The sequence below is a fragment of the Physella acuta genome, unplaced genomic scaffold (assembly GCF_028476545.2).
Source record: "Physella acuta isolate Inbredline_101_S28 unplaced genomic scaffold, ASM2847654v3 ptg002002l, whole genome shotgun sequence".
Lineage (NCBI taxonomy): Eukaryota > Metazoa > Mollusca > Gastropoda > Physidae > Physella > Physella acuta.
In genome coordinates, this window is record NW_026733507.1 from 12148 (window position 1) to 156326 (window position 144179).

The 144179-nt window shown below is 37.9% G+C and overlaps 2 protein-coding genes across 2 annotated transcripts; both read left to right on the plus strand.

Moving 5' to 3' along the window:
- The first annotated feature begins 9378 nt into the window (after positions 1 to 9378).
- On the plus strand, positions 9379 to 118878 carry LOC131931666 (hemicentin-1). The gene is made up of 26 exons (XM_059288497.1): positions 9379 to 9467; positions 10451 to 10824; positions 31710 to 31808; positions 34150 to 34370; positions 71563 to 71694; positions 73492 to 73659; positions 74624 to 74767; positions 75875 to 76039; positions 76878 to 77018; positions 77292 to 77408; positions 77893 to 78180; positions 78936 to 79022; positions 79302 to 79472; positions 80212 to 80445; positions 81258 to 81395; positions 82364 to 82660; positions 84168 to 84353; positions 84718 to 84813; positions 85125 to 85276; positions 86136 to 86247; positions 108242 to 108370; positions 111975 to 112002; positions 112190 to 112356; positions 114613 to 114777; positions 115656 to 115688; positions 116069 to 118878. Exons 4-26 carry the CDS (start codon positions 34316 to 34318, stop codon positions 116239 to 116241), a joined length of 3378 nt encoding a protein of 1125 aa, XP_059144480.1. The 5' UTR covers positions 9379 to 9467; positions 10451 to 10824; positions 31710 to 31808; positions 34150 to 34315; the 3' UTR covers positions 116242 to 118878.
- A 7716-nt stretch (positions 118879 to 126594) lies between these two features.
- Positions 126595 to 136221, plus strand: LOC131931668 (uncharacterized). Its single transcript, XM_059288498.1, has 5 exons — positions 126595 to 126678; positions 129785 to 129840; positions 130772 to 130869; positions 131434 to 131600; positions 133264 to 136221. The coding sequence occupies exons 2-5, from the start codon at positions 129810 to 129812 to the stop codon at positions 133328 to 133330; spliced, it is 363 nt and encodes a 120-aa protein (XP_059144481.1). The 5' UTR covers positions 126595 to 126678; positions 129785 to 129809; the 3' UTR covers positions 133331 to 136221.
- The last annotated feature ends 7958 nt before the right edge of the window (positions 136222 to 144179 follow it).

Consider the following 144179-nt stretch of genomic DNA (forward strand, 5'->3'; position numbering starts at 1 on the left):
ACCATATTTAATAGCGGTGACACCATATTTAAGGGGGTGACACCATATTTAAGGGGGTGACACCATATTTAAGGGGGTGACACCATATTTAAGGGGGTGACACCATATTTAATAGGGGTGACACCATTTTTAAAGGGTTGACACAATATTTAAAGGGGGTGACACCATATTTAAGGGGGTGACACCATATTTAAGGGGGTGACACCATATTTAATAGGGGTGACACCATTTTTAAAGGGTTGACACAATATTTAAAGGGGGTGACACCATATTTAATAGGGGTGACACCATTTTTAAAGGGTTGACACAATATTTAAAGGGGGTGACACCATATTTAAAGGGGGTGACACCAAGGGAAAAAATAGCAAAATATACAGAAGAAAATTTTAATTTTTTTACATTTTACCTTTTCGTATACTGTATACAGAGTATAGAGGAAGTATTGTAATCGTGCACAAAAATCCCATGCAATTTTGACAGTTTGCATCGTTTTACACCTCAGTACTTCATCATATACGGAGCATAGGGGCAAAAATTATAAATGCAGATTTATCAAAATTTCGGCGTTTTATGTTTAATCGAGTCGGAAAAACATAGTTCTGCAATTATGTATGTCTCTCTGTGTGTGTGTGTGTGTGTGTGTGTGTGTATGCTTGCGTGCGTGCGTGTGTGTGTGTGTAGCGGTCTTGTTGCAGTGTTGCAAGTAAATCGACACCACAAATCTTCTCGACAAGATCCACAAACAACTTTTGACTAAGCTATAAGAGCCTTGCTAATCTATTCTGTCGAAATATTTCACATAACATAGAACCGCCCGATAGCTTTCATTACCGGGTACAGAAATTGGTTTGTACAGCCTATACAATGAACCAATACTGTGTGATTTAACTAGTTCTAAACGTAAACAGCTGAACTACTGAAAACAGCTTAAGTTTTATCAAGAATTCCGTCTTACGAACTGAAGAGGGCCTCGTGAAAGATGGCTCAGAACGAAAGGGCCCCCTTGGGAATTGCGTGGCTCCTGATCTGCTGCTGGGGGTGGATGGGTTGAAGGTAGGAGCAGACGATAACCATCCCGCCCTGGGCTGTTTCAGATGTGAAGTTGGCCTGCCCGGGCGTTAGACCCTGTCCTTGACTTAACATTTTTAGTCCAACCCTTCCTCCCATTCGCACATATACAGGGCATTGTTTGGTGTAGTCCCGTAGGTGGGGTGAGAAGGGGTTTTGGGTAACAAAAAGTTTTAGTGTGTTGGGGAATCAGGAAAATATATTCATAAGATAAAATTTACTTGAAATAAAGTAATAAAAATTACTCAGAAATAAAGTCACGTTATAACATGCAGATGAAGAAAACAAAATGACTAGATCTACAACATCAATGGATAAAAGTCACAAATATATAGACTATATGGTGTAGTATTATAAGTCAATGTAAGTTAGGTTATATTGCAGATACAACGTTCAATCTAAGGGGGGAAATCTAGTGTGTAAAATGTTTTTAATGTGCGTGGTGTTCTTAAAGTCTTATACTAGGATTTATTTATTTTACAAAATCTCTGCGCGGCCGCTCAATACTACTGCGCGGCCACGCTACCCCGCAGCTTACAGGGAACATTGCTGATAATGCATGTAGCAAACTTGTTGAAATGTTAGAAATTTGAATTTTGAAAAAAAAAAACTTTTTTTTGAAAATTTGTTTTCACAGTTGTGTGGTCGAGTGGTAGACCATGCGACTACAAAGCCGAAAGTCTCCAGTTCGGATCCCAGGTTTGAGTTCGTAAGACGTTCATGAATCGCCCAGCTCTGAATGGTTACCTAACTCATGTTAAGGAAAGTAAAGGCAACTAGTTATAGTGATGACGACACTATCCCTTCATATGCCGAGGTTACAGAAACAGGTGAACTCTACTTCAATTGTTCCTTAAACCTTAAGGTTCTAAAGTGTACTTTACTTACTACTACTTAACTTTAGTTATATGTACACACATTGATTGATTATATTGAGTAATGTCAAGGAAATTAACACATCAATCTGAAATTGATTACACACATTACATCTCATCTACAACCACAATTACTGTTGCACATTTGCAACATGTAATTATAAATATAGATGGTCTAAGGATAAAATAGAAACATAGAATTCCAGCGTTGCATCACATTTTTCTCGGCTTCATCTTAGCGGCAAAGATATGTCTAGAATCAATTCAGGCGGATTTGAATGGAATCTTATTCACGTGTAACTATATAATCCAACAGGTGAGGATAACACGTAAAGCTGAGACCCCCTCCCCCCCCCCCCCCCCCACACACACACCATCGCCCGCCTCACTTTTAAATATATTTATTTTTTCTCACAATCTAAAATATACAAGGCCGAACGCATAGCGTGAAAACAAAAATAAATAAACATTAGCCGGCCCTGTTACTTAAATCTAAATAAGACGTAGGGTGGTGGTGGTGGGGGGGGGCAAGGTTGGAGGGGGGAAGAAGATCTAGGTAACGTGGGGGATGTGTGAGGTGGGGGGACAGGTAAATGTGTGTCGGGTACGGGACAGTTTAAAAGCTGTTCGGGAATTTCACATCCCTGTGTGAAGTGTCGTCTAATTTTACAGCTTCGGATGTGAGCGACAGCCGTGAGTTTAAGAGCCGGGCGAGCTCCAGAATGCGGGAGCCGGGGTGGGATACTTTGTTGTTGTTTGACGTTAGTGTACAGGCAATGTACAGCACACATACAATGTACGAGCAATATACACAAGGTGCACAGTCCATGTACACTCAAAGTATACGGGCAATATACACAAAGTGTACGGCCAATATACACAAAGTGTACGGCCAATATACACAAAGTGTACGGCCAATATACACAAAGTGTACAGGCATTGTACACACATAGTATACGGACAATATACACAAAGTGTACAGTCCATTTACACTCAAAGTATACGGGCAATGTACACAAAGTGTACATGCAATGTACACACATAGTATACGGACAATATACACAAAGTTCGCAGGCAATGTAAACATAGTGTACGGGCAATGTACACTCAAAGTATAAGGCCAATGTACATATAAATATAATGAATAATAAATATATACATTGTATGGCCAATGCACAAAAAAGTTGTCTGCCTTCTATATCTATATACAACGTGTAAACCCAATACATATAAGTCGTGTACATTCAATTTACACAAAGTAAACAGGCTATGTACACAAAACATGTACAGGCATTGTACATACAAAGTGCGTGGTCAGTGCATACATAAAATGTATGGCCAGAGTACATAACTGAAGTTGACCGATACAAAAACACATTGAACATGCACCTTAGTCAGAACACTGGCCACAGATATTCAAGAACTCACATAGTAAGATACCCCTTCTTGAGCCATCAGCAGTTATGTATTACAAAAACGTTGGGTCAAAAACAAAAACGACATTGCGAAAATCATATAAATTCAGAGGGAATCGATTTTTACGTTTTTATCAGAAACAGTCGTAGAGCTTTATTTTTTTTTTTTTTTTTTTTTTATTTTTTTTTTTTTTTGCGAAAGCAAGAATGAAGGAATTGCGCTTTTCAGTGTGGCTAAATAATAAAACTTACGACTGCTAATCCGAAAGTCTCGAGTTCCGATCCCTGAGTCTAGTCCGTAAGACGTCCCTGAGCCCACCCAGCTCTGATGGGTACCTGACTCACGTTAGGGAGAGCAAAGGCGGCTGGGCATAGTGCTGACCACCCCTTGTATGCCGCTGCCATTGAAACAAGAGAACTCTACTTCAGCTGCGTCAAGGGGCTTGGGCACGAGAGAGAAAAGAAAATAATTGCACTTTATCAAGCCCCTTCACAATAGAACATAATAAAACACAATATAACGCAATATAACACAATATAACAAATTGATGTAAATTATCACCATTCGTGTTATATAATACTTGCAAGACCATTTTTACCAGTATTACCAACACACTATTTCAAATGTTCCCCACATTTCATTACATCGCAGTTCAACAAAATTTGATTTTTATCTTTTATCTTAATTTTCATGAACCGGTAGGCCTACATTTGTTTGAAAATAAATTCGATTCTTTTAAACAAAACATTCCTTCAGCTAAACAAAAATTTTCATGAGTACTTTTTATCGTTAACCAATTCCTTTCTCTTCCTATTTTTCATCTTATTTTTTCCTTATTTTTTTCCCAAAAGAGTTTCTCTGATTTCGTTTGCTAGACTTTTGTAGCTGCCAGATTTTTCACATGCGTGTGTGAAAGTTTTTATTTCTCTATTTTATTTATTTGGTTGCCAGGCCAGTTGTTTGCGGTTATGTTTTTATATGAATGTTAATTCTTTTATTACTTGGCATTGTAAACGTTTGATTTCCGTGGTTTTTAAATTGACGATAAGACCCCATGTGTCGGAATTACGATACAGGGTTGATAAAATTCCGTAATACGGTAAACTTTAAGGTGAAGTAAAAAAAAAAAAGTAAAGTTTACTTATGGAAGCTGACAGTTTATGGGGCAAGTGATTTAGAGTTCATCTGTTTCTGTGACCTCGGCATTTTACTCTCCCTAACGTGAGTTAAGTCCCCATCAGAGTTGGGTGAACTCACGAACGTCCTACTGACTTGAACTTGGATTCGAACTCCAGACTTTTGGGTATGCAAATACTATCTCGTTCGGTGGGGGAGGGGGTCGGAGCCTGTAGATGTGTTTCAGAGGAGCCCCCCCCCCTCCCCTCCGAAGAGATGCTTGAAAGAAACTCTGCACATATGCAAACAACTGTACAGTGTAGCAACCGTTCAAATCAAAATAGATAGGTTTAGCGTTTGCTGTGAATGGCATTTTAAACGTCATTTTTAATGAACATATTTTAGAATCACGTTTTTAAATGCGCATATTTTAGAATGACATTTTTGAATGCACATACTTTAGCATGAACGTTTTTTTTTCTTTTCGAATTGATGTTTATCTTTTAACAGAAATTTTAATTTTTGAACTCAAAACTTAAATTTTGAGCTCTCGAACTTGATCTTTCAACATTTCCCCTGAACGCTTCATCTTTCAGCTTGAATTAAGGAATCGTTTGCCAACAATTCAGCTCCAAAATTTGGCCAACAATCACAAATTGTCCCCAATCGATTCCCCTTTCTTAACCTCCCCACACTTTCAGGAAATTCGAGATCCACCCCCACACCCCCTACCCCGTCTTTTCGCGAAATAACAGCCCCATGAATATAATTTATTTGTGGTTTATTGCTAATTAGTTCCAATTCACAAACTGCCCGCGGCATTAAATGGCTTCTCGTGTTTTTAACCTCAGTGTTTAATTAAGGATGGTGCAACGTTTTAATGACCGGTTCCCAGGATTGAAGGGTGACCTTTCACCTCTCATTGTGTGGGTTCGATGGGGTGGGGTTCAACGAGTCTCAAAACACAAATATTAACACGTGTTTATAATACCGCTAGACCACTCCGTCCCTTACTACAACCCTAACTCAACCCTAAACCTCAACCATATTGTGTGGTTGGACAAACTTTACCTTTAATGTGTAATATGTGTTTTGTGCGAGCGGTGTTCTCATGGTCTTATATTGTTTCTAGAAAGATGCGCAGCGGAATAAAGCGCAACCAGAAAAATGCGCAACCAGAAAAAAGCGCATCTTTTTTGCGATTTTTTTTGTCACCATCTTATACAAGGAATTAAGTATTTTACAAGATGACTGCGCGGCATGTTCAAAACTACTTAGAGGGAACACAAAGTTGGACGAATATCAGAGTTTCTTTCAGGCATCTCTTCAATGCGGACGGGAGTTCGAAGCACCATTATTGACCACTACCCCCGATCGAATTAGAAAAAAATATATAATTACTACAGAAACAATATACTTTAACCAGTGGCCGACTTAAAAAAAGTTTTAAGTGTCACCCACCCCCCCCCCCCCCTTCTATCTTTATAGCGGAAAAATGTCTTAAAGAAACACTAACAGAGTCGTCGTACCTCGTTTAAATTAGTTTCTGTATAATTATAAATACACATTTTGTGTTGCATAGCTTCAACATTATATTTTAATATAAGGCAAAAAATGGACACACAGTTTAAATTACAAAATAAAAAAATCTAGAAGAGAAAAACAAAAATAATGCAAAAACAAACTCTGTCAGAAAAAAAAAATCAACGAAAAAAAAAAATCAACGAAAAAAAAATCAACGAAAAATAAAATCCCGTTTTGCTTAAAACACCAGCCCCCCCCCCCCCCCCCCCCCCCCAGTTCCAATCCTCTTTGTCACTGGCCACCGCCGCCGCACCCCTCGGATTTCACCACCACCCCTGTCGCGAGGCGAGGTTCAACTCCATTAACCCCAAGCTTTCCCCCGCCGGGGATGGCGAACGTGACGTGGTACCCGAGCCCCCACCTCCCCTGATAACGGTCGGCCCCTCACGGCTATTTTAGGGAACGCGCGATCACTTTATCGCAGTGGCTAAATATAACTCGGGACTACACAAGTAGGGAAGTTGTATTCTCATGGGTTAGTAGGTCTGCTAGAAGCAGTGTTTCTTTCAGACATATTTTACCGTGATGGTTGGGTGGGGGGGGGGGGGGGGGGGGGGGAGGAAGAAGGGGCGCAGCGGAGGATGAATAAAATATAAATTTCAAATATAGAATATATAATTTTTTTTTCACTTGTTCTTGGATGGGGGAGGGGGTTGTTCAGTGCCCCCCCCCCCCCCCACCATCACCTCCAAGAGATGTCAGAAGCTGAGGAGACTTATCTCTGCTCATGTCGGCATCTCAAAGCCACACGTATCGATCTCCCCCCCCCCCCCCCACCCCAACCCCCACACCACCAAGCTTTGTTGCTAACATCTGACGATGATGAAATAACACCCTCGAAACCGGATCAAACTCAACGTTAAAAAAAAAGGATGCGGGGGGGGGGGGGGGATTTTTAATATAGAGATTGTGCTTCGAAAGATGACATGAAACTTCCAAACTAGATTTGGTATCAAATGATTATGCTGAACCGTCTCTACAAGCCAAAGTTGGTGTGGGTTAGTTGTACGTCTTCTTCCTTCACTTAGACATTCGTAGACTGTCACACTGAGGCCCCTTGACCAAAAAAGTAAAACTTTGCTATCATAAAACGTGCTAAGTGTATACTTGAGTGACAAGTTGAGTAAAATTTTAACTATCATTCCTCAGATTAACACAACAGAAGTAAACCGAGTTACGTAATTATACCTTAGAAAAAAAACCTATTTAAATAAAAACATAACTCTCAAACAAATTACTTAGTATGATACGATAACCTCTACACAGTTATAGGGACAACAAAATATACTAACCCGTTATGAACTCCACCCCCCCCCCAACACACACACACACGTACTTTCTTCCTTCTATTCCTTACCCTAACATTCCTCCGCTCCAATACATTTCATAATAAAATGATGATATGCCACGATATTTCCTAAGTCGCATTTTCTTTATTTTTCTATACATTGCCCTTCACCCTACTTTGTTTATACTTACATCAGATTGTGTAGGGGTGGTAAGGGCTTGGAGTTAGTGAAAAAGGGAACAGGGTAGGGAAAGGGTGGAAACTTTAAAAACTTGTTCCCATATTTGAATTTATACCAAAGTCATGGATTAGCCTTAATCTCTTTTTTATTAGCTTTTTAAAAAACGACAAACACAAAGTAGAAAAGGTAAGCTTCGAGCGTTTGAATACAATGTGTTCCGTTTGCTGGTTTACGACTAAACATTTTTTAAAAAATATCATTAACGTGTACATTAAGTCAGTGGCGTAGCGAGGTCGGGTGTCACCCGGTGCGGCACTTAATGGTGTCCCCCCAGAGGCGTAGCGACTCTTCCTGGGGACAAACTTTCAATTTTCGATTTGCACCCTCCCCCCTTTTGAACTTTCGATTTACATCCCCCACCCCCGCAAACTTTTCTCTATATATTTTTACTATTTTTTGCCATGGTGTCACCCCCCTAAATGGTGTCACTCGGTGCGTTCCGCACCCCCCCCCCCTTGCTACGCCTCTGCATTAAGTATATATCAAATCTATTTTACCAGATCATTTTGTTAGTATGATGCACTATGAGCTTAGAATTCAAACATAACATGTATCCTGTATAAATATGTATAAGCAGAAATAAAATCTTAACGGAAACAACACAGCGAACCAGCGGCGTCACTAGGTAGGGTGTTACCCAGTGCGGTAAATGAGCTTGTCACCCCCCCCCTATTTTCGAATACTGTTATTTTAACTGGACGGACATTGTTATGACGGTAAATTGTGGGATTTTTTTTTTTATTTGGTGACACTCTGTCCAGCAGAGTTTCTTTCAGGCATCTCTTCGAACGAAATGGAATTTAAATAGAAAATATATTATACTTTTAAATTTTATGTTATACTTTTTAAGTTTAGTCCGTCCGTGCCCCCGCCCCCACCAAGAAAATATCAAATGCGCCCCCACCCCAAGAAAAAAGTCTGAAAGAAAAAATGCTGTCCACTAAGTATCCAAACCTTTTCCCCACCTCGTAACGGTCACAGGAAAAATGCGCAATGGAAAACTGCGCAATAAAAGATGCGCAAGGGAATTTTTAAAAAATTGAATAGAGCATTCATGGACATTAGCGACGATCTACAGCATGTACAGTTTAGAATAATTAAACATTTTTCCGCGGTTTAAGACAAAAATAATGTGAATTTGTTTAATGAGTTTGTATTTGCGCATTTTTCTGTTGTGTTTTTTTTTTTTTTTTTTTTTTTTTTTTGCGCATTATTCTGTTGGCGCTTTTTTTGTTTGTTTGCGCATTTTTCCGTTAGCTTATTTTCTGGCAACCCTTCGTAGCGCCACTATCACAAACCCCCATATTGGTCGATAGAGAAGACATACAATAATAGCTGAATGTATTTAAGTACTTTCAAATGAACGTCTGTTTCATTTGAAATAGTCCATTTATCAATGTATCAATCCATACTTGAATTCGTTCATCTAATCATTTTACATGCTTTTACCGCCAGCTTAATGAGCCTTAATTATGCTAATGAGAATCCTATGCATATTGTATGTAAAAACCCCACAGTCCACGTACGAATAAATAAATCCCTTGCGGCTAGTTTCAAGGTCGAGGCCGCTGACCACACCATTTAGAACCGACACGCCAAAATCGTTTCACACACCGCCCTCCCTGGCCACCGCGGCAACCCGGCAAGTGGCGGTAGCGTAGCTTGGCTAGGCGAGACGTTGTGTGTGGGTCGTCGTCTGCTGGTTTGTTTTGGAAGGATTTTTCGTTTTTCATATTCTAGCAGGATATCGTCTGGTACGAAGGGGGAGATTTGTGATGCGAGGCGGAATAGATTAGTGACTGTAGTTATAGATTTGGTGTGAATAGATTAGCGGATGCTGTGTGTGGGTGTTGTGTAGGCAATAGATTTGTGATTCTGTGTAGGCATTGATCTCCGTGTAGTGTGGCACTTTAATAAGCTGTGATTTGGCCGTTTCATTTTAAATCTTTATTTGACATCGACAATGAATTGTTTTAAAATAAAATTACAAAATAACTTACATATTTTTTTTAAAGATCTAGATCTAGATTTTACTTATTTATACTTAGGCCTAGATCTAATATTATTTTAATATAGCCTATTTATATAGATTCTTCTAGTTTCTATAACTATCTGTAGTATAGTATTGACATAGATTTCTCTTAGGGCCTAGAGAATCTAGATTGAAATAATTACTTTAATAATTACATCACTCGCATACTCGCATAAAATTATTCATTAAAAAAAATTGGCTTACCCTTTCAACTTTGTTAAATAATTAGATTAGGCCAAATTAAAATTTGTGGGAAAACTTTGAAATGTACAAAAGTGAAATCTATTTCTCCAAATTATAGTTAACGTTTTAAGTAGTGAATTCTATTTCTAGTAATTATTGATTTAAATTACTAAAGGTAGGCATATGCCTAAAGTGAAATAATGCCTTGATTTATTGTAGATTACGTTTAATAAGGCCTTAAAGATCTACAAGTAGATATTTTTTCCCCCGTTTTAGTTTTATTTTAATAGCTACCCTTTACACATGTGGCTTAAAATTAATCACGAATAATTTCCACTTATCTTTAACTTTAATAATAAATAAATGGATCTATAATTTATTAAAATACATTTGCAACATAGAGGTTTAGCACTTTCATCTCCCTCTATTCTATATGTCTACAGTCTAGCTTCTAGTTCTATTCTAGTCTAATGTAGCCTAATTATTACTAATTAATAAAATAAATGCTAGATTAAATCTAGCCTACTCGTAGCCTAGCATAAAATGACAACAAAATCGGAGGTAAAAAAAAAATCTCAGCGATTTTTTGTGTATTCACCGGTGTTGTAAAACAGTTGTTTTGAAATCTTCCATTCCTATGTTGTCAGATGTAGCTGATCCTGTGTGAACTATTGTGGCGTTCTCGTGAACTTTGTGACAGCTTGTTGAGGAAGCGATCGGTGATTTCTGACATTCGATTCGGAGTTTTTTTTAAAAAGGATTTATTTTGGAACGGATATCTTTTCAAAGCTGGGAGTTATTGAAACAATTCAGGAGTTGTGGTAGCTTGGAATAAGTGAATGTTTTGTATTAACTAGAGTGCCCGTCGTTACATTACAATTCATTTCATGGACTAGTAACTAGATCTAGTAGTGCAAAAGACAATATTACATCTAGATTAGGTCTAGAATCTAGACTAAGTTTGGAACTTATTCAACACAACCAAATTAACAGCGGAGGGAAAAAATTACTGCCGATAAGGGTAAGGAAGTTTATTATTATAATAAATCTAACTGTTTTAGATTAGGATAAGGGCTTAAGTTAAGGCTTAAGTAAATCTGCAAAGCCAGGTTTGCGTGGATTCGATCAGGGTTTGGCCCGGTTAAGGTTAGGCCTGGTTAGGGTTTTCATATTGCTAAGCGATTCAGATGGGTATTTACTTACATTATTTACCAATTGTAACTTCTATTCTGTAAAAAAAAATTTTTTACTGTTGTGAAATAAGTGCTAGATCTAGTTCGATAATAATTTTTAAAACTAACATTGTAAAAACATTAATTACAAAATGATCCCACAACAACCCAAGCGAGATCTAGAAATCTATATAAAATAAATGATCTAGATTCTAGATCTAGAATCTAGTTGATTTAGGGACAACGGCTAGCCGTTTATTTCGGCCATTCTGTAATCATCAAATAGCCTAGTCATCGACTATTATTTTTTTTTATTCGCTTGTTCGAACCAAACGCACGTGTCCCCATTAAAAAGAATCAACACTACCATAATTAATTAATAATTTTTAGCATAAGCGTAAGATACAACCCCCATGTTTTCATGTAAAATGACATCCCTTTAAAAAGTATAAATATTATAAACATGCTATAAACATACTATAAAAATCAAATGAAAATTGAAAGCCACACACAGATTGTATTTAGGGGTAGTTCGATGACAATTGGCGAAAAATGTGTCACGCTTTCGCGTGGTGTAATGACTAATTATAATAATTAACTCGGGTTACTTAGTTCGGCTGCGACAAATCTGAATGTATTATTATGTTGTGTGTTCATTGCTTGCATTGCTGTTATTTGGGTATCAGCACCAGAATGTGGTTGTGGCAGTGGTCTCAGATTTTATAAAATAACTGCGATAAGAATCTGTTGGTGATCATTTCAAAAAGAATATTTAATGAGGTGCTGTTTGCCCGGGGGGGGGGCTTATTAATAACCACCTCCGCCCCCACCCCCCCCCCCCCCCACCCTGTTAACTTTGGGGGAAAAAACACGCCTCCCCTCCGTCAACTTTGAACAAACATTTACCAACAGACCGTGGAAAGTAACACGCAGACAGACACGCACGCATTCAATTTACACAGACGCACGCACACAATTCACACCGGCATACGCACACGTCTCACGTAGTCACGACCCCCCCCCCCCCCCCCCCGCGTCGAAAATATTTTTTTAATCAAAATTTACCATCAAAGACAAATAAAAACCTTAAGAAAAAAAATAATAGCCGGAACAAAATAATTATACTAATCGTAGCGAAAAATCAATTCTCTTTCCATCGTACGTTATAAAATATTCATAGCCCTACAGAAAAGACTGTCTATATGCTAATTGACGGGAATATCATAAGGTACTTAAGCAGGTCCATAACTATGATAAGTCTAGAGCAGTGGTTCCCAACCTTTTTCGAGTGGCGACCCCCTTTTATACAAATTAAGTGACCCGCGACCCCCATAGAATAAAAAAGCCGAAATTAGTATGGAAATTAATAAGCACTAAAATAACATTTTCTAGTAAACTTTCAATATGAACTACTCTTGATAACTGTTTTAATACCATGAGTAAAAGTGCATACTATTCACTAAACATTCGCGGTTAATTTTTTTAAAGTATTTTTTAACGCCAACATATGTCATTATCATTATCTTAATTTTGTTTTTAATCGAAAAATAGTGTTGAAAATCTATTCTCGTAAAGTCAATCAATTTTACGTTTGGGTATGAATGGTGAATACTACACCAAAATTGAATGTGCAGTTTTTTATCTTACGCGGAATCATTCTACAAATCAAAGAATTCATCTTGTAATTCATCGGGAATGCTGGCAACATCGAGGGAAGAAGAGAATGGATAACGCGTCAATGCAGATTCTTGTTTTTTTTTCAGCTCAGAGAAATAGCGCTGCAGTTCGTTTTCACTTGATTCAAGATGCCCAGAAATTTCTTCTTTCAAAATTTTAATGATCTCACAATTAGATTCATCTACCACACTGCAGAGTTTCTAAAATTTACAATATTTCCAAGATTTATTTTCTTCACCGATTTTGCAGCTTTGATAAAAATGCCCCGAGATAATCATGGAAAGTGATAATATTCGTTCATTTTCCCTGAAGCTTCAGGTTAAGATTATCTTGATGTTCGAACACATCTGCTAGGTATGATACTCTCTCCAACCACTCTATGTCGTTTTAAGTATACCAAAATGTCTTGTTTCCTTTGCATTTCCAAGAACAATTTTGATTTCAGATTTCAATTCAAAAATACGATTCACAACAATTCGTTTGACAGCCAGCGCACTGTAGTGTAGAAGAGCAGAACCTCGTGATCTATATTCAGGTCTTTGCTCAGTTCTTTGAAGGCTCCAGATTTTATATAATTTACCACTTATACTAGCAATGCAGTCTTGATGGCGATTGGTGAGGGCAGTGGTTAGGGAGCTAAATCTTTTCTGCTTTCTGAAAGCCCGATTTTGACCTAAACATAGATGGTGCACCATCCTTACAAACCCTCACAGCCGTTTTAACCCATTTTAATCATCCAATTAAAAAAAAACGTATTTATTTTCTCCATGCTATCTTCACAAAAGAGCAACTCTTTGCTATCATCTGAATGAATCTAGACAAAGACCAGCAACTGCGAACACGAACTCACGTCTGTTGATTTATCAACTTGAAAAGCAAACAATGGTGAAAGCTTAATTTCAATAAAAATGTGTTATTTAACATCTACGGACATGTAAGAATTAACTTCACCATCTTCAACATGCAGCGTTTGATGAGATTTTCTCCTATTGTGTTTTTTTTTTGCTTGGCATTTTCTATCACGACTTCATTTGATGCTTGCACTAATGCTGTGTTTCCTTGGTGAAAACTTCCTGTTCGATCAAGTCTCTGACGTTTGCAACTAGCTTCATACCGACGAAAGACCTTCATATCTTTTTTGATGTGTTTCGAATGACTCGTCTCAAATGACGTTTTAGTTTTGAAGATTTCATAAACTCGTGACTGAGAACAACTTTGTACAGTACGCTTTGCTTCTTCTCTATTCCCTTTCCAGTGATGTTAGTCAAGCCGAATTTTAAAAAAAATTCTTCTAAATATTTATGTTTTGTTTCAAATTACTAAGGATTAGTATACCAGTTGGCGACCCCCCAGAAAGCCCTTCGCGACCCCCAGGGGGGTCGCGACCCCCAGGTTGGGAACCCGTGGTCTAGAGTTATGTGCCCCTTCCTTTCTTTTTTACCCCTACTGGCTTGGTACTAATGGTAGTCACTAGACTTGATGTGACTTATAAGGAGGGGTGTTGTTGATTCTTTCTTTTTTTTTCTTTTTTTTTCTTTTTTTTTTGTCGCTGCTTGTATTTGAATGTCTTGTCTATTGACTTAGCCGCGAGATTTTATATTTTCTTTAATTTGTCGACAAGTGTATGTTGTGCTGAATTTGCTTTTTAACTGGGGGAGGGGGAGATTAGAAAATGCTTTTAGATTAGACCAGGGGTCTCCAAACTTTTCAGACCGAGGGCCGCATTGACTATCAAATATAAGTTCGGGGGCCAGAGTTTCTTCAAGGCATATCTTCGGTGTTATGGAGTCGTCCCCCCCTCCCCGAAAAATGTCTACCACCCCGCCCCCCCCCCCCCCAACAATATATAATTTATATAGATATATATACAAATTTCAAGTGCCCCCCCCCCCCCCCCCAGAGAAAAAAATTGAAAGAAACACTGTCGGGGGCCGACAACACACTCGAGGTCCAAGTTTGCTATCAAATTATTCTTCACGTATTATATATCTACGGTTGAGCCCATGTGACCTTATTAAATTCGCCATCTTCACCACAGGATTCAGTACACTGTTAATGTCCATATATTTAGCACTCAAAGCTTGCATATGAGTAATAGAGTGCAGGAGCATTGGTTTCTTTAACTCATTGAATATATTCTCTCTGGTAACAGTGCCATACATATTATGTAGGGATGCCAGCTCTTGTGTTATGTTCACGTCTTCATCCACACCACTAATGAACACTAGTAGTTAAGAGGTGGAACAGCTGTCCAGCGACTCACCCATTGCAATTAAAAAATAGTGAAATGTGCTTGCATTTTTCGCTATTTGAGTCACGATGTTTTCACCAATGTCTGCAACACGGTGGGCAAAGGTATTTGCAGCCAAAGCTACATTTTCATATTGTTTTAAATTCTCTGGGCAAAGTTCCTCAGCCACCTCTAACAGACATTTTTTCGGTGGACAAAAAGATCTCCGCGGGCCTGATGAGAGGACCTTGCGGGCCGCATCCGGCCCGCGGGCCGTAGTTTGGAGACCCCTGGATTAGACGTACCACTGTAATAGAATCGCACGAATCTCCAACGTTACTTGTATACGACTGATGTTAGATTGCAAGTCATTTCGATAATTATAAATGATTATGAGGTGGGGGTAGAATTAATAATTATACCTGAAATTGTATTCTGTAGTTCTTGCTAATACATTAACTTTCAAACTTTATTTAATAACGGAAATAAAAGGAAGCCCTAGGCCTTTTTTCCTTTTATATTAGGCGTTTTCTTTTTAATATGCGAGTATCAGTAATCGTAGTTACAAGGGTTAAATAAAGGATACCGCTGCATTTATTAAGTTTTCGTGAAATTAAAAAAAAAGTCTATTTGATTTTGATTAAAAATAGTTGACGTCATATTTAGGCGGTGTGACGATTTGGTACCTTTGACGACGTTTGATGATAGAATGGGGGGGGGGGGGGGGAATTTATATTAGGCTTCCAATGTGTGACGTCATTTAAAGGACGACCTCTAACGTTTCATGCTTGGCCCATGTTCCCGTCTTTGCAGCTTTGTTTATATTTAATTTTAATTACCGTAATTTTAATAAATTTATTTTTAGTACAGCCTGCAAGATATGTTGTACACTAGCCACATGCTATACAGACAACGTAGTGATGGACAGACAACGTAGTGATGGTTAGACAAGACTTCTGATTGACAGCTAGATGACTGTCGTGTAACAAAAGCGTCATGATGTTAACTGTTGTCTGCGATGTAGATGGGACTGATTCTGTCAAAACATGCCCCTGGGTGGTGTGTTTTGTAGTGTGTTGTGGTGGGGGGTAGTATGGACGAGGGTGTTAGAAGAGTTTATACCGTCAGGTGTGTTTTCCTCGTGTTGATGTTAACGTTGGCTCAATATACCATAGACTTAACAATTAATTAGCTGTACCAATGTTTTCCGAGTTCGGATATCGCCATAATGGAGACACGCAACTCTTATTGTTAATAATCTTTATGCTGGGTTAAGGGTTTTAGACCAGATTCAACTAGGACTTTATGCCAGAGACGTAGCGAAGGGGGGAGGGAGGGGGAACATATGTCACCGGGCGCCGACCCTAGGGGCGCCAGAATGGGTTGTAAAAAAATAATTAAAAGCTCATTTTAGCTGCAGTTTTTAATTATAAACATAAAAAAATATATGGGGGGGGGGGGGCGACAGATTGAAAGTTTGTCCCCGGGCGCCGGGAGGTGTCGCTACGCCACTGCCTTATGCAATGAAGATATACAGCTTTTATTGTTAGTAATCCTTTTTAGATCATATTCAACTAGGACTGTATGCATTCAATTTAGCGAAACGGAAAATACTAATCCCCAAAACCACCCCACCCCTGAGCCCCGCCGTCTTTCACCCACCCACATCATTCCCCACCCCCAGTCCACAACACCCACCGCAACCCCACCCCAATAGTTACCCCCTCCATTCCATTGTTGTTCCTCAGGGTCACCATCACAAAACACATCCCTCCACCTACCCATCACACCTCCACCAAACCTCCCCCATTCCCTAACCCACCAGTCCACCTGATTTCTCTTGTTAACATCTCGTTCGCCTTCTTTATAAACTTCCGCTTTGTCTGTTTGACATCACCCCGCAAATAGACAACCAAGGGACGTAACAAGTGATTAATGAACTAAAAGAAAGAAAAAAACTTCAACTTTGATACAATTTCCCTGCGTTTCATCAGAGACTTGATCGCGTCCTGTTATGTTAATTAGCATTGGAACGCCGGCTTTACGACAAATTACCGATTCAAGGTCATCAAGGTGTGACGTACAGGTGTGACATTAATTGCTGGATCGTGAGATGAAAAACAAAAAGAGGCTGAGTTAACGGCACAGGTTAATTGACAGTGTCAAGCGGGGTAAGGGGGAAATAGCAACAGGTTAAGGAGACCATCTTGGAGGAAGGGGTCTCAAATCTTTTTTATAGGTGACAGTTTCAAAGTTAAAGGGAAAATAGAAACAGGTTAAGGAGACCATCTTGGAGTATGGGGTCTCAAATCTTTTTTTTATAAGGTGACAGTTTCAAAGTTAAAGGGAAAATAGCAACATGGTAAGGAGACCATTTCAAGGATTCTCAAATCATGTATAGATGAAAGTGTCATGCGGGGTATAGGGAAAATAGCAACAAGTTACAGAGACCATTTCTGGGCAAGGCTTCTCAAATCTATTTGAAAGATGTCAGTTTTAAACAAAGTTAAAGGTTAAAGATACCATTTCAAACCAGTGTTTCTTCCTGACTTTTTTCTCCAGGGCGGGAGGGGGGGGCGGACACTGGTAAAAGTATATATTTTCTATATAAATTATATTTCGTTCTGGGAGGGGGGGGGGATAGGTGGTTGACTTTTTGTAGGGGGTTTGCTATGGAGGGGGGGGGGGGGTCATTCAATTTTTATTAAATGATTAAATGAAATAACTTAATCTGGCCATAATAACAAACTGTAAAACTGTAAAAAAAAATCCTGCTGTAACGTACACATGTATTTTTTTTTTTTTTTGTTATTCAATTAAGGCCCACAAATTAAGACTTGTTGAAACCTACAATGTCTTTATGAATAAACTTTTAGACAAATTAAATTGTTTCCCCGCAATTAATCTTAAGTGAATTGGACCCCATTTTCAACCCCTCCCCCTTACCACTAATCAACCTGCGTCTGTCTTAGTAATTTCCCCATCCCAACTATTTTAAATCTTATCTATCCCCCCCCCCCCCCCCCCCCCCACTCCCCCCGCCCCCCATGGAAACCACTCAATATGTAAACAAGGTTCCGCCCTTCACCTTAAACTTCCAATTAAATCTGGCATCCCCCGGAAAATTAACCTCCCTCCATGCCCCCCCCCTCCCCTCCTTCCCATCCCCTTCCATACCGGCGGTTTTTAAAACTCCCCGACCCCCCTGTTTTGGCACGCACGGTCTGATAAACTATCTGACCGCACGCTGGGACCGCGGCGTAACGGTCACTCTCCCCGCACACATTCCATCGTTTACTCTCACCTTATCAAATCCCCCCCCCCCCCCGTCTTAATTTTACCGGTCACAGCTCCCCGGGTATTTTTTTTTCTTCCAACACGTCCGCATGTTGACCGCTGGCCACACCTGGTCAAGCGAACACACTGCTACAAGAAATCCGCTTTAGAAAAGTACGCGGACGATCGAGAAGCTAAAGCTAATATTATTCACCCGGCGTCAAGTAGACAAACGGGCCCAGCATCACCGGCTTCCGCTGCCCAGGTAATTAACCGCCCGTGACGTCATCGGCGCGGGTGTTCATTGAGTACCGGGTGTGAAAGGGTAGGGGGTGTAACAATGGTCAATGATTGACTGGACTCGTATGGTCAACATAGGGTGTGAAACGTCTTGACCGGGGACATGAGACTACAAAGGGCGTTGCAGTGGTTCTGGGATGCGTAACAAAGGGTTCTGCCCGGGAGAGGGGAGTTAAGAACTAGGTTAATGTCAGCCTCGTTTTCATTTAAAGCTAAAATTAAAGTCTCCGTCTTCTTATGAAATTTATATTTAAAATATTTTTGGTATCAATTTAAAAAAAAAAAAAGAATTCTCTTTAAAAATGTATCACGATAATGAATTAATTTTAAAGAATATTCTGTCTTTAATGTGTTATGAGAACAAAACTATAATTCTGTTCAACTATTATTTAATATATTTTTAGGGACAGCTTGGCGTAAGTGGTAGAGCGCTAGCCGCTAGGCTGCTAATCGAAAAGTCTCGAGTTCTAATCCAGGTTCAAGTCAGTAGAACGTCCCTGAGTCCACCCAGCTCTAATGGGTACCTAACTCATGTTAGGGAAACAAAGGCGGCTGGGTATAATGCTGACTACACATTCCCTTCTTATGCCGAGCTCAAGAAACATACTTCATCTTCTTTACTTTTCTTTAATAATTTTATATTGATTCCAACCCTAGCATTCACCCCACAGTTAACTTTTACTATAATAGCATTACGAACAAAAAGTGAATCTATATTTGATACTCTAGTTAGGCCTTCTCCTTACTTACCTAACATTTTCTAGAACCCAATAGTTTCTTGTACAAATGTCGGTATCTCACTGTAGTGTTTAACGTTAGGGTATGTGTGTTAGGGCTAGTTTAAGTTAAGGCTGGGTTAGGGTTACCATTTTTTGCAAGTAATTAAAAAAAATCCTTCTGACAGTTTAACACATTTACTTACTTTAATCAAATTTTGTTATTTATTTTGTAAATTAAAAAAGAAGTTAAAACACCATTTTCTAAGGTGTATAAAGCAGGATCAATGTATGGCTCACGGCGGCCGACATTTACCTTAATACCTCGTGTAATCATTCAAGTATTTAATTGACAGCTCTAGGCGGTTGTCATGGTGATACTGGTCATTAATTTGGGATTTTCTCACGGGTCTAGGCTGTTCACCTGGGAGAGGAAAAAATGTCTTTGATGCGCCGACGTTTGATTGGTGTTGGTCAATGATAAGGTTGTTGATGTGTTGGGTCTTTGTTGATACGTAAGGCCGATGTTGATACGTATTGGTCAATGTTAGGTTGTTGATGTGTTGGGTCTATGTTGATGTGTTGGGTCTATGTTGATGTGTTCGGTCTATGTTGATGTGTTGGGTCTATGTTGATGTGTTGGGTCTATGTTGATGTGTTTGGTCTATGTTGATGTGTTGGGTCTATGTTGATGTGTTGGATCTATGTTGATGTGTTGGGTCTAGGTTGATACGTAAGGCCGATGTTGACATATTTGGACGTAAGGCCGATATTGACATATTTGGCCTATGTTGAGCATATAACATATGTTGATCATATAATTGTTGGGCCAATGTTATATGGGCCCGATGTTATGTTGGGCCGATGTTGATAGGTTGGGTCGATTTCGATATGTTGGACATATGTTGATATGTTGGGCCGATGTTGATATGTTGGATCTATGTTGATATGTTGGGTCTATGTTGATATGTTGGGTCTATGTTATGTTGGGTCTATGTTATGTTGGGTCTATGTTATGTTGGGTTATGTTTTATATGTTGGGCATATTTCCATATGTTGAGTCTATGTTATGTTGGGCCTATGTTGATATGTTGGGTCTATGTTGATATGTTGGGTCTATGTTATGTTGGGTCTATGTTGATATGTTGGGCATATGTCCAAATGTTGAGTGTATGTTATGTTGGGCCTATGTTGATAGGTTGGGTCGATTTCTGTATGTTAGACATATGTTGATATGTTGGGTCTATGTTGATATGTTGGATCTATGTTGATATGTTGGGTCTATGTTGATATGTTGGGTCTATGTTATGTTGGGTCTATGTTATGTTGGGTCTATGTTATGTTGGGTCTATGTTGATATGTTGGGCATATTTCCATATGTTGAGTCTATGTTATGTTGGGCCTATGTTATGTTGGGCCTATGTTGATATGTTGGGTCTATGTTGATATGTTGGGTCTATGTTGATATGTTGGGTCTATTTTGATATGTTGGGCATATGTCCATATGTTGAGTCTATGTTATATTGGGCCTATGTTGATATGTTCTATGTCCATATGTTCGGCATATGTTGAAAAGTTATGCCTATATTGATACTTTGCGCCTACGTTATACGTTTAGGCTGTTGATTGGTTGAGACCACTGGCTATGTTACGTTGTGGCAATCGGTTTTACGTTGACACTTTCAGGCTAACTTGATACGTTGTTACCCCTTTGATGCTGTGTTGACTCGATTCGCTTTCTTGATGTTGTTTAGCCTGTGTTGATAATTTAGGGCTAGGCTTAAACTGTGATTCGTTATCTGCCGAATTAGTACCGCTTCATTCTTGAACTTGTAACCAAGTTAAACAAAGCCCCTTTATCAACTTAATCAAAATACCTGGTACGGGTTAGTTAAAACCCCTTATCCACATAATCCAATATCGTGTATGCACACACCTATCCAAATCCCATCCACAAAATCCCCCATCCCCCTGTCATCGTTAGATTTCGTGAGTTTCCGGACAAGATTAAACGGTTTAACTTTCACTTTTTTTACCTCCCCTATCTGTTCGCTAAATTCGAGTAATCTCTCCTAATCCTTTAATCGCTGACCGGTGATTATTCAAATCCGCCAATGTATCACCTGTTCTTCCACCCCCTGGGGGCTTCAGGGTTTACCCCTGGCTTTGTACGGCTTCGCTTTTTAAAAATATTCAGGTAGAGGTAGGGTTCTCAATTAGCGGTGGGGTGCCGGATTAGAAGGGGGTGGGGCGATGGGGGATTTCTGAAACAAGGCTTCAGGTAGTCAATCTTTTTTTTTTAATTGCTGTCTTTATGTCTGCACTTTATTTTATAATTGGTGAATCAAATGTGCATTATTTTTTTTTGTCTGTAAAAAATTATTTTGTGGCCTTGAATTTATTTTCTGGCCTTGAAAGCTTCTGCGTACGTCTGCTAAAATTTAGCCGGTTGTCGATGAATTGTGTCGTTTGTTCATAATTTGTAAGTAAATAATAACGCTCAGGAGTATATAACTAGCCTGCTAACCCGAGAGTCTTGAGTTCGAATCCGGGTTCAAGTCTGTTAACATCCCTGAGTCCACTCAGCTCTTATGGGTACCTGACCCATGTTTGGGAAAGTAAAGGCGGCAGGTCATAGTACTGACCACACTATTGCTTCTTTTGCCGAGGTCACAGAAACAGGGGAACTATACTTCATTAGCCCCATGACCATTAGGATTGAAAGGGAACTTTTTTTTTTAATTTAAACGTTTTTAGTTGGTTTTTTTTTAAATAAAGATGATTTCACAAAGTGTGAATCCTTTAAGATTTATTCAATTCAAATTTATTTACTACAGATACATTTAAAATGTTGAGGTCTTCGAGAAATAGAGACACCGATAACTCCAAAGCGTTTCTCTACAACATACAAGTTTACAGCGCATCTGCTCTAAATAAACCGGGAGTGATCTCCCCTAAACTTTCTCGAATATTCTTATATAAAACAACAGGGGTAGAGAATTCGGGCTATAGACATAATTATTAATCCATTTTAAATACTTAAAGTTTTAAAAATAGAATAAAATCTCGTAGACAAAAGAATTGCACACCAAGTGAACGCCAAATAAAAAAGTGCATACTAGTGCGCAATATTATTAGTACTTTTAAAATTTACATTAGTTTTTTGAGAAATCGGAAGTAGCGTAAATTAATACTTCCAGTCAACGGTAAATTACTCAAAATTTAACAGAAGGTAGAAAATTAGATCTTTTACTCACATGTGAAATTTCATTTATCTATCTGAAATAGTGCTCAAGTTATAGGCTTTTGAAAAATTCAAAGTAGAAAAAGTACCACTTCCGGTTATCGGAAATCGCTCAAAAGTTGATACGGATCTACGATTTTGATAAAATACTTATATATGAAATTTCATCAACCTATCTGTAACGGTACTTAAGTAATCGTGTTTACACACAGACACACACACAGACACACACACAGACACACAGACATACGGACAGAATTGCAAAGCCCAGTTTTTCAACCTGGATTACGCATAAAACCTTTTAATTTTGATAAATCTGGATTGATAATTTTTGCTCGATTAAAATAAGTCCTCTATACTTCGGATGTGAAGAAGGACTGAGGTGTAATACGGTGAAAATTGTTAAAATTTCAAGTAATTTTTGTGCACGATTACAATACTTTCTCTGTACTTCGTATATACGAGAAAGTGAAAAGTAAAATACAAATCCCACAGAGAAACAAAGTTTTGCAAAATTGGAAACATTTAGTTAAGGGACAAAAAAAAAAAAAAAAAACGAGAATAAATATCAATTGCCAGCATTTCCCGCCCTGATGGACATTAGTTGGCAGACGACTTTATGTGACCAAGATGGATTCTGGGACCTCCACCAACGTCATCGCCCATGTTCAGCCGGGTAATTGCCTGCAATGGAAAGTAAACACTCGGCTGTTGGCGTTTCCATAGCGACGCGTTGTTTACGCGGGAATAGATAATTTTCTATCTGTCTCGCGTGCTTAGCTTTAAAGTGAGGTGCAGGTGTGAGGGGGGGGGGTGAGAAATTACGTCGGATAATTAAGAAGTGAAGGTTGTAGTGAGATTGTTGTAGTGAGATAATTGTTTTAGTTTATTGTAGTAAGATAGTTGCAGGGAGATTGTTGTTTTTAGATAGCTTTTGTTATATAGTTGTAGTGAGATAATTGTAGTGAACTAGTTGCGGTGATATATTAGTTTAAGTAAGTGTACTGATTAATTATAATGAGATAGATGTTGTGAGATAGTTACAGTGAGATAATAGTGAGATAATTAGTTTGAGAAAGTGCAGTGAGATAGTTGTAATGAGATAGTAATGAGATGGGTCCTAGGGTTAGCCAAACTACAAGATCTATCATTTATTTACAAAACATTAACTGTACGTCGGCAATTCCAAACTTCCAATCTCTATAACCCTAACTTCAACATAAAACCATACAACATTTCGTTACCGACGTTTATAAGTTTCACAAAAGCATGAATACGGTTAACTAATACAAAATATTTCTCTAAAATTGAAACGTGAATACATTCACTTGGGTATTCACCCCCAATTAAAACAACAGCCACATAAAGAACCTATTGTAGTTATGAGTACCGTTGTTGTCTGGCATTAAATCACAGGTGGAGGTGTAAACTATAGCGAACCAATTAACTTCCCGAAGATCTCTCTATTAGCTGCCTCGCTAGTTGATTTAACTCTGGAGAACTTGATGAAGGAACTCAGGCATTAGGGGCGAGGGAATCTTTTGTCTCCGGGTGCTGGGGAATGTAGGTCAAGTGTGTTGGGCGTGTTAGATGCTCACTCCACAGTCTGTTAAAACTTGCAATTATCGTCTGCAAATGAGCGTTGATAATGCGAGGAGCAGGAATGTTTCACTAGTTGAAGTAACATTGAAGTAACAGTAATTTTGGCTAGATGAAGTAATATTGAGTTAGCTGAAGTAATATCACGCTAGCTGAAGTAAAATTGAACTAACTGTAGAAACAGGGGTGTATGGCAATAGGCCGACAGGACAAAGTGCCGACATGGGCAAAAGGCTGACATAAAAATGCCAACTGGACATAAGGCCGACAGGCTATAAGGCCGACAGCTGAAGTAAGATTACGCTAGCTGAGGTAAGATTGCGCTAACTGAAGTAATATTGAGCTAACTGAAGTAACATTGAGCTAACTGAAGTAACATTGAGCTAACTGAAGTAACATTACGCTAGCTGAAGAAATATGGGTGTAAGACAATAGGCCGACATTAAAAAGGCCGACATAGGCAAAAGGCTGACATAAAAAAGGCCAACTGGACATAAGGCCGACAGCTGAAGTAAGATTACGCTAGCTGAGATAAGATTGCGCTAATTGAAGTAATATGGGCGTAGGTCAAAAGGCCGAAGTGATAAATGGTCGACGTGGACAAAAAGCCGACTGACCAAAAAGCCGACAAACTATAAGGTCAACAACTGAAATAACATTGCACTAACCGAGGTAACATTACGAAGGGGGGGGGGGGGGAGGAAGCGGATATGTGAAAGATGAGAGGCGGGGTAGTGACGTCACGCTGGATATTTCATCACCTCGTTCGTGCTCACCCCGGGCTTTGAACCTCCACACGCGCACCTGTCGCTGTGTGTGTTTGTGTGTGTGGGTGTGTGCCCCGCTGTTCGTTGTATGTGTATGTGCCGTTGTTCATTGTGTGTGTGTGTGTGTGTGCGCCGTTGTTCGCTGTGTGTGTGACTGATTAGACCCAACCGTCAACACCACGATGTACGTGAGCATTCTTGATAACCCGCTGGGAGGGGGTGAGGAGGGGGGGGATTGTCCTTTGGGATAGTTGCTGTTTGGCAAGGTTCGTATTAGTACACAAAGGTAATGTAGCTAATTTGCTACATTGTGTGAAATAATCAATATACAAGGTTGTATTGTTGATACACGGTGGTTTCTTGTGTATACTCAAAGATGAATCCATTATATAATTATAGCTGATGCGCTTTTTTTTCCTAATTAATATTCGATTTTCTAACTTTCAAATATTGTAACAAGTTTACATGAAGGTATATTGTATATACATCTGGTATAACCTATTGCTATGTTTTTTTCCCCCACCCAAGTTTGAATAGCCTTAATGTCGATTCGATGATGCACATATTGAATGAATTCATCAATTGAAGGATCTTAACTAGCATTCGTATGATCAGTCATTATTAAGATCTCCCACATATTGTAAATTCACGAACACAATTATTTAAAATAATTAAATAAAGTATATTTTAGTATATGTATAAAGTATTTATAATTTTTTTAATTCTAACTGAATTCTAATTAACACAAAGCTAATTATCTCAAGGGTCTAGAATACCCAATTACTAAATGTATCATAGCTTAAACCATCTGCAAAGGTCAGTCACTTGTGCACATAATTGGCAATTATCGTTAGCCCCTAGTCATAGTGTCCAATCGTCGTGTTTGATTAGCTTTGTATCGAACACGGTGATCAATCATTGATCTGCCCGATCTCAGCAGATGTGAGATTTAGGGGAGTCATGTGTCGGAGTCGTTATGCTTTACAGGAGTCATGCGTCGGAGTCATTCTGCTTTACAGGAGTCTGTGTCAACATTGTCATTACGATATACAGGAGTCAGTGTTCACAGAGTCATTAGGTTATATAGGAGTCTTTGTTCACGGAGTCATTAGGATATACAGGAGTCAGTGTTCACAGAGTCATTAAGATATACAGGACTCAGTGTTCTCAGAGTCATTAGGTTATTCAGGAGTCAGTGTTCATGGAGTCGTTAGGTTATATAGGAGTCAGTGTTCACGGAGTCAATAGGTTATACAGGATTTAATGTTCACAGAGTCATTAGGATATACAGGAGTCAGGAGCATATACCGCATTGGTCATTAGGATGTTGCAATTAAGATTTCACCTCAATGAGTCATTAGGAGTCACAAGAATTGTGACTCCGAATATTCTCTATTACATATGAGTCTTTAGTTTTCCTCCTCAATAGTTTTATTAAAATTTTCTTTTAAAGTTTGAGTTATTATTCACAACATTAAATGCTACCTAATTGGACCACAAAATCTGTGATATATTTACAGCACTAACTACTAGTCAAAGTAGAACCAACATGAAAGGAAATTACGGTAGCACGCCACACCCCCTTCCACATTTGACAATAAAAAAAAACGAATCGTGACAGCATGTAACAATACAATTATTTCATCAAAGCCCCATCTCTCAACGAATAAAAAAACACGACGTAACGTTAAGGCGACATCAACGCCGCCATAACCAGGAACTCAACAAATTATCCTAGACGTAAATCCTAAACAATGTCAAACATTACGACATTACTTCGTGAGATTTAAAAAATAATTAAAAATAAAACCGTCAGAACGAAATTAATTCCACCCCCCCCCCCTCCACCTCCTTCAACTTTAAAATTTGACAAGTGTTGACAAAACATGACATCCCAACCCCCCCCCCCCCCCCCCCCCCCCCCCCCCCCCCCCCAGTCACGACCGTCCGTTTCAATCCGCAACCGTGAGCCGGGTCTTCTACACACACCATCAACTGTCATTCCGGCTTTCGTTTTGTCCGCCTTAGCGTCCGTTTGCCGAAGAGATTGTTGAAGGCGGCGGGTATTGCTCAATATCTCGACCGGCAGTTTTTCCGGTTCTGTTGTACGGGTTCTCCTTGAGGTTCGCAGATTTTTTTTTTTTTTTTTTTTTGGAAGCTCCAAAATGACGTGCGAGAAATTTGAATATCAGGAGTAATGTTCGTTGGACAAACATTGCGTCAGTTTAATTTAGCCGGGGATTGCGTGCGGATGTTGGGGGAACCAAGTACACGATGATTTGCGTGGTTATAAAATTAACATATTTAAATGCCCTGTATGAATTAGGGTTAGGTCCACGCTGGTATTTTCTGCTTCACGAGGCTGCAACATTAACATATTTTAATACAGTTTATTAATTGGGGTCACCATGTCACTATCTTGGGCATGATAAAGTGGGAGCCTTGAAATTTCTATTAAAGTAGCATTTTGCATGTTTTTAAGTAGCATTGTATTTGTAGCATTTCGCTCTTTCTATTAAAGTAGCACATTCCACTATTTATTTAAGTAGCATTTTCCACGTTTTATCAAAGTAGAAATATGCACGTTTTAATTTGTTTTATTAAAGGAGCCTGTTATGCCTTCTTAAAGTGACATTTTGCGCCTTTAGCTTCAATTGAAGTGGAACTATTTCCGCTCTCTGTATGTATTTCTTCAGGACAGCGATATTTTGAAGTGTTATTGGTGAGTGCAGAGGCGTAGCGAGGGAGGTACACATGTCCCCGGGCGCCAAAAAGGGTTGAAAAAAAAAATTAAAAGCTAAATTTTAGCTAAATTTTGCATTATAAGTATAAAAATTATATGGGGGGCGCCGTGAAGGGTCGCTACGCCTCTGGGTTAGTGCTTAATTTTGGACTAGAATTAACTTAAGGGTATACTTCTTAGACCATGAGAAATAGTCGCCCGCTTTTATTTTCCATCATCATTTTACACATTGGGACTTTAAAAAAAAATTTCTGCTGTCAGAAATATAAATCTCCCCTAGAATACACCCCCCTCCCTCTCAGACACCTCCCCCATCTCCAATAGAAGATATTTTCATCAATTTCAAGGCCCCTATTATCCCATTACTTCAACGATCATACACAAAACACACACATAACTTCTAAACATATGTGTATAAACATCTTACTTCTTACATGCATTTTTAATTTTTTTCACTAATACTTTGTGTTTAATATGATTTAACGTATTGGTTACTTCAATGTGAAGTGAGTAGGGTGTTCGTTTGTTTACAATGTGCAGTCCTCTAAGGTCAAATAAAAAAGAACGAATAATTACTCTTTCCTTATTTTGATTTTTTTCTAAAACATGTCACTCTTAACACCACTGAATACATGATGTGCGTGTGTGCATGTTGCATTTGTAGAGTATGACGTGTGTGAGGTGGGGGTATTTGTGTGTGGGAGGTGGGGGGTTGTCATGCAGTGGGAAAGAGGATGAACATGCGGATCAAACAGCCGTGGGCTCAAAAAAAATACCTCCACAAAAGAAAAGGCTACCCGTTGAAAACAATCTCCCACGAACACCCTTCAAAAACCTGTCAACTTTAACTGGAGGATGACGTCGCTCACACAAAACGCACGTGCTGTCGTGTCCACGCATCTGACGTTTTCATCGTCACGTGACCCGCGAGTACACACCCACTGCCGTTTGTCTACATGCTCGCCCATCAAACCTCCCCCCCCCCATCTCCAAAATGTTTTTGTTGTTTCTTTATTTTTATTTTTTTTCCTGTCACAAAATCGACACGGAGAGTGAAAGGGTTTAATTTAGACACGTCAACTAATGCGCCCACTTGCTCAAATTGGAACAAATATCTTTTTTGTTTCTCTTTTACTCTCCCCCCCTTCCTTGTCTCACTCCTTCCTATCATCTCACACTTTCTTTGTTTTTCCTCTTTAATTATCCCCACCGTCCCGTTCGCCCCCTTCTCTTTGATGGGGCAGCGATACCAGGCGATCGGCCTGTCAGTCATGTGCTGTCAGGTCAAGCCTGGTGGCCTATTTGTCAGTAAAACTTTAAGCCCCGGCTGAGAGCGTATAATGAGCCCAATCAAGCGGAAGCTTGGCTCACGGGAGGAGAAAAATCTGGCCATTTCTGATGTTTCGTCTACGTCCAGTTAGTCTGGTAAATGGAAGAGGGAAAATAAAAAGGCCGATGCTAGCCGGAAAAAGATGCGAATGCGCAATGGAGAGAAACTACGACTTGCCATCGCGGCGATGTTTTCGATGATACTGCGCATGCGTGTGTTTACAACCCCAGAACCCTAACACCAACCCTATCCCTATCCCTATCCCTAATCCTATCCCTAACCCTAATTCTAGCCCTAACCCTAGCCATAGGTCACTGCGCATGCGCAGAGCTATCTTTTGCCGACTACGCGGAGACGTTGGGGAGAAAAATCTTCTTCCGAGTAGTCACTTCGAAATAAAAAAGGGGCGGGGGGTCTTTTTTCGAGTCTAGTTAGTAAAATAGTGAATATTTATAAAATAATTGAATGTCAGATAAGTGTTTTCTAAGTGTAATTAGAAAATAATTGAGCATCTGAGAAATTAGCTAATTAAGGATAATTATATTAAAATCTTATTAATCATACATTTTGACTTTTCATTTAAATTTTTAGTAATTTGAGAATTGTGTTTTAGAACTCGGTTAAACATTTCAGAAAATTTACCTACTATGGACAATGGGAATTTCATTCTCGGGTCTAGATAGTAAGTAGCGAATAACTACGAAATAATTAAAAGTTAGAAAATTGTATTTTTACGACTAATCGGAACACAATTGAGCATCTGAGAAATACGTTATTTGAAAGATAGTCGTATTTAAATCTCATTAAGCATACATTAATCTTTCATTTAATATATTGGTATTTATACTATTTAGAGATTGGCTTTAGAACCTGTGTTGCCAATTAATAAAATTTAACACATTTCCTCCTAGCCACAGAAATCAGAAAATATCATATTCCAGTTACTTAAAGGTTTAATCGTAATAACAATGTGATTTTGGTCCCATCAGCTAGAGATTTTCGACATTTGACGTTCAAAAATTGTCTCTATAGTGTTACATATATCAGTCTCATGTTTCCGTTTTGTAAGGCTGGAAGAAAAATAAAATTGTATCAATAGAATGCGTTTTATGATTTATTTGCACTGAAGCGAGTTAAGACTTAGTTTACGGCTTTAAGTTAGTTCATTCATATCAGGCAATATCTTCTTGTTGATGGCATACTAGTAAAACTAGCTGTGTGTTATATTATTACATTTGGCTGAAATATTTTGTTCACTCTGTGTTATGTTACATAATGTAGTGCTAGTTCTTCGTAGTGTAGGTTTAGCTCATGGCTATACATGATACTGCTTTAGCTTTTGGCCACTTATTATAATGTAGCTTTAGCTTATGGCCAGGCATCAAGGGGAGGTTTTAGCTCATGGCCAGATATCATTATGTAGTTTTAACTTTTGACCACTCTTATAAAATAGCTTTAGCTCATGGCGAGACATCACAGTGTAGCTTTAGCTCATAGCCAGATATGGCGGTGTATCTTTAGCTCATGGACAGATATCGCGGTGTATCTCTCTCTCCCAACTGCAATTTGTTCATTAAAACAAGCAAACACTGACGCTCCGCTATCGAACACAGCTGTCAATTAGTTCCTGTCTCAGCTCCCATCAAAGGGACCGTGTGGAATTAATGAAGTGTGAAGTGTGCCGTAGCTACGGGACCGACGTGTGAAGTTGTTTGGGCCACATCTCCCTGTGTTCTCTGGCAAGCACTGCATTTATAGCACCATGCAAGGGACGTAATTCTCGATTTTTTAATCTATTGATTATCTCTTCAGTTATTTTTTTTTTTTATAGTTTTAATTAACAGTATTAATTATTGTACCCAAAGGTAGCTTTGTAACATAAACTTCGTTTTTTTTTAACTTTTTCTCAGTATTTTCTATCATAAAGACACTGTTCGTAGCAAAAATCGCGCCTATTATTGAATTTCCTAATTTGTAAAGCATTTTAACACTTTGAAAATCTAAACGCGTCCACACAGCTTATAACAATGATTGCCTAGCTTGCCGCGATGGTTAACGATACGTGTATTACATGAGCAGATTTGAAATCTCAGGTTAAAATACAAGGGAGGGCAACGCATGTTTTCTTCTGTAGGGTCAAGGTAAGTTATGCCTAAGGTTAGGGCTAAGACTTGTGTAAGATATCGTTATCGGCGTCAGTATATCCAGTTACGTAATTTGTTTTTGTTTATGGCTTAGCTCTGACAGAAAAGTTTTCCCAGATTGTTTATAATACTTTTTTTTTTAATAAAAAGTGTTTTTATTAAAGAAAGAGTTGGATAGTCCAGATTAAGAGCTTAAAAATATTTTACATTGCTTAGGGAATAAAAAGGAAGGACTTGTCTAGGCCTATTTATGACCCCAAATGATGGAATGGTGTGGTTGAGCACAAGAGCGAGTGATTGCTTACACCAGAAGTCCCGAGTTCGAACCCCGGGCAGATGAGGTTCGTTAGCAGCGGACAGTAGCCCATTTTGAGAGAAAACTCCAAAATCAAAAAATTGTTGCCTTTCTTAGTTAGTTCTTGGTTGAACAAAGGCTGTGGGAAGCAAAGCCAGAAAAAAAAATTGACTGAAATCGGAGTATATGGCGTATACTACGTAATGACGTAATACTTGGAGTAAATCCCTTCAACATTACTATTAAAAAAAAGAACTCCAAATAAAAAGTTAACTAATTTTAAACCCGATTTATGTCACCTAAACAAATTTAATTTTTTTTGCTGCCAATTTATTTTAATAACGGAAGGAACAGATGCACCTAGCCTTGACCTTTTAATGACCTCTTGTTGACCTTTATCATTGTCTTTACAGATTAGGTGTTGATGACGCAATCCTGAGCGGAACCTTTTTATTTGAAATCTTTTGCAGTAGGCTCCCTGTAGTATGGGTTAACGGATTCAGTTGACACAGGTGAGTGGGTGGTTGGTGGTTATGTGTTGTATGTCTGATGTGTTAGTGATTGATGCGTGTTGGGATATGCAGACAAGATTTGGAAATATGAATCAGGGATGAGCATGAAGATATGTGTTAGCAATATAAGCAGAAAGGGATATTTCAACGTCAAAGGTAGACAAAGGTACAGAATATAGTCCAAGCACTTACTCAAAAGTTTGTAGTAATTCCTTCAATTCCAGTTTGCAATCGTAATCATATTTTATTGAAATTGTTGCTAACTCCACGAGTCTACATTGTTCTTTAAGACATAGCCCCCTTCCCCCTTAAAGTGCTTCCGCCCCCCCCCCCCTCCCTGGGGGATAACAGTCTGGAAAACAAACCACTGAAAAAAAAGTTCTTGTATTGTTGGGCTCCAAGAAGTCCTCCCTAGGTGAGTTCCAAACGGAAATTACCTGGTTTAAGCTTGACTGTCTTTAGTTATAATTGTAAAATGTCTATACTGTGTGATTATGTGACGATTTTTTTTTGTTTTGGAAAAAATAAAAGGTTATACATGTTATAGATTCCAGCCTAAAATTTTTATATATGAATCCTTTGGGAGAGGGTAAAAAATATGAAAAAAACAATTAATTAGATGTTTAATTTTCGACTAAGACTGTATGTCTACTAACATTAAGTATTGCAATCTACAACGGCTACTGATTGTTTTTCAACTTAATAATACTAAAAAAAACTATCATTCTATTTTGTTTAGAACTTAAGCTCTATATAATTTTTACAGTAGCAAATAATAAGTTGAAGTTGTATTTATATTTAAGCGGCCAACCTAAGGTCAGAATGTAAAGTTAAGTAACGAATTATCTCCTATTTGAAAATCTAAATAACTAAATTTTATTCAAGGGAAATAACTTTTCACAATACTTGCTAAATTAACCAAGCGTAACTAAGACATGTTTAAAAAACACAATAAAACATTCTAAGTTTCATTAAGTCACAAATCATTTATATCAACTATGTAACCTTGTGAAAACAATATATTTTACCTATTGCGTACTTAGCTGTAGGTTTTGTTTGAGAATCTAAAAACGGTAGCTTTATTATAATATACTTCTATTCAATTTTGATGACATACATGTAATCGTAGCGCTTACTTAAATGGTTATAGGAAATTTTGGATCCCCTAAATATAGGGATATCTTTCAAAAAATCAAACACGGGTAACTGTTTTAGACATTCCTAGAATTATTGATAAAAAATTTTAAAAATTAAATTGGAAAAAAACAAAGTTTACTGTTAGTTATAAATTCCATCCTATTTAATACATGTTAATACTTTAAGAGTGGTAATATAGATTCCTAAAGAACTAAAGATTTTTGTCAACTAGAGAACGCCTACCCTTCTTTGTAGTGTGATCCGTACTGAATTGAAATAATCTTACGATAAACTCGACTACTCGATATACTCTTCTACATTCACAACACATATCAAACTTCGATACCTAAACATAACTAAATTAGACTCGATGCTTCAGAGCTACGACACCAACTCGTTTAACTTCACATAGCTCTACAAACGGTACTCAACAACGATTTCACTGGACCTGCCACTACACTTTAACAGTCAATATAATTCGATACCCTAATACCACAAGAATCAATACTCCCGAACTCCATAGTTCATCACCTGCATTCTCATTTCTTTACTACCAATCAGATTCCACTAGACCTTCAACTACACAACAGCCAAATAAAAAATACGACACTTTAGATACTTTACAAACCCTGTCAGCAAAAGCTTTCAGCCGTTACTCCCAAATCTAAACGATCCATCAAAATTTACCAAACAAGTACAATACTTTGAACACCCCGTCATTACAAAACTGTATACACCAGGAGAGATTCTAATTCAAAGTCAGAGAAAACGAGACTATTAAAATGTTCGAAATTTAAATTACGAACTTATTTAATCGTTTTATACATCAATTATGTGACACCAAATTAAAAAGGCAAAGTGACTTGTAAAAAGCGCCCCGACCTTTCCTAATTAGGGAAGTGGGGTTGCATTTTCACCATCGCGAATAAATAAAGGCCTGTTTAGACCTAATGTTATCGTGGGGTTGCAGAATTGATAGTTCGTCCTGGGTGCTGAAATAGATCGCTACTCCTTTATAAAAATGATTAATTATTAGGTACCTTTTGATAATAGAGATTAAACCTTTTTCGCCCCTCCCCCCCCCTAAAAATGGCGCCCTAGGCGACCGCCTAGTTCGCCTTATAGTTCGCCCTGCATACACATACGCATTCGTATACATATTTAACTATTTGAAAAGTCATAAACAATACTTTTTCTCCCACAGAAATAACAAATATGACTGACGAGCCTTCCATATCTTCACCAAAACTTGTTTGCCTCTGTTTGGTTTCATCTGTAGATACTTTGTGAACATAATTTACAACATTCGAACTAGTTTGGATTACCCCATTAGAAGTTGGATTCATTTATAGGATTATACATGTTGGATCATGGGATATATGTCGTCGTTATGGCAAGCCGTTGGGGTACTTGTTCTAATATCAGGTGAGTACAATAAATTCTACCTAAGTATGGTGCTCCAAAGTATTTATTTTTTTTGAAAATTCACGACGATGTGGTTAATTATTAAATCTTCATTTATTTGTTTTTATGATTACAAATTGTATGCAAGCTTTAATTTAATTGTCCACCATTTTATTTTTATTTTACTTCCCTTAGTAATAGCTTTTTATCATTTTTTTTTTCGATTATCCTATGCGTGTATAAAAACATTTCCAGGTTGATTTTAAGTAATCTATATCCCCAAACATGTTAAATATCAGAAATAAAAGCGTTCTGGAAAGACACATCTAATTAAGTTTTCCCAACCAAAAGTGGATATTTCAACGTTTTCAATATACCATCTATATAGGAGTTCAGTTGTTTTTTTCTTCTCTAAACCGGAAACGGTCATTAGTATGAAAAACACGCAAGGGAGTATAACTCGCGTTTGAAAAGGGGCAATAACTCACTTGTCTTATCTATTAGAAAAGAAAGCTGTCAAACCCTGCCATAACGATTTTCACAAGGATATTTTACGACTTCCCAATTCAGCTGTCGGCGATATTTTAAACCTTAGGAATGGTTTTCTTCCATTCCCGTGCAGGCAGGCAAGCACCGCTTCCCTCCCTTGGTAAGCAAGCCTCGCTTCCCTCCCTTTGTAAGCAAGCACCGCTTCCCTCCCTTGGTAAGCAAGCCTCGCTTCCCTCCCCTTGTCTTCAGTCTCCACATCTGAGACGGACGCGGAATATTAAAATGTTCTGACGTGGTTTACGCTGCACTGGCTGACGGGTTGTCTTCCCTTGCTCTACCCCCCCCCCCCCACCCCTCCCCCCCCACACATAATTTTTTACCCGCCCCCCTTTATGGTAGACATTTTACTCACTAATAAATTTGCTATACGCCTCTCAGCTTTCATTAATGTTTTGAAAGATCGTTTTTTTTTCGGGTTAAGCCATCCCGTTTAAGCCTCTGTCGTTCTGTCTGAAGTCGGTTAAACTGTAACTTATTTGAACACTTAATTTTGAAATTTCAAACTGCTGGCCAAACAATTTATACAATCTTGGGGTGCTAGCCAAAATTTTAATTTATTAACTTTAGTTTAAAAATTTGAACAATTAGCATTAATCCTGAAATACTTCATAGATTTTTATCTTAAGGGGTCATCCATTTATGACGTCCACAATTTTTTTGGATTTTGGGACCGGACCCCCCCCCCCCCCCCCCCCCCACACACACACACACAAAAAAATCCACTTTTTTCCCTATAAAAGTCCATATGCGTCCACAAAAGTCAGTTTTTTTCGGACCCCCCACCCACCCACCCGCGTGTGGACGTCATAAATGGATGACCCCTAACTGAGAACTACTGGCCTAATCTATCTATATATATTAATTCTCTTCTGGGAGCCGTTAGAAAACAAGCTGGCAAGCGCGCCTTACAGTCCCCTCTCTTCCTCTCTATCGCTACCAACCCCCACCCCCCACCACCTCACATGGTCTGGTGAGCTGTGGTTCACGCTGTTTACATTTTACAATCATAGAGACGGGTTTGGTGACGACTATTAGGGGCAGATAATTTAGTTTGAAACGATTTTAAACTTAGAGGAGGTAACTAAGATGAGGCTGCTTTCACGTGGGGGGGGGGGGGGGGGGGGGGGGGGGGGGGGGGGGGGGTTTAGTGTTTTTAAAGCAAATATTTTCAGTGGCAGCATTGGTACTGTCGAATTCACAAATTATAAATTACTGAAAAGTAGAAAAAAAAACAACTAAATAGCGGCGTATGATACGCAGCGGGTCGGCTCGTGTAATATAAAAGTGATCAGAGTATTCAAAATATCATCAGTCGTCAATCGTATGTAAAAATAAGCGTAACTATGACTTCGGCGACCAAAACTTAGTCTAAACTACAAAGTAAACCCCACAACTGTCAAAACATGTACACTACTATCTATCAAAAATGTACACTTCTTTAATATCTATCCAAATTGTAGACTACTTAACTCTCAGTCCAAAATGTACTCTACTTAACCTTTGGCCCAAAATGTACAAATTAATATAGCCTACACTAAAAATATCTCAGTGCCAATCTATCTATCTATATATATATATATATATAATTCTCTTCTGGGAGACGCTAGAAAACGAGCTGGAAGCGCGCCCCCTACCACCCCACCCCTACATGGTCTGGTGAGCTGTGGTTCACGCTAAATGTTTACATTCGTAGAGCCGGGTTTAGTGACGGTTACTAGGGGCAGATAATTAAGTTTGAAACAATTTTAAACTTAGGGGAGATAACTAAGAGGAGGCTGTTTTTCACGAGGGTGGGGTGTGGGTTGGGGAAAGGAGGGGGGTATCGTCCTTAACGAGCTACTGATAGTGTTTTAAAAGCAAATATATTAAGTGGCAGCATTGGTACTGTCGAATTCACAAATTATGAATTACTGAAAAGTAGACAATAAAACAACTAAATAGCGGCGTTAGATACGCCGCGGGTCGGCTCGTATACACTAAAAACGTACACAACTTAATTCTCAATCCAAAAAGTACACAACTTTACGTCCTAAATCTACACCAAAATGCCACTATTTGACCCCCTGCCCATCAATACACTGCTTTATTCTCCCACAATTCTCTGGCCAAAATTTAAATCAAATTCACAAACCCCGGGCACAAAAAGTCATTACCGGCAACATGTGCATGCTGGGAGCGAGGTCAGCCATATTTGTGAGATGAGGTCTCCCATAGTTCTAGCATAGCCTGGAGCTACAAGAGTTCCTTCAGCTGCCCTCACATAACGGTCGTAGTCAGGCTAGAAAGAGGTTTGACCTTTGTTGTAGGAAATGGAGATTTCAACCCCACCCCCACCCCCACATCCACCCCAGACCCACCTCATATTTCATGTATACGTGAAACTTTGTTGTTGAGGTTTTTTATTAATTATTTTATAAACTTTGAAAAGTTATACAATTTAGTACTTATGTGTAAATTTTCTTAACGTCTTTGCGACATTGGTGGAATATGTAGTTTAGTGCCCACGATTTTCCACCACTTACTGCATCCTTATTCAAACTTTAGTTTTTCAACACCAGTTTTGATCAACTCAGATACTTTTGAGCAATCTTTGACTCCAGAATTAGACTTGATAATGAAATAATTAAATATTAGTTTATTAAATTGGACGGAGTTCGAATCCGGTTTCAAGTCAGTAGACCGTCCCTGAGTCCACACAGCCATATTGGTAGGTAAAGGCGGCTGGGCATACTGCTGACCACTATACTTCACTTGCCCCATAGACCGTCAGGTTTGAAAGGGAACTTTACTAATTAAATTGGATAGGCCATCTTGTCAAATTAATTATCAGTACCACTAAGATATGTATCCGAGCGTATTAAAGCTAACCCTTACGACTATCCCTTCCCTGCCTCTTAAACCAACCCTGAATCTTAATTCTAGCACTGACCTTAAGCCTAAATCTAACCCGAATTCTAACCATACCCTTTAAGACCAAACCCTGAATCTTAATTTTAACACTGACCTTAAGCCAAAATCTAACCCGAATTCTAACCATACCCTTTAAAACCAAACCCTGAATCTTAATTCTAGCACTGACCTTAAGCATAAATCTAACCCGAATTCTAACCATACCCTTTAAAACCAAACCCTGAATCTTAACTCTATCCCTGACCTTAAGCCTAAATCTAACCCGAATATAACCATACCCCTTGAAATCAATACCAACAGACACAGAAACCGCCCATGACTAACTGAATTGCCCTGCCGGCTATCATGCAAGTACCAAAATCTCATATCACTATATCGGAGTCAGTGTCGGCCCGAGGTTAAAAAAACCTCTTCAGAGACAATACTTAAGGTCAGCGCCCCTGTAATGAGAATCTAATGAGCATCATGGGACCTCTGCCAGTTAGTTCTATGAACGGCCCGGGCTAATTCAAGAGGAACAAAATAGTCTTTTAGACCTCGCTTTAGATGACTCGCGGGGATTTCTACTAATAGAGGCTCCACCACGCCTCCCCACCTCCACTCACCCCCGGTCACCATCAAACACCTCCTGCTCCCCCTCTCTTGGACGATACTCCTCCTCTAATGCCCATCTGTCACCCCCACCCCACCATTCCATAAAACCAAACGCATTGTAGCACTGTTACAAAGCTATTGAAATACAACACAAAAACGTTGTTTACTTGTAACGAGTTTTCAATTATCAATTATCTACTAATTATCTACTCATAAACATACAAATTCAAACGTTTACATATCCTCGAATGTATACTATTTTGTAATGTCTATAATATACTAGTCGAGTGGTAATCTGCGCGACCCGCAATAGGGCTGGTAAGTAGGTCACCAACCAGTTCTATGGCTCATGCAGGTTTTATTGAGCCGTAGAACTGGTTGGTGACCTACTTACCAACCCTATTGTTTCCGAATATCATTTTTTCGTTTTGTAAACAAACTGTTTTTTGTGTGTCAAGAACCTTACTTACTTTGACTGATTCTTGAAGCCCATGAGGAGCAAAGGGCAGCAGCTAAATCTCTTCTACATTCTTTTTTTTTTGGGGGCGTCTTTTTTTGGAAGACATTTTTTTTTTTTGGCGATTTGATTTTGGGCCCATATAAGCCCCGAAGCTATTGCTACGCTTTCAACAGTCATTTTAGACTACTTCCTGGATTTTCTATAGGAAAAGTAGAAGAAAAAATTATTCATAAAATAAAATTGTGAAGTTGAGCTCACCGTGTAGACTGAATTGTCGAGTACGTTTTGGTATTATTTTGCACTTAAACATGTTGTTAAGTAGTGTACAATTTTAGTGTAGTCCACATTTTGAACTGGAATTAAATAATGTACATTTTGGTATCCATTTGGACTTACTTAAGTAGCGTACATTTTGCCGGAAATCACGTGACCATCTTCATACCCGACTGCCTTCACCATCCCCAACTAGTCGAGTCGAGCACCCATCAGAAGTTACATTTTATTTTTCACCTCAATAGGCTGTCAATCAATATTTAATGCGATTCCATTGTCACACGACCCGTCCAGTGTTTCTTCCAGACTTTATTCTCTGTGGGTGGGGGGGGGGGGGGTACTTGATATTTTCGGGGGGGGGGGGGGTGGTGGGCGGACACTGGTAAAAGTATATATTTTCTATATAAATTTCATTTCGTTCGGGGAAGGGGGGAGGGGCAGAGCTCCCCCCGATGAGATGCCTGGAAGAAACTCTGGACCCGTCTATTTTAGACTCCATTCACTAAATTTGATAACTTGCTATTAAAAGTGTATTCTTTTTTTATTTTAATTTCATAAACCATGTTGCCAAAAATAAAAGGTTAAACGAAACTTTGAAACTGAAGTTTTCACAATTCCACCCCCCCCCCCCTTGTTAACGCCTGTGGTCTGAAGTAGTTGGTGAGTTTGTGCGTGAGTGCGTGTCCGTCCATGTCTTAATTAGTGTAGCCACTAATCGGGGGAATTCCCCTCCACCGTCTGAGCAAACGCGATTTGGGAACGGGGGAGAAAAATCTATACCAGCAGAACAAAGACTTGGGGGTGAGGAAAGTTTCAAGTTAACAAGGGTGGGGGGGGGGGTGAGGAAAGTTTCAAGTCAACAAGGGTGGGGGGTGAGAGTATTCTTAAAAATGGTACCAATTTCTGAAGTATTGAAAACTCATTTTGTATAAATCTCAGTGGACACTTAACAAAGCCGACAATAAACCTTTCGAATTTTAACTGTGATTTTTTAATTTTTTTATCCCTTCATGCTTACCTTCCTGCATCAATAAAAAAAAAAAAAAAAACATTATTTATACTTTTCATCGAAGTACAAAAAAAAAAAAAAAAAAAAAAAAAAAAAATGGCGGTTCCACTTTTGGAGGCATCACTCGCCGCCCTCCTTCGTCGTTGCCTGAAGCTAGCCAGGTTTTTTAATCTGAATTAAATGTCACTTATCTGGCACAAAAACAGTGGCTAAGTGCATTGAAGACAGACGGAGGGCCTGGAACAGACGGTGGGATCCGCCCTCTGGCATGGGCCGCACCTACTCCCCCACCCCCTACACCCTCACATACACTCACACACCACACACACGTTCTTTTTGTTTTACCTTCACTCCTCTGCCTCTTTTGTTTACTAGCCCAAGATTCGAATTTAATTGTTTACGCTAAAATGTTTAGATTTTTTTTACGCAGATACCCCCTCACATCATCTTAAACATAAACATACAAACGCTTTCACAAACGCACATACACATACACACACACATAACACCCCCCACCCCCCACACACACAATTACATAACCTACAGCTTATTGTTTACTAGCCGAAGATTTGAATTCAATTGTTTATGCTAAAATGTTTAGATTTTTATTTAAACGATCTAGTTTGGTTGGGGGTGCACATACCCCTTTCAAACCACCAAACACACACACTCACACATACTAACACATACACCTTGACACACGCACACCCATGTCCCTACACACGCTATTTCCCGCATCGTATTGTTTGCACGTGAAAATTTTGAAGTTGATGTTTTTAACTGGTTTTTATTTAAAATAAAGAATTTAGTTGAGGCTCATTTTGAGGCTCACCTACCACTCACACACATTTACACAGACACACACGCACGTATCCCACATCTTCATAGTTTATTAGCCTAAAATTCGAATTCAATTGTCGACACTAAATATTGTTTAGACCTACCTCCTTTTTCTTTAGACTAACGAGTTTTTATAGTGTCGCACCTGCCCCGGGGATGAAAGAAAATGTTCGGGCGATTTTAAAATTCCTATAAACAGTGAGACGGTTCTGGCAGCGAGGCTGGTGTGAGTAAAAAGGTTTCAAAGAAAAATGTTTTGTACTCTGGAACTAGTGCTGGGTATAGGTGTGTTTGTGAGATTTAGCCGGTAGTCGATTTATTGTGTCATTTGTTGATAATTTGTTAGTAAAATGTAAAGTTCCCTTTCAAACCTGACGGTCTACATGGCAAGTAAAGTTGAGTTTACTTGTTAGTGAATGTGTGAATTTCTTTTAGTTCTGACTTTGTCAGCTACGCTCAGAAGTGTATAACTAGACTGCTAACCCGAGAGTCTCGAGTTCGAATCCAAATGCAAATCAATAGAACGTCCCTGAGTCCACCTAGCTCTGATGGGTACCTAACTCAGGTTAGGGAAAAAAAGGCGGCTGGGCATAGTGTTGACCACACTATTCCTTCATATGCTGAGCTCCCTATAATGGTCAGAGTTACCATTGGTTTAATTGTGTATGCCTACTTCTATTTACATAATGTAAGTATGTCTATTTACATAATGTGTGTCTATTTACATAATGTAAGTATATATATATATGTTTATGTTTGAATGTTTATTATAACAATAACATTGGACTACTCAAAGCTCTCCGACCCTCTCGAAAAGCTCTGTGTGTGTAGGCCTATTGTAAATATTTTAAAACAATGTGAGTGGATAAGGCATGTGCTCTTTTGGAAATGTACTGAAATAAACGCGCAATCGGAAAACTGCGCAACGAAAAACTGCGCGTAATGAAAAGGGAAAATGCGGAAATACAAACGAATTGTACTAATAAAATTATTTCATTGAAATATGTTTTATTATGCTTCACTTTACACGTAGTCACTCTTTGTTAATGTCTATAAATGCTCAATTTAAGAAAACAATATTGTCCTTGCGGATTTCTTTTTTTTCTGCGCATTTTCCTTTTTTGAGCATCTTTACGGTCACCGGAATAAATAGCCCCATGGTAACTGCAGTGTGCGTAGAGTTTATGTTTCCGATGATGCTCTATTTGGGGAGCCAGGCTTGGCTGAAATATTCAGGCTTGGCTCAATACAATTTTAGGGTTTAGAGTTAATGTACTTTTGTCAAGCGATTGTTTTGTTGTGTTGTATTACAATTCAGAGGTGTTTAGAAACAATATTGTGATGATGTGGTACTATTTGTTGCGATACCATTTGTTATGATACCATTAAATGTGAAACTATGTGTTGTGATACCAAGTGTTCGGATACAATTTGTTGAAATTCTATGTTTTTATACCATTTCATGTGATAACATATGTTGTGATACCATTTGTTCTGGTACTTCTGCAGCCATAGTACTGGTGTTGGATGATACAATCATTTCCTCAACCCCCCCACCCCAACCCCCCCCCCACCATTGATTGATTGGCTGATGCCCTGCGGCTGTGCTTGCGGGGTTTCCCGTTGTTTGACGGGCACCTCGTCTGATGGTGTCAGGGCATAAAGGGCATCAGTTACACTCTCGACGTGCCCGGGGCTTCTGGTGTTGTGGGGAGGCGATGGTGAGATGCAGACGGCAGGCGGACGAGATAACGTGAGCTGGGGGGGGGGGGGGAGAAGTTTGTGAGGGTGGGGGGTAGAATCAGTGTTTAATGTTAGTGTATGTGTGAGTTAGGCGGGGGCTGGGAATGAAAGATTTCAAAAGAGATTTTTTTTTTTTCAATTTTCAATTCGTAATTTTTTTTTTTATAAATCAGAAAACAAATGTTAAAGAGAACAAAAAAAAATTAAAATTAGAAAAAAATATCTTGTCAAATTGACGTTGAGATGCCTTGTTAAATTTCAACAAGACATGCAATTCTTTTAATGTTTGAACAACCCCCACTCTCCATTCTACTCACAGACACCCCTAAACCCCCCCCCCCCCCCCTCAATATTCACACACATTTCCTTCACCGTGTGAGTGGCTACGCCTGCCGGTGCCAGCATCTCTAGCAGACGTGAGCCCAGCCTCACCAGAATCCAAACGGTACCGACACACGGCCTGGAGTGGGTGGCACATCTCTTGAAAACCTTCCCCCCCCCTCCTTCTACTCCAAAGCACCTTGTCTTCTGTTTATCCTCTAATTCCCCCTACCCCGTTCTCACCGTCCTAATTCCAACCCCCCGGCTTAACGCATCATTTCACACAAACGTCGAATTTCAAAGCCAAGCTTTTGCAGACAATCCAAACCTCAGCGCCTGTAGCCTCCATCATGATCCGCTGCTCCGCTTTCATTTCTCTGCCAAAGATCTCCAACACGGCTAATCAACCGGGACGGGAGATTACACCCGTCTAATGCATCCACGTTATGACTTCCATATTTTAAAAAAACAAAAATTGTTATCGGATTGTGTTCTTTTTTATGATTTCTCACCTTCTAACTTTTTCTTATGTATCTTAGAGTTTATCACATAAACCCGTTTTTTCCCCCACTCGTTTGTTTGAAATTCTTGATAAAAAAAAACATTTTTGCTATGTAGACTGTAAAGATACTAGGCTATCTACCTATTATTTGTTTGGCAAATAAGCTGCTGATAATACACATATTTTTGTAGCTGTATTATTTTTTTTATGCTTTAAGAGAACTTTGTAGCAAACTGGGTTGTAATGTTTAGAAGAAAAATCACAATTTAGATTTAAATTAATATTCTGAAAAACTTATTCTAATTTGTTTGTTTAATACACTAATACAATCTTTATAGATTATTATACATTTTGCAGATATTTTTTGTAGATATTTAGCTAGGTATTTTATTTAGTAATTATTAAAACTTAATTTAAAGTAATTGAAAATACATATCAACCATACTTAATTTAATTTCAATTCTCTTGTCATTTACATAGGTTATAGTTATTATGGATAAATAAATGTGTGTTTAATGTTCAGGGGGGGGGGTTGTAATTTTATACCCCCCCCCCCCCTTGAGTTTTAAAGGTAGAACTAGTGCCACTTAGCTTTACTAAACCACACTACGCATCCACAATAATCACAAGCCACAGTACCCAATGAATCCAAAAAGCACTAGATCCACCCTTCAGCGAACCTGTTGTGAGCGATCCCTTCTGTTTACCTACCACAAGCAACACCACCCCAGCCAAGGTAAATAGTGTATGATTTACATGAACAAATCTACTAATGCTCTGTAAGCTACACAATCCCGACATTCCGAGTTCCATTGTTCGCGCATGCGTATCGTGCATGCCAGCTTAGGTTTTGAATGACGCAAAGTCCTGAAGCTCTTTGTGACGCAAGTATTCCCAGAATCCCTTGTTCCACGGTTTGGTGGTATGTGACCCCCAGCAAACTTGTGTTTCTAACAAGCTATACAAGTTATGTTAGCGGGTCTCATCAAACTTATCTACTTTACAAATCTATGTATGTGTGGTGTCTTCCTTACAATCTACGTATGTTGTATGTATATTGGGTGTGTATGTAGGTCTTAGAAATCTTGTCTTCCAAATAAATCTTATCTAGTAAGTTAAAAAAAAAGTCAGTAAAGATTCCTCTTTAGACCTAGTGATCTATTGGGCAGATAAAGTTGAGTTCAAATGTTTCTTGACTTAGGCATATGTTAAAAGGATCTAACTCATTGATTGCTGAAAGACCTCATCCATCCCCTAACCCACCCCTTTCCACACCCCTAGATTACGTCTGCCACCTCCACTTAACCATTTGAAATTAGCACACCCCCCCCCCCCCCACACACACACCTCCCCTCCCAACTTGTTGTAAGAAGCCTTTTTCTGTTTGAAGCCATCCAAATGTGTGCAGGACCATTTGATGTCCAAGTGTTAATTCCACTCCACCCCACCCCCCCCCCACCCCTCCCCTACCAAAAAATAAAGATTGTGTTTGTAAATTTAATCGAAACGATTTTCAATTTTTTACGAAAAAGGAAAGATAAAAAGACATTTTTTTGACGTGCAGGTAATGTAGAGTTGCTGTCTACGTAGACACATATTGTATGGCCAACACGACCCTACGTCAGGTACTCAATAAAACTGATCAACCTCAGTGTCATACAATTGATTTAGACCTCGATGGCCAATCTCTAAATGAATCTAGTCATTGATCAAACACGAGTTAGATAACATTTACAAATCTCCTTTTCCCTTCGCTAAAAATAAAGTTTCCTAAAAGTAAGGTAAAGTTCCCACTTCAAACCTGATAGTCTATGGGTCAAGTGAAGTAGAGTTCATCTGTTTCAATGACCTCGGTATTAAAAGGGATAGTGGGCCAGTCAAACTTTTCCTAACAAAGCTAGATACCCATCAGAGCTGGGTGAACTCAGGGGCGGTCTGCTGACCTGCGCCCGGATTCGAACTCGAGATTTACGGTTAGCGGTCTCCACGCCGTCCCTAAAACTACCTTTCTTACAACAGCACAATTCCTATCACGTATTGTCCCTCTGAGAACCATTGCTACTACATCTACGATTCACCTCCAAGTATTCCTCGCTATCACAACTAAACTAAGATGATTTCCTATAAACACGAGCACGATGATACTCCAAAATACTCGGAGATCAAAATAAACAGCCCCCCATCCACGCCATCACCCCCCCCCCCCTTATTCACGCCAGTCTTCACCATCTCCCCCCCCCCCCCCCCCCCATCCCACTGTACCTTTGAGTTTACTCACTTTGAAGGATCAAATGTCCCTACATGCTCCTGTCTAAAAAAAATGGAAATATTTCTCGAGCAAACACGAGCCGGCTAGCAGCTTACACGGCCGAGAGAGGGCGTCGAGCACTGTTTGTTTACTGGTGTAAGGATCGAGACCTATTCCACGTGCGAATGTAGACTATGTACACTCCTATACATTTTGGGACTTGTGCGAATGTAGACTATGTACACTCCTGTGCATTTTGGTACTTGTTCCACATGCGAATGTAGATTATGTACACTATTGTAAATCTAGGGACTTGTTCCACATGCGAATGTAGATTATGTACACTAATGTAAATGTTGGAACTTATTCCACGTGCGAATGTAGACTAAGTACACTAATGTAAATCTTGGGACTTGTTTTACGTGCGAATGAAGACTATATACACTCCTGTAAATCGTGGGACTTGTGCGAATGTAGACTATGTACGTAATTGTAAATCTAGTGACTTGTCCCACGTGCGAATGTAGACTATATACACATATGTAAATCTTGGAACTTGTTCCGTGTGCGAATGTAGCCTATGTACACTTATTTAAATCTAGGAACTTATTCTACGTGCAAATGTAGACTATGTACACTCTTGTAAATCTTGTGACAAGTGACTTGTCCCATCTGCAAATGTACAACTTCTACTGTCCTGTAAAAACGCAACTTGTTCCTCGCGTAAATGTAGAATATGTACACAGTACTCACGTGAAGCTCGCTGTACTGGCTAATTTCGACCATATACACTCCTCTACGTCTTTGGACTTGCTTGGCTTGCAATGGAGGTTATTTGTATATCTTATTGGAACGCTTTAAAAAATAATCTGTTCCTGTGAACAACTTGCAACTTGTTTCACATGAGAAACTGCAGTCTTGAATGTATATACATCCACTGATATTAAAAATAGTAACTGGTTCCATGTTTGTAGTTTTATATGTATACATGTATAGAACTATCGAGACTCTCTAAATGTGAACACTACTTGTGTATGTATACATGTATACAAGTATCAAGTCTTTCTAAAAGTGAACATTACTTGTATATGTATACATGTATAGAACTATCGAGTCTTTCTAAAAGTGAACATTACTTGTGTATGTATACATGTATAGAACTCTCGAGTCTTTCTAAAAGTGAACATTACTTGTATATGTATACATGTATAGAACTATCGAGTATTTCTAAAAGTGAACATTACTTGTGTATGTATACATGTATAGAAGTATCGAGACTTTCTAAAAGTGAACATTACTTGTGTATGTATACATGTATAGAACTATCGAGTCTTTCTAAAAGTGAACATTACTTGTGTATGTATACATGTATAGAACTATCGAGTCTTTCTAAATGTGAACATTACTTGTGTATGTATACATGTATAGAACTATCAATTCTTTCTAAATGTGAACATTGTCCCGCACATGTGTACACTCGACATGACAACCTGTTCCACGACTTACCGTACATGTCCCTGTACATGTGTCACGTGAGCGTACACGTCCACGGACACCGTGTCAGGTCAGTGTGAGTGATGTGCTACACTCGTCACACGTCAGTTAAAGTAACGTGACATTTAATCACGGCGTTGTGGGGGCCGCTGTACTGATGAACTCTAACTCTATCAGTCTCAGTAGAAAGTTGAAAAATAATAATCATTAAAAAAGTTTTTAAAAACCCACGTTTTCTGATTGAACTAAAAAGTAGAAAATAAATGCTATAGGCCCTACATCACAATAATGCAAGCGATCACTCTACTATAAGCGATGAAAAACGTGGGGCGCCGAAGTAAAAGTTATATTACTATTGATTAGATAATACTATTGACTTTTATTAGGGAGCTTGTAGAGAGTCAACAGTATTAGAAACTGTAAGAAAATCACGGCGCCCCACGTTTTTGCTCCCCTCTCGCCCTCCTAACATGCACCTCTTTAGCCCCTTCTGACACCCCCTCTCGCCCTCCCCAGACACCCCCTTCTCACCCTCCCCTCACGCCTTCCCCTCACGCCTTCCCCTCACGCCCTCCCCTCTCGCCCTCCCTAGACACCCCCTTCTCACCCTCCCCTCACGCCCTCCCCTCTCGCCCTCCCTAGACACCCCCTTCTCACCCTCCCCTCACGCCCTCCCCTCTCGCCCTCCCCAGACACCCCCTTCTCACCCTCCCCTCACGCCTTCCCCTCACGCCTTTTCTCACGCCCTCCCCTCTCGCCCTCCCTAGACACCCCCTTCTCACCCTCCCCTCACGCCCTCCCTAGACACCCCCTTCTCACCCTCCCCTCACGCCCTCCCCTCACGCCCTCCCCTCTCGCCCTCCCTAGACACCCCCTTCTCACCCTCCCCTCACGCCCTCCCCTCTCGCCCTCCCTAGACACCCCCTTCTCACCCTCCCCTCACGCCCTCCCTAGACACCCCCTTCTCACCCTCCCCTCACGCCCTCCCCTCACGCCCTCCCCTCTCGCCCTCCCTAGACACCCCCTTCTCACCCTCCCCTCACGCCTTCCCCTCACGCCCTCCCCTCTCGCCCTCCCTAGACACCCCCTTCTCACCCTCCCCTCACGCCCTCCCCTCTCGCCCTCCCTAGACACCCCCTTCTCACCCTCCCCTCACGCCCTCCCCTCTCGCCCTCCCCTCTCGCCCTCCCTAGACACCCCCTTCTCACCCTCCCCTCACGCCCTCCCCTCTCGCCCTCCCTAGACACCCCCTTCTCACCCTCCCCTCTCGCCCCTCCTAATATGCCCCTCTAACCCACCTGGCAACCCTCTCTCGCCCTCCATGACACCCCCTCACTCTCCTCTTACACACCTCCTCACCCTCCTCTTACACACCTCCTCACTCTCCTCTTACACACCCTCTCACTCACTTCTGACACCTCCCTCTCGGCCTCCTGTCATGCCCCTCTCGCTCTCCACTGACATCCCACCTTCTACCTCCTTAGACACCCCCAACCTCGCCATCCCGACAGCCCCCCCCCCCTGCCCTCCTCTGACACCCCCTCTCCACTGACATCCCACCGTCTACCTCCTTAGACACCCCCATCTCGCCCTCCCGACACCCCCCTGCCCTCCTTTGACACCCCCTCTCCACTAACATCCCACCGTCTACCTCCTTAGACACCTCAATCTCGCCCTACCGACAACCCCCCCCCCCCATGCCCTCTTCTGACACCCCACCCCCCTCTCCACTGACATCGCACCTTCTACCTCCTTAGGCACCTCCATCTCGCCCTCCTGACACCCATCCCTCACCCCTCCCACCCCCTCCTCTGACACCCCCACCCCCACGATGTTCTACACCCAATCTCCATGTCCTACACAACTATGCTAATTACCCCCGTCTCACTGTTGACTTGACCAGCGCCACGTACTCTCGGCAAATGTTTTCCTAGGACCGGGCCCTGCCGTACAGGTGTGTGTGTGTGTGGGGGGGGGGGGGGGGGGTAGGGACAGAATCCCCCCCCCCCCCCACTGTACAGGTGTGGGGGGTAGCGGCAGATCGTGCCCCAGCTAAACTGTTGATCTTGGTGATACCCTCCCGACGTCGAAGATGCTGTTTGTTCTGACTGTAGCGGGAGGTTGAAATATCTGTCAAATTACCAAGCTACATGTCACGTTTGTGAAGGGGATGGTCTAGCAGTAGAGTTTACAGAACATTGATGGGGAATGTATGTTAGAGAACTAGGTCTTGGCGGCTCATCTTTCTTTTTGGGAGTAGCAGATCGCACAGCTGCTGTCGGTACCCGAATTCTCAACACAGCTTCTATGGGTACCCCAGTCAACACATCCCATGTGGGTACCCTAGTCCACACATTCATTGAGGGTACCCTAATTAACACTTCTCTTATGGGTACCCTAGTCAGCATATCCCATATGGGTATCCTAGTTCACCTTTCCCTTGAGGGTACCCTAATTAACACTTCCCTTATGGATACCCTATTCCACATATACCATGTGGGTACCCTGTCCACACATACTCGGTAGATACACTAATCTACTTCCTCTGTGGTTACCCTAATCCACAGAGCTTCTATGTGTACCCCTGTCCATACGTCTCCCATTAGATCGTATGGGTACCCTTGTCTACACATCCTCGTGTGTACCCTAACGTCTCCCATTAGATCGTATGGGTACCCTTGACTACACATCCTTGTGGGTACCCTAACCTATACTTCTCTTGTGACATGCGGGTACCCTAGTCCACTTATCCCATGTGAAAACCGTAGTTTACACAGCTCTCATGAGTACCCATCCACACACCCAAAGGAAAAAAAAACAAGTCAACATCACAACGCTTTTGCATGTATGTAAAAACGTCACACATGTAATGTGAGATACCCTCACAGCTTTTTGTAGGTATCCAACAAGTCAAAACATTTTCTTAGGTTCAGTTTTAAACGGCTTCAGTTAACGCTTGATAGTAGAAACTAGTCATCTACTTCAACAGCATCATATAATGGTCTTTATAACTTGTCACTTTTCTTGCCGGTTAGTTCCCTGCTTAGACAAAATTATAAGGCTTGTATAAATTTATGTATGTGTCATTTTAGATTTCAAAATATCTAGTAATTATCATACATTGTTTACAAACTTTTGGCCATTGAATATTTATTTCGGATATTAAAACGAACACTTAATGAAAGGCGTCCAACATTCATTTGTTTTCCCACTCCGGAAACAGGATAGAATCCGCCATCCCTTAGGATTCACTGTCAGGATTCCTGTAGTTTATGGCACTCGAGAACCTTCCATTTCTAGCCCGTACACCGCAGGTCAGCAGGTCAAGATGGGCCGGCCCTAGGTCAACACGAACTAGCTAATGTTGTAGTCATTAAGCCCCGAGCACTGCTGAGCAGGTGTTCTTTTTTCGTCCCTCTTTCATCGTCAAATAAAAAGGATTTAGTACAAAATGATAATGGGGTACTTCAAGTGGAATGGGGTATCCCCGAATAGTTTTTCGTGTGTTAGAATTGAATAGGGTATTCCCGAACAGCGTATATTGAATTAGCATTGAATAGGGTATTCCCGTATAGCCGGTCGTTTCTAGACACTAGAATGGAATTGTACTGCCTGCAATACTGGCTTATTAGGGTAATCACATTTACATAAACGCGTAAAAAGGTCATTAATGAGAACAATACTTCACTAGCATTGTGTTGTTATGGTGGCGGAGATATAAAAATTAACATAGCAAATATTTCGCGAGATATAAATTTCTAAAAGAAAATACTTTTTTGGGTAAATTTCATTTAGGAACTCATTTGAAATTTATTTATAGTTCCATTTGCTTTGCTCTTTTTGAATTTAAGAAGGCCTATTCATAATGAGTTTAATTAGAATTTAAATATTTTTCACCTGGTTAAAATAGAAGTTTGGTTCCAATTTCGCATCTACAGATAAAGTAGAACATGTCCATTTGAACATTTGTTAAGTATAAAAATAAATGAACATAATTTTTTGTCAAACTTGAAAAAAATGTATTTTCAGTATACGATTTGTATTTTTACAGTTTTAATAAACCAGTCTACCCCCCTTTTATTAATTTTTAAAGTTATTTTAAATGATTGAAATACAACAGATGTATTATTTTTGTTTCAGTTTTTTTAAAGCTTCTTCTTGTCGTTAAAATCATAGTTCTTTATTCAAAGGTAATTTTACACCAGCTATTCAAATATAGGGACGGCATGACCTAAAGGCGGCTAAGCATAATACTGACTACACTATCCCTTCATATGCCGAAGTTGCTGAAACTGATAAACTCTACTTCATCTGCACCAAGTGTTCTAGGCCTGAACGTGAAAAGATGATGATTCAAATATTATATATAGTATTGAACTTGAATACATGTACGTAAGGCGCCTTTCCCTATAGTAGATTGTGCTCTATAAGTTACACCAAAGCGTCTTAAGCTCCAGCCTCCCCTGCTATATTCATTATCTTCCTCCCTTGTAAAATAATTAGGAAGGCGTTTAAACTGATGTTGGATTTTTAAAACTGGATTAAAGGGCGATAAAAAAAACCTCACAAGGGAAAGTATAGGGGCAGCTGGTCGGTTTTTATGTAAGAGCGGAAATCGTTTGAAAGGAACCCCATCGAAAGTGAAAGTAATGGGGGCGGCACAGGAAACGTTGTTGCCAGATATTTTGTACGCGAGTGGGCCAAACTAGGCCGGTCATATGGCCAGGTGATGACAGGTGGTTTTATTTATAGTTACAAGTAGTAATTGACATTGATTGAATGTTAGTTCAGCATACATTGATTCAATGCTACTTTAGCACGCTGCTACCATTGCACGATTTATATGTCCATTTTTTTATAAGCCCTTTTTTTTTGTATCGTATTATTCTTAATTATCTAATTTAAGGCGAGTTATCTCTCTTTTGTCTGGAATAATGACAGCACTTCCGCTTTCTTGCCCATGCCAGGTTTTTAATTTATTGATTTAATATTTTTTCGCGTCAAGGGCAGGTCAGAATTTTTTGTTTATCTTGCGAGTTAATTCCCCTACCTCAGTGAAGGCATAACGAGATTGCATTAAACAAAATTAACGTATGTCAAAAAGGGGCTACTGGTTTTAATTTTTTAATTATCTAAGTTTGAAACCTGTAGATAAAGATTTTTTTTTATTCAAATGCGTTACTATATTTTTAAAGCCGAATCTTTCAAGTATCTCAGAAACCATTGTTGTTTTGATTTATTTTTTTTTTTGGTACTTTCATCATTTTAAATGTTGATCTGTCTTTATCTGATACGAAAAAAAAGTGTGTAGGCAGGAAGGGGGGGGGGGGGGGGTGGTCGGGATTGCTTTAACACCTTTGTATTTTCCTCCACCCCGTTATTTTATTGAACACAAGGTGATCCTTCTTTTAGAAAACTCCCACCCGGAAGTCGTTTTATTAAGGGCGAAGGGGGTGGAAGGAGGGAGTGAAAAAACCGGAGGTGATAACACTTGGTCATTTCGTGTACAGGAGGAATAACTCTTGAGCGCCTTCTCTCACCCCGTTTGTTATCTCCCTTTGTTTATGGCCTGGAGTCGCCTCCCGTGGGCGTCGTTTAGCGGGTAGTTGGTCCACGGCTGAGGGTGTTGTGAGAGGGGGGGGGGGGAGGGACGACATCACACCTCCTTTCTTGAAGAGGTTGGAGGGGGTTAGGGGAAGGTTTCACACACCCTCCCCCCACACCCTGCCCCCCCTTTTTTTTTACTCGCTCCTGGTAGTGCAAGCAGATTAATGGCAGACGCTGATAAAGTAATAGATACCCCCGCCACGGGATTTTTGTAACGAGGTGCGAAGGTGAGGGTTTCACACTAATGAGGTCACATCTGTACTACAAAAAAATCCACCACCCCCCCCCCCCCCCCCCCCACCCCCATACCCCGACCTACGGTTAACACGATTTGTAAACTAAAGAACAATAACCCCTTTTATCGTAAGAAAATCTCGCTTCATTAGACCCCAGTCGTGTTGACCGATTTGCCGGTTAAAGTTTTTAAATATTTTATCCCGTGGACGTCTTTCATTACGCGGCAGGCGAGACAATGCTAGATGGGTATCTGAACTTGACTGGGTCTATGGATCAGTGCCGAGAATCTCTGGCACCGGGTTGTATACAGGGGTATCTGGCCACATCTTACACATCAGGGATCCTCAATCTTTACTTTAACTGACACCTTTAAGAGAGATTATATAAACACTAATTTTTTCACATTAGAGATTTTAAAATTTAGCTTCTTCTGAACCCTCTTAATAGTGTCAGGCATTTACGTATATTTTCCACAGCAGGGATTTTCAAATTTTATTTCAACTGACTCACACACTGCCCAATAGTGTTTTCTCAAAACTCTAAGTTTATGCATCAAGGGTTCTCATACCTTACTTCAAATGCCCTATCCCTCTATAGTGTAATATGGTGATTCAACTTACAAAGGGTATTCTGCAACCAAACTTCTTTTGATCCTCTGAATAATTTATCAAATTATCCATAGCATGGGTTCTAAAACTGAACCCCCTCCGTATTGTGTCATCCATGAATACACCTCTGGTTAAATCATCCTTACATGTGACACTTTAAAGTTAAGTGAAGTAGAGTTCACTTTTTTCTGTGACCCCGGCATATGAAGAGATAGTTTGGTCAGCACTATGCCCAGCCGCCTTTACTTTTCCCTAACGTGAGTTAGGTACCCATCAGAGTTGGGTGGACTTGGGGACGGTCTACTGACTTGTACCCGGATTCGAAATCGAGACTTTCGGGTTAGCTGTCCAGCTCTCTACCGCTAGGCCACTCCGCCCCATCTTTTAGGGTAAGTAAAGACTTGGACACTTTGGGTACTACTTTTTCACATGACAGTGTTTGAAAAGAAAAATTAACTAATTATTGTTCAATTCTTTACGTAAAGAGTTTTTATTCTCTGTTAGTGCCAATGATCAGCACTGTTACTGAGCATACACAACATTCACTGCAGATGATACTACCATAAGCTTAGAGTTCAAAGAGAATTAAATTATCTCTACCATACACGTTATACTTTCTAAATTTATAACTGTTTACTAAACTCACTTAAAACAAGTGGGGGGGGGATGACGTTTTGAAGTTGTAAATCTAAGAGGTTTAAGTCAGATCAAAGAAGGATTATTGTCCAGCCGGGGGGGGGGGGGGGGGAGTAAAGTGGCACCTCAGAGTGTGTGTGCGTGAGTGGGGAGGGGTTGAGGGGGGGGTATAAAAACTGCAAATCATCAGGCTAGGGTGTGAAGATGTAGAACTGCTGTCATCGAGATACGCCTTATGAAATAAATTCTGATCATAACCTCATCACCTACTTGACGTGTCTCTGCACCCTCCCCCATCTCTTCAACCGCACATTGTGTGTGTGGGGGGAGGGGTTGTCTTTAGTGACTTTGGGGGTGGGATGGTGGGCTTTCTTTAATAAATGATAAATTGGGGGGGGGGGGGAAGTTTCTTCTGTGACTGTTGGATGGAGGGGGGGGGGGGCTGTCTTCGGCAATGGGAAATGGGGGTGGGTTCTTCTGTGACGGTAAATTGAGAGGGGGTGGTCTAAGAAAGATAGTAATAGGGGGGGTTTTCTTAAAATATTAGTTATTGAGGAAGAAAGGGGGGGGGGGTTACAAAAAGCTTCTTTAGAGTTACTCGTAAAGTGTGTGTGGTGGTGTGGGGGGGGGTCGATCATATCCTGTTAGTGGGTCAGGCCGGGGGTTAAAATATTAGGTTAATACAATTCATCGAAGCGGATGATACGGTTGGGAAAAAAATAAAAATCCGATCCATACCATCAGATAAAAGCCCATGGCGAGTTATCTGCCCCTCATCTCACAGTACGCCACCCAAAGAACGGTAACTCCTGGGGTTCAATCATAATGAAAGAATTTTTTGTGTCCCCTGATTTACTGAAGTTTTAGAACTCAGATTAATTTTGTTGAGTGTTTAATTAAGGAATCTGAACAAGTTCGATCTATAAAAAATAAATAATGGGAGTTTTATCAAATTTTAGATAAATTGCATAGAAGCCCCTGTGATATTTTCATTTAGATGGGATCAATCAATTTTTTTTTTATGACTAGGGTAGTGGAGTAAAAACCATTCCATAACAAAGTATCATCTTATATAAAATCTTAGTAGAATTCACGGGAAAATAAATGAAACGGAAGAAAAATCACCCGCAGATTATAATTATTATGAACAGTTTTTTTTAACAGTTTCTTTTAAGTATTTGATTTAAATTTTTAATTAGTAAACTTATTTTGTGAATTTTAGTAGTTATCTAATTTGGTTAAATATAGTTGTAACTTTTTCAGATAATTAGACTATTTTAATTTGTTTTTAATGTACTGATTAAGTATCCATACCATACGATATGATTATGTTTTCTTTCATATTTTACTTGGCGATCCGGGAAAAAAATGTTGCCTTACAATTAATGTGGTAAACTGGAATGGTACGCCTAACCCAATTGTGCCAGTTGTTTAGTAATTCAAACATCTGCGCGCATCTTACTGCTAATTTGGCGTTTTTATTCCGTAATTGTTTCGTCTTACGTTTTTTTTTTATTATACAGACAAGCAAAATTGAAGGCGAAAAAAAAATCTTTAACACAATATTTGCATTGTAATGGGGTGAAAATGCATTCTCGAAGAATTGAAGTGTTTCACACTGGGTTGCGCGCCCTTGGCAAGACATGTTAATCACGTAAATCAAACTGGGGGAAAAGCAACTCACGCAGTTCCCTCCCCTTTGTGTATTTATTACTTCCCCTTGTGTCATACCAAAAAGTTATCTCCCATTTTTAATAATGAAACCCTCCCCGTTTAACCTCTAATCTTGATATTCTAAATTTTGTCACGTCGATGCAGAATGCACCTTAAACAATTCAACCCCCCTCCCCTCTCTTCCAAAAACTCCCCCCCCCCCCCCCCCACCTCGCCTTCCGCACCCTCGATCTCACCATGTTATTCTAGAAACTCCGAACCACCCTGGCATGTCAATAAATCTCCTAGCCAGATAGACACCTCACATTGTTTTATGGCCAGATTTTCTTACCCCCACTCTTCTCCCCCCCCCCCCACCCACTCAATGTTCCTGGGGCGAATTTTTAAATTTGAACAGGAACCCCACCCCCTACCTCTCCTTCCACGATGCTGACTCGCCTCTTCTCTGATTCCTTTCTCTTTAATTATCGCTGAATTCTTTAAACCCTGACCCCCCCCCCACCCCCGGTACTTCCTCCTATCTCTCCCCCTTAGCCCACCCAAACATTATTTCAGTAGACCTGGAGCCTCTGACTTTGATTGCCATCTTCGTCTCCACGGGAAGCCTTAGAAATTTTTTTTAAAAAATCTAAAAATAGTAATTAAGTAAGGATGAAAACTAGAAATTACTTCTTGTACGTTCTCGTTTTATTTTTTATTTTTTTTAATATAACACTCACTATTTTAACTCTACCACGCGTCTTATTTGCTTTGTTATCAAATATTTACTACACCGTATCCTCTAAACTCGAGCTTAACATACTCCCTGCCCTAAAACAACACGAATCCACTTATCCAGATATCATTCTAACACTTATATCCAAATTCTAACATAAATCATATTTTTTTACACTTTATTTTTATTCTACTTATCACCGAACCCCCATACTTATCATACCACTTCAACGTTTCCTTGACTTATCATACCACTTCAGCGTTTCCTTGACTTATCATCTGTTTTATAACTTCCATTTTCCACTTTATCCTCAGTCACACTCACCTACTAATCCAAATTTTTCCCACTTATCCACATTTTCCCACTTATCCACCTTTCCCCCACTTATCCACCTTTCCCCCTTTATCTACGCTTCCACCTTTTTCCTCTTATCAACCTTTCCCCACTTATCCACCTTTCCCCACTTATCCACATTTTCCCACTTATCCACCTTCCCCACTAATCCACCCTTCCCCACTTATCTACCCTTCCCAACTTATCCATCTTTCTCCACTTATCCACCTTTCCTCACGTCTCCTAATTGTTTTCCCTCTTATCCACCATTTTCCCCCTTATCCACACTTATTTATCCACTTATCCACAATTTGCGTATCCCCTTTTCCCACGTATCTACTTTTCCACGCGTATCCACCTTTTCCCACCTATCCTACTTTCTTCACTTATCCACCTTCCCCCACTTACCCACATTTCCCCACTTATCCACCTATCCCCCACCTATCCATCTTCTTCCACTTATCCACCTTTCCTCAAGTATCCACCTTTCCCTACCTCTCCTAATTTTTCCCCCTCTACGGTCTGTCCAATGCGACAAAAGAATCTTCTCAAAACTTCTCCTGAATCTAAAGCCTGTCTCACCAGACATCAGATCCCCCTCCCCATTCTTCAAAACTTTCTTTGATACCCCAGTTCAGCACGTGCGAGGCCCCCCCCCCCCCCATTCTCTTACCTGAGTCCCAGGTAAAGGGGCCACAATCGGCTAGTTCATCGCTATGTTAATTACCGGCTTAAAAGTTTGTTTGGTTTCATTCGGGCCAAAATATGTTATCTGGCTAACCTTAATGTCGGGCTGATAAAAATATATGTTGGTTTGGTGCCAGTCTTACTTACGACTAACCTGTATGTGTGGGTGTGTGTGTCTGTGTGTCTGTGTGACTGTATGTGTGGTTGTGTCTGTATGTGTGTGTGTGTGTGTCTGTATGTGTGTGGGTGTGTCTGTATGTGTGTGTGTGTGTGTCTGCACGTGTGTGGGTGTGGGTGTCTGTGGGTGTCTGTATGTTTAAGGGTGTGTCTGTCTGTGTGTGTGTGTCTGTATGGGTGTGTGTGTTAGTATGTGGGTATCTGTGTGTGTATGCGTTTTGGGTGTTTGCGTATATCTAATTGCGCTACTGTTCTTGATAGAGTGTGTGTTGGTATTAAAGTGTCTGTGTGTACATGTGTTTGTGTGTAGTTATGTGTGTACGACCCATTGAAGATAGGAATTGCTGATCTATTTTCAACACGGACATTGTTTACATCAAACTGATGTGTTGTTAAATAATGTGCACGCTTTTGTGTATTATTCACACCACAGCGTTATATTTAGAGTTACAGTTTGATTTTACAAATATGCTGTATGTTAACATGGTTTTCGTAATGGTTTTATCAAATTCATTCTACATATTGAAATATACAGTTCACTAAAAAAATAAAGTAATACGTTTAATGTTTAGATTTAATAGATTTACGGTTTTTAACATATTTCTGAGCTAAGAAAATTGATGATTCAAATGGTTTTCTATATGATGATTGTTCGTAAAATAAACTATAAATATAATGGTTTTAAATAACGTAAGAATTTACTTCACGTAAATACTGTAAGTAATCTATGTAAATGTGTTTTAAGCCGTGATTAAACCAAGTCAGCTCACGTTTCTATATCTTCACCAATTCACTAGTAAATCTAATTTTAGCAATGATGCTGTCGTATAATAAAGAGACAGGGGCTGCAAGTAACGATAACTCTCGCTGACAAATACCATGCCATGGCGTCATAATGAACCTGACGCCCCATGACATCACAGATCAGATGTTAGGGGCGGTAATTGCTTTAAATGAAGGGTGATGTAAGTTATCTCCCTTTCACTATATACTCCGCGAATGGCTTTTTTTTTTTTTTTTTTAAACAGGTGAAAACTAAAATACCGTAACAAATTCCTTTATGTATTTTAAAATCTTATCTGACGTGAGCATTTTAATGAGTGAGGTGAGGGTTGCGTAAGTGATAGGGACGATAGGTTTTTGTTGCTGGAATATCAAGCAAACTAATGTAGACGAAGCGTAGACTAAATGAATGGCGTAGACTAAATGAATGACGTTATCTGTTTTTTTATTTTGTTTTGTTTTTTCTAACGAAAGGTGAACTGTACACGGCTGCTTAGATATGTTTCCTGCGCTCACTCGAGATAAAGTTTAGACTCCTACAGTCATATAGCATACTGCATCATAAAGTTAATACAGAATTAGTAAAATAAATATGATATAGAAATATAAATTACATACCAAAATACCCCGTAAAGAAACCACATGCAGAAACCACATATAGAGACTACATACTAAAACGACATACAGAGATTACATAAAGAAACGACATAAAGAAACCACATATAGACAATACATACAGAAACCAAATGAAGAAACGACTTGCATAAACCAGATACAGAAACGACATATAGAAACCACATACATAACGACTTACAGAAACCACAGACATAACGACTTACAGAAACCACATACATAAACGACATACAGAAACCACATACATAACGACTTACAGAAACCACATACATAACGACTTACAGAAACCACATGCATAACGACTTACAGAAACCACATACATAAACGACATACAGAAACCACATACATAAAAGACATACAGAAACCACATACATAAACGACATACAGAAACCACATACGTAAACGACATACAGAAACCACATACATAAACGACATACAGAAACCACACTCCTTACCACCACACCGATACTGAAGTAATAAACCACACAGATCTGCCTAACACCCCCACACACATATAAGGCCCACACACATAGCTCATCGTGTTATAGAAACCCCATCCCAACACACCACTATACCCCACACACCACTACAGAACAACCAAAACCCCATCACGTGATAGTAACCCCACTTCTAATAACGTAAGACCCCACTCTTCACTACACCCTACACCACCCCACAATACCACTACACCCCACACCACCCCACAATACCACTACACCCCCACACCACCGCCTCACGTGACATAAACCCCATCCCCCACACCACCCCACACCACCCTACACCGCCACATACCCCACACCACCGCCTCACGTAACAGAAACCCCATCCCCCACACCAGCCCACACCAGCCCACATCACCGCCTCACGTAACACAAACCCCATCCCCCACACCAGCCCACACCAGCCCACATCACCGCCTCGCGTAACACAAACCCCATCCCCCACACCAGCCCACACCACCGCCTCACGTAACACAAACCCCATCCCCCACACCAGCCCACATCACCGCCTCGCGTAACACAAACCCCATCCCCCACACCAGCCCACATCACCGCCTCACGTAACACAAACCCCACCCCCACACCACCCCACACCTCCCCACACCACCGCCTCACGTGACAGAAACCCCATCCCCCACACCACCCCACACCACCCTACACCGCCACATACCCCACACCACCGCCTCACGTAACAGAAACCCCATCCCCCACACCAGCCCACACCAGCCCACATCACCGCCTCACGTAACACAAACCCCACCCCCACACCACCCCACACCTCCCCACACCACCGCCTCACGTGACAGAAACCCCATCCCCCCACACCTTCTCTAACGACCCCATGCCAAGAACTAATTACGCGAAAAACAAACAAATCAACCCCGCCATTTTTCGCGGAATTTACGGTAAATCATGCGTTAAAAATGGCCGACAGGTCTTGTGAGCAGAAGCGAGCATCTCTTCCCGCGGTCTGCAGACAGTCGTCTGCTGTGTGTCGACAGTTTTCTTACCGCCAATTTGGCGTCCAACTAGCATCCCTTGCAGTTAACCGCGGACCCGTGGCGTCAACATAGTTAGCACTGTGGACGCTTTCGACTGCTGGGGCTTCAATTATCAGACGACTCAAATTTACATTGATGTTGTCCTGTTTTTGTTTTTCATCTTGACTTACTTGGTAGATTTACTGCGTAGATGTCGCGTGGTAGAAATATTGTAGAGTACATCTTGGCAAAAATATGACTTTGTCCTATGGTAAATTCTCCCCGCAATTTTCTTTTAACTATAATAAAGCAAACTGAATCTATATTTGCCGTGTCAAAGGAAAATATTAATGTCAAGCATTATGTGAAACTTAAATAACAATAGATTTGTTTTATTGTGTGGGGAAAATTGAATATATTTCTTCGTATTTTTGTTCCGTAGCTTTTGGTTTGTTTGTGTTCTCTCCGTGTTATAATTCTGTAACATACAAACACACATTATCTTAAAACATATATCAATAAGTTACATCAAATTGATACCGAACTTCGTTTTTTTTTGTACCGTAAATTTAGTTGTTTTAATTGCTAAACAATTAGAATTATTATATACACATATACAAACCAACTCATTTAAAACTATTAAATAACATAAATACTGTATAGTATATACAGATAGAGGAAGAGGGAGCGACCGATCCTATTTATAGACATAAGATAAGGATCTAATTAGGTTTATTCTTGTAGCGCCAAGCTTTATTTTTCAACTTCTATTTTTTGTGTGTATAGAAAACAGACCAGTTAAAAACAATTTAAGGAAGTTAAAAAAACATAAAAAACATGCACCGCGCGGACAAAGAAACGGAATGATTAAAACAAGAATCAAACAGCCGATGATGAAGAGTGACGAATGGAGTGAGGTTTGAGTGCGGGAGGCGTCACTCTTTCATCGACTAGTCAACGAAAAAATAAGGAGGGCTGGATGGGGTGTGGGGTGGGGGGTGCCAGGGGGCGCGCGAACTCGGCAATTGTTGTTGCATCCGTCAGAAAGTTTCGCTGCTGTCTGCGAAATGAATTTTTTTTTAGTGGAGGGGTGGGGGGGGGGGGGCAGTTTGGAGAAAGTTAAATTATTTTTAAACTAAAGTTTTTCTAGATTGATGACTAGAACGGGTGTTGTGCTTTTTTTTTTCTTTTTTTTTGTTCAAGTTTGAAAATCCGAGCGTCTTTTCTTCAAAATTTGTCCATGTCTTGGTACTCAACTATTTCTCCATCTTCCTTCCGCGTGCTGTGTGGGGTGTTTTTGTGTGTGGTTTGCTAATGTATTTTTTAACGGTGAAACAAGGTGTAATTTACTGTAATAAATTGAATTTTTTGAAATCGTGAATTGAAATAAAAAGTTGGTTTTTTAATGTTAGGTGTTAGTTAATTGATCAAATAGAGAGGTTAGTTAAAGACTACTATGCCAATTTAAATGCCAAAGTTAAATTGTTGATATTTGTTTTTGTTTTAATATTTCGTTTTACATGATGCAATATCTGCACTCAAAGTCTGTTGCTTTGTTTAACTAACCAAATTCGTAAAAATATGCTATTAAATTAAGTTTATTTTAATGGGACTAAATTTAAGTTTTATGCGTGTAAAATAAAACGATTACCTATTTAAAAAAATATTTATAAAAAAGCAGTAGAATATAAATGTAAAATGTTTAAAAATGAATTGAACACATTGGGCGTTTTACAACACTGTAACAAGAAGAAAAAAAATCAAAGTAAAATGTTTGTGTTGACTGTGTTCTGCCATAAGCTTGACCGCTGCGTCTTAACATTTAGACTCTGTGGGTCAGTCATGATGTCAGGTCACCCCCCCCCCCCCCCCCTCCAGCTTCGGTGTAAACGTCACAACCATTACTCCAGACCTCCACCCACCCTCTTTTATCTCATTGTTACCAGGTAGATCTAGTATATAGTTTGCCCTTTACTAGAAGAAGCACTGAACCCGATGTCTTAGTAAAGCCAGACAGTAGTGTTGCCTATCTCTGAAATTCAACGTTAAGAGATTAGTTTAGCAATTGCTTTTAAAAAGTCTAAATCCTGTACGTCTTTCAACGATCTTCATCAAGAAGTAGTTTACAGTATGTTGACAGGTGAAAGACTCGTCTTTCTACGACAGAACAACTGTTTTCAAATGACATTGTAAAAAATCCTGTAGGAGGGTATTTTCAATTGACAACTAGGGAACATAGATGGTGGTGGTGGGGGGGGGGGGGGGAGGGGGTCATATAGGAGGAGAGAAAAAAGTAAGGGGAGGTCTCTGTTTTTACTTAAAGTTTATAAAAAAAGGAAGCGTCTATATACTTAGCCACCTAATTTGGCATTTCTGATTTTAGACTATGTGTTGATCTATTCGTATGCGTTCCGTTCTTTCAATTTGGTACTCTCTACTTTTTATGCTTGCTTTTGTACTTGATTTGTTAGTACCGAGTACTTCAGCTGTACTTGTCAACACCTCACATCAACACGCCGTCCATACGTCATCGCCTACCTACCCCGTGACGACACCATAACTTGCCCCCCCCCCCCCCCCGATCACCCCCCCCCCCCCCTTAATCTTTACAACAGATCGTCTTCGAGGCTGGTATTACGATCCACCTTTCCATTCTCTCCTGGCACTGGCTCGCAGAAGGTCAGAACAACATCGCTTCAAGTCATCAGGGAACCGCGTCTAGGTGACGTCCATTACCCTGTTTATCCAAGCACTTACTGTGAAGTGATACCTGGCACTCTCAACTCAACCACAGATCCGCTCGCTCAGGAAAAAGAGGAAAAATCAACTTCCTAGTGCCATTGTGCTTCAGTAACTCCCCATCTGTTTGTTTTTCCCCCCGTGTCGTGGTATCTTCCTTTAACAGGTGCGGCATTGTGCGTGAGTCGATGAATTCTGACTGACAGACTTGTTCAGACAACGCACCGATTTTTACGATTCATCGCAGCATTGCTACTTCCAATCATTGTCATCGGTTCAAGCGTGCGGATGTTAAATCTGTTTTTATTGGTTGGTTTATTTATAGACCCGCGTGTGTGGTGCGGGGCGCTAACGTGGACTGGAAGTTGTTTCTCGTATTTTGGTTTGGAAGAAACAGCGTGGAATTTAGTCATTAGTTAATGTCATCTCTCCGGGGGAATGCGTGTGTGTACGTTTGTCGAGTCAGAAGGGGATGTAACTCAGATTTTAAGTGAGATGTAGAGTTATCCTTCGTGGTAAATAATACCCCGGGTTCGAATACCAGCCGTACGTTTTGCGCCCGTTTGTTTCTCGATTCTGGAGTCGGGAATTCTGGGAACGTTGTAGTCTTGTAGACTCAGTGTCCTGTACGTACATAGGTATGTGTATGTGACAGTATACTTCGGTCATATGAACAGATAACAGGGAGATTATATATTCACATAGACATGTGGTATGCACTTATTACAGATTACCCAACATCACAGTTCACATTGTTCTCACATTTCTTTAATGTAGTCGCAGATTTGTGTCTATGGTTGTTTTTTTTTTTTTTGTGCATCTTGCTCTAAGATTTATTTTATTTTTGCTGAAGAAGTATAGTCTTGCCGAAATAAATTATTGGTTTGTTTTTATTAAAAACGAATCCGGGGTTTAAGTTAGTAAAACGTCGCTGAGTACACCCAGCTCGTATGGGAACCTAACTCACGTTAGGGAAAGTAAAGGCGGCTGGGCATAGTGCTGACCACACTGTCCCTTCATATGCTGATGTTATAGAAACAGGTGAACTCTACTTCACTTGCCCCATGGACCGTCAGGTTCGAAACGAGAACTTAAATTACTTATTTTAAAACTCTTGAGTTATGGATCCTGATAACGAAATGGAGAGTAATTAGTTACTGCTTGCAAATACTTGGTGAAAAGTACATTACTTTAAAAACTCTAGAGCTTTAAGCACTGTGTAGCCATTTTTATTAATTCGTTACATATCAGTGAGGTTATTAAGTACGATAATTTCAATTTAAAATTTATAAGTGGTTAAAAAATATTTGCTTACTTTCTGCGTCGTGTTATGTGTATGATTATGCCCATATGTCTTATTATTAATTTTCTATCATTAATTTTAATTCTGCATTATAAGATATGCTAACAGCGCTTTAGAAGTTTTCACATATCCATAATTATAAATCTTAAAAATCACATTATGCTTCTCTGAATACTGAATACGTATTAGGATTCACTGCGCACAAAGTACTTATTGTAACTCACTGCATAAAAAGTACATATTGACTAAAAGATGTATCGGTGCTCATCTTGATGAGCTTGTAGAAAAAAAAGTATTGTCTTAATCGATAAGAAAAAACTATTCCAAGAAAAAAATAATTCTTTTTGTAGTGATAACGCCTTACAGTTGAAAGATATGGTCAGCACTCAACCCATGCCCTGACTAAAATGGCGTGCATTGGTCGAATAAGGGAGCATTCACTAAAAGACTGCAGGCCATTCACTGGAACACGGATTCATGATTTTTGTGAGCAAGTGTACACGGGTTTCCCCCCTTTAGTTCCCCGTTCTCGCGCAGGAAGTTCCCTGTACACGTACTAACAAAGGGAGCTCACTCCCCAGTTTCCCCCCGTAGGCTTTGAGTATCCCATTCCACTGGCCAGCGCTGACCCCTGCATGACCTTGACACTGGCCGAACGCGCCGTGTTTACAGGAGTGATTGCACATTGATACAGATAACACGGGCATCTGATTGACTATTTAAACTGCAGCCTCAAATATTGAACCAAGGAACGACAACTCTGACGAAAAACAATGGCGTCGTGCAGTGGGGGAGGAGAACAGAGTACCGTCCCCTCTCACGAAACGTCTGGAGTTGTCTCCCTGTATGATAAATGGCTTTTTGGAATCTTCATGTAGTGGCGATTTAATCATCTCCCCTTGGCCTCGAGAAAATGTACATTTAAAATCTTTCCATCACAGTCAAGGGAGATAACTAAGGGTTTTAAAATTATTCCACAAAGTCAATCGAGGTAACAAAAGGCTTTTTAATCTGGCTTCTGCTGGGGGCCAGGATCGTTTATAAAAAATAAAAAAGTGCGTCTTAAAGAAGAAAAACGGTGGATGCTCATTATAAGCTCCAGTGATTATTTTTTGTGCCAGTTTTCTTTTACATACACAGTTATACCTCTATTTTCGAAAGAGTTAGGTTTCGTAACTTCCAAAAAAATAAATAAACAGCCAGTTCAAGTTTAAAAAAATAATAAACACTCAGATGTTTCTTAACACGGAGTATATGATTATATGAAAACTAGTAGTCAGTGTAAGACTCTAGTTTATAACTTTCTGAATGCGATTGTAAAGAATTTGATTACATGAAAATCACAGGGTCAATTTTACGAATATCACTTTCTAACTGCGCTTGTTGTTATCGCTTTGTCAATGATAATATGATGATATGAAAAACCAGTGGTCAGTACTATGACCATTGTTATCTCTTTCTGAATGCGATTGTTGATATTATTATGTAACGGAGGATATTATTGCATGAAAATCACAAGGATTCACGTACCTTCTGAATACGATTGTTGCTGTCGTTCAGAATCTCTGCCGTCGGATCTAACTAACCAATGTCTGATAAGTCTGTGAGTCAGAGAGCTACCTGGTGCCGTTTAGAAAAACTTGACCAGTTTGGGCCCTTCCTGGAGTCTGGGTCACATTCAGACTGGTCAGAATGTTATTTCTAGATTTAGATTTTTTTCTATACGTAAATCTTTTAGACACTTTCTTTTTCCTTTTTGCAAACCTTTCTTAATTTATTGTCTCTTCTTTTCTCTCTCTCTCCCCTCTTCCCCAATCACACCCCACTCTTCGTCCCCGTCCCCCCCCCCAGACCCACTCTCACCCCCCACCCCCCACCAGACTCACCCTCCAGCCCCCCACCGCCAAAATATTCCGGCCATCCATTCCCCACGTTACCTGCCTTTGATCCGTTACTTGTTGCCCTGTGTGTGTCTGCTACTATCTCTGTTTGTCCCTTAATGTTTCACCACCCCACTGCAACACCACAATGCCGTATTGTTTCTTTCCTATGAAAGTTATCGCCCTTGTTTAAGCCACTCTCCGGTACCCCTGGTTGTCGCCCTTGTATAGAACTTTTATATTTGACTGAAGCAACCCTCGCCGTACTTATCTTTATTGTTTGGCTGAAGCAAGACGTACGGTAGTTAGGTAGTTATCTTCATTGTTTGACTGAAGCCAGCCGTACGGTAGTTAGCTAGTTATCTTTGAAGCTTGGCGTAGACAGACAAGCTGCGAATAGTGTCTTCTATCAGTGCTAGTCAGAGTTTGGTAGGCGTGATGCAAACATTGACTCCCAGAAAGAAAAACAGAGTAGGCCTGTTGAACTTACGTGATTGTGTTTACTGGATCTAACTTTATAAACCTTAGCTACCCTAGACATTGTGTCCATGTGGTTGTTTTTAGCGTGGGGTGGAGGGGGGGGGGGGGGGGGGTTGGACTGACAAACTGGGTTGAAATTTGTGTTTGTGACATTCATTTGAATAAATCTTCACAAAAATATGCTTGTGCAAATTTGGATTGTGAATATTTCCCATGTTATTTGTTAATATTTTAGCCGGCTTCAACCTAGACTATCTCATCCAAACGGGTTTTCCGGCTATAAATATAGACTATCATCATCATCACTGCCCATCACCCTTGCTGGAGTATGGGCCGCCAACCAAAGATGTCCAGAGTCCTCTGTCCTGCTGGGGTATGGGCACCAAACCAAAGATCTCCAGTCCTCTGTCCTGCTGGGGTATAGGCCGCCAACCAAAGATCTTCAGTCCTCTGTCCTTCGGGGGGAAGGGCCGCCATCCAAAGTTCTCCTGGGTCCTCTGTCCTGTGCCATCTTCTCAACCTGGCCTCAGATGAAGCCCATCTTTGTGGTTTCAGCCTCAATATCCCATCTCTAGTTTTTTTTTTACCGACTTCAAACCTATTCTTTCGTAATGAACTTGTATTTCCGGCTTCAAACCTTGACTTTCACACACCAACAAAAAAAAACAACTCATATTTTGCCTGCTACAAACCTATAATTTCACACACAAACTCACAAGCGCGCGCACACACACACACACACACACACACACACCGATTTTTCCGGCTACAAACATTACCTCCCACTTTTTTGCATCCTGCAGGCGTTGCCAGACTTTTTTTTTGTCCAGACGTGCCAAGTTTGCCAGATGGCGCTGTGCTGGCACATCTCCACACACCACACCCACACACACGATTTAAACCTCACACAGCCCAGCTGTTCCCGCCCTCGTTAAAATCCCTCCCCGCCCCCCCCCCCCACACACTAACAATTGTTTCTTTCGTTACCTGTATTTAGCACAGTCACCTTAAACCACCCGTCTTCTTAATGATACTGGGGGTAGTCTGGTCACAGTAACATGTGTCTAAATGTGTCCTGACAGTGGTAACATGTGTCCTTCAAGTCTGGTAACATGTGTCTAAATGTGTCCTTAGAATCTGGTAACATGTGTCTTAATGTGTCTTTGCGGTGGTAACATGTGTCTAAATGGTTCTTTAAATAAAGCTATTTTCGTTTTTTTTTTTTTTGGTATGCAAATAAACTGTCTCAAATTTTAATTGAAAAAACAAAAACTAATCAAGTCCCGCAACTCTCGGACCAAAGATGACCACTCCCAACACATGGCGGTCATCAGCGTGTTTGTCTACACCCCCCCCCCCCCACCCTCCATGCCGCACGGTACCCGGGATGAAAATCGATGCACATCCATTTTGGGTGCACCGACGTCCAAGACAATGATAGATTGTGTCCCTTTGATTTATCGCCCCTCCCCCTCGTCCCTTCGTGCCTTGGCCACTTGCTTAACGTAACTGACCCCCCCCCCCCACACATCAAACAAGGGCATTAACCGGACCGTTGTCAACATGTTAAATCCTGCTGGTGCCACACCACTTGAAAGTGTGAATTTTATCTCCCCTTATATCAAACAAAAAAAGATTATAATGAGGTTATGCGAGTGGGGGAATGGGGATAGAGACGGATAATAAATATATGGTGGTGCTGATATTAAAAACTGAAGAGTAACATATAATATGTAGCAACATTTATTTTCGGCTTCGTCATTATTCATGTGGACTAAATATGGAATACAGGGACGCAACCCCACCTCGCTATTTTTACTCTATGGTTTTTTTTTTTAAAGTTTATTTTTTTAGCCAGTCTGAAAATCACCCCTTCCCCCATTCATCTACTCTCCAAACTTAAGCCTATCAAAAGCACGCAGATAAAAATAACCGTTACATTAGCCTTTGAAGACATTAGATCTACACTGCTATGTATAATTATGTCGGAGTAGATATATATTATGCGTTAAAACCGATATTATGGGCTCAAAAAGCGTTCTGAATATTCGTTTTTCTTTTTTTTAATTTTAATATATTTTTTATAAAACAGCAAGGTCTGTTAAACTAGTGTTTCATTCTGCCATATGGTCCAGGAGCACCCCCCCCCCCCCCCCAGTGTCTGATAGAAAACCTCAAAATGTCTGATAGAAAACCAAACCTCAAAATGTCTGATAGAAAACCTATGTCTAACCCCGCATTTACTTCGTTTTGTGTTTGAAAATAACCATCACAGTATTACACTAAAGCTAGTCTATATGCAAATGTAGTTTCCAATGTTTAATCTCTACCACGATTAATATTTTATTATTTTTTTTACTGCTATTAGCGACAACGTCGGAAATTGTATGCGCATGTGATAGTTTTATTGATGAAACATTGGTAGTTCGTTGTGTTGATTACTGATTTACTCGGTGAAATGAAAAGCAAAAACCGCAACACTCGCTTTATGAGGAGGCGCGTTCGGGGTGTTAAAGTCAGCTCAAATCTGGAGCAGAAGTCACTCACAGGAGCACGTCCCCACCCCCTCTCTACCCCTCACCACAGCCCCACCCTACCCTGCCCTAAGTACCATCCCCCACCCCCGCCCCTGTAGTAATTCCTCGGGGAGATCACGTGACTATCGTATGCAAATTTGAGCTGCGGGTTCAATAGGTTACATTGCTAAAGTGATGCATTACAAGGGGACATAATCAAGTAATGATAGCGGCCAGTGGTTCGTCTTCTTGGCTCCTACTGTAAACACTCTACTTGTTGTTTTATCATATTTTATTAACATTTACATTAATACCTAATATACATTTATAAATTTTATCTACATATAATTTTAATAATTATTTTATAGGGCGTTAAAAAAATTATGAAAAAAAATAAATTTGTATAAAAATATAAATTTCAAAGCCCCGATTTAATAAAGTGTTTACAGCTTTTGTTAAAGGCTCAACGGGTCATTAATCATGTTGACAATTTAAATTGAATTCGTTTTCTGGTAGAAATAGTTTCTTTATCTTCGATGCACAAAAAAAAATTATAAAAATCCCAGCATGCAACATTCATTATCTTGCATCACTTAATCAAATTTACCGCACTGCACGGTTTGCATGTCGATGTTTTGTCATCGCCTTCATCATCTTTTAACTAATCAACTCTCAGTTTTTCCCCGTTTAATTTAACCGCCCCCGTCCCTCCCTCGCTCCAACAAAACCTGCGATAACACGCTAACATTGTTCTAAAAATAACCTCAGAAATTAAAAGTGATTTCCCCTTTTCAACGAGGATTATGCCCCCTTTGTTTATAATTCACCGGGCTTGTTGACCATTAGTCACGGGGATTGGGTAACTTCCCTTGATGGTTGTAATCAGCGGGACCTTTAGCCCTGGCTGTATGTTTGATGTATTATCGCCCTTGATCGGCGCTCCTATGGGAGACCTTACATCATGTCAACATTCATGGTGAGGTTGAGCCAATACGATTATTCCCTGATTATGAAGATACATATCTGTACTTTCTGTGGAGTTAAGTATGCTAAAGTGGGACAACAGTTTTGACGGTTTCTTCCAGGCTGTTTCTACTACTATTATGAGTCATCCATTTAAGAAGTCATTCGGCGGTGAGGGGGGGGGGGGGGGGGTATATTAGGTTCAATATTAACAACGCGAGGGTCCTGATGAGTCCACGGTGCAGGTGAAGTAAAGTTCACCTATTTCTGTGACCACGGCATGTGAAAGGGTAGTGTGGTCAGCACTATGTCCAGCAGTATTTACTGAACGGGAGTCAGGTACCCACTATAGCTGGGTGACTCAGCCCTAGATCCGAACTCGAGACTTTCGGGTTAGCAGTCGCACACTCTACAATACGACCAAGAGTGACCAGTGTGACTAATTGTGTACCACGCAACCAGCTTATGTGACTAAATGCACCACGTGACCTGACTAAATGCACCACGTGACCTGACTAAATGTACCACGTGACGTGTGATTTAATGTACCACGTGACCAGCTAGTGTGACTAAAAGTTCCACGTGACGTGTGACTAAATGTACCACGTGACCAGCCAGTGTGACTAAATGTACCACGTGACGTGTGACTAGATGTACCATGTGACCAGCTTGTGTGACTAAATGTACCACGTGACCAGCCAGTGTGACTAAATGTACCACGTGACGTGTGACTAAATGTACCATGTGACCAGCTAATGTGACTAAATGTACCACGTGATCAGCTAGTGTGACTAACCCAGTGTTTTCTCTCCTCACCAGCGGTCAGTGGGCAGGCGGTCGAGTGGATAGGGCGGCCGCAGGGTGCCGTGGTCAAGCTGGGGGACAACGTGACCTTCGTCTGCCGACTCAACACAGATGACCCCAACCTCATATGGAGCAAGGACGACTCAAGTAAGACCTTTGACCCCTGTCTTCATACACCCCCTCCCTCAATGTTATACCCTCCCATCCCTTATCTTCATACCAAACTGCCAGCTCCCTTTTATTTTTATATCACCTAACACCCATCTGTATACTTAGCTCCGTCTTCTAATTTCCAGCAGACCCCCCCCCCCCCCCACCTAATCACGAACCCCTTCTAAGTAATACATGTAATGTAGTTATACTTGTATACAGTGGCGTAGCCAGGATCGTCTTAAGGGGGGGGTCCAATTTTTACCCGGGGACAAACTTTCGATTTGCACCCCCTCAGACTTTTGATTTGCAGCCCCCCCCCCCCTCAAACTGTCGATTTGCATCGCCCCCTCTAACTTTCGATTTGCATCCCCCCCCCCCCCCCCCCCCAAACTTTCGATTTGCACCTCCTTCATACTTTATATAATATATATATATATATATATATATATATATATATATATATATATATATATATATACACCGAGGGGTCTATGGGGGGATATGACCCCCCTAACCCCCCCCCCCCCCCCTGCCTACGCCACTGCTTGTATATGTGTTCTTCATTGAGCTAAATTTTTTTTTTTTTTTTTTTACAAGTACGGCATATGTATTCTGAAGGGATTATCATTCAGCTAATTTTTTTATTTTTTTTTTTATTTACAGATTTTATTTTTGTTTTAATTTATATTAAGATGAATATATGTATAGTTTAAAATGTCAATGTTAACTTGAATCTTGATCCTCTTCTTTATGCACCTTGTACGCTTTTGTTGAAGTCATTTGATCTTCCAGGTCATCACCTAACTTTTTGCGTTTCCTTCCTTCATTGTCAACAACTTTAATACCTGGATCAGTGACTGGTTCATACGATGAAGGTGGTGGAACAGCATTCGTCTTGAAATCTGTTATTTGTTGATCAGCATTGTCGTTGTCTAGGCGTTTTTCTAGCTTGTCCCAATTCAACTCTTTGCTATCTAACACTTTTAAGAAACCAGGTGTATTTTTTATGAAAGGCAATCATGAGCAGAAGGAAGTGTAGTTTTCATCACGTTAGTATTATTTTTTTCTTCAGATTTCAAATCAGGTTAATTTCCACTTCCAGAATTTCTTTTACTTTTGTTTGGAGACGTCGTGTCTGCACTACTGTTGAAATTATTTACATTCGATGTAGATCTAGATCTATCCACTTTTTGTGACTTATTATTTGTTGATTTTATAGATTCTACTTTAGATTCGTCATCATCGCTGCTACTTAAATCACACTCATCTAAGTCTTTAAAATATCTGGATAAAGGATCACTCTTTTTTGGTTTGGAAACCATGTTTGTTTATAATAGTTTGCTGAGAAGACGAACATGACCAACAACTAAGAAGTATAAAATTAAATTGTTTTTTTTTTTAATAAACCTCTATTTCTCTGAATCTTTAAAGTTTCGTCTTATCCCTTTTCACTCTTAAAGAAATTAGAAAAAAGATATGTATCTAGTTACCTATGGGTAGTCGAATGAAAATAAATGTACCTGTTCAATTTATTTAAAAAAAAAAAAAAAACAAATCTGCGCTTAGGCTTAGATGTCGATAGCTTTTGACAATTTTAAATTTTCATCACTAACGATTCAAGGGAAATAACCGTATAAATATTTGTCTCCACAAAATTCAGTCCCTTGATAATGAATATTTCTCATGCTCAATAAACATTACTTTTCATTTAATTTAGATACCTTCATACTTTTTGTAAAAGAAAACCAATTCAATTAATAAACAATTATATCATGATAATTATTTTTCCAGATACCTCGATACTGTTTGTGAAAGATAACAGATTTGATGCACCACCTAGATATTCCATCATCAACAAATATGACCTAGTCATCACCAATGTACAGAAAGCAGACAATGGATACTTCGCCTGTAGGACAAAAGACGCAGGGATTCAGAAGGCCTCTCTCACTGTTTTATGTATAACTAACATTTTTTTCATTTATAGTCTGCTAAATAATATCATACCATCCTTGCTTTACTAAGGGTTTTTTTTCTGTGGCTCTCCGTTGATGCCCAGCGTGGTAATTCAAATAGAAAAATCTGGCTATTAATTCTCATAACGCATTTGCTGGCTTTGATAAAACAAATGAACTCAACATTTTTGTTCATAAATTCACTACAATATTTCTCATACTATTGGTTCAATTACAAAGCTATTCAAATATTTTAACATTCACTGATAAAAAGTATTGAGATAATTTTAAAACAATTCTCTGCAAAACTGATGTATATAGTGTGATTTAAAAATGTTAAGGCTAGTTAAGTAATATTTTCCTTAACATTGGGGACATTGAACTGTTGTGAAACTGATGTGGCAAAAAATATTCTACCACGACACCTTGGTAGATTTGGAATATAACAGTATTTAATTCTTGAAATTAGATTTAGAACAGTTCAGTTTCTGAAGAATCATTATAATTTTTTCCTGTTCTTGTCCAAGACACATGGGACAGATTAAGTAGAGTTCATCTGTTTCAGTGACCTGGTTAAATGAAGAGAAAGAGTAGTCAGCACTACGCCCAGCCGCCCCTGCTTTCCCTAACAAGAGTTAGGTACCCATCAGAGTTGAGTGCACCCAGGGACGTTCAACTGACTTGAACCCGAATTTTGAACTTGAGACTCTCGGGATAGCAGTTTTGCTCTCCAACGCTATGCCATTTTGTCTGAGAAAGCAATATAGAATAGCATATTCATCACAAAAATAAATGTAGATTATTAAAATTGTTCAAAGATTTGATAGTGTGTTATTCCAGTCTATGAGAATTTTTAAGGAGGTCTTCAATCTCTTCTGTACATTATCTGCTGTAAGATTATTCTGTAGAATAAACAATTAGTAGAAGAAAAACTGATCATTAATTATTCAAAACTTTCATCCCTGTAGTGCCACCTGGCCCACCTGTTATCACCAGAAGTGACACAAGTTCTGTTTACAATGAGGGGACTGTACTCAACCTTACCTGTTCTTCATCTGGGGGTAACCCTGACCCCAGGATCACATGGTTAAAGAATGGCAACATCACAGCAGGCAAGTATATAGACAATACATCAAGTATTCATACACACACAGGCAAGTATATAGACAATACATCAAGTATACATACACACATCACAGCAGGCAAGTATATAGACAATACATCAAGTATACATATACACACATCACAGCAGGCAAGTATATAGACAATACATCAAATATACATATACACACATCACAGCAGGCAAGTATATACAAGTATATACACCACATTACAGCAGACAAGTATATACACCACATCACAGCAGGCAAGTATATAGACAATACATCAAGTATACACACACACATCACAGCAGGCAAGTATATACACAATACATCAAGTATTCATACACACACACATCACAGCGGGCAAGTATATAGACAATACATCAAGTATTCATACACACACATCATAGCTGGCACATATATACACACCACATGAAGTATACATACACACACATCACAGCAGGCTAAGAATATACACATTACATCAGCACTTCACAGAATATTCTTATTATATCTATACCTCCTTGTAAAATTTTGAATAGGTTAAATAAGTAAATAATTTGTCATATTTTATTTCTTTAAATAAAGAAATCCTTACCCGCTTTTATGATTGTCAGTCAGTAATAAAATATAATTCTACTTGGTTAATATAGTTAAAATGATCTTAAGCAAGTCCCAAGCAACTTTTATTTTATTCACTCCACCCTAAAATCTCTGTCGACTATCCAACTAACATTTAGGAAACTGTGAGTCATTCAGAAAAAAAATTAGAACTGTTAATTTTTTTAAATTATTGCAAAATTATACTACCTATTCATTCTTTTATCAAGAATACCATTGTAGATATTTTTTTTTTCTGAGTAAATTCAGTAATAAGATAAAAATGGGAGTAAGAGTTTAGGATACATTTATTTTCCTCCAACTAATGTTGAGTATAACGTGTAAGCTGTGTCAGCTCAACAACATTTTACAACAATTCCAGCTAAATATCTTGGTATTTAAAATATTCTAAGCAAAACCTTTTTACATAATTGCCCATTCTCATCCTACTAATTAATTAATTGTTTTAAATGTGTTTACAGTTGCATAATTTAAAAAAAAAAAATTTAATTCCAGAGAATTCTGATTACAAAGCGTCCACTGTGATAGGTGGAACATCTAGTCTGACCATCAGCGTTAGACTGGACAAAAGTGACCACCAGGCCAACTATTCCTGTCTAGTCTACAACGATGTCAACGTTATGACCAAACTGATAGACTCGGTGGTCATGAGTGTCCGATGTAAGTATCTTCATCTTTAATGGTATCCCTGTTCATTAAATTAAGGCATTGCTACATTTTACTTTATCAGTTTGAAAAGTAGTTACCCTTACATCAATTTCTATAACTTCGGCTTATGAAGGTTTGGTGGTGTCACCACTATAGAAAGTAAAGTTTTCTTTTCAAACCTGATAGTCCATAGGGCAAGTGATGAAGAGTTCACCTGTTTCTGTGACCTCAGCATATGAAAACGGGGATAATGTGGTCAATATTATGCCTATCCGCCATTAATTTCCCTAACATGTGCTAGGTACCCATTAGAGTTGGGTAGACTAGATGGTATTCTCTTTACATGATCCCAGATTAAACTGAAGACTTTTGGGTTAGTAGTTTGAAAATAAGTTGTAAGGATATATATTTTAACTATTAACACACAAAGTAATAAAATTCAGCAGTAGAAACAAAACTAAAAAAAAAAGAATCTTTACCTTGTAAAATATGTGGACCATATTTTGCTTAAAAAATCAGCCTCTCAAAATTTGTATCTTGTACATTGAAAGTGAGCAACAATATTTGAGTTTAACAGTTATCAAGTTCAAAACACAACACCAACTTCTGTAAGGCTAATCAGAAAACTGATTAAAGCTTTAGTTTTTTTTGTAATGAGGGTTAGGTATCTAATGTTAACAAAGAATTGGGATTTATTTTCTTTTATAAGTAGATTATCCGACATAGCTTATAAATATAAACATCTAGGATGTTTTCTATTATTTTATTAAACTATACACTAATTTATATTCTAATATTACATTGACATGTTCTATACTATAATAATCTGTTTATTTTCCCACCTTTGCAGATTCCCCATCCATTGGATTCCAGCCCTATTCCCCCACCTACAGTGTAAAGCTTGGCAAGAAGATTGAAATATATTGTGATGTAGATGCCAACCCAGTGGTGACCTCTGTGTCTTGGTCAAAAGATGGCATCAGTTTATATGGTAATATATGCAGAACTTATAACTACATATCTACTCCGTTTATCTACTACAGTATAGATCACATAATCTCTAGTGTAAATTTTGAATTCATAAGCTAATACTGTTTTTTTTCAGGTGTAAGGGGAAGCTACTCCTGTTTCCAAATTCATTTTTTTAAAATATCTTGAGTAGCTTCCCATGTATAAGAAAAAATAAGTGTCTAAATAAAATGAAAAATTATGATAAAAGACACTTATTATTGTCAAATTTATCAAACACTTTTTTTACTTAAAGGAAATAACCCAAGACGAATAATTTCTCAAGTCAGCAAAGCAGATAATGGGACATACACCTGCTTTGCTAAAAATAACATTGGAGAAAATTCAGGATCACTAGAGTTAAATATTCAGTGTAAGTACTGAATACAAATTCCTGCATTATTAAATTTAGTTAGTGGCAATTTATTTACCAAGACTTTAAGGGTGTCATTATATTATTGATTAAATTTTTTAACAAATATTTTAGTTTCTCTAAAGCTAAATAATAAGTATATTATAATAATAATATATATAATAATAAAAAAAATTTTATAATAATTTAAAAATAATTTTTTTAATAATAAAATAATTTTGTTATTATATATAATTATATATAATAATAAAATAATAAGTTTATTAAAGCCATCAGATCATTGATTACAATTCTAAAAAATAAACACTAGATTATAATTTCAAGCCACCTTTTAAAAACACAAAATTTTTATTTCTATTATATATTGCTTATTTTTTTAAAAATAGTTTTAAGTTTAAAGGATTGAGACCGACATATATTTATTTTTAATGCCTTATCATTTTATAAAGTCACTGATGATAACACAATTTACCACTAATTTCAGATCCTCCAATCTTTAACATTAGTTCCACGCAGACAGTCGACGAAGGACAAGTAATAGCAGTGAAATGCAGCATGGACGCTAACCCAAAACCTTACGAAGTTACGTGGATGAAAATACTTCCTGATGGAACCGCCCAGACTCGATCAACTTCAGACATGCTGCGAATAGACTCCGCCAGCCCCGGGGATGCTGGGAACTACTCCTGCAGGACCCAGAGTCAGCTGCGGATCTCCGGGGAGAGTGTTGAGTTTGTCACTGCGGAGACCTTCACCTATGTTTATGTTCAGTGTGAGTCAAGTTTTTAAAAAGTTATGTTCAGTGTGAGTCAAGTTTTTAAAAAGTTATGTTCAGTGTGAGTCAAGTTTTTAAAAAAGTTATGTTCAGTGTGAGTAAATTTTTAAAAAGTTATCATGGCGCTCAATAGGGCAGATGAAGAGGAGTTCACATGCTTCTGTTACCTCTACATAGGAAGTGATTGGTCATTTCTATGCACAGCTGCATTAACTTTCCCAAAAGCTAGTCAAATAGATCTATCCTCTCAGAGCTGGGTGGACTCCGAGTCTGGATGGAGACTGGAATCCAAGCTTAAGACATTAAGATTATCAGTTTCTTGCCCAACCATGCCTCCTCCTCCCAAGCAGTGGGAGTAGTGATAGCGTTTGCTACAGACATGACTAAGGAGTTTAATGAATAATCAAGTCAGGATTGTTCTTGTTTAATCATCTGTACTAAAAGAGTTCAAAGTTCCAAATACTTAACGAATCTAGCACTTTCTCCTAGAAAAAGTGCAATTTTAAATTGTGTTCTCAATAATTGAACTTAAAAAAGTGTGCAAAGGAATTTTTTTTAATTGATTATTCAAAAACATTATCAAAGAATGACCACATCAAAAAATACAGCATTATTAAATATCTTTTCACAAACATATGATCAAATGAATTTATTAGTGTAATGAGTTTGTAATTTTTGCTAATTTTTCTTCAAGATTATTGTGTAGTTTTATCTTGTATCATATATAAAAATCTGATTTTGTTTATCAACAGATAAACCAGGTGCTGCTAGTATTGGGACAGTCCCAGATACGGATGTGGGAGAGAGGCTGGATATCACCTGCACAGCCACACCTACAGGTCAGTCATTACTTTATCACTGACTGCTGAAATTTACATGTCACTAACTGTAACAAAATCTACTCAAAATTATTTATTTTTAAAAAAATTATTTTTAATTTTTTAAAATTTTATTATTTTAATGAATTTTTTTTTTAAATTAAAAAAATATATATGTTGAAGTTTTTTTAAATTTTATTATTTAAGTGAATGTTTTTTTTTAATCTAAAAAAATACATTATGTTTCAGTTTGTTTTTAATGTTATTATTTTAATGAAATTTTTAAAAATTTAAATGAAGGTTACCCGGAGCCAACATACACTTGGACTAAAGATGGAATGACCTTGAACCAAAATAGACAAACCTTGACCATTGTGTCTGCCCAGCTGTCTGACAATGGCCGCTACACCTGTACCCCGACTAATGTTAGAGGCAGTGGGCGCTCCGCCACTGTCAGTGTCAATATATATGGTAATAAAAATTCATCTTCTGTTTATGAAAATAGAAAAGTTGGTTGCAAAAAGAATTTTTTTTAATAAGTTACCATGTTTTAAAGCAGTGGTCTAAATTTTAAATTATTTGTTAATTAAAAATTAAAAACTTTTTAAATGAATTAATTTTAACTTGAATGGTGTGGTCAGATAGTAGAGCTAGTGACTCTCGACCTTTCGGACTTGAGTTCAAAGCCCGTGCTCGAGTCTGTAGGACACCTCTGAGTCCAAGCAACACTGATGGGTACTGGACTCTCGCAATGAGGAAAATAATGAAAGCTGGGCATAGAATTGACCACGTTATCCAGAGTTTTTTCCTGGCATCTCTTCGGGGGGGCACAGAGCCCCCGAAGAAAGTCTACCGCCCCTGCCCCGAACCAGATGGAATTTATATAGTAAAAATATACTTTTACTAGTGTCCGCGCCCCCCCCCCCTCCCTCCCCCCCCCCCCTCCGCCCCCCCTCCCTCCCCCCCTCCCGGAGAAAAAGTCTGGAAGAAACACTGACGTTATCCCCTATTGTATGCCAAGAACATTGGGAAAAAATGAACTCTACTTCATCTGCGCCATATGTCATGGGCATGAATTTTAACTTGCCCTTAAGTGATATATAAAACTACTTTTATTTTAAAGATGTTAATGCCTGAAATTTTATTTGATTAGAAATTTTCCAATATTACTACTTAACCTTTTATGTTAATTTCTTTTGTCTTTCCTCAGAGCGACCTGTTATAACTAAACTACCCAACAAGGAAGTAAAAATAGGCATCAACGAGCCCAATTTGGTGTCGCTGCTGTGTGAGGCGAGGGGGTACCCACAGCCCAGGTTGCTGTGGTACAGGAACGGGCAGTTCCCCGCCCTCAACTCCCAGCCTGAATTGTTTACTGTGATAACCACAGCTAAACCCACCTCTGGGCCCAGCATGGCCGTGGAGAGTGTCCTCCAGTTTAAAGGTACTGGAACTATTCTATTTTTTAAAGAACAGTTTAGTTTGGTCTAAAGGTACTGAAACTGCATTCAGTTTTTTTAATGACAGTCTTGTTTGGTCTGAGGGTACTGGAACTCTATTCTAATTTTTGTTAATGGCAGTTTCTTCTGGTTTAGAGGTACTGGAACCATTATATTTTTTTAAAGAACAGTTTTGTTTGGTCTGAAGGTACTGGAACTATTATATTTTTTAAAGAAAGTTTCTTTTGATCTAAAGTTACTGAAACTCCATTCAGTTTTTTTTTGTTCAAAAGGTACTAAAACTTAATTCTTAAGTTTTTTGGTCTAAAGGTAGTCAAGCTTATTTTTATTTTTAGACATTTTTATTTATTTATTTGGTCTAAAGATACTGGATGTGTATTCTATTTTTTTAAGTACAGTTTCATATGGTGTAAGGTAGTTTTGCTTTATTCTTTTTGTCCTTACGACACAGTGCATTTCAGTGGAGGTATTGCTATAGGTCTTTAAAAAATTATAAAACACTGCTTTTAAACAATTAGGTTGTCTTCTCGTATCTTAAATTCCACCCATCTCTAAAGAGTACCTGACTAAAATTAAGAAATTTAGGTCAAGTAAAGTTTAGTAAAGGCATCTAAGTATACTGTTGACTCCACTATCCCTTCATATGCCAAGTTCCCAAAAGCAAAGGAACTCTACTTTATCTTCCCCACCATGGGTTTCCAGGTTTTAAAATGTAACTTTACTTTACATACAATACATAAATAATTAGAATGGAATAAGAACCACAAATTGAATTTTTAAAATCCCTATCCTCTAGGCTTGGCCAGGACAATTTCCACATCAACAGGCCAAAGAACTGTTCTTCAGGTGAAAGATATGGCCAACTACACCTGCAGGGCTGAATCTGACAAACACAGTGAGACACCTGAAACTCTGACCCAGCTGTTTATCAACTGTAAGTTGACCAGCCCTTTAGATTTGGCCTGCAAATAATTTTTAATAGAAAAAAATATTCAGATGAAATAGGTCTAGGCATTATTTAAACACTTGTATGGTTCTTAAACAGATTTAGTGGTTTGACCAAACTGGATATTACATTTACCTACATACCCTCTGGTTTTCTCTATTTACATACACATATGTGTTCACATATACAAGATGTACTATTACTTTCCACACCTCAAGCCGAGGTGTATCTCTGTGACCATGTAAGGGATAAAGCTAATGTGTAACTTGTATTTTGTGTGTGTGCTGTGTTCTAAATTTCTTATACATGGATATACGTATTTTACAAAATGACTGCACGGTGGGTTAAAAAACTACCACATAGCATAGAGGGAACATAACCCCATCCCCAGAATGTGGGTGACGCCCACATTCCCTGAATATTGATGACACCCCCCTATCCCCATAATATGAATAACATCCCCCTATCCCCAGAATATGGATGACACCCCCCTATCCCCATAATATGAATAACATCCCCCTATCCCCAGAATATGGATGACACCCCCCTATCCCCATAATATGAATAACATCCCCCTATCCCCAGAATATGGATGACACCCCCCTATCCCCATAATATGAATAACATCCCCCTATCCCCAGAATATGGATGACACCCCCCATATCCCCAGAATATGGATGACATCCCCCTATCCCCAGAATATGGATGACACCCCCTATCCCCAGAAAATGGATAACATCCCCATCCAGCCCCAGAATGTGGATGACACCCCCATCCCATAGAAACTATTCTATAAACTTGTCATGTTTATCAATAAAACAGTTAACATCAACACCTTTTTTAGAAGGACATGAAGATCTAGTAGACCTATTTAATCTATTATTTCATTAGACTTGTTTATAAAATTGTTTCTTAATTAAACCTTACTAGATCTAATTAATATTTTTTCCCTTCAGTCCCACCAGTTCTGGAACCCATGCCAACAATCCTGGCAGTCTCCAGACAAGACTCTGCTGAATTTACTTGCAAGACTCAGGCCTACCCTGAGCCTTCAGTTCTGTGGATGTTTCAAGGGAGACAACTAGTACCAAATGATCCAGGCATTGGCATCAAGGAACTGTCAAGTGGGCTGGGAAGAATGGAAAGTAAACTAACAGTGATGAACGTTACAGACAGATCTTATGGCGCCTACAGGTGTTTGGTCAGGAACAATCTGGGGAATATTTCGCAAGAAATTATATTGGCTAAGAAATGTAAGCTGTTAGTCTTTTAAAAAAGTTTAAATTTGTTTACATATATTAAGAATAGTAAAGTACTTTAAAGCATGCTTTGTTACTGAAATAATAATATTGAACCTAATGCGTTATTTCAATGCCAAAGACACAGGTACAAATATAGTCTTTATGAAGACAACAGTTTTAGTGGACTGAATCTGAGCCCACTACTTCCACCTGAAGTAAACTTTACTAGTCTTTATAAAGACTTTATTATGTACCTGTGTCTACCTTCTTTATTTTAATAAAACTTTATATCCAATATTGCTATATTAAATATAGTATATTCAACTTAAAAAGAAAAACCAATGCTTGAAAAAAAAAAGCTGATGTATATATGGATTTACAATCAAAATATATTGGACATTCATTGTAGTATCACTGTAATTTGTGATAATTGGAGTCTATAATGACAGCTGACAGTTATGAATATTTAATTAGCAATGTATTAAATAGGATTACTGCAGTTCTTACCTTATTTATCAACACATTACTACAGACCTACATGTTACTAAATAGAAACCATAAATTAAACTGTAGATGACACACATTTTAAAAAGTCAAGATTAACCTGTAGCAGTCTTAAGTAAAAACCAAAGATTAACTTGAGTAGAATCAATCAATCAATTGTTGTTGGAGCACCACAGTTGATTTTCTCATGTACCCACCAACTGTCTTGGCCCTCTGAGGTTCCGCAATGAGCAGCACTGTCCATTCTTTGATGCCTTCCCATAGAATAACCTGTAGCTGACTTAAATAAAAACCATAAAGTTACCTGTAGCTGACTTAAATAAAAACCATAAAGTTACCTGAAACTGACTTAAATAAAAACTATAAAGATACCTGAAACTGACTTAAATAAAAACTATCAAGTTACCTAAAACTGACTTAAATAAAAACCATAAAGTTACCTGAAACTGACTTAAATAAAAACCATCAAGTTACCTGAAACTGACTTAAATAAAAACCATAAAGTTACCTGAAACTGACTTAAATAAAAACCATCAAGTTATCTGAAACTGACTTAAATGAAAACCATCAAGTTACCTGAAACTGACTTAAATAAAAATCATTAAGTTACCTGAAACTGACTTAAATAAAAACCATTAAGTTACCTAAAACTGACTTAAATAAAAACCATAAAGTTACCTGAAACTGACTTAAATAAAAACCATCAAGTTATCTGAAACTGACTTAAATGAAAACCATCAAGTTACCTGAAACTGACTTAAATAAAAATCATTAAGTTACCTGAAACTGACTTAAATAAAAACCATTAAGTTACCTGAAACTGACTTAAATAAAAACCATTAAGTTACCTGAAACTGACTTAAATAAAAACCATTAAGTTACCTGAAACTGACTAAAATAAAAACTACCAAGTTACCTGAAACTGACTTAAATAAAAACCATTAAGTTACCTGAAACTGACTAACACAAAAACCATCAAGTTACATGTAACTGACAACCACCCTTCTATTCACAGCTCCACCTGAACAACCCTCCAACCTCACCAACCTCAACACCACCTGGGACTCCGCCATGTTAGTCTGGCAACCAGGTTTTGATGGGGGGTACGACCAAAAGTTTTTCATTCAGAAATCAGGTGGGGGAGAGGAACCAAAGAAGATTGAGGTGACCCCAAGTTCATCAAGGTCGTTTAATATTACTAGTAAGTTTTGTTCCATCATTTTTTATTTTATTATTTTAGCATTAAAAATGTTTTAAGTCATTGTAGGCCTACATAATAATATAGGCCTATAAGCAAACGTGTTCAAATCAGGTATAAAATTGTAGTAATTGATAGGGAAATAACATATGATGATAAAAAAGAGATTTGAACAATAATTTTATTTTAGGGATCTCTACATTATAGAGTTCACACTCAAAAAAGAATGAACATTTAAAAAAAAAAATTTTTTTTAACTTTTTAATTTTTATTTTATCATTATCATTGTAACAAAAAATGGAAAGGGGTCACATGACTCATCATCTGATTGTGTATGATAATATCTGTTTTGCTTTTCCCTCTTCAGAACTTCGTCCTTCTAGTACTTATACATTCCAAGTTGTGGCTTCCAATGAACTAGGCATTGGACCTTCTTCATTGCCAATAACTGTTACAACTAATTGTAAGTTTCTCTAATTTTAACGAGTTATTTTTTAAATATTATTTTTCTTATTATTTATTTTTTCATTAAGATGTAGCTTCATAATAATTACCTTTATGTTGAAATGTTTTTACAGTATTTGTCATTCTATTTAGGGCTTTACAGTATTTGTTTTTCTGTTGAAGAGATTTACAGTATTTTATTCTGTTGAAGAAGACCTACGTAGTATTTGTCTTTCTGTTGAAGAGACTTACAGTATTTGTTTAAAAAATAGCATCACAATAATAATCTTTCTGTTATTATATTCTCACAATATTTCTCAACATTTTCAGATTTACAAATACCAAGTCTTCCTAAAATTCCAGTTTTTGTTGCCCGGCAACGGAAGTTGTCTGTCATTTCTCCCTATGGCAACGAGTATTGTCTCCGGGTGGATGTGAAGAGTGAAAAACTAGATTGGAGCTCAATTAATGGCTGCATGAAGGTATGGGGCCTGGTTGTGGTTTTCTGTCAAATGGCAATAGTGGATTGCTATCCACTTACGAAGTGACTACTCTGAAAAATATGTTAAAGCAGAAAATATGAAACTCAATAGTTCTTCGCATGCGCAGTGACCTTAATAGCTGCGCTAGGTTTAGGGTTAGTGAGAGGGTCAGGGTCATAATTCAGCGGTTTGTTTGTAAACACATGCATGAGCAGTACCATTGGCCATGCGTATCTTTTTCCGGCTAGAATTAACCATCCACTTAAATACCAGTACTTGTTATCCACATTGAGAATTATCCACTTTTATCAACTCTAAGTACATCAGTATCCACTATAAGACAACTACATTTAAATCTAATTCTAGGTGTATAGAAGATTGTTATCCATTCCAGGATATTTGTTCATTACCTCATTTTTAATAGATTTGTTATCCACTTTCATTTAAATGATTCACAAAAGAGTACTATTAATTAACATTTTATATTTCTCCATTTTAAGAAATCATAGCCCTTTAAAAATTTGTAATTAAACTAGAGAGAAAATATAGAAATGGAAAATTACTAAATGGCCATACAAAAATATAAAGATTTGACAATGCTAGCTTGTATATTATTGTGTATCTTAGGTTTGAATTGCAGTATTTCCTCAGACTGATTCTAAAATGCCAAAATATAAGTTAGACTGTACACAAGAAAATAAATCAATTTGTATTTTTGGATAAAGATGTGTTGTATATCTTAGGTTATGTGGGACAATTTGTTATATTTCTTAGGACAATTTGCTGTATTTCTCAGGTTATTTGTAACGATTTGTTGTATTTCTCAGGTTATGTGTGACAAATTTGTTGTATTTCTCAGGTGATGGGTGAGAATTTGGAGATAGCACAGAGTGGTGTACAAGCTATCAATGTTTCTGTTTGCTTGAGTCAAAGAACGGATGTTTGTGGAGTACCAGTTTCTGCTGATATAAGTAAGTACCTTTTATAGTCACTTTCTCTCACTCAACCAGCTTCTTCTTGTGTGGATTAACTGCTGATATAAGTAAGTACATTTTATACATTTTAAAGACTATAACTCTCACTAGCTTTTTCCTGTGGATTAACTACTGATATAAGTAAGTACTTCTTAAAGTCACTATATTTCACTAGCTATTTCCTGTGTGGATTAACTGCTGATATGTATGCACATTTTATAATCACTATCTCTCACTTTGTTTCTTCTTGTCTGGGTTGACTGCTCCTTAAAGCAATGTGTGTTAGTTTGGTTAGGGTTAAATACACAGTCCAGTTTTATTTATTTCTAAATAAAAAGAAACTCTACTTCATCTACCGTACTGAATGTATGGTCAAGATAGGGTGTTCTGCAGTCTCCCAGCTTGTCAATATTGTCATGGCATTGATATTTTTATTTTAGACACAAGGTGTCCCTACTTTAAGCTGATTAGGACAGGGAAAAGTGATTGAGTACATTCTAAGAGTTTACTGGCATTTTTGATGAGCGTGAGTTAGAATGTAGAATTTTAGATTGTACTGAACAGTTATGTTTAGTGGATTGTCGTGAATTCAGCGTTGGAAGCAAGGCCTCAAGGATTTAAAGAATTCTCTTATAAACCCCTGTCTTATTCCTCCTACACTTAATGCTTCAGCCTAGGAAAAAGAAAGCAGCAGATATTCTCATTACTTTCCTCAGCCTAATTAAAATAAAAGTATTGTCCAAATGTTCTTCTTGAAACAATTATTTTATGTACTCATGAATTAAATTTTATCTAATTTTCTGTGCTCATTGAATTTTTTAAAGAGTTCAATACCAGTTTCTGTGAATACATACATTAGACCAACTGGCTATATAATTATATTTCTACTGGGTTACTTTGTTGTTGTTTTTTAATAATGTAGTATTAACATCAGTTTTTTTAAGGGGACTAAATTTAAACTGTATTAAATATCCTGACTGAACATAGTATTACTAAAGTATTTTATACAATTCAAAATGCAGGGTGTTTTACTACTCTTTTCATCCAGGTCATAATTTTTCATTTATTATATTTAAATTGTGTTGTTGTTTTTTAAGTGTGTCAGTCTTTTTTCCCTCTGCCCTGTATTTGCTGTGTGTAAACGGCTGGAGTTCTAGATCTTTCACTCAATCTTTTCTATACCACCACTTATGGATACGGGTGATAGGTTCATGTTTTGATCCACTGTTTCCCATCTCGCACCCTGATTATTTTTGTTGAGATAATTGGGTGTTGAAGTGGAGTCCAAATGGAGTCCTGCCGGTTGGCGTTTTTTTAAACCAAATCTGAATATTTTTATTAAATCTTTTTTTTTAAGTTAGGAAAGCTACTTTCGCTTTTGGCTTCAAAACAAACTCAAGAATTTAGAATCAGAATTTCGTGAATTTAGATCTAGAAATCGAGATAGAAAATTAAAATCTAATCTAGATCTAGATTCTAAATCTAGATCTAGATAAAGAATTGACTTTTCAGATTTTAATATAGTCTAGAATCTAGATTCTAGAATTATATTTAGAATATAACCGACTCGTTAGATTTAGTTTTAGAGTTTTAGTAACTTTTAGTAGTTTTAGATTTTAGAGGTAGATTCTACTAACTCTAGATCTAGAAATCTAGATCTAGAATCTAGATCTTGATCTGATCTAGGGACCGTAGTCTAAACCGATTTTATTAGAAGAGTAAAGAAGAGGTTGTAAAGTCAAGTGACCAAGTCTAAAGAATTAATTAAAGAACTTTAGTAATTATATATTAGTTAGGCCTACTAATTACTAGGCCTATACTTTAGTAATTAAGTAATTAGAATTAGATTCTACTTTAGTGTACTAACTTAGTACTAAGTACTAGGCCTAAAATTAATATTAATTATTAATTATACGTCATACTTTAAGTTTAATTAAGTCTAAAGTTTAAGTTATAAACAGTAGATCTAGATACAATAATAAAAATATACCCTATTATATTAATTATAACAAATCGTCAAATAGTATTATTTACTAGATCTAGGGCCTATGTATTTTATTTAGATCTAGATCTCAGCCTTATTTTAGTTAGACCTAGATCTATAATAATAATAGATCTAGTATTAAGTATAGGCCTGTTACTGTATATTATATAGACTATAATAATACTCAGTGCGTATTTTCTTTTATAGTGAACTAGGCCTATATGATTAATATGAATACTTTTATTAATATAATAGTAATAGGTGTTAGTATTAGTTTAGTTAGCTAGCTAGTATTTAAGCTAGAGTTAGTAATAATAGAATAATTAGCTAGATTTATGTAAAACAGAAACCTTTAGACTTTAGACTTAACTTTTGAATGTAGGCCCATAAATTTTTTTCTAGACTTTCTTTTGCTTAGAAAGTTAAGAACTGATTAAATTAGTTATTAGGCCCTATGTATTAATCATATTATAGTTAATTATAGGCCCCTAATTTAAATTAGGCCTATTTAGTTATAAAGACTTTGCCTTTATTCATTTTAATAAATAGGCCCCTATTTTAAATCAATGCCATATTTTAAAAAAAAAAATCCTTTTCCCAGTACTTTTTCTTTTAGTACTAGATCTAGATCTAGATCTAGATGTAGATAAACTAGATATTACACGGTGACAGTAGGCTAGACCTAATAACCGTAATTACTAATTAGTCGTCTGCTTAGTAGTTAGTCCTCGTAGAGATAGTTATCGTTATATATATATAGACAAGTTATAGTGTACCAGTATTACTAGATAAAATTCTATATCTAGTAATAGCTCTAGAAATTCCAAATTTGATTTAAGCCCAAAGTGGGCCTAAAAATTGGATTAATCTAATAATTACTAACATTAGGGCCTAATTAGTTTAATTGTAATAAGCTTTGTTTGACTTTGTGTTACTGTCATTGAGCTTTTAGTTTAACATTGAAAATTTAATTCAAAGATTTAAAAAAAAAATCAGCAACTTCAATTAATCTATATAGCTAGATTCTAGATATTCATACTGTTGTACAAGGCTTACTTAGTAGAAATTAAATATGCTATAATTACAGAATTCTGACTATATCACTCAGAATAAACAGATATGACTAAATAAGCCTAATGTATATTACATTGTTTTAGAAGAATTACTTTTGCTTTACAGTAAGCATGTATTTTTAGTGTCTGTGTACACTAGTTAATATTTATTTTTACTGTTAATGAAAGTATTATTCCACAGATGAAGCATGTTCCACTTGTAATAATATTAATAATGTCTTGTTTTTTTTACTTAGACCAATAAAACAGTTGTGTGGTTTACACTTAAAGTCAGTATCTCAAGCCAGTTACCCTTAATGATAATGTACTCAAGCCCTCAAACCACTTCTCTGGTTTATCAATTGTGTGCTCTACTGCTTGACCAATGAATCCCAATTTAGTATTTGTAGGTCATTGTAAAAATATATATTGATATATACTAAATAAATCTTTTATCAAGTGTTAAGATTTATGTTATTTTTATTGAGTGTTGTTTTAATACGTTCTTTGTGTTTGTGTGTGTTAGTTCAGTGATTTTGGAAAGCTGTAGTGATTGAGGAAACTAAACAGTGATTAACTTGCAAATTTTATATGAAGAAAAACACACTGGCGCTAGACTGCCATTACTACTAACCCAAAGTCTCAAGTTAAATTGAGGTTTAAGTCAGTAGAAAGTCCCTGTGTGCACCCAGCAATTAGGGGTACCTAAGTAAAGTTTAGTAAAGGCATTGTCATAGTGCTGACCACATCATGGCTTCGAATGCCAAGTTCACAGAACAGTTGAACTCTTTGCAATCTGATCCATGGACAAACAGGCTAGAAACAGGAACTTTACAACTCTCACTGTTGTTTACAATATTTTCATACACTAACAATAACATTAACAATTACAATCAATAAACAAATTCAATGATTAAGACAAGTTCAATTTTTATTAAATAAATTAATAATTTATTAAGTATTTAAAGATAAAGGCACTTTATTTAATGTGATATATATTTGTCCCATAATTTCAGGGAATTTAATTTTTTCCTGCATCAAATATTGTTATTCATAAATTGCAGACTCAGATGAAATCTTCATTCTAAAACACATTTTGATTTCCTATGTTTTGTTGATAGTCTTAGTTAAGGTTGTCTGGAACATGTGTAGGGTACTTTCTTCTGTGTTTACTAGAGGTCTATATGCACTGATTTAATTCAGGTATTCTGAAAAATAGATTTACACACAATATTTATACTTAAAATTTTGTCTTATAATCATAGTTTACATTTTTATACATAATAAGCATATCAAAAATATAAATAAAATTGCAATCAAAACTAGCCATTAAATCTATAACTTCAGGTCAATATTGACAAATCTCTTACTAAATCTAAACTCTAGATCTAATAACCATAATTCAATGCCTACTAAAATAACTGGGTCTTGCTAGATTTACACATAAACTTCCTACATCTAGATTTCTAAAAGTAAGCATATGCCTACTACTCTAGTTAGTAGCAGACTTTCTTAATCTTTAGCAGTCAACTAAACTTTAAATCTACTTCTTAAATCAAATCTAGATAGGTTCGCAGTAGCAACAGATGACAACATTTTAATTTTATTAATATTATAATATTATTATTTATAATTATTGCCTACTAAATTACTAAATAATTCTAGATCTAGATTTCTCTAGACAAGTTACTAACTAGATTTAGCACTGTTGTTAACTAGCTACATCTAGAAAAAAAAAATATATAGACTCAGAGACCTACTCACTGGATCTAGAATTATAGAAAAATCTTATTCCGGCTAGTCACTTCGTCATTAATTATTAATTATCATTAGGTCCTATTATTAACTTTTTAATTTATTACACTCACAATGTTGCATTCACTCTCTACTCTACTAAGTCTACTTCAGTAACTAAATAACTATGCTCAACTGAACTACACTAACATCCTCAGTAGTCTACAGTCTGCACTTAGTTAGACTAGTCGTAGTCACTACTTCTACTTGTACTTAGAAGTACTTACTAGATATTAGATAAGTACTTGCAATCAGATCTCTACAATCTACAAACATACACTAAAATAAAAAATGACTAAATCTAATCACTGTCATTTTTTATTTAGACTTAGAGGGATCAGTATAGATCTAGACTCTAGTTAAGGAAGTATAAAGAACAGATTTAGGATCAGGTAGATTGAGATCTATTACTAATAACTATTAGATATCTAGATCTAGTTGAAATATGCTGAAAAAAAGTGTAAAGTCGAACTTGATAATCGTTTGTTTACTGTTTACCAAATCGTCCAGTAGGAGTAATGTCCCCTGGGGCTAGGCTTGCTAGGTCTTAGATTTAACTTTTAAAAATAATTAATTTACTTACCGCCACAAAACTTTTCTGTCAGAATTGAATGCAAATACATTACTTCCCAACCGTACGTACACAATAGATTTGAAATTTTGTATATTTGTTGCATATTGGGAGTTCATGATGAGTTTAAAATCTTGAAGCGAAGTCAAGAAACAAGCAGCCGCCATGTTTTTTTATCAATGGGAAACATGATCACAAAAATTCATTTAGTTTGAAAATTTTTATCTCTCCCTGGCGGAAGTTTTTCCAAAACTTTGAATGGATTAATGAATTAATATTATTAATTATTTCAAAAATTATTTTCAATAGTTTATCTTGAATTAAAAAATTCAAAACACGTAAAAATCAATACTTAATATTTTGTTTTAATTTTTGACAGCTAAAACATAATTTTAGCGCTTGCCAATTAATTTATATAATTTTTTGAAAATTAGCATGTTATATAGCAAAGTATTACTGCAACACCCAATTTAAACTGCTTGTAAAACTAAGGTACGTAACTCGTGCTGGCTCATGCGTGGTTTTATTATTTCACATTACTTGCCCTTGAGTAGACCTAAGAAGAAGTTAAGTAAGCTGGGTCTTTATTTAATATTTAGAAGTATTTTAAATATCTGTGGACCGTCATATTTTTATTTGCTGGATTAGGTCTATATTATCTAGCCATGCAAATTGGTTAGATCTAAAAATCGACCGAAATATTTAACAAAATAAATTCTTTGCAACTGCTGCTATAATTTTCTTATTTACAGCATTTCACTGTGTTACGCTTGACTAAGTTTTTAAGGGGGTGGAATCAACGTTACTTAGATTTGTTAAGCATTATTTTGTCCGTGCCCATCGAAGCATTACACCACCACCCATTGATAGAACCAAAATCCATCTGAATAGTTTGTTGTATGCGAGGGGGTGCGAAGGAGGGGTTTGTGCGTGTTTACGGGAGGGGGGCTGCAATGAAGAGAACCGGCCGTTGGTATGAACGTACGGTAGGGTCAGAGCGAAATGGGCCAGTTCATAAATTTAGCAATAGGGGTGTCATGTTAGCGAAATAAAAATTATTTGTCTGTAGTTTATATTGCGTAAGAAATAACTAGTAATATTTTATCAGTTTTATTCTTACTACCGTGTGTCTTAATGCTTTACTATTTTACTTTTTGTTCCTGGACTAGAAGGAAACTTAATTAACAAATATTACCTCCCCCCCCCCTTTTTGTACGATCCTACACAATGTAAACTTTCAACCGCCATGTTGCCCTTAGTTCGTTTTGGGAAAGAGTGCTAGTATTATGTGTTACATCGATTTCCACCAAAGTTAGGTTATTAAGTGTTTAATAATAGATTCTAGTAGCGTAAACGTGAAAACATACAGTGCATTCTGTTATATGGCCTTAGATTAGATCTTATTTATGGGTAAGAGTTCTTGAACTATTTAAAAGTGCCTTCCGAAAGCTTTACGAACTTTTTAAAGTGTGTGTGTGTGCTGGTGTCTGGCAGTGTTGGATTCGGTACCGTGTTTCTTGTTCATTATTACAATCGAGATCCGCATTCAGCTGTTCTCTCTATTCTATTTTTAGTCTGGTTACCAGATCTAGAAAGAAATCTAGATTCTCTAGATCTAGTTTAGACTTTCGTTAAATTTACTAGAGTCTAGATCTAGTGAATTATTCTCATTGATCAATTACAGACTCTGATGTTTTTATAAAATCTTAACTCTTAGGCTAAGTTAGGCCTAACTAAGATTTCTAGATTACTAAACCACTAGATCTAGACTTTTATGACTATTACTAGATCTAGACCCTCTCTAGATCTACCTAGTAGATATCTAGATCTATTAGAAATCTATTAGATCTAGGCCTAGTATTTACTATTTAATGATCTAGAATCTAGATTGTAGATCTAATTATAAAATTTATTATATCCTATTCTAATCTAATTAGGGCCTATATAATAATCGATCTAGATTCTAGATCTACTTGCCTTGCTATACTATTCTTTCTATTGCTAATGGATTGAAAATATTCGAAAAATAAAAATAAAGTTTGTCATTATTAATGTTGCCGCCCCCCCCCCCCCCCCCCCCCCGAATTGTAATCTAGATCTAGCAATGTAGATTTAGAAAATCTAGTACTATCTATTAGCTAGAAGTCTATGAAAAAATATTTATTTAAAGAGACCATTGGCCCAAGCTTACAAAGATAAGGTGTATGAGTAAAGCGAAGTCGGTGGTAACTTTACAGTAAAGTGTGAGAGAACTCTGATGCCTAAACCCCCTGCCATCTAGATCCTATAGGCTGGGTGGGTGTAAAATGCTTAAACCTTTCCATAGACTAATAAGTTTAAGACTTGAATATTGAGATTATCAACATAATATTTTGAAGGTCTGTTCATATGTGTGTTATAGTTTCTTAGTTCTAGATCTATAGGCCTAACTGTTTATATTAGTATTGAAGTATGTGAGTATGGCTAATAATACCAATTGACAAGTAGGCCCTATAATAATAATAATATAGTGATGGCCAACTAATGAATAATCACAGTAATGAATTTCAAACCAGTTACTTAAGCTACTATTTAGTATTATAAACTAAAAAATCTAAAGCAAGTAAAAAAAAACTAGCCTTTGTGGCTATATTTTAAAAAAAAAGTAGGCCTATACTTGAAATAAACAGGCTTAACTATAATGGCTATTATTCATTACAAAATACAATTCTCAACATCTAACTATTCAGATTACCAACTTTAACATTTTGTTCTTTAAGAAACTAAACAGTTTGTTCTAAAATATCTTTTAGCAGTCAGAAGTAAAGTTTAGAGACACCACAATCACTCTGTTTTGTCTACTATTCTCCACAAATCTCAATGTTCCAGTTTTTATTTTTAGCCTATTCAATATTGAGCCAGTAGCAGTTGTTTGCTTGAGTGGCCATTTCAGGAATGGCGATACTGGCCAATGTAAACAAAGCTGTTTAAGGTGGGATTGGGAGTGTTTAATTTAGCTGTCTTAGAGGGAGAAAAAATGTGGCTAGGGGCCAAAACAACTGACCGAGGTCAGTTTTGATCTAGTCCAGTATTAGATAGCTTTCATGTGTGGAAGAGATTGATATTTTTGTGAGATTTTTTTTTAATAAAAAGTGTTTCACTCACACTCCTCATTTTATTTAGGAATCCTAGTGTTGGAAAAAAAATATTTCAGTGGCATTGTGAATGAAAACATTAAATAACATAGGCTGTGTTTAAGTTACTGTCTGTACCTTAGTACAGTAATGAGTAGAACACTAACATTGGATTTATGAGCCTTATTCACTTCTCATATTGGAGCATTATGGTCGGGATTATTTCTCTCTGATTTAAGAGAACTGGACATAACAATTTTAATATTCCTTCCCGAAATTACTGCTGCATCTCTACTCAAACATGGGAGGTAACTATACATTTTTGTATCTTGTTTATTAATTTGATAACAAAATTAAAAGAACAAAGGGCTGTCAAGTGTCACTGGGTCCATGATGACATTGATCATTTCCTGTGACTCATGTAAGAAATATTGAAATAGTTGACTGTCACTTTTCCTGTGGTTTGGCCTGCCTCACCTGTAGTCAGCTGTCATTTCCTGTGACACTTTATGGACTATAGAACAACTACCTACATCTTCATCTACAACTTTAAAGACTTAACTATAACATTAACAGGGTGTTATTTTGCTAGCTCTTATTTATTAACCCTTACCCCCACTACCTTTGTGAAAGTTATATTTAGTGTAATTTACCATTTTTACATCAAGTGGGATGAACTACAGTAGGGAGTGGACAAATTTAAGGTGTGATTGCTTGTTGCAGTACAAAGTCTGTTGACTGTCAGTACACAGTAGAAGTCTTGTTTATTTTAAAAGATATCCCACGTTTTTTTTTGTTTGCATGTTTGTTTAAAAATATCTTACTTTTATTTTGTTCTTCCTTATTTGATTGTAAATGTTAGTGCTAAAAGTAAAGCCCTTAAAGCAATGAGAAATTTAAAATATTGAAGCATATTGGAGACAGTACTGTTGGGCCCAGTTTTAAGATAAAAATTAGAACTAAATATTTAAGCATACGTGCCATTCATCTGACAGACTTGTATACTGTAGGTAATTTATCTTAAACACTGCTCGATTAGTATTTTTTAAATAGTTATTAAACATCTAAGATTAAAAAAGTAATGGATTCCTCTCTAATATTGCTTTTTCTTGAGAATGGATAAAATGATTGTTTGTACCCACATATGTGCTTTTGTGTCCATCTATGCACTGTGTCCATCTATGTGCTGTGTGTCCATGTATGCGTTGTGTGTGTCCATCTATGCACTGTGTCCATGTATGCGTTGTGTGTGTCCATCTATGCACTGTGTGTCCATCTATGCACTGTGTGTCCATCTATGTGCAGTGTGTGTCCATGTATGTGCTGTGTGTGTCCATCTATGCACTGTGTGTCCATCTATGTGCAGTGTGTGTCCATCTATGTGCTGTGTTTTGTGTCCATCTATGTGCTGTGTTTTGTGTCCATGTATGTGCTGTGTGTGTCCATGTATGTGCTGTGTGTCCATGTATGCGTTGTGTGTGTCCATCTATGCACTGTGTGTCCATCTATGTGCAGTGTGTGTCCATGTATGTGCTGTGTGTGTCCATGAGTGTGCTGTGTTTTGTGTCCATCTATGTGCTGTGTTTTGTGTCCATCTATGTGCTGTGTTTTGTGTCCATGTATGTGCTGTGTGTGTCCATGTATGTGCTGTGTGTCCATGTATGTGCTGTGTGTGTCCATCTATGCACTGTGTGTCCATGTATGTGCTGTGTGTGTCCATCTATGTGCTGTGTGTGTCCATGTATGTGCTGTGTGTGTCCATCTATGTGCTTGTGTGTCCATGTATGTGTTTTGTCCATCTATGTGCTTTGTCCATGTATGTGCTGTGTGTGTCCATGTATGTGCTGTGTGTGTCCATGTATGTGCTGTGTGTGTCCATGTATGTGCTGTGTGTGTCCATGTATGTGCTGTGTGTGTCCATGTATGTGCTGTGTGTGTCCATGTATGTGCTGTGTGTGTCCATGTGTGTGCTGTGTGTGTCCATGTATGTGCTTTGTCCATGTATGTGCTGTGTGTGTCCATCTATGTGCTGTGTGTCCATGTATGTGCTGTATGTGTCCATGTATGTGTTTTGTCCATCTATGTGCTTTGTCCATGTATGTGCTGTGTGTGTCCATCTATGTGCTGTGTGTGTCCATGTATGTGCTGTGTGTGTCCATCTATGTGCTGTGTGTCCATGTATGTGCTGTGTGTGTCCATGTGTGTGCTGTGTGTGTCCATGTATGTGCTTTGTCCATGTATGTGCTGTGTGTGTCCATCTATGTGCTGTGTGTCCATGTATGTGCTGTGTGTGTCCATGAATGTGCTGGCAATTTTCTATTCAGGTACTTAGAAAGCTAGGTAAAATATGTGAGTGTCTGGGACATAGTTGTTCAAGCCAAATCAACAGTCTACAATAACAATGATGCATGTATATATATGTAGGCCTAGTGTTTATATGGTTTACAATCCCATTTCTTTTCTTTCAGTTTGGGGTGGGTGAACACTTCGTTTGCTTATATCTTTTTTTTAATGCTTTGCCACATTAGCGCGACAACAGTTTATTTGTAGCTTTTTGTGGTTATTTTTGGAGACGAAAATAATAGCAATAGTTCACAGATGTAAACAATTACACTTAAATGTAATTAATTTGCTTGAAAATCATTGTTTTGTTTAATCACTTCTGGCCCATTATTGCGTTTATTGGATTGCACGTCACGTGATTGCACGCAACGTGATTGCGTTTAAAGAATATTAAAAAAAATTAATCCTCCCACTTAGCCGCGATCTGTTACCATGGTAACTATTCTCCCTGCGCTGTCAACGTTTCCAGAAATATCGATATAAGTAGAGGGTGTAGGCTGGTGTGTGGAGACTTTTGATTGGTTGTCATCACCGTTAGAGTTAGGTTTTTTTATAGAGTGGTTTACGAACCTTTGCATTTGCAAGTGTCTCCAGTAGGTATTTGTCTGAGAATGTACGAATCTACGTGGGTATTACATGAATGTGTTTACGTTGCCGTCATCGTGTAGATGTAAATGTGTGAACACCAACAGGTATGTAGTAAATCACGTACTGTCTCAGTTGTTGTTGCCAGGGCTATGGTGAACTTGTTTGTAAGAGTGCCGACTGTTTTAACCCCGTAGTAAATCACGTACTGCCTTAGTCGTTGTTGTCAGGGCCATAGTGAACTTGTTTGTAAGAGTGCCGAATGTTTTTACCCCGAGGTAAATCACATACTGCTTCAGTTATTGTTGCGAGGGCTATAGTGAACTTGTTTATAAGAGTGCCGACTGTTTTTACCCCGTAGTAAATCACGTACTGCCTCAGTTGTTGTTGTCAGGGCCATAGTGAACTTGTTTGTAAGAGTGCCGAATGTTTTTACCCCGAGGTAAATCACATACTGCTTCAGTTGTTGTTGCCAGGGCCATAATGAACTTGTTTGTAAGAGTGCCGACTGTTTATACCCCGTAGTAAAAATCACTTACTACCTCAGTGAGTTGTTGTTGCCAGTGCTATGGTGAACTTGTTTATAAGAGTGCCGACTGTTTTTACCCCGAGGTAAATCACATACTGCTTCAGTTGTTGTTGCCAGGGCCATAATGAACTTGTTTGTAAGAGTGCCGACTGTTTATACCCCGTAGTAAAAATCACTTACTACCTCAGTGAGTTGTTGTTGCCAGTGCTATGGTGAACTTGTTTGTAAGAGTGCCGATTGTTTTTACCCCGTAGTAAATCACGTACTGCCTCTGTCGTTGTTGCCAGGGCCATAGAGAACGTGTTTGTTAGAGTGCCAACTGTTTTTACCCCGTGTTTGTATGTAGAACAATACCCGCTCTGTTTTCCTGGGTGTCCGCCCGTCTATGTCAGAGTTACGCACCTCGCTGTTTAGTTATATAATGTAAATAGTTTTTGTTTTATTTTGACGCAAAAAAAAGTTAAAAATGAGAGGTTAAAACTAGCTTGATATGATTTTTAGATGGTTTTAGCAAAATGTTAGAGGGATAGATTTTATTCATGCATGGGGAAGAAGATATTCTTTTCTTGGGTATTGAAAAGTTCTGATAGTTTTTTTTTTATCCGAGGGGGGTATCCGTGCTTTGGCTTGGTTTAAACTTGTGATGGAAACAATGATTTGATGGTACAGTGTGTGGAAAGTTGGTCGCATTCTTTTAGTTGACTGGTCCTGTTGTCGGTACTTGGCCACCCTTTCGTGTTGTACATAGGATTGACCAACAATAAGCTGCTTGTGTATGTGTCATTTCTCTAACCCCCCTTTCCAACTACGCATTGATGTTCTTCCTTCTTGTAGCTTTGTGTCCGTGATAGCCCAGATGTGATCTGGTATGATCTGTGCGATCTGTGACGGGCTTAGTCACATCAAAACACATCGTGTTGGCTGCAGGATTATCTCCATCCCATGTTTTATCTCTAGGGAGACTTCTATTGTTTTTTGTTACCTCAGCTTGTAGCAAGGGAGAAAATGCAAATTCTCGATTCTTCCTCAACTCAAAAGCATTCTTCTTGAAAGGACCATGTTTCTTGATCAGATACAATTATATTGGCACATTATGCCGTCAAAAATTCTTATGTGGATTAGCTATTTGAGATGGGGGGGGGTTGCAGTTTAACTTTGGTTTAGAATATTTTATAACTAGACGTGCATCAATGTAGTTTTCATCTTTGTACTCTATTCTGACACAATGAGAGAAACAAGGAACGTAATTTGATGTTTTCAACCGACATCACTCTCAAACGATGCCTAGCCCAAACCTAGCCCCAGTTATTTATCTGTCCCACATCCCCCTCTTGTGTTTATCTGTCTCTGGCTTCCATGTAGTTTTTTTCCCTTCAAAATAAACTTGTTAACTTGGTCACAGTCACAATTTGTTGTCCAGTATTTTAAAACCAGAGCTCAAGCATTTTTTTCCGTTCTTGTGACTGGGTCTCTCATCCCTAGGCTTGAAGTACCCAAACCGCTAACTGCTAACAGCGTTGAGAAAAGCTGGGAGATGGAGAGAGCTACCCTGCTGCTTTGTTCATTGCTTTCTTGCTGAATGGTGAGGGGGGGGGGGCATTTCGGGGTCATCTGGCTGTCCCTGGTCGTGTATTAGATTCTGTCTTTGTTTAAGAATGAGGTCAACGGGCGAGAAGAGTGAGGGTACGATAACGGGCACAGCTCGACTCCCAGGCCGACACCCGTGTAGTGTCCCGGGGGGGGGGGGGGGGGAATGGGCAGTGAAATTCGTTTTGACACAGATGGCATTGGGACTGTGTTGATAGAGTGGCTAGATAGTGTGTGTAAGGGGGGGGGGATGTTTCCTGGGGCAACTTAAACTAGCCATGGGTATAGAGTTTTTGGGGTGGTAGGGAGAGTGGGTGATCAGATAACGTAGCTATTAATGAAAATGTTTTGTAATTTCCGTATCGTTTCATTGTAAATAGAGTTGTTACTTAAGATCTTTGCTACAGATTAATGTGGTTGGCATTGCAGCATTTTTACTTTCTCGTATATACGTAGTATAGAGAAAGTATTGTAATCGTGCAAAAAAAAAAAATCGAGATTTTTACAAATCCCGACGTTTTACACCTCACTGATACGGAAAAACATAATTTTGCAATCTTGTCCGTATGTCTGTGTGTGTGTGTGTCTGTGTGTCTGTCTGTCCGTGTGTAAACACGATAACTTGAGTACCGTTACAGCTAGGTTGATGAAATTTCATATATAAGTATTTTATCAAAATCGTAGATCCGTATCAACTTTTGAGCGATTTCCGATAACCGGAAGTGGTACTTTTCCTACTTTGAATTTTTCAAAAGCCTATAACTTGAGTACTATTTCAGATAGATAAATGAAATTTCACATGTAAGTAAAAGATCTAATTCTCTACCTTCTGTTAAATTTTGAGTAATTTCCGTTGACAGGAAGTAGTAATTTACGCTACTTCCGATTTCTCAAAAAACAAATGTAAATTTTTAAAGTACTAATAATATTGCGCACTATTATACGCGTTTTTATTCGGCGTTTGCTTGGTGCGCAATGTTTTTTTTTATGAGATTCTATTCTATTTTTAAAAGTTTAAGTATTTAAAATGGATTAAAAATCATAACTATATCCCCAGTTACCATCCCCTGTTGTTTTATATAAGAATATTCGAGAAAGTTTAGGGGAGATCACTACCGGTTTATTTATATATAAAATTATTTAAACGATGTCGAAGTTTTTTTTTAAATTAATTTTTGTGCGAACAGATCCTTATACAAGTGCTTGTTTATCACATGAAAAAATAACTTTTTATTCGATCGCCCAGTTTTCTAAAATGACCACAATTCGAACGAAAAAAAAACATTATTTTCTTACTTTCATTTCTAGCTAAAATAAAATGTAAACTACGTCACATTTCATCCAGCCTCCCCCCATCCGCTTAACAAATTATCACTGAAGTCAATACCCCCCCCCCCCCCCCCCCCCCCCCCAGGTGCTTGACGTCAAATACGGACAACCCTTTCCTTGAGTTTACATGATTACGTAGACACGCTTGTAATGTAAGGGGGGGGGACACACCCCCACCGCATCATCTGTACTGACGTATTGGTTTTTATTTCTGCGACTGTTTGCGTCAACACAGCGAGCCGTGCGGTAAACAGGCGCACTCGAACCAGGTGGTTATCTGAAGGTAGTTTGATCACAGACGCCCTGTGTACACGTAGCTGGCTCGTGCGGCCTGGGATCTGTTGGTCTTTCAAACACTCGCCTGCCTGCAAGAATTTCTACATCCTTGTTTGTGATGTCTGTTGGCTTTTCTCCCCATCTCGCTCTACACTGGTGGTGTTGGAAGTTGTGATGTGCGAATGTAAGGGTGGTCTTGTGGGCGTTCAATACTATACTAGAGTAGAGCCAACGCAATAGGCCTTCAGTGGTGGTGGTGAAAGTTTTGATGTGCGAATGTAAGAGTGGGCGTTCAATACAATAGTTAGAGCCAACGCTTTGTGATTGAATATGCCTACTAGATGGATTTCTATACGAACCCTTGCTTACAGAAGGGCTTGTTACTGAATAGATAACATCATTACACTGTTTTTGATGATATAATATAGAAGTATCTCGTTGGATACCCAGAGTTGTGATAAGTTTAGTTCTGTTTTAAACCTTAAGGTCCATGGGCAAAATGAAGTAGATCTCAACTGTTTCTGTGACCTCGGCATATGGAGTGATAGTGTGGTCAACACTATGCCCAATCACCTTTTACTTTCCCTTACATTAGATGCCTATCAGAGCTGGGTTGACTCTACTAACATGAAACCGCATTCGAACGCGAGACTTTCGGGTTAGCAGTCTAGGGCTTAACTTGTAGGCCACGCCGTCCCACAAAGTTGTGATAGTAATGGTATAAAAATGCATCGGCACTAGTAGAAATAGATGTATTAAGCTCCATCTATTCTAGTCTACAAAAGATTATCTTAACACTTGAAATCCAGACATCAGAAGGGTGGGTGGCATTGCAGCTCTAGACTTAACGGAAACAATCCGATGTTGATTCAGTATTTCTTCTTTTCTCGCCAATCTAGCACACGCATCTACCCCACACCCTCTACCTTACACACATCTACCTCACATCCATCTACCTCACACCCATCTACCTCACACCCATCTACCTCACACCCATCTACCTCACACCCATCTACCTCACACCCATCTACCTCACATCCATCTACCTCACACACATCTACCTCACACCCATCTACCTCACATCCATCTACCTCACATCCATCTACCTCACACACATCTACCTCACACCCATCTACCTCACATCCATCTACCACACATCCATCTACTTCACACACATCTACCTCACACACATCTACCACACATCCATCTACCTTACACCCATCCTCTACGTGAGCCTTGATCTGACTTATTGAGTTTGTTTGACGTCATACTTGTATAGGCGTGGCCCGACTACCTGCCCTGTAGATGTACTAATGAAAATAATTTGATTCACCTGACATACATACACCAGCTTAGCAATACATTGTAGTTGAGCCACATTAATTCTTCAAACAGAAGCCGTGATCCGTTTTCGCAATTGTTCAACAGCCTACTGTTTTGAACAATATAACTGGGGAAAAACGTGTTAACGCTTTTTTTATCCTTCCTGACATTCATGTATGGCAAATTAGTTTGAAAACATTGCACAATACTTTTTTTATAGGTGGGGCGGGAAGGATCTAACCATATATATTATTCGAAACGTTGTTGCTATGTGGAAAGTTTAACATTGCCATATAATTAGAGGCTGAGGTTTCGATGTCGAGCGAGTGGTATTTTAATTGGTTATACTTGCGTATGTTATTTTATGTTATAGCTTCTCGGTTTTATTGTTGCTTCTTGTGTTGTTTTTTTTTTTTTAAGCTTTGTCCTGACATTGGCTACAGCCTACTGTAGCTTACCATCTCTAAAAAAAAAAGGCCTCCGTGCCTGCTTTTACTGTTATTAAATAAAGTTGAATACGCCCCTTCCCTCTCCACCAAAATAAAACCCCATCTCATACATTATCTTTCACCCCCACACTCCCCTCTTTTACCCCCTACACCCCTGCCCATCTCATCCATTCCCCCTCCATTCCTGTCCCTATTCCGTACACCCCATCCCTCGTATATTTCCCGATACATATCTCTTATCTTACAACCCCTCCTACCTCAATTGTAGGAAAAAAAGTCACAGGAAAAAAAAAAAACACAGGAAAAAAAAACACAGAAAAAAAGTCACAGGAAAAAAAGTCACAGGAAAAAAAGTCACAGGAAAAAAAGTCACAAATATATATTTGCATGATACTTGTTAATACTTTTATGTATTAAATATTCAGAGAGTGCAAATTAACTTAGGATTAATTAAATGTAATGTAATGTGTGTAGGCTGTATACGCATAGGAATTTTTTATAATTCATCTAAAAATATTTAGTATGAAGTATGTAGATTGTAATTATTTTAAACTTAAGATTAGTAGCGTTTAATAGAATGCTCCAAAGTCCACGGTTTTAATCCTGTATTTTTTTAAATACCAACATTAAATTACCGTGAAATGGTAAGTTCGTCTGACTTGCTGCCCTCAACTCATGGCCACAATAGTTATGTTTAGATGCTTAGTTCAACCACCTTTACTGCCCACATTTATCACGCTCATTACATAACAACACTTAGGATAAAAAAAAGAAAGCCGACAATGTTCAAATGCTGTCATTGACGCATGACGTCAACAACACAAAATATGTTCGGACAATGCCTACTGAGGAGAGGCCGACCAGAGAATAGCCTACGGCGAAATGTGCCTAAATTTTTTTTATAGTTAAATTATCTACCGCGTTTTTAACTAAATACGTAACAAAAGTTGAGATTGTTGTGTAAATTATATTAGAGTATTTTTACTTACAATTGTTATAAATCATAATGCTTTTAACGTCTATAAATAATTTATGCTATAAAAAAATACAACCCACAACAAGAAACATACAAAATTTTACAATTCTAAACAAATAAAAAAAATATTTCTAAAAATATTTTTGTGACTTTTTTTCTGTGACTTTATTTCTGTGACTTTTTTTCCAAAAAATTTTTTCCACTGTGACTTTTTTTCTGTGACTTTTTTTCCTAGCAAAAACTGTGACTTTTTTTCTGTGTGTTTTTTTCCTGTGACTTTTTTTCCGTTTACCCCTACCTCATGCTACTCACGCCATCTTGTACACCCCCACCCCTTTCGTACACCCCCATCACTCGTACATGTCCCGATACATAATCTCCCTTCTCTATCACACTCTCTTGTACACCTCCCACACCCCTTTAGTGCACCCCCTTCACTCGTACATGTCCCGATACATAATCTCCCTTCTCTTACACACTTCCCTGTTTCATACTCCATCTTGTACACCTCCCACACCCCTTTAGTACACCCCTTCACTCGTACATGTCCCGATACCTATTTCTCCCTTTTCTACCCTCCTGTTTCATACTCCCTCTTGCACACATCCCACACCACCCTCGTCACCTCTCGTACACGCCCCTGCTTATACTACTCATACTCTCCCCACTCTTTAACCCCTTCCTCTCCCCCCTCCCCACCTTCCATGTTCCCCTGCTAAGCAAGCACCTGTAGCGCCACAGTGTAAGCCTCCACTTGTGTTGGTGTAGTGACGTATACACACGAATCAATACCGTTGTGTCGGTCCCGCGACTTGTAACAGATTGAAAATCCATTCCTCGGTACAGTGTGTGCCTGACGGTGAACTTGTTAACAGACCTACACCGATATAGGCCTATAGGTAACACGACCCGTTCGGCCTGACACGTACGTGTTGCACGTCACACGCGTGGAACTAACACGCTTTCAAAATTACCGAGCTGCTGAATTACAGTAGCCTCCACGATCCTGTTTGATCTTTGTTATCGTTACTACATATCTTGAGATATTCGAGTAGTGTCTTTATCACTAGTTGATGCTGTTTTCTCGCTGAGGGAAAATAAAGAAAAAATGTAGTCTCCGGGGAGTTTTAGCTTTCCCTCTCTTTCAGATGGCAAGATTAATCTCCCCTTTTTACCTATTTACATTTTGACGAGGTCTGTAGGTCTAGCTGCCGCAGGCTATACCAGTGTGTAATGGTGGGGGTAAGTGGGGAGGGGGGGGGGGGAGACTGCGTTGTATTGAAGTTATAGATCTATGTAATACTTGTTTCTCAGGCCTATGTAAAATGCCAGCGATATTTTTATACATAAAGTCCCATTCCCTTGTGTTGGTATATGTTCAAGCATTACTATTATTTGCTATTGTGTGTTTGGTACTATTTTTACCATACAGTTACTTTATATTTAACTTAGAGGTTTTTAACTTACTACCCACCTTCATGCAAAATAGTACTTATTTGGATAAGAATTCTTCAGTTTTATTTAGTAGTTGCTGTTAATTTATTTTTTAAAGTTGTCCTTACTCCACCCACTATAGACTGGCAACCTTACAATGCCTACAGAGACCTGTGCTTCCCCCCTCTCCCCATGATAGTGTGTAGGGGGAGGATACAACAGGAAGTCCATAGCATCTCTCCCACAAAGGATGCATTGTCCCCCTCACAGTCACCCAGGCTACAGGCTCACATACAAGAGAGATGACACAGGATGTCCACATTAAAACAATTTTCCACTGGGCCAGCTAGATAAATGTTAGCTAACTCTAGTGACATTTTACAGTAGTAGAAAATTATTCCCCCCTGTTCTAGTTTAAATGTCATATATGGGAGGATAAGGACAACAGTAGGAATATCCAATTATTTTAATAGATTTGTCCTGATTAAATTATATAAGGGGGGTCTGAACCTGAATTTATTTATTTATTTTTTTTTTAGCTTTTTGGTGTATCCTTATTAGCACTGTCTGATTATTGAGTGCTGTGGGGTTGGGGGGGGGAGAGAAAAAAGGGAGAGGTTTAGTTTATTGTTAGAAACTAATGGTAACTACTGTATGTACTGTTCTCACTATTCTATTTAAGCAACTAGTAATACAACATTCATTTATAAAAGTTCTTTGTTGAACAGTGTGTAGAAAAACACCCCCTATTAGCTCAGGCATAATGGACAGGCCATAAAAGAAGTTCCCTTCTTTACCTCTTTCTCTTCTCCTCCTCCCCCCCATCCCTCAGAGTGTTGGAAATGTAAATAGAACTTGTGGTGTTGGCCATTGGTCAGAAGTAGCTGAACCATGACCAGATGGCCTCAGGACAATAGCTAGTATTTGCATTCTCTCTCTCTCTCTCTCTCTCTCTTTCTCTCTCTCTGATCTTCACAGATCAGCATGGCCTTTTCTTTCTACTACTGTTATTTGGCATTTATTTATATCTTTTTGTTACTGCAGAAAAGTACTATCAATTAATTTTTTTCTTTGTTATTTTTAATTACCTTCCACTAAATTTCAAATCAGTTGCAAATTATCCGCTTGTTAAATTCATCAACACTATTGATTTTCTGAGCTAGGGAATTAAAACCATTCCATTAAACCATTAGCTTTTTTTTTTGTTAGGCTTATTTTTTTTTATAAAACTAAGAGGTATTTGTTTTCGTTTAATAGTTTACACAAGAACTCTTATTGCTTTTCATCTTATACTAATGGTGGTATTGATTGCTAGGGGAAAAAATCAATAGCTAACTGTGAAATGATGAAGAGTTATCCGAGAATTATTCTGGAACTGCTGGGAAAAACCTTGCGGATTTGTCCTGAGTCATTAAGTTGTTTATAGGGACTGGAATTTTACATGAGTAAGATAAGTTGCTTGTGAGGGGTTGTATGTCCAATGCTTTTAGTAGGCGATGTTATGATATGGAGAATTCATCAGTTACATATTCTTTTCTTGATATGGGTTGGTAAATATTTTTAAAAATATTGAGGGTTTTTTTATATTCTTTTCTATATCATCAAATGTTTTAAGTTGTGTTTTTTATTGTTAGAACAGTTGTAAGATTGTGCATATAAGTAGTGTAGATATCTAGTCTAAGGTGGCTGATTTCCAGTGGTAACTTAGGGTAATTAAAAGTTGCTTTGCATCATATGGCGCCGATAATGTATGCTATTTATAGTTTACCGAACTTGAAAAATCTGTTTCTCTATCTTGCTAAATTATGTACGTTTGGTTAAAGAAATGTTGCTTCTCATTAATTTTTTCATGCCTTCTGTGGGGGCTATTAGCATTCAAAATTTTTTGGATGGCCTGTATAAGGGTTTTTAAGTTTTCTGCTTTCATTTGTATACACTTTTTAAATTTTTGTATACATCAACTAGCCTTGAAGTCATTTTTGTTTTTAATTTAAAAAATAAAAAGTTCCAGAGGTAAAGGCACATGCCTGACGTGTGATTCTACTGCATGCAGTTCCCAGGGACACAGACATGGCACATGTTATTGTTTAACATCCAGCAGGGGAACCTTATTTCCTGCTGTGGCACAAACCTCCCAGAGTTAATATAAACATGTGCTTCCTACCCTACCCCTCTATCATCTTAGTCCTTGTTTTAACCTCAGTAAACTTCAAGAAATAGATTGATTTATATGTCATATCAGTTTGTTTACAGTAAACTTTTTATTGCATTATTGTTTTAAAATGTTATCAACTCAGTATCTGGTACCCGTTTGGTGTAACTTAGTGTTCTGTTTAAGTTCAAAATATTATGAATTTGTTTGTGTAACTTAGTGTTCTGTTTAAGTTCAAAATATTATGAATTTGTTTGTGTAACTTAGTGTTCTGTTTAAGTTCAAAATATTATGAATTAAAAAATTCTCATTATTATTTGTCTCATATTTTAGATATAGCTTAACAATGTTGCTGTATTTGCTTTGATAACTTATTTACTTTCTACATCCTATACAAACATCAACAAATTACTTTATTACTATCTTTGTGTTTTTAAAAATGTGGTAATTACAATGTATATTTTCTTACTGGTACATTTTTCTTTTATCTCCAGATTCAAGTGGCAGTGAGACTCAGTTAACTGAAGAACATGTGATAATTATAGCCTGCGTCTGCGGGGTCATTATTGTTTCTCTTCTCATTGTCTTGTTCTGTTTTATCTTCAGGCGCAGAAGAAACGCAGGTAAGCAAGTTCTATTTTTTTTTCTTAAATAATTGGGTCTATTACTTACTTAGTAAGTTAGCAGTGATATAAATAGCGCTAGAAAATAAATTGATAAAAAAAAATTTAAAGCTTCATTTGTGCTAAAGTTTCAGTATGCATATTAATAGGGAATATAGTACCATGGCTAAATTGGCTATTAACATGAAGGTCTAGATTTATAGTCTGGTGTGTGAAAGTGTTGAGAGCCTGTTGACTAGAATCTTTGTTCTGCTAAAAGCAGGAAAACACATCTGTCATTATATTCCCATGGGAGCTGGCATAGACAATTTACAGTCCCTGTGTTCATGTTCTTTTGGGGAGGGAGGGGGATGGATAGGGGAGAGAATAACAACTCCTCAATGACAGACCTTGAACTGTGTGCAAGAAGATGGGTTTTTGGTAACCTGAGCAAGTTATCCACATCTTCATTACCTACTAGACACAGTGCCTATTCATCAATTTAGGAACAGTATGAGTATAGACATTAACCAGGAGGAAAAAGTTTAAAAACTCCATGTAGATATGTGAATATATTAAAAACCTGGAGAGACTTATTATTTTAACCTCACATCCATACCGATCAAATTTAATCTCTTAACTAAAATTTTTATTTTATTTTTGCCAACGCTGTGTTGAAGTGAAAATGTATTGAAGAAGAAGAGTTGTCTAACATTGTAACTCAGTTTTAAATTATAAATTTGAAAACAGCCTTGTATTTGTTTGATAATTTATGAACTATCAAGATTGTTAAAAGCGTTTATTACTTTATTTTAAGAGCTCAGAGCTGAACTGTAATCTTTTTAAAGCTGGATCTGACACTCTATTTATTGCCTCTCATAGCAAGCAAATTATATTCAAACATTTACTTCCTTTTGTAGTATATTATTTAATTACTCTATGCATATTCATCAATTAAACTTAAACTGGGATTAAAATATGCAAAACATTAAAGACTGAGCTGATATTGTAACAAAAACCCCCACTTCTTTGCCTTCTACTTGTTTAACAGTCCAGGACTGTGTAGAATGTTTAAACCCTGTGCTAAACTGTGAATGTATTGAAGCTTAGACTGACACTGTGGCTGTTGTACATAGGGATCACAGGTGGTAAGGGGAGTAGATAAAGAGGGTGGGAAAGTCTGGTGAAGCATGTGTTGTTATTTAAAGCATCCCTGTGTAGAGGTGGTTGGGTGTTGGGTTACATGGAGCCATGTTCCCAGGGTAGGTTGGCTGGTGATGGGGGATTATCTGGGTAGAGGTGGATGAACAGGGTGGTGTTATATGTGGGTGAACAGGGTGGTGTTGTAGGTGGATAAAAAAGGTGGTGTGGTGTTATAGGTAAATGAACAGGGTGGTGTGGTGTTATAGGTGGATGAACAGGGTGGTGTTATAGGTGGATGAACAGGGTGGTGTGGTGTTATAGATGGATGAAAAAGGTGGTGTGGTGTTATAGATGGGTGAAAAAGGTGGTATGGTGTTATAAGTGGATGAACAGGGTGGTGTTATAGGTGGGTGAACAGGGGTGTTATAGGTGGGTGAACAGGGTGGTGTTATAGGTGGGTGAACAGGGTGGTGTTATAGGTGGGTGAACAGGGTGGTGTTATAGGTGGATGAACAGGGTGGTGTTATAGGTGGATGAACAGGGTGGTGTTATAGGTGGGTGAACAGGGTGGTGTTATAGGTGGGTGAACAGGGGTGTTATAGGTGGGTGAACAGGGTGGTGTTATAGGTGGGTGAACAGGGTGGTGTTATAGGTGGGTGAACAGGGTGGTGTTGTAGGTGGATAAAAAAGGTGGTGTGGTGTTATAGGTAAATGAACAGGGTGGTGTGGTGTTATAGGTGGATGAACAGGGTGGTGTTATAGGTGGATGAACAGGGTGGTGTGGTGTTATAGATGGATGAAAAAGGTGGTGTGGTGTTATAGATGGGTGAAAAAGGTGGTATGGTGTTATAAGTGGATGAACAGGGTGGTGTTATAGGTGGGTGAACAGGGGTGTTATAGGTGGGTGAACAGGGTGTTGTTATAGGTGGGTGAACAGGGTGGTGTGGTGTTACAGGTGGATGAACAGGGTGGTGTTAAAGGTGGGTGAACAGGGTGTTGTTATAGGTGGATGAACAGGGTGGTGTTAAAGGTGGGTGAACAGGGGTGTTATAGGTGGGTGAACAGGGTGTTGTTATAGGTGGGTGAACAGGGGTGTTATAGGTGGGTGAACAGGGTGGTGTTATAGGTGGGTGAACAGGGTGTTGTTATAGGTGGATGAACAGGGTGGTGTTAAAGGTGGGTGAACAGGGGTGTTATAGGTGGGTGAACAGGGTGGTGTTACAGGTGGATGAACAGGGTGGTGTTAAAGGTGGGTGAACAGGGGTGTTATAGGTGGGTGAACAGGGTGGTGTTATAGGTGGGTGAACAGGGTGTTGTTATAGGTGGGTGAACAGGGGTGTTATAGGTGGGTGAACAGGGTGGTGTTAAAGGTGGGTGAACAGGGGTGTTATAGGTGGGTGAACAGGGTGGTGTTATAGGTGGGTGAACAGGGTGTTGTTATAGGTGGGTGAACAGGGGTGTTATAGGTGGGTGAACAGGGTGGTGTTATAGGTGGGTGAACAGGGTGGTGTTATAGGTGGGTGAACAGGGTGGTGTTATAGGTGGGTGAACAGGGTGGTGTTGTAGGTGGATAAAAAAGGTGGTGTGGTGTTATAGGTAAATGAACAGGGTGGTGTGGTGTTATAGGTGGATGAACAGGGTGGTGTTATTGGTGGATGAACAGGGTGGTGTGGTGTTATAGATGGATGAAAAAGGTGGTGTGGTGTTATAGATGGGTGAAAAAGGTGGTATGGTGTTATAAGTGGATGAACAGGGTGGTGTTATAGGTGGGTGAACAGGGGTGTTATAGGTGGGTGAACAGGGTGTTGTTATAGGTGGGTGAACAGGGTGGTGTGGTGTTACAGGTGGATGAACAGGGTGGTGTTAAAGGTGGATAAAAAAGGTGGTGTGGTGTTATAGGTGGATGAACAGGGTGGTCTTTTAGGTTGATGAAAAAGGTGGTGTTATAGATGGGTTAAAAAGGTGGTGTGGTGTTATAGATGGATGAACAAGGTGGTGTTATAGGTGGGTGAAAAAGGTGGTGTGGTGTTATAGATGGATCAAAAAGATGGTGTGGTTTCATAGGTGGGTGAAATGGGTGATACAGTTTTGTTTGTTAGTGAAAAGGGTGTGGTTGTTTCTATAGATGAATGAAATTATTAAGGTTGCTTTATAGATAGAGAGGAATAAGATGGTGTTTTATAAATAAATAAGAGTACATGATTCAAAATAAAATTCAGAACAATTATATATTCATATAATTATAAAATTTGAATAATAGACGAGCATTGTTTGATATAAAGCTGTAGGCATTCATTCAGGCTGAATTTTTGTCTAGTTCAATTGAGGTTGAAAAAAACATTTTTAACAAATGTTTATAAAAAGTTAAGTTATTTCAAATACTAATTACAATTTGGAGGCTGAAATGTCAATCAATTTTTAAATACAGAATTAAAATATTAAATAATTTCAATAATGGCAATAATGTTTTTTTTCTTTACAGCCAAAACATACCAAGGGGGAAATCAAGGGTAAGAATATCTTGTATTTTAATTTTTGTACAAAGACTTTCTCAAAAGATTCAATAAATCAGCATGATTATGAACTACAAAATGCAAATAAACTTAATATTATCAAGCCACATTACAGATACTTGTTTAGCATGATTGTATACATAATTCCAGTAGTAATAAGTGTTTTCTATTTGCTGCTGTGTAGGGAGCCCCCACCATACAATGCAGTGCCACCCAACAAGAAGCCCCACGTTTATGATAACCAAGGTATGGACACAACTGATCTGCAGTTGACGGAACAGAGTGTTGAGCCTTCAGCACCTCCCTCTCCTCCAGTGCATGCAATACCCAACAGTTTTACTAACAATAGTTGTGAGTAGTCACTGTTAGAGCCACTTCCACATCAGTTTGACATCAGGGGGGGAGGGTTTACACATCATAGGTCACTGTTAGACCACGCCCACATCAGTTTGACATCAGGGGGTAGGGAGGGGTTACACATCATAGGTCACTGTTAGACCACGCCCACATCAGTTTGACATCAAGGGAGTGGGGAGAGACACATCATATGCTAATGTCAGAGCCACTTTCACATCAGTTTAACATCAGGGGGTAGGGAGGGGGAAGAGACACATCATATGCTAATGTCAGTCTACCCCTACTTCACTTTGAGATCAGGTGGAGGTGGGACACACATTTACCACTGTTAGACCCACACCTACTTCAGTTAAAATCAGGGGGGGGGGGATACACATCATATTCCACTGTCAGACCACACCCAATTTAGTTTGACATCAGGGGGCGGGGGGTAATGCATATCATAGGTCACTGTCAGGCCACATCCACTTCTACTTGGTTTGACATCAGGGGAGTGGGGGGGAGATACACATGCTGTCAGACCAAGCCTACTTCAGTTTGACATCAGGGGGAGGGGAAACATGCTACTTTTAGACCCCACGCCCTTTTTAGTTTGACATCAGAGGTGGGGGTGGATACATATGTCACTGTCAGACCACTTCCACTTAGTTTGACATCAGGGGGAGTGTGGGGGAAACACATCATATGCCAGTTAGACCCACACTTTAGTTGGACATCGGGGGGGGGGGGGGGGATAACACATCAAATGCCACTGTTAGACCACGCCCACTTCAGTTAAACATGAGGGGGGAAGGGATACACATCATATTTATAGAACATCCACATGCATCAAATGTCTGTGTAGGAGCCTTGTTTGATTCTAGTCAATAGATATATTGAGGAAAACAAACAGTGCTCCAACAGTAGCTAACAAAAAATTTTTGTCATTGGTTTGGGTTCATTTCTATTTATATTAGTCCCCCTCTTCTGGGTGTGAGGGTAAAAAAGCAATTTAAACTGGTCAGACTAACTATTGTTGATTGGTTTCAATATTTGTTTTTTTGTTGTAAATTCATCTAACTCATTTTGGTTGGCTGGTGAATTATTGATAACCGCATGTGTTGCCAGTTTGTGTGGGTGTTGAGTTGTTGATAACCGCATGTGTTTCCAGTTTGTGTGGGTGTTGAGTTGTTGATAACCGCATGAGTTGCCAGTTTGTCCTGCATGTTCTTGGTGTTTTTAATCTACTATCATATCTTGTCTCTAGCACTCTTACACTACACTTCTTCAAGCTAATTCAACATTTATTTTAGGTTTTTATTTTTAAGCCTTCACAAGAAGCAGTTTAGTTTACAGATACTAAAATGAAATTGAAGACTCATGTAGTTAATAATAACTTGGTGAATAAGTCTACTAAGCAGGCAGCGCTTGCTGTTATGTTTCTTCTTGTGGTAGATACACTGTATCTCTTATGCACAGTGAATTATGATATCTGATAAGAATTTTGAAGAGAGCATTCTGGCGCCATGGAGTCAAATTTTTATCTTCACCTGCTTTTTCTGTTGGATGTAAAAATAGTTGGGTTAGAACATGGGGCTTTTTTTTTCTGTACCTATTTGATTGAAACTACAGCTCATTATTTGAGTACTTGTAGTTGTTGTAGAGCTTTCAAAGTAGACTTTGTAATGGCCTTTTTTTTTAAAATTATTATTGAAAGAAAGTTCTAGTGCTTAGTTGTTTAATTTACATGTGTGCTGCACATAGGAAGGAACTTGATCAGATGGAAGAATTATGATTTGAGTTTTGATGCTGGACTGACTTTTTTATGGAGATTTACTGGAAAAAATTAACAAATTCTGTTACACACATCAATGATAGTTATGGTCAGATGATTCTACCACTATCCTTGCTCCCCCATATGTTTTAGTGGATCATAGCTAAACCACAAACCTTGCCTCCTGCCATCCGTTTTTAGTTAAGTTGAGGCAGGTGGATCATAGTCCTACCACAAACCTTGCTTCCCACCATCTGTTTTATTTAAGGTGAACATGGATCATAGTCCTACCACAAACCTTGCTTCCCACCATCCGTTTTAGTTAAGGTGAACATGGATCATAGTCCTACCACAAACCTTGCTTCCCACCATCCGTTTTAGTTAAGGTGAAACCGTGGATCATAGTCCTACCACAATCCTTGCTTCCCACCATCCGTTTTAGTTAAGGTGAAACCGTGGATCATAGTCCTACCACAATCCTTACTTCCCACATACAGATGGACCCTTGGATCTGCCGGCCAACACCTACAGAGACTATTTACCTGCGGACCGCAGCTACTCCCCCACCCCCTCCAGGGAAGTGGTCATACATGCTCGTCCATTCACTGCCTCGTCACTTGACAAAAGGCTGTATGAAAATAAACTAAATCATTGGACTGACAGTATGTAATTGTTCAGCTACCCAGCTTTGTTTGGCTTGTTTAGCCTTTTTATTTTTTTCTATTTGATCTCTCACACAAGTTATCAGTCACATGTGTGAGGTGAATGTCGCCTCATCAACTCTTTACCGCCTGCGTAGTCTTGCTTGGTCACTGCATTATATTTACTTAACATTTTTCCTGACACTAAATAAAAGCCATCTATTAGTTTAGAATTTAACTTCACTTTTTATTAAACTTACCAACATACACAAGCACATGTAACAATAACATATAAAAAAACAAAGTAGTTTGGATACATCACTTGCATGGTATACTCATAAAACCAATACTTCTTTTTTGGCTATGGGAAAAGCTTTGTTGGTTGTTTTTTTTGTTATAAAAAGCTTTTGTTTTATTTAATTTTGTTGTGTATTTTGTATAATGGCATGTTGACATTAATTGTAGTTTGAGGAGCAGAATAGTCTTGGTTTCGTTCTTTTTGTTTTGTATTTTTTCTAACCAGTTCTAGTGGCATGCCTATACTAAATTGTAGTTTGACTTCACTGTGCATTTTGAAGTTGTATTAACTGTATAGTATGCTTGCTAACTCTTTCATACAATTTTTGCATGCATCCTAATTATTTAACAAATGCTATTGATTTTTACAATCATTAGTAAAAATAACTATTTAGTATGATAGAACATTTATTGAAAAAAAGAATTTTAATTATTTTATTAGAAATCTTAAAGTTGTACCTTAAACATCTGTGTGTAAGTCATATCTAGAATATGTGTCCCTAGCTGTGTAGCCTTAGTTGTACAGTTGCTTCATCTACATATCATATGTATACCACTGTATAACTAAATGCTTGATTCAGTGCATTTTTTTTTACCTACAGATAATAAAATGGATGGCTACCAACAGAATAGAGGTAAGCTGCTTTAACCTCTTTTGCTAAAAAAATTAAAAAATTTTCTAGTTTTAAACCTAAACTCCTTTTGCAAAACCTGCTGTAACTTATATTTATTTTCCAGAAATCTTTTGTTTTCTTAATTAATTAAACTTATCTTAAAATTTTTAATTTTTTTTACTGTTAAAAGATTAATTTGAAGTACACATTATTAATCAACCTACAAGAATAACTTTTTTTTAAAGTTGATGTAACAGGTTTTGAGAATATGTTGGACTTTTTTTTAAACTTATCTATTAAAGATATACCTACTAAAACCATTTCGAGAGATATTTTGTTTGAAATGTATAGGGTTTTTTTTTTATGTGCATTTCAGCTTCATTAAATGATTTTCATTTTAGATGGTCAAGGGAGCATACCCAGAAGCCCAACAAAAGATAAATATATAGACCTTCAAGACAGGGGTGGCGGCGGTGACCCTATGATGGGAGGGCCAGATGGCGGCTACAATCACGATCCCATGTCAGGAGTGGGCAACAAGCCTAAAAAGGTTATATATGAAGTGGTTGTCTGATTGTTGTCTAGAGCTCCTGTCAACACTGTCGTTGTTCTCTTCCAGTGTACAATGTGAGATTCACTGGTGTCGTTGATAACTCAGCCAGCTTGTCACAAACAATAGCGTGGAGAAAAAAAAATTGCAGCTTTGTCTGATAGACCAGATTTTTCTCAAATCTTTAACTACAATAATGGCCAGTTTGGAGTGGAAATTTTTTTTAAGTAAAAAAAAAACTACCTAACGATGCTTTGCTTTCAGTTTTTTTCTGAAATCAATGTATTTTTTTTTTGTGAATATTAATTCTAAACTGTTCTTTATATGTATATGTAAATAATTTTTATAATTATAGTTCTGGAGGCTTTTTAATTGAAAGTTAAATATACTTGACCTATGCATGTGTTTAGCATTAGTGTTCATAATTGTGTATAAAGTTTTATATATTTGTATTTTTGGACCAATATTGTTCAACCTAGAATATATGTTGAATCTCAGTACCACAATCTGGCCTAAATTTTTAGGGATAATTTAAGAGCTAGGAATAAAAATATGTTGTATTAGCAATTAGACCTTGAGAAATATATCTGGGTGGATTATTTACTTAATGAACCACTGGTTCAAATTGTTAACTTTATTTGTACTACTTGAGCTGTTTATTTAGACTCAATTATATCCAAGATAGTAGTCTTTCAAGCCGAAAGAATGATTATATATTATAATGGCAATAAAGTTTAAATATTTTGAACCCTGTTTGACACAAGTGAATAAGCCACCCTAATAGCTTTAGTGACTAAATCTATGTATGTAATCTATCTCTGTTGGCACCTGCACATTTCTGCCTACAACAAACTGCTGCTATTGTTCTATATTTTATTTTTGTAAGTTAAGACATTCATGTATTTTCTTCTTTAAAAAAAGCAATTGTTTCAATGTTGCCCATCTTATTTTAACATGGACAATTTTTACAGTTTTTCTTTTTTTAAAATCTGGCATGCCTTAACACTGGTTCGCTCATCCATGACCAGTTATATTTACACCAGACATGCATGACCGTCCGCAATCTAGCTCTGATAAAACCAGCTCTGCTTAATGAGCTGTCGTAAAAATATTTTTTCAAAAGTTCATTACAAAAAATGTGGGGTCACTAACAGATGTGGAAGTATGGTTAATACCAATGTCTGACAATAGACTCCTCCAGAAGTTTGAGGTTGTTCATAGTATTGTAATCTCAGGTTTAGGGTTGGGTTAAAAAAAATTAGGGTTAGGGCTTTTGTTGGATTTGGGTTCGGAATAATGTTTGCTTTGACATCTGGAAGCAATATTTTAATTGAGTTCACTACCAGTAATATAACACCACTTTTTTTAAAAGATCCCATATTGTGGCTTTATCAGGCACTGGTATATTACATACACCCACATGTGCATTAGTTTTTAAGTTTTTTTATAATGTCAAGGCTACAAGCCATCATGGTAATAGGTGTGCACAACTATGCAGGTTACTTTTATTTTAAAAAAAAAGATAATTCTATAATTGCCTTAACATGACATGATTCAAGGATGGATGAGTATTGTTAGCGTTAGCAATATTTAACTACATGACTGAGCTGCTGGAAGTTATTAAATGTACAATCCTTGAACATTGGAATGATCTGAAAAGTTTGAACATTGGAATGGCAGAAAAGTTAAAATAGTGGATGTTTGAATTATCTGAAAAGTTGAAATAGTGGATGTTTGAATTATCTGAAAAGTTGAAATAGTGGATGTTTGAATTATCTGAAAAGTTGAAATAGTAGATGTTTGAATTATCTGAAAAGTTGAAATAGTGGATGTTATGAATGCTCTGGGAAGTGTCAGTTTAAAATTTTGATTAAATGATTTTTTGTCAGTGTCCAATGTTTTTTGCAAACATTATATGCATTGTTTTTTTTTTATAATGTGAGTCTCCAATGTCAGGTTTATGTTTTAGACCGATTGATTTTAGATTTTTTAGGGTAAATTTACTTAAAGATAATATTTTTGTGCATTAATTAAAATTTTGAAAAGTAAAAACAACTGACAAATTAGATGTGTAAATAGTTTGAAGCTGTGAACAAGCAACTTGTGTGTTTATTTGAACACCAATTCTGAATGAAAGAAAAAAGATGTGTATATATCTGTGTAAATAACCATTGTCATTTCTCTCATGTACTATGGATGTGATGAAAACAGGCTGCTGACATAGAAGTGTTGACTGGTTTTTGTATCCTAGAAATTCTATAACTTTATACAGATTCTTACTTTAAAGTTACGAGAAAAAAAAATATAAATATACTATCAGATTATCTGTTTTTGCTATGGTTCTTTAAGAGCTAAACAGATTTTTAATAGTATTACGTAGATCTTATTGTAAAAGTATATAGAAAAGCTGGTGGAATTTATACCTTAGGTAACTTTTGAAATGAGGATAATTTTGTAAGTCAACATTTCACTTGAATCACTGCCTTGTGTTGACAGTATTATAATCATTGTTGATCTGATGGTTAGTGTTCTGGTAATTTGTTTTTTGGTTCATTCTTAACAATTTTTTAAAACTTTTGTTTGATTGAATGGAAACATTTTTTTTTTCATTGATTGATACATGCAAATCTGACTAAAATAAATAACAATATTTTTTTCATATTTGGTTTGTTTTTTATACATCTGTTTAACTAGCTATAGTACAGCACCACAATGCCAACATTAGGCCCTGTGATATTTTAGCATTACTAGTCTCCTTCATTGAGTTACAAAGAAGTATTTGGTAATGGGAGTAATTATCCTGCAACTGTACTTCAAAAATTCTACTTTTTTTTTATTACAAGTCACTTCATCTATTTAAGTCAAAAATTTAGAAGTTAAAATGGAAATAATTAATATCAAGATAATGTGAAGTTACATTGACTATGCAAAAGCTGCAGTTTATGTGAAATTTAAACAGCATCTGAAGAAACATTTGGATAAAGCCATTGCTTATAGTAACAGAGTGTTAGTCTTCTTAGGAAACATTACTATACTGAAATTGTATGAGCATTATGAAATCCAAGCTATTCTATCAAGCATAACGACACAGACTTTTACAGATTGGTGGTGCACAAGGTGAGTCCAGGTACTATTCCACCAGGTGTGCTCGATAAGGTAGTGTGTCCCCCTCTGTTTGATGTGGTGTTCAATTCATTGTTCTCATCTTTGGTGTGGTGTTCAACTATGCCCACATAGGCTTCTCTTTGATGTTCTATGCCCTCATAGGCTTCTTCTTTGATGTTCTATGCCCTCATAGGCTTCCTCTTTGATGTTCCATGTCCTGCACAACATGCCTCAGTGTAACTGTAACAGAAAAAGCAAGTAATGTTTCTTTTTAATTATCTTCAAACATTTAATAAAAGCTTATTAGGTACTATGTATTGATTCTATTTTCTAAAGAATACAAAATCTGTGGTCAGATCTGGCGTTAAAAAAAAAAAAAATAAATTAGACCTTTCAAAGCTGTACATAATAAATTGAAATAATCATTTAAGGATTAGATTTTTTTTTAATTAAAAGTTTTGCGTCCAAATTAAAATAACTCGCTTTATATAAATAAAAACTTCGCAATCACAGCTGTAGATAATAAATTTAAATAATCATTTAAATTTAAGGATTTGATTTTTTAAATTTAAAAGATTCACGTCCAAATTAAAATAACTCGCTTTATATAAATAAAAACTTCACAATCACAAGTAATCTTCTTTTATATTTCAAAGTTGTTTTTTTTTTTATTTTAAAGAAGTTGAAAATAGATCACTGTTTGCAAAACAAATCGAATCATGAAGTCAAATTTAATTTCAGCAGCAGAAATTCAAATGGCGCTGGCAGTGGAAAAAGAAAGAAGACCGACCCCCAGCCCCGCCCCAGTTCTCACACAGTCCACCTGGACACACCTGCAGTCTGCCCTGCTGCAACCAGGAGCACGAGGCCCATCAGGCAGCCAAGCCAGCGCCACAGAGAGGCTGCGTCCCAGTACCCCTAGCTGCGCCATCGGAATGTCTGGACAGCAACTTCTTTATGATGAGAAAAATGGATACCTCATCGCTGTATAAGAAAAACGTACTTTTCCATAAAAAAGATGAAGATGGTTGGGAGTCTATGTCTAGTAATGGTGAAGACAGTGAAGGGAGACAACTACTTCGATTTAAGAAAAACCTTGGAGTTATTGCTCCTAAGCCCATTACTCCTGCTAAAAAGTTTGGTTTCAAAAAGGAAGTTACTGAGTCTCCACCATCTCTACGGCTTCGAAAGCAGTTAGCGCCTTGGGAACAGATCAGGAAGAGGCAGATAACTCTGCCGGATTCAAAGACTCCTCACAGAATGATGTTCCTTAACTACCAGCCGGGAGAAACCTCCGACTTCACTGAGCAGGATCAAAACGCAAACATTCCTTCATACACTAATGCTCTCCCTTCAGCTGAAGCTATTGTAAAAAACAGCAGTTTTTACAACACAACTGCTGCCGAGGAGAAGAATTCCGAGAACTCTGTTTCGCCCAGCGAAGACTACTTCAAGAAACGTATGGTGAACTCTGAACTTCCTCCTGTGCCTTTCACTGAAGAAAAAAACACCGATTTGCTTGAAACGGATAAACACTTTATAAAAGACGATGACACAGATAGCCTTATTGATAGCATTTCCATAATGGACGATCATGTTTATGACGTACCGAGCGAGCTTAGCTTGGAGCTGGATAAACACTCCCAAAACACAAAGAGCTCAGCTCCCACCTTAAGCTCCCTGTCTGACTACACCAGTTCTGATATTGAAAGTTCCATGTACCAGGCATCTGGGAGTGACAACTGCACTGAAAGTTACGTGTACAGTGGGTCCCTTGTAAGTCAGGACTCTGACGACACGACGTCAACCATCTACTACCCCAGCACGTCGAAAAATCAAAGCACTTTTAAAAAATCGAGGTCCTCGCCTTTGCTGACACAGAAATTGAACCCAGTTAACAGGTATTTAAACAAAAGAGAAAAATTCATTTCACATTCAGACTCCGACACCACAGGTGAGAGTTCCAGCGTTTCGGGCAGTTTCGCTGTTAAAAACAGACCCACGCGCAAAACAAAAACAAGGGTGTCCCAACACAAGAAGGTCAAGACGTACCTTGACCTTGCTAGTCCTAATCCACCTGGGCTCAACTTAGAGGAAAGCGTCAAGCTGAAGCTTTGGGACTTACGGCTTGTGACGCTTAACCGAGAACAGAATCACTACTCAACATTTCCGTTTAGGAAACCAGCCCTGGATGATTACATGATTGGTCAGTTCAGCCGCTGTCCAGAATTCGGTTATAGACATAGACATAACAGTGATATAAGCACCGATAATTATGTTATGCATAAAATCCAGCGTATTCTTCGTGCACCAGTTATTACGAAATATTTAAACAGCTCTGGTACGGAGAGTTGCAACCAATCAGACAGCATCGATGAAAATGCGTTTAAAAATGATTCACTAAGAAGTGAGTTAACAAGAGTGAACTCTTTGAAAGACTGGGAGCATTTTTTTAATAAGATTGGACAGTCTGAGAGTAACAGTGTAGACAAGTTCTGTCCAGAGCTTGGCTCACTCCAACCCTTTTCTGAGTGGCCGAAGTTTGAAGACGAGGATTCAATTTACGAACCAATCACACTGTCGGGAATTTTTAACATGGAGAAAAAAAATACCGATGAAGGGAGTGATGAAAGTGATAAATCAGATGATTCTAGACTATGCAGGTATTTAGGGATGGATCAGGAAGGGACTAGTAGCCATAGCGGGAGTGTCTACAGTGGCAACATGCATGCAAGCAGCGCCAGTGTGCTTAGCGACGCCAGTGATGTCCAAGACAGGCGCGACTCTGGTGATGATGGTGCTGACAGACCACGTTTGGAGATCAACCACGGAGCCATCATCAACTGGAGAAGGCAGGCTGAGCTATTTAAAGACAAAAACTTCATTACTCTGATATTATGAGAATGCCTGCTTCTAGTGATTTCGTTGTTTTTATTCCAGATCGATTATTGAAACATAATCCAATGCTCAGAAAATTATTATAGAATATTATTTATATTTTGACTTCAAATGGTATGTTAAATGGATAATGTTTGTAGGTCTAATTTATCTACCACATTATATTTGTATTCAGCATTTATATATATTCAACATTTCGCTTCCCTAGAACTGGACTGTTCTAACTCCATTTGCGAGATATATACACCATTGTGTTCTAAATCCACCAAGGCAAAAAAATTCATGGCAAATCACTCACCATTATTACCCAACACTTTAAAATCACCAGCTGCTTAATGTAGAAATGTTAAAGAAAATAAAAGTGTAAAGACATGTTGTGAACATTTTTGAAAAGTGGAGTATTAACAGTCTGGTTTTATAGAAGCAATTTATAAATATATATTCAACATTTAGTTATATAATGTCTGACACATTTCTAAGTTATATTTAGTAGGCTATTAGTTAAAACAATCACCATAAGTTGCACATTATGTATAACTCATTGTACCAATAGCATATACTTTGGTAGATGTTAGTATTTAACAATAATACATTTTTTCTTCTTTTTTAAACAAAAATAGTTTGTACAATAGGTTTTTAAAACAGTTGTCTTCTTTTTGAGTAATTAATCTGCACAATTATTTGTGGTGATTAGATCTATTGTCTAGATTTGCTTTCTATAATAAGATATCCTGATAACATTAAATTAAATCAATACAACTATATAAGTTAAGCAACAAGTTTTCAGTATTCTGAGTATTACTAATATTACATTAGCCTTTCCCTTTAGGGCATATAAATATTAATTAAACAAAACACTAAAAAGCTTTAACATTATTAAACAGAAGGACTTTGTGCTGATTTGACACAATTACATTAAATGAGATTAAAAATTGTATTATCATAATCAGCTCACTGTAGTTATGTTTCTTTGCACTGAATGTTATTACAATGTTACCATCACACATTATGTTCACAAGTGTGCCTGAACAAGTGGAGCCTTTTGCTTATACAGTTTCAACCATTAAAAAAAAATTCCATTTTATTAGCTATTTATAATTAAAAAAAAAAATAAAGATTGCACAAATTATACTATAATTCAAAAACATGTTTGTGTAATAAATTACAATGTTTCAGATAAAAAATGTTCTTTGTGCCTGTTGTTTTTATATTATAGTTATAATACTTATACTAATGTTGTGTCATGTATTGTCAAGTCTGTCATGTGAATAACTAATCACTTCATAACAATATTAGTGTGGGTTAAACCAGATTTTTTTTTTACTACAGTCAGCTAAAACTTACAGTAAAGACCACAACAATCTACACTTACTAATAGTAATTAGTGGTTAACTATAACCATCATACACTTTAGCACATGGTGGATTCTTAATTTATTAACCACATATGGGTCATCCATAAATGACCTCACGCTTTTAAAACGATTTTTACTTCCCCCTTCCATCCGTCTCACATTGTCACAAAAAGCCAACCCCCCCCCACACACACACACAAACACACACAGGCACACCAAAATGACGTAACACGTCAGCCTATACTCCCCCCCTCCTCAAAATTGCAGTTGAATTTTTCTTAAAATACGGTATTTTTCCAAAATCAGTTGCTTTGACAATTTATTAAAACAGTTTTCTAAAACACGTAATAACGGCTAAAATTCATTTTCTAAAATTTCTTTTTTATAATGCAAAAGTGTGACGTCACGCCATCTGAACCCCCCCCCCCCCGCCTCTCACCCGCCCTTCATCACACACCGTCACAAAGTTACGGACTCCCTCTCCCCCCTGCGAGCGCAGTGTTTCTTCCAGACTTTTTTCTCCGGGGGGGGGGGGGGGGGGGGGACTTGAAATTTGGGGGGGGGGGGGGTAGACTTTCTTCGGGGTGGGGGGGGGGGGGCGGGCACTGTTAAAAGTATATATTTTCTATATAAATTTCATTTCGTTCAGGGGGGGGGAGGGGCAGTAGACTTTCTTCGGGAGGGCTCTGCCCCCCCCCCCCCCCCCCCCGAAGAGATGCCTGTAAGAAACTCTGTACGAGTGTGACGTCATTTATATTAATTAGGCGGTGTCTGAGGGTAGATCACTTTCTTAAATATTAGCTGAGCTCTGTCAAAATAGGGTTTGTTTGTCGATTTCTGTTACATTACAATTTACAAACTTTGATCGGTCTGTAGCTGAACAGCCTTCTAATAGCTATTCGTAGTGAATTATGAATAGCCGCAGCCTTTCTAAAAAGCGAAAAAAAAAATGGCTAAAATTGAGCTTCTAACATTTATTTTTAAATGCAAAATTGTGACAACACAATATCTGTCCAACCCCTCCCCCCATCACACAATACAACCCCATCCACCTAGGATCAGTAGCGTAGCGGGGGGGGGGGGACATATGTCCCCGGGCGCCGACCTTAGGGGGCGCCAAAATGGGTTGGAAAAATAAATTGAAAGGTTGAGGGGGTGCAAATCGAAAGTTTGAGGGGGGGGGGGGGTGCTAATCGAAAGTTTGGGGAAGGGGTGCAAATCGAAATTTTGAGGGGGGGGGTGCAAATGGAAGTCTCGAGGGGGGTTGCAAATCGAAAAGTTTGTCCCCGGGCGCCGGGAAGGGTCGCCACGCCTCTGCCTAGGATTGTGACGTATTTCAGGACGAGCCACTATCCATAAACTAATGTTATCTTCTTGTATGTTTCCCAACCCTCCCCCCCCCCTAAGATGATGTTTGGTTTATATATCTAACATGTTCCGTGTACCCAATAACCACAACTTACAAATATTTGAAGCATAATTTTCTCCGTTGTTAATTACTATTTTTATTTTATTATTAAGTGATTATCCATAAACGTCACGCATTTTAAAATAATTTTACCAGCCCTCGTCATCACATAGAGTCAGCCACCTAAACAAAAATAACGTCACACTTTAGCCCACAACACTATTTTTTTAAAATGAGTAGGCCCCTATATTGATCGATTTTACGATTTTAATTACAGTTTTAAAAAAAAAGCGTAATAGCGTTAAAGCAGTAGCGTAGCCAAGATCGTCACATGCGGGAGGGGGGGGGGGGGGTCAAATTTTTTCCAGCAGTATATAACCCGGGGACAAACTTTCAATTAGCACCCCCCTCAAACTTTCGATTAGCACCCCCCCCCCTCAAACTTTCGATGTGCACCCGCCTCAAACTTTCGATTTACACCACCCCCCATAAACTTTATATATATACCGAGGGGTCTATGGGGGTTATGACCCCCCCTAACTACGCCACTGCGTTAAATACTAGGTTTTTAGCGTTACTATTTTAAAAGTCACAAAAGTCCTATTATCCCCCCCCCCCCCCCCCATCCCATGGATGCGACGTTTAAGGACCAGAGGCGTAGCGACCCTTCCCGGCGCCCGGGGACAAACTTTTCGATTTGCACCCCCCTCAAGATTTCGATTTGCACCCCCCCCCCCCAAACTTTTGATTTGATTTGCACCCCCTCCCTCAAGATTTCGATTTGCACCCCCCCCCCCCCAAACTTTTGATTTGCACCCCCTCCCTCAAGATTTCGATTTACACCCCCCTCTCAAACTTTCGATTTGCACCCCCGTCAACCTTTCAATTTATTTTTTCAACCCATTTTGGCGCCCCCTAAGTTCGGCGCCCGGGGACATATGCCCCCCCCCCCCCCCTCGCTACGCTACTGTTAAGGACAGAGGTAATAGAACACTTTATAAATTTATTTTGTCTTTATTAAAATAGAAAAGCATTAAACGTTATAGCACACATTTAAAAAGCATGGCTACAGCTGAGAAAACAATTGTCAAGCTTTCAGTATATATCTAAAAGCTATTTTGATTTTTTGAGTTATTGGTTTTGACAACAACCAAGGTTGGTTCACTCATACACTAGATGGGCCTATACACTTCATTAGAGATGGTAAGAGTTCACCTGATGTGGGAATTTGATGGGTATTTTCCCAGAATTGAATCAACAAGATAAGAGGTGGGTGCGTATTTTGTAAAGTATTGACACAAAATGAAAATAGGCCTAGATCTAGATCTACTTGAAAATAGGATTTGAACTTCGATTTTTTTTGGTTTTACTAGATCTATCTAATTTTTTCTTTAAATAAAAAAAGACATTTTAGTAGAAGAAGTATAAAATAAAACTATAACTATAATTACTTTAATGAACTAATCAGTTAAATCTATAGTTTTAATAGTTTAATAATAATAATATGGATAAACAACAAGGTTTGTACGTGACAGCGATTCATGGTCTTATCATTGGGCCGGTTGTTAGGTTGCTCTTTAATAAATTTCCTGGGAAAATCCTTTTCTGGTAAATCTAAAAATAGAGGGAATCCGTACGTGTCTGCTGTTGTTAGTTTGTTATTGTTAGCAAACTGTAATATTTAAGTTGCTGCAAGGTAAAAATCACTGGTTAATTATTTTTTTTTAATTTTAAAACTCAAAAGGGATGATTATAGATCTAGATACTATAACTACTAGTTTAAACTAGTTATTAACTAGATCTAGATCTAGAATCTAGAAATCTAGATCTATTAGATTTAGATACCGGTGTCCGATAATAATATTTTAATACTAGATCTAGATCTAAATATCCTCCATCCATAAATAAAATTAAAATGGTGATTAGTGATTATTTATTTATTATATGTATTAGATCTAGATCTATATGATGGTGTGTTGGGTTGTAGATCTAGATCTAGATCTAGTAGTACTAAGTACTAAGTAAAGTACTAAGTAGTAGATCTAGATCTGAGATCTAGATCCAAATCAGTAGATCTAGACTAGTAGAATCTAGTAGTAAGTATTGTAATCTCCACTAATTAATTATTCTCCCCTTAGGCCTTAGAGTCGCCTTAGAGAGTCCTTAGACCTTTACAGTTTACTTTAGGGTAAAACTCCATTTTAGCACTACAGTCGGTACCTACTTGACTACACTACTTGTTGATTCTAGAATCTAAGTTAGATATAAATCTAGACTCTCTTCTGAATTAGATCTATTCTATTAGTTAGATCAAGATCTATATTTTAATGAAATGTTACACTTGTTTGAGAAAAATATTTTATAAAATAAAAAATAGTTTTGGTCAAAACACAATGAGTGAATCAATACGTTCTTTAGTCTTTACTACTCTACACGTCGAACGATATCAGATCAGTGGAGTGGCAAAGCAAAGAAATAATTAAATTTAAATATCTAAAAGGCCGATTCTAGCAGGAAAAAGACATGCATGCACAATGGAGAATGAAGAGAAACTACGACTTGCCTTCACTGCGATGTTTTCGATGGTACTGCGCATGCGTGTGTTTACAACAGCAGAACACTAATCCTAATCATATCCCTAACCCTAGCCATAACCCTAGCCCTAACGCCTAACCCTAGCCCTAGCTCAGCTATTAAGGTCACTGCGCATGCGTAGAACTATCTTTTGCCGACCAAGCGAAGACGCTGGGACGAAAAATCTTTTTCCGAGTAGTCACTTCGTATCTAAAAATCTAATGCATTTAAAATAACATAAACTACCAATACCTAGAAAAACCAAATTATTAATTATGTACATTATTTGTGTACATTATTTATGTACAATATTTTTTTATTAGTCAACACAACATCATATTAATTTAATATTATTAAATGCCCATGCTGATTAAGAGACTTAAATGATTCCATTAAAAACCCGGCTGTTCAATGGTATTTATGTTGTTTTTTTTAAATAAATTGTATTATTTTAAGCCGAGAAAATTTTATACATTTCAGAGCGTCGCCTTGATAAGTACATCTATAGATCTAAATCAAATTTGTATGAAATAGTTCATTTCTTTATATTTCTAAAATTGGAAGATGACGCCATTAGTTTTGTGTACTTTCCGAAGTTGAAACATGTGGCTTGTGACGTCACTGTTTATTGCGTTTTTTGTCATGACAATGAACATTTTCCAGGCTGCATAGCTAGAAATGTGTTTCTACATTCAAATATGCCTTTATTTTTATTTTCCTTCTTTAAATCAAATTTAGTTTATACATTTAAAACATCTACCATATTATTTTCAACAAAAGTCTGTATCTTTAAGTTCTCCATATATCGCTGAATATACTGATCACATGGCCTAAAAAATGTTGTGGACAGAGAGAGAGAGAAGTGCACACATGGGCTTTTATATATTAGGATAGACTACTAATAGGCATAGGGCGTCATAGGCCATAATCATTTTTAATAAAGAAGCACACAAAATTTGAATAACTTATTAATAATTTAGATCTAGATTCTAGATCTATAACTTAGAGTTGATAGTATTAAGTAGGCATATAAGTTTATATCTTTAACTATTTTTAACTCTGGTTAAGCTAACTCCTACTTGAATAACAATATAATATTATATTAGACATTTTAGTTATTGTCAATAACTAATGAAATGTCTTATAATATCTAGATAGATATCTAGATCTAGATTCTATCTACTAAGAATACTATCTAAAATAAATTTAAATACTACTTAGGCCTACTACTACTACAATACTATTACATTACAGACTATTACTAGAGTTAGATTACCCTTGCCCTTAGTAATTGTATCCCTAAAGTAAAGTTTCCCTTTATAAACCTGACGGTCTATAGGGCAAGTGAAGTATAGTTCACTTGGTTCTGTGACCTCGGCATATGAAGAGATAGTGTGGTCAGCACTATGCCCAGCCGCCCTTACTTTCCCTAACGTGAGTTAGGTACCCATCAGAGTTGGGTGGACTCAGGGACGGTCTACTGACTTAACCCAGATTCAAACTCGAGACTTACGGGTTAGCAGTCCAGCTCTCTACTGCTAGACCACTCCAACCCACCATTGTATCCCTAGCAGACCGGTTATTTTATTAAACTTATTTTACAAAAAGCTAGGTATTTTCAAATTTATACATTATTGTAAATTATAACCTTGTGATTCTTACTGTGCAAGGTAAACAAACAGCACTTAAGAAAATTCAGCATCTGTTCTGGTTAGTGCCCAAGATATGTGGCAGATGAAGTAGAGTTCGTCTTTTTCAGTGACATCTGCATTCAAAAGGTGTAGTGTAGTCAGTACTACCTAATCCAGCTGATTTAGTTTTCTCTAGCATGAGTCAATTACCCATCACAGCTGGGAACAGAACTCAAGACAATCAGGATAGTAGCAGTGGCGGGGGGGAGGGGGGTACATATGTCCCCGGGTGCCGACCTTAGGGGGCGCCAAAATGGGTTGGAAAAATAAATTATAAATAGTTTGGGGGGGGGGGGGGGGGTGCAAATTGAAAGTTTGAGAGGGGTGCACATCGAAAGTTTGAGGGGGGGTGAAAATTAAAAATTTGCTCCCGAGGGGGGCGCCAAATTGAAAGTTTGTCCCCGGGAAGGGTCGCTACGCCTCTGGATAGTAGTCGTGTGCTCCACCGCCCAACCTCTGCATCCCATACTTTACTTTAGAAAATTGATTGCATGTAATTTGGTAATTTTCACAACCTTTTCTCAATATTTACCACAGGCTGATAACATAGAATAGAACAAAGATGACTGATGCCAATCTTCCTCTGTCATTTGGTAATGTTATCTAAGCTGTGTTTACAATGTGTTTCACTTATACAATAATACACTTTTTAAATAACACATCTTTAATAATGGAAGTAGGGGACTCCTCATGGGGCGGAGTGATCTAGCGATAGAGAGCTGGACTGCTAACCCGTAAGTCTCGAGTTCGAATCCGGGTTCAAGTCAGTAGACCGTCCCTGAGTCCACCCAACTCTGATGGGTACCTAACTCACTTTAGTGCTGACCACACTATCTCTTCATATGCCTAGGTCACAGAAACAAGTGAACTCTACTTCACTTGCCCTATAGACCGTCAGGTTTGAAAGGGGAACTTTACCTTTTTTTAGGGGACTCCTCAGTCTAGAGGTAACATGCATTTCAATCAAATGGTCATGTGTTCTTTTATCTTGAGACAGAGGTGTAGTTCCCCCAGATAGCTTCTCCCCCCCCCCCCCCCCCCCCATCCCATTCTCCCCAACACACATTTCCAATCCATGTGATGCAAAGAATAAAAAAGGAAGAACAAGAATAAGCTTGGTGACAACAGCTAATTTGTATTCTAATGGGTTCAGAGAAAAATAGTCCAACTCAAAACTGCGCAAACAGAAAATGTGCATGTGCAAATTAACTATACTAATACACTTTCATTTTGTCATAATTCATGGGTTAAATGTTTTATCATGCTACAATGTACTTGTCATTTTTTGCTAATGTATAAAAATGCTTGATTTAATAAAACAAAAATGCTCTTGCGCATTTTTTTTGTGTACAATGTTTTGGTCACCATTCTAACAATTCCAATGCCTCAATCAATCAGACATTTTTTTTAAAAATTAATAGTTTTTTTAAGTTTTTAATTTTTTAAAGTTAGTTTTATTATTCTGTAGTTTTTTTTTTTTTTTGTTTAAATTGTATTAATTGATTATCTTTAAAAATATTTCAGAATCCTGTGCTGCCGAGCTTCATGAAATAGCACTGAAGCTGCCAAATGGTACCATCAAGAACAATTATGCGTTTCAAACAGACTTACTTATTTCAAAGGTGATTACTCAATTAAATATTTCTTCTAATACTTCTATAAATATTTAGAGTGATTCATTATTTATGATAAAATATTAAGACATTTCCTCTAATCATTCCCACAGGCCAATGTTCCCCATAGTAATTATCTCCCTCTTGAGAATACCTATCATAGTAATTATCTCACTCTTGAGAATACCTATCATGCATGTTACAGGCAAAGTGAGAAACTTGGCATTCTATAGACTTATAGAAGTCCTTAAACTTTCTGACCTTCTACAGAATAAAGTATTTCATATTTTGCCTAAGCATTCTATTGGGCAAGGTAAAAGTAGGGAAATTGAGAGGGTGCAAAATCTTATTCCGTCCAGAAAATTTTCTAACCTTAGACTTAGCTTTTACAATGTAGGTTTGGTTTAGTATTAGGGTTACGGTCCATTTGTCATCAACAGTTGGTAAAGTTGTACAGTTTATAGATGGGGTAATTGACAAGGTGTAATGCTCTAGGCGCCCCATGCTTTTTCTATAGACAGTTTAGAATAAACATTTGTTTAACCCATACAAACACCTTTGCTGTATATGTAGGAAATAGAGAGAATCTGTAAAGAAGAGAACTTGGTCCAACAACCACCAGATTTAAAGATGCAGATGTACTATGGCCAGGGCAAACAAAAAGTTATGGACAACAAGAGGAAGTTGAAGTTCTACATGATGGATTTCCCTATATGTCAAATAGAACTGGTCGCTGAGAGGTAGGTATAATCAACTTTTAGAAAAGTATGGTTTTAAACACTTTCAATTGGTGTTTCTTTCAGACATTTTCCTCCACTGGAGTGGGGGGGGGGGGGGGGGGAGAACAACAACACTGGTTAAAGTATGTAATTTTTGTATATAAATATTATTTTCCTTATTTAGTTCAGGGAGAGGGGGGGGGGGGTTGGCTTGCTGCAAGGGGGAGGGAGAAGATTCCTGAAAGAGATGCTGTTTTATCCAAAACAAAGACGTTTTATACATTCATGATGTTGTGAACACAACAGTTTATGCATACATAGTATGTAGCAGCACAATACAAACTAATAAGGTAAAAAATATTCAGGGAATAAAAAACACTAAAACAAATATATTAATTCAATTTAAAGCTTTTGTAGACAAAAAATATAAATAAAGATTTAATATATTCTATCTATGCATTTTGGCAGGTAAATAAACAGATCTGCAGTATTTTAACAAACTTACTTACAAAAGATATTTAAAATACCTAAGATGACAACAATACTGAGACCATTTGAAACCAATAACCATGTTTTATACCTACACATGTCCAATGCTAACACTAGTGACAGTACAACAAATCCAAGACAATAAACAGTTGGTTTAGGGGTGCTCATGGTTGCTAAACCAAAAAGTCTCGAGTTCTAAACCTTGTGCAGATGAGGCTCATTAGCTGAGGATAGCCACTCTTCTAGGAGAGACAACTCCAAAATCAAACAACTGCTGCCTTGTAGTTTGTTCATGGTTGGACAAAGGCTATGGAAGCAAATCCAAAAAGAAAAGCACCCTGAAAAAGGAGTCAATGGCCTCAATGGTGCATAACCAGTCGACACATATACTTAATAAATAATTGTGTAGGAGGGGATCCCTTCCAACACTGAATTTAAGAATGAAGAAGAAGAAGAACAGTTGGTTTAATATTGAAATAGATTTCATTTCTCTAACACTATTAAGTATTACATGTCAATGTACTGTATGGCCCTTTGACTTCAGCCTGCTTTCCTTTCTGGATTTGCTTCCATAGTCTTTGTCTGCCCAAGAACAATATTTTGGAGTTTTCTCTCCTAGATGGGTTGCTTTCTCCCATCTAACTAGCCTCATCAGCCGGGAGTCAGAGCTCAGGTCCTTTGGAGTTAGCAATCATAATCTCTCCCACCCAACAGTACTGTCCCCTTAGATTATCTCTATATTGCAGACCAAGAAATTTTTAATAGTTTATAAAGTCTCCTCTATAAAATCTTGTGGCCACTCCTATATAGCATTCTGGTATAGCAGAGCTAGGAGGGTTTGTAATTGTTAATTTCTATACAAGTGACTTATTTCTTTTTTGCCCCTTAGGAGAAAGTACGAAACTTTATAAAATCTGTTGTAGAACAGCCAGCCAAATAGTGCATAAAAAAATTTGTATAATTAGTACATATTAGCATTTTATAGTGTCCAGTGTTTCTTCCAGGCATCTCATCTAAAAAATAAATACTTTTACAGATGTGTGTGCGCGTGTTCCCCCCACCCACCCCCATCCCCTGGAGAAAAAAGAAAAAGTCAGGGAGAAACACTGGTAGTGTCTGGCTATGTATTTGTGCATTCCTCTCAAAGTTATGCTTAAATATTATGATCCATTTGTCAAATCTATTTTTTTTCAAGTGCTGCTAAGGATAGTGATGGATACAGCGCCAAACTGGATGGCTTCAATGTGAATATGAAATCTTAAAATTCCACCAGAGCTAAATAATGGATGTGCTTATGACAGCTTGAAAAAATATCCTGCAAGTTCTATTAATTATAAGATAAAATTTGTATAACAAAGATTGTTCTTGATATAAACTATAAACCATATTGGTATTGCTAACCGGTGATAGTTAGGTTTGAGGTTTTAAATATAGTTATCAGTGGTATCAGCTATACAATATTGTAGGAAAGGTTAATGCATTTTACCTTAAAACCTAAACAGTTTAAAGTTACGTAAATTTTATGTTGTGTTATAAATTCCTTAGAGTGAATTTTTCAATTAAAGAACATAGATAAAAATGATAAAAGCATTAAGAAATAGTTATAAATGCAGTTTCTATTGACAGTAGATTAAGTAAAATATATAAATTAATAGTAAATATGTGTTTAAAATTATAGTAATAGCAGGCATTCAACTGGAGACACTTTTTACAAACTTCTGAATGTTGTATTTTTTCATTGGCAAAAAACCTTATTTGGCAGGACAGTTTTAAGTGGCAGGTTGTTTATTCTTTATTGAGTGCAGCATATCTCTTTCCTTATTGTTGAGTGTTTACAATATAGTTAAATTAAGGTGTCTATCTACTGGTGGGGTGTTAAAATGGCGATTAACTTCTCTGGTTCAGATAGTTGTATGATTTGCCTAAAAAATACAATGTTGGTCATTTTAGCTGAAGTGAAATGTAAATCTTTTTTTATTCTTGCCATTCCAAAACCTCATTTATAAACTTACTGTAATTTAGTGATCAATTAAATAATTGTAATAATACGGATAATTATAGTTAAAACCTAATTTCTTTTTCCAGTAATCTCAAATTTATAAGCAAACTTTAGTATTAGACCAAACCTTGCCTTCTCTTCAACATTGTGTTCAATTTTACCGACACTATACTGTGTGCTTTTTAATTTTATCACTGTATAGAAAAGGAGGTGTAGCCATACTGTAAAAATTAAAACTGATCTATTAGTATTTAATCTCAGGGCTTTTCGAGTTTTAAAAACACAAAACGGACTATATTTAATCTGGATCTGAGAAACCTTGGATAATCATTAGTGTCAATTTTTAATTGTGGGTTCTTTTAATTGTAAGGTTGTTTTTTTTTTAATTTTAATATTTGGCAATGCATTGTGTTTTATACCACTGTTATTAGAAAACTAAATAACTGTTTTTAGCACTTTCACTGTCTTTCAGTCTTTAAGAAAAAAATGATTTTTTTTTTACTGCAGTTGTTGTGGCTCATAGAATTTAAAGAAAGCCTTTTAAACAATCTATGTTGTATTAAAGGCTTAATTTTTTTTTTTACTGCATTTCTCTTGCCACTTTATGTATTTACAGAAACATTTTTTTTATCTGTATAAGCTTTGAGATTATGAGTCTAGTCTTCAATTTGGACAGAACATTGTTGACATGGTAACTTCCTCTAGAATATTATTGATTTTAGTATTGTAGACAGAAATCAAACATAATTTTTATGTATTTCAAGAAAATACAAAGCTAAATATTTCTATCAATATACACAATTACTATATTTTAAACTTTAAAAAATTGTCTTGTTTTCTTTTAATGTGATATACCAAAAATATTTGTATGCTCCATTTGTCTTTAATTAAGCAATTATACATAAACCTTTTTTGTGAAAAAGAGTGTGTGTGTGCATGTTTCAATTGATAAATGTATTTGAAATGTTATTTATTGATCATAGTTTTTAATTGAATGATTTTTTAAAAATGTTTTATATGCATAATTGTTTTGTTCGATAGATGTGCTATAAACTAATGTTACTGATAGTCTGTTTTCAATACTCAAAATTTTGCAGTATATAAAAGGGTGTGGCACACACTAGTCTTCCATGAAAACTGAAGCAGGTTGATGCTTAAAATTAAAATCCTTGTTAACTTACATTTGGAGAGTGCTCACAGCTAGTTGGGGAAAACAAAGATATCTGGTAATTATTGAGCTCCATATATTGGACTACCTTCTGACGAATTGTTTTGGAATAATAATCTGTATTTAATATTCTTCTTATAAAATTTGCTTATGACTGCAAAATTATCACAAGATTTTAACAAAGCATTGATCAAATATGAAACTCAATTTGTAGTGCTACAACGCTTTTGTGTCCGACAATTGTAAAATGAACCGCTCATTTTTAAACTAGTTTTTAGTTTCTCCAGTTCTTTCTAATACCATGTGGTTTTAAAGTTTTTTTATGCAGCTACAATTTTTTTTTTTAAATTTATTTTAAATGTTGACCTGTGGCCAATACATTTTTTGTGTGGCTTGTGTGCATTGATTTTCTGAACGGTTTATATTTTTTTTTATTTAAAGGTCAGATAAACCTTATAATTTTATAATTTAAAACAAAATTATTTATATTTGTTCATCAAATCAGAAATTTAGAATTTCTACAGTTCTAACTTGCACCTCCTTCCCCGCCCTGCTGTTTTTAAATCTTAGTCTTTAAAAGATGTATTAGTAAAAAAAATTGATTCATTGTGTTGAAAAAATTCATTCATTTTTTAAGATACTTAAATAATTGGTTGCTACATAATATTGTTTGTTAAGCTAAATAAATTCTGAATAAAATTCTGTAAATGTCTATTCTTTCTAAATGATTATATTTGTGGTTATAATAAAAGTATTAGACTACAATTTTTTTTTATGCAAGTTCTATTTGTTGTTGAACTTTGATGCTGATTAATAAGTTGAACATTTTTAAACCATCAATTAAAAATTAACTGACTGACTTTATTTATCATTGCTCTTAATTGAGAAAATATTATTATTGCTCATATCAAAAGTGTGCTAGAATACATATTTTTCAATAATACCATAAAAGATAGATCTATTTCTAATGGCATTATTTTCATTGATAAAATTAGCCGTTTTGCAAAATATTATGAAAAATATACTCGATATTTTTCTCATAAAAATAGTAAAAAGTGTAACTAAATTTAAAATTAATTATTTCATTTCAGTAAAATATTTTTCAGTTTTGATTCTTTGTTTTCTTGAAACTAATAATTTGATGTTTATCATTAGGCACTGTGAAGCAGTGGGTACAGGGATATTTAAAATGATTATTATTTTATGGTTATGAGTCAGTTATCTAAACTTTGTCAATCAAAATGTATCTTAGCTGAATTTTGAAATATCATGGTTAGTAATAATGGCATGTAACTAGTATATGTACTATCTTGAAAGATATTGTACATATATACAGTACCCAAGTTTTTTTTTTTTTTAGAATTAAAAAAGAAAGCTAACTTTTATTGTTGTTAATTTATAATATCAGAAATATTTCTACCCTCAGGAACACTATACATGATAGCATTAGATATTATATGATAAATAAAGTTATTTATTTCATGCTTCTTTTTTACTTCAATTACATTTTTCATATCTATTTATCTATGACCTATTAACAGCCTGTCTTCTAACTATCCTTCACACCTCTTTTATACCTACATTTCTCATTGGGGGAAAAATACACAACTTAGGGCTAAACTCAACTCACAATCCCAGGGTGTTCTTAACAAATCTAGCCAAGCCTTTAAAATGGCATGAAACACTGCTTATAAAAGTTGTATCTGTTCTCAACTTACATTATTTACTTTTAGTTTTACCCATCAATTACTGCCACATTTTTTACACCTTTCTTCAGTTTGCCTTGTGTTATTTTTTTAATACATTTGTTTTGGTTTGGAAAAAAAAATTTCAAACTTGATAATAATTGTTTAGTATTTTCAAACTGACCATTTTACTCGCTAATAAATAGTAAAATTTTGAGAATCAAGAAAATATAACAAAGACTTCTATTTATACTATAATTTTTAAAAAAAATATGCCTATTCAAAATACAAAATAAATTTTACTTATTTAATATCACTAAACCAGTTTTGGGTTTATTTCAGTCTAGTTTCAAAATAAGTAATTTCTCTAAAAGAGGTAAGAAGATTCTAATTGTATCATTTTACTATAGCTGCTTTCATTATAACAGCTCATGTCTTTTTTGCAGTTGAAACTAATTACTATTATGCATTTCAGAAAGGGATGTGAGTTTAAATACTTGTTTCCGTCACTGTCACCACCCATGACAAGCCCACAAACAATATTCTAAACCCCTGTAGGCCAATATGTTAGAAGTCTTGTCTGATGTCAGGTGTATAGACACACATACAAGTATAAGCAATTTGTACAGGCATGTTCTACTTCTTTCTTCTTCTTCTTCCTTCTTAATTTTAGTATTGGAAGGTATACCCTCCAACTCAATTAAGTATACATGTCAACTGGTTATGCGCCATTGAGGCCATTGACTCTGATTTCAGCCTGCTTTACTTTTTGGATTTGCTTCCATAGCCTTTGTCCAACCAAGAACAAACTACAAGGCAGCAGTTGTTTGTTTGATTTTGGAGTCTCTCCTACGTTTATATATATATATATATATATATATATATATATATATATATATATATATATATATATATATATATATATATATATATATAAACAAAAGTATGTAGGTGTGTGTCCTTGTGATCAATATGGGGCCTGGGTTCATTTTAAAGAGTTCGATACACTATGGAAACAATTGGTTACTATAATCGATTACTAAGTCAAACCATGTGCTTCCTAAGGCACCCCTACAGAGTGCGGTTTGGTGCCCCAAGACTCCCCTGTGAGCACTATGGTGCATACGTTAATTTCAAAGAGTGCAATTCACTGTGGATACGATGGGCTACTATAATCGTTGACTAAAATCTGGCAAATCCGACGGCGTCCCCACTGTCGGGTGACCTGCAGCACTCCAAGCTCCCCCATGAGCACTATGGCACCTTCTTTTGTTTAAAAGAGCACCCTACAATATAGACACTGTGACGCAGGACATTCGATGATTAAACCGAACCAGGGGATGTACCTGGTGCCCCTGCGATAGTGTAACCAGTGGCTCCATGAAAGCACCCAGCAATGCCCCTGATACATGGGCGGGCACTGAGGTCTGCTAATAATACACTCAAGATTTTGTGACCTACTTAGGTCGAGTCATTTTTATTTTGACATTGTATAATTCCTTATATGGAATGATGGTGTAACACCTGGGGTTTTTCCACTGACTTATTAAGGTGTTTGAGACATAGAAATTTTCCATTAAAATCTGATTGAATGATTCTGATCAGATGATTATCCCAACCAATGGCGACATGAGTTGAGGATAACCTCCCCTGTCACAGAAGTCTATAATTGCACTGCACACTCGCAACACGAGGCAGTTTTATCTTGACCTGGCAGTCTACGAGGCCGTTTTACCTTGGTCAGGTTGCCGTCCATATTATCCGGCTATAGACTCTGACCATTTGAACGTGAGAGTACTTAAGACCTGTGTGTGCCTTGCTTTCTTAAGTTGATTTAGTCTTCTAGTTTAATATTACTTGTCGCTAAGTAATTCTAGAAACTACAGCAGTGTTGTGTGGCCTGTAGCTGTTCTTTAGACAGTGTAGAAATCTGTGATAGTGTTTTTTCCTACATTGTGTAAGTTGGTTTTTGATATTTTATACATTAAATATTTTATTTAGTTCTACCTTGTGTTCTGCCACTTCTGAGTTCGCTGATTAAAAGGTCGTATGTAGATTGGATGAGTGTTAATTACAATAGTATCACTAGCTTCCCTAGACATTAAATTCGAGCCCAAGTGGTCGTTGTGTTAAGTGTTCATCCACTTAGGCCGTAAGGCATTTGCATATGACCCCGAAAAAAGAATCCGGGGACGTTCTCCTTCTATTTGGCTGATAGATAGGTTAACGTTACAAAGTGGGGGCCCGTCCGGGATTTAATCTGTCGTTCCAGTTGTTGGTTATATCAGTTGAATACTAAGGTTAGTTGGATTTAGTTGTTTTATATCCAGTAGCGCAGTGTTCTTACAACGCGCGCTCAGGCTAGAGTATCTAGGTCAAATAAGCAGACGTGTCACGTCCTACATTTAGAGGTCAAGTACACGGCCCAACGCTGTGTATTAATTTAAAGAATCTAGGCTTGTTGTGATTTTCAAGTTAGTGTTATGGAGTCTTTTTTGGCTAATCCTACTTTTGAAGAGGTCGAAAAGTTGAGTAGAAAAGTTTTGGTTAGTGTAGTTAAGGAATTGAAATTGGATTATTCTGTTACGCAGAAGTCAGAAGTGTTGAGAGATAAAGTTGTTGTTCATTTTATTAATGAAGGGGTATTTGATGAAAGTTTGTTGGCTGGTGTGTTACTCCGCGAGGAGAAAGTTGCTTTAGAGAAGGCATTAAAAGAACAGGAGTTAAAGGTTAAAATTGCTTCAGATAGGAGGAGGTTGGAATCAGAATTTGGTCAAGTTAGTGATGTTACTTCTCTGGTAGATCCAAAAAAGTTGTCGGTGGGGCAAGTGATTGCCAAATTTGGGAAATTAGTTCCTAAATTTGATGAAACAGATTTGGTCGTTTTCTTTAACTCGTTTGAGAGTTTAGCGAAGACATGTGAATGGCCCGAAACTTCCATTACTGCTTTATTGAGCTCTGTCCTTACTGGGAAAGCTGCAAAAACATACCAGGCACTCTCTCACGACGTTCAAAATAACTATAGTTTGGTCAAAACTGCCATTTTAAAGGCCTACGCACTGACGCCCGAGGCCTATCGGACAAAATTCCGAACACTCCGCAAGTTACCCACACAATCATATGTGGAATTTCTCTTTGAAAAGGAGAAAATATTCTCAAGGTGGCTACACTCTGAGGAAGTTTCTGAGTTTGAGAAACTCAGGTCACTTATCCTAAGGGAAGAATTCCTATCGTCCCTGCCTGAAGAGATACGACTACACATTCTGGATAACAAGATAACTGACATCCAGAAGGCTGCTGAGTCGGCTGACACCTATATGTTGGTGCATAGGAAACCACCAGTGTCAGGAAACCGCCTCAACCCCGTGCTTCCCCTTTTTGGCAGCAATCATCCTGTTGGCCAACATTTGAAGACATCACAGTCCAGAGAGAAACCAAGATCAACTCTCAATCGTCGAGCAGTATGCCAGTTCTGCAAAAGGCCTGGTCACCATGTCAAGGACTGTTACAAACGTCTTCAGAATAACAGAGAGGTGGTGCGTACTTCCGCGCACTATGCTCTATCCCCTCAAGCAGCCAGTTCAACTATGAACTCTAGAATTCAAAAGGACTCTATCCCTAAGTGTCCGCAAGAAGGTAGTCAAGTCTCCACACATTATGTGCAGTCACATTTTGACTGTTCTCGCCACCATCCAGTTTCTTCCGAGTCTACCGATCTCGAGGGATCGAGAAAAGTTGACTTTTCATCTTTTATTGCCGAAGCCATCATTAGCAAACCAGGTGATCCGTTGTCTCAGAAGAATATCACCGTCCTAAGAGACACAGGAGCGTCACAATCACTCCTTTTGAAAAGTTCAATGGACATTACACCTGAGACGAACACCGGAAGGATTTCCATTATCCAGGGAGTGGGGACAAAATCTACTGTCGTCCCTCTACACAAGTTTGCCCTGAAACATCATCTCGTCGAAGGTGAGGTCATTTTAGGTGTGATAGATAGTATTCCAGTCCCAGGAGTACACCTACTTCTAGGGAATGACCTTGCGGGAAGCAAAGTATACCCCTGTACGGTTTCAGACCCTTCGTCAACAGTTCCAGATAATGATTATGAACTGTATCCTGCATGTGCGGTGACAAGAAGCCAGACCAAACAATTGGCTGACACAACGTCTGAACCACACCCGCCGTCATCGTCAAGAAATTCGACTCCCAAACTGGAGTCTATGCTTCCAGAAAACACAAGCCTGGGCTTACCCCTGAGGATATCTCAGGAAGACATCATTAAAGCTCAACAAGTCGACGCGGAACTCAAAGCAGCGGTCGAAAAATCTCTATCATCTGACGATGGAGAATATTTCTCCGAGAACGGCCTCTTCTTTCGTCGCGCTATACCAGTGAATGCCTCACCAGCCGAACCATGGTTGGGTAAAAACCAGCTGTGGATCCCTCCACCTTATCGGCATGAAATACTTAAGCTGGCACATGACCATCCAATGTCAGCGCACCCAGGAGTCACTAAAACGACGGCGAAGATCAAAGAACTGTTCTTTTGGCCCAAAATGAGAAATGATGTGTCGCGTTACTGCAGAAGTTGCACGAACTGTCAGTTGGCCGGAAAGCCAAACCAGACAATTCCTAAGGCCCCTTTGAGTCCGATTCCTGTATTGGAAGAACCTTTTTCTAAAATCGTCATGGACTGTGTAGGTCCCTTGCCTAAAACCAAGGCGGGCAACGAGTACCTACTTACCTTTATGTGTTCAAGTACCCGTTTTCCCGAGGCGATTCCCTTACGGAACATTAAGGCAAAGACTGTAGTCAGAGCCATGACCCGGTTCTTCACTACCTTTGGATTACCTAGAATCGTGCAAACAGATCAAGGCAGCAACTTCACCAGTCACCATTTTCAGGAAGCACTAGCCAAGCTAGGCGTTACCCACATCACCAGCTCAGCCTACCACCCTCAGTCTCAAGGCGTACTTGAGAGGTTCCACCAAACCCTCAAAACCATGCTAAGAACGTTCGCTAACAGTAACACCCAATGGGATGAGTCTGTTCCTTGGATTATTTTCGCCGCGAGGGACTGTGTCCAGGACTCTTTAGGCTACTCGCCTTTTCAACTTGTGTTTGGACACTCTGTCCGTGGCCCCCTGAAGCTGATACACGAACGTTGGACAGGTACCAGTGATCATCCAGTGGAAAACTTCGACGATTTTCACGTTCGACTGAAAGCCGTGTGCGAAATGGCTCACAAGAACTTAAGAAAGGCCCAAGTGAGAATGAAAGGACTGTATGATAAGAGTTCTTGTAAACGAACATTCAATCCAGGCGACAAAGTTCTTGTGCTAGTGCCTAATCTGAACAATGCGTTATCCTTGAGATATTGTGGACCCTTTACTGTGCATTCAAAATTAAGTGATTTGAACTATGTTGTCAATACGCCCGACAGAAGAAAGAAACAGACAGTGTATCATGTTAATTCACTGAAAAAGTATTATGATAATTGTAACAATTTTCATTCCACAGCTAAAATTACTTTACCTGTATGTTCAAATGTTTCTGATGATGTGATACATGATAAATTGAAACCCCCAAAATTGGTAAATTCTTCCTTTTTAGATAATTTGAATGTCCACCTTATGCATTTGTCCACAGAGAAAAGCCATAGATTGTCTCAGTTATTCGAGACATTTCCCTCTATTTTTGGGGATGTCCCCAAAGAAGCGAAGGTTCCACCTCATGATGTAGACGTTGGTGACGCAAAACCCATTAAACAACACCCCTATAGAGTTAACCCGGAAAAAGCTGCTTTGATAAAAGATGAAATTGATTATATGCTCAAGAATGATATCATTGAGCCCAGTTTCAGCAACTGGAGTTCCCCATGTCTCCTAGTACCGAAAGACGGTGGATCTTTCAGGTTTGTGACCGACTTTAGGAAGGTAAATGCGCTCACCAAAGCTGATTCCTATCCATTACCTCGGATAGAAGACGTTATTGATAAAGTTGGTCAGGCTAAGATAATTTCCAAAATTGATTTACTTTCAGGATACTGGCAAATCCCCTTATCTGACCGTGCAAAAGAAATATCTGCTTTTGTAACCCCTAATGGTTTTTATAGATACAAACGTATGCCCTTTGGTATGCGAAATGCTGGTCAAACTTTCCAGAGAGTCATTAACTCTGTCATTGCTGACATAGACCAATGTGAGGCCTACATAGATGATATAGTTGTATTTTCTAATACTTTTGAAGAACATATTGTTCAGTTGACTAACCTTTTTAGAAAATTGTCTGAAGTGAATTTTACTGTAAACTTACATAAAAGTGATTTCTGTAAAGCTTCAATTACCTATTTGGGTTATCAAGTGGGAACGAACCAAGTTCGGCCCATTGAAGCTAAAGTAGATGCTATTGTAAAGTTGCCACCTCCCAAAAATTGTAAAGAGATCAAAAAGTTCCTTGGGATGGCTGGTTACTATAGGCGGTTCTGTCGAAACTTTTCAGCTATTGCTGAATCTCTTACTGCATTATTGAAAAAGGGTGTTGAATTTGAATGGTCAGATAAATGTCAAGAAGCTTTTTTAACCATTAAGTCATTTCTATCTAATGCTCCTGTTATGGCTGCACCAAATTTTAGCAAGCCCTTTAAACTTGCCATTGATGCTAGCAACTTAGCCATTGGCTCAGTCCTATTTCAAGAAGACAACATGGGAATTGACCATCCCATTGCCTTTTTTTCCAGGAAGTTAAATGAGAACCAAAAGAATTATTCTACTACTGAAAAAGAAGCTTTAGCTTTGGTTTTATCATTACAACATTTTGAGGTCTATGTCTCTTCTTCAACCAATCCAGTCAGAGTGTTTTCTGACCATGATCCCCTGAAATTTACCTCTAAGTTAGGACAGACAAATCAAAGAATATTGAGATGGTGTTTATATTTCCAAAATTTTAATCTGGAAATTTCACACATTAAGGGTAGTGATAATGTTGTGGCTGATTGTTTGTCAAGGATGTAAAATCTTATTGTGCACATTGATCATGTGACATGTTTTGTGGTTCATTAAGACCATACACAAGTGTTGTGTTTTAACATGAAAATGAGTGGTATGATTTTTGATTTTTTCAAAATTCCAATCCTATTGAATATTTTGTTTATTTTCAGGTGAACCTTAATTAAAGGTGGTTTTTGATTATATGTAATCTTTTATAATAATATGTCTCATATGACTCTATTGATATTGTAGCTAGTCATTGAAATA

Excerpts from the sequence above, each read along its gene's own strand:
- LOC131931666 (XM_059288497.1), top strand. The coding sequence starts at position 34,316 with ATGGGATATATGTCGTCGTTATGGCAAGCCGTTGGGGTACTTGTTCTA. Across the intron at positions 78,181-78,935 it reads CACCTATGTTTATGTTCAGT|ATAAACCAGGTGCTGCTAGT; the intron begins GTGAGTCAAGTT and ends GTTTATCAACAG. Across the intron at positions 115,689-116,068 it reads TGGCTACCAACAGAATAGAG|ATGGTCAAGGGAGCATACCC; the intron begins GTAAGCTGCTTT and ends TTTTCATTTTAG.
- LOC131931668 (XM_059288498.1), top strand. The coding sequence starts at position 129,810 with ATGACTGATGCCAATCTTCCTCTGTCATTTG. Across the intron at positions 129,841-130,771 it reads CAATCTTCCTCTGTCATTTG|AATCCTGTGCTGCCGAGCTT; the intron begins GTAATGTTATCT and ends AAAATATTTCAG. Across the intron at positions 131,601-133,263 it reads ATAGAACTGGTCGCTGAGAG|TGCTGCTAAGGATAGTGATG; the intron begins GTAGGTATAATC and ends TTTTTTTTCAAG.